The 141,755-nt window shown below is 53.4% G+C and overlaps 1 protein-coding gene across 1 annotated transcript; it reads left to right on the top strand.

Annotated features, from left to right (window-relative positions):
- Positions 1 to 64,195: 64,195 nt before the first annotated feature.
- RUNX3 (RUNX family transcription factor 3) lies at positions 64,196 to 125,429 on the top strand. Its single transcript, XM_059895759.1, has 6 exons — positions 64,196 to 64,268; positions 98,192 to 98,463; positions 100,340 to 100,496; positions 108,096 to 108,200; positions 119,836 to 119,994; positions 124,790 to 125,429. Exons 1-6 carry the CDS (start codon positions 64,211 to 64,213, stop codon positions 125,332 to 125,334), a joined length of 1,296 nt encoding a protein of 431 aa, XP_059751742.1. The 5' UTR covers positions 64,196 to 64,210; the 3' UTR covers positions 125,335 to 125,429.
- The last annotated feature ends 16,326 nt before the right edge of the window (positions 125,430 to 141,755 follow it).

The raw sequence follows: 141,755 nt of genomic DNA, 5'->3' as shown, positions 1-141,755 counted from the left end.
CCGGAGCACGGCCTCCTCCGGTGACTCAGTGGAATCAGGGAAAGAGATTAGCTACCGATACCCAAGTGAGGGGAGAAAAGGGAAAGAAGTCCTCTCCCCAGGCAGCTTCCTGGGGCCCAGACCGCACTCCCTGTACGTGGCGCCTCGGGCAGGGGGCAGCAAAGAGCAGGAAACCTGAGATCTGGGTTCCAGTCTGCCTCCACCCTAGTTAAAAAGCTGTTCACGGTCACAGGGCATTACATTCTGCAAAGCAGCCCCACGTGCATCATTATAGGTGAGCCCCACCAGAACCCTGGGAAGTAAGGCTAGCTCCCTCTCTGCAGAAAAAGGCTCAGAAAGGCTGATTGACTTGACCAAGGTCCCACTGCAAGGAAGGGGCTGAGTGAAGCCTTGGACCTAGTCCTGGCTCCCAATCCAGTGCTCTTTCCAAAACCTCAGAAACCCCTGCTACTACCTGGCTGTGGGAATAAGATCAATCCCCTTCCCTCTCCAGCCTCAGCCTCCTCATCCGTGAAAAGATATTGGACCAGAGGAGCCCTGGGGGACTTTCCAGCCCTGACCTTTTAGGACTGTCCATGTTTATTCTCTGAGGCAGCAGGTGGGGGATTATCGCCCCATTTCACAGATGGGGAACAGGTCCAGACAGGGAAGCAACTTGGCCAAGGCCTCAGCGCAAGGAAGTGGCAGAGCTGGGACGAGAAGCCAGGTCTGCAGACCCCCAGCCACAGAGACAGTGGCCCCAGGTCGAGCTGGGTTTCTAAGAATAAAGCCGGCTCCCAGAACAGACCAGAGAACAGGGACTTTTGGGCCCAGCTGTTTCCCAAGTGTGAGCTCAGGCAGGGCCGGCTTGGGGTGGAGGGTGGGAAGGGGTGACCACTTCCTGCTCGGGCTGGCGCGGTCCCCGTGAGGTGGTCATCAGAGGCAGACCACTTCCCGGTCTGGGCCGCCTTCCCCTTTCTGAGCCTGGGAGGGAACGGGCGGCCCAGTGAGGCGCCCCTTGCGTGCTGCGGCCTGGATGGCGTCTGGCCTCTTTTCATTTCCCCTGCTCACCGCGTCCCTCTCCACAGCCACCAACGGTCGGAAGTTGCGCAGGGCTGCCCGCCCGGTCCCCTGTCCGCAGCTGAGCACCTCCCGGCCCTGCTGTGTGCTGGGCCCTCGGGGGTGCTGCCCATGGAGGGTTTGCCGCGAGGCCTTCTCACTCCCACTGAGGCTCAGAGAGGTTGTCGATGGCCCAGGGTCACACAGCTAGTAAGTGGCAGAACAAGAATTAGAACTCAGATGTGTCTGACTCCAAATCTGCCTCCTTTGCACATTTAACATCCACAGTGGCCCCCAGAGGAAGTCTGAGCCAGAGGAGGCTTGGACATAGGAGGCATTGGAAGGATCCCGCCAGACACTGAGCTCTGAGGGCAGCGATGGCGGCTGCTTCTCCTCCCTATTATAGCCCAGGACCAGCCCCGCGCCTGCTCCAGAGCAGGTCCTCGGGATGCACCAAAAGACAAACGCACCCTAACTGCTCCCAGCCAACTGCACAGACAGGCCTGAGCCCTGGGCTTGGGGACATGGACCTGAGGGAGACACGGCCCCTTACTCCTTATCCCCTGACTCTTATATAGGTACGGTGCTCGAGATTTTTAAATACACCTCAAATCCCATGTGGGAGATCACAACACCCTTTAATCCTTCTAGCGGGGAAGCCAGAGGTTCATAGGGTCTCAGAGTGTTAAAGAGGCAGCAGAATGTAGGGATGAAGGACATGGGGCCAGAGAGGCCCAGGTTCAAACGCTAGCTCTGCCAAGCCTAGGGTGGCCTCAGGGAAATGACTCCATGCACCTGTCTCCTCACCTGTAAAATGGGAACAAAACAGTTTAGATTGCCTTAACTGGCCTCCATTCAACGAATTCTCTGGATTTATAAACATTCTCCTTTCCTTTGAAAGGCAGACTAATGGCTGTCACAATGTTCCGAATGTTCCCAGGCTGGCCGGCTACTGCCCAGTGCCATCAAGGGTCCTGCTAGCTCGGTGAGGCCTGTCCCCGAACCCGTAGCTGCCAGTTGTAATTGCTAAACCAATGCGACATGAGTGAGAGTGGGACAGAGAGTTGGCGTGTCTCTGAAAACTAAGAAAGGGCCTTGGAAAGATCCAATAAAGGAGAGCTGTCCTAAAAAGAAAAAAATGCTCAGTTAGGTGTGGGCAAGACAACCATAAAAGATTGGAGAAAACAATTGTTAAAAATCCACTGGAAACATGTTGAATTAGGCGTAGGTTGAAACTTGGTGGGGGGTGCTTTTAAAAATCCAGAAGGATTCTGCTTACAGATTGCTTGACAAGCATCTCTAAGGTCTCCCTCCACTTGAAAGAAACCCAAATGGGGACCATCAACTCTGCTGAACAAGTTTGTTTTATGTGAGAAAAATAAGGTAGGACTTTGGCCAGAGGCCCAGGTCTCAAAGAGCCTTGGCCCTTCAGCCAAAGATCATCTAATAAATATAACTTGTACACGAGTTACGTTCGATATAATGCCTATTTTATGTATCATAAGATGTCCTGCTTTAAGTATTTTTTTTCTAGTAACAGACCACTGGTTTTGCTCTCATTCGATAAGAGATTTCTTCTATTAAACGTACTTACCTCATGGGGCGGATGTAAGAACTGAACGAGGTAACACATGCAAAGAATTTGGTGCAATGCCAGGTACACAGCAAATGTTCTGCAAATACTAGCTAGTTTAATTATCTTCAAATCCAGTCCTCCACTTGGCAGATGAGAAAACTGAGGCTCAGGAGACAAGTGACTTGCACACAGTCACAAAGTAAAAGGGCTACAGATCAAGGCCTACAAATGGATCCTTGAATCCAAATCTGATTTCTGAATTCAGAGGGGCCTCTCCCTGGTCCGGAATTTTATAGGGGTAACGCTTCCCAGAAGAACAGTGGAATGCTGGCGGCAGGAAGGAAGATCACAGGCAGAGGGTGGGGCCTTCAGCATCCTCAGAATCACACCCCGCCCTGGCCTTCCACCACCCACCCCACGCCGGGGGATACATGAGTCCTCCCTCTAGTTAAATTTACGTAAAACGCTAAGTTTCTCATCTCAGTGGCCCTTCTGTGTTCGCTCACAGACCCCGTGTATTTTTATCTCAAAGAGTTTCATTATGTCTTTAATTACTTGTTTCCATGAATGTCTCCTCTAGCAGCCTGGGAGTCCCCGGGGAGCGGGCACCCGGTCTGATTCATCTCTCACACCCGAGCCCAGCCCAGTACCTGGCACTGAGTGGGCACTTCGGAGATGTTTGTTGGACAAATGAGCACCTGAACAAATGTCAAATAACGGGGCGCCCCGGATTTCTGGCTGTCTCCACGCTAGACTTGGCGGGTGGGGCTGCAGCGGACAGAGATCTGGAAGACGTGGCCCCCTCCCGCTCCTTGTCTCCTCCTCTATCCCTCCAGCCTCCTCTTCCCAGGGAGCCCGAGAGAGACACAGGCAGGGCAGGGCAGACGCTGGGAAACCCAGCCCTGGGGCGAAGCTCCTCTCTTCAGGGATGGCTGGGGTGTGGTGTGGGGCTTTGCCTCCGCTGAGTCACCTCCGTGGTGCAGGGGCGCTGACTCAGAAGGAGAGTGAGAAGGAGAACTTTGCCAGTCCTCCTGGGTTCCACGGGTCCTGGGCCGGGCCGGGCGGGAGGAGGGGAGGGGCCCGTCGCAGGGAAGATGTTAGGATGCACAGAGTGGATCTCAGGTCTCCTGGAGCACCAGAGCCCCACGCTAGCTGCACGGGGAACTGAGGCTTGGAAGAGGCAGCTGGATGTGGTGGGGGGGAGGAGTCCATCCTGTCTCTACCTCCTCGCCTCGCTGAACCTCAGATTCTTCACCTTTAGCAAGAGGGTTAGACCCTACTCCCCTCCAACCAACTCCCAGCTGGGTGCCAGAGCTTTTCCCAAAAGCTGCTCAGGCCTGGAAGAAAAGACCCACGACCAAGAGCTGCCAGTGTTTGAGCGCCTACTATGTGCCAGGGACTGGCAGACCGTCTGTTTACAGCTCTCATTTAGTCCTTATGCCAGCCCTCCAGAGCCTCATTTTGCAGATGAGGAAACTGAGGCTCACAGAGGCAATGACTTGCCCCAGCTAAAGCTCTGAGCCAAAGGGAAAGCTCCACCCAGGGTCTGCCTGCCCCAACGTCCTTCTCCTTGCCCACTAGCCCCCAAAACTATTATGTGTCCCCCACCTCCCCACACCCCAAGATGCTCACACTTGGGAGGCCGGCCGCTGGTCCTTGTCCCCTCTCGTGCGTGAAGCCAAGTGGCCACCTCACTGGCGAGCCTGTCTGGCCATCTGCAGCCATCACAGACCACCCCTCCCCGAAATCCCTGAGCCCCAAGTCGGTTGGACATCTCTGGGGTAGGCATCCGATTTCCCTTTTATTGTTTTTCTTCCAACGTCTTGTAGCAAATTTGGAGAATACAGATTTACGCAGAAAAGAAAAAGGAAATTCATTCTTTATCCTCTCCAATACTAACATTCGGGTACATTTTATTCCAGTATCTATTTTATGCACGTGTACCCACAGTTTTGTTTTTACAAAAACAGGATCGTTGGTCAACAGACATTTTCCTGAACCCTCACTGAGGGCGGGGGTTGTGTGGTCTTCCTGGTCCATGGGCTCCTCTTCTGGTCTTGCTACCAGGTCCTGCTGGGCGGGGCAGTGCTCCTGAGGCATTGCAGGTGCAGGAGAAGGTGGGCGCTAGGAGCCTGGGGCTCTGTGGCTTAGCAGTTCTGAGCTTGAGCTTTGGAGGGGGCAGATCTGGGTCACTGGCTGTGTGGCCATGGCTCTGTCACTTGACATCTCTGAAGCTTGGCTTCCCCGTCTATAAAGTGATAATCACAGCACCTGTCATGGCACAGGTTTGAGAACTAAACAGGCAAACGCATGTTTGGCACAAAGTCAGTGCTTGATGAATGTTCTGTCACGTTCTCTGTAGGTGGCGGGGCCTCTTAGCCGGGGTATTTCTCTTCCTGATGTTCTCAGGTTACAAAGCTGGATCCAGGTCGTGGGAGACACTTAATGACAGTTCAGTGATTAAAATCTTGCCTGTTCAGCTTGAGGTCAGGGCCTGGAAAACCTTTCACTGCCCTGTGCTGTTTCCAAAGAACACAGAATCTGGCCCCAATCATCTTCCTTCCCGCGGGTTGTGAATGTGGGTGTGATTCTCAACCAAAAAACCAAAGCTGACTTCACAGCTGAAGACCACCAGCCAGTCTCCCTTTTGGTGACAACCACGACCCCTCTGAGTTTCACCCCAGCTCCCCCCACCCCCCGGGCTCAGGTGGAGCATGCTCCCAAGGGTAACACGCTGGGATTCAGGTGGGCTCACAGGTGCCAGCAGCACATGGCAGCCGGCAGGTGCTCAGTAAATGAGCAAACCAGCCAGATGAGGGGGTGGGTACTGGGACCAATTGGGGGAAAAGAAATCTTTATCTTTTCTGCCCAAATTTCAAACCCCAGTGCTCACCACAGAGCCTAGGGGTGCCTGAAGGACCCAGCAGGCTGGTGAGGTGCAGGCCACCTCACCCCTCCTCAGAGCGCCCTCCGTGACCCCTCCCTGGGCTCGGACTGCCTCAGTCCTCACAGGACACCCCCCCATTCCCTCCTTTTTTTAAAGATTTTTTTGATGTGGACCATTTTTAAAGTCTTTATTGAATTTGTTACAATATTGCTTCTGTATTATGTTTTGTTTTTTTGGCGGGGAGGCATGTGGGATCCTAGCTCCCCGACCGGGGATCAAACCCGCATCCCCTGCATTGGAAGGCGAAGTCAGGGAAGTCCCCTCATTCCCTCTTAAGTATCCCAGCTACTCCCTTTCCTGGGAGAATTTACCAGTGCACCCCTGGATATATATGCTTTGACCCCAAAGGATGGCTGGCTAGTGAAGGACTTTTTGGCATCAAGGGAAGGTATTCTAGAGAATCTCTTGTAGGCAACCAACTGTTCCACCTACAGATAAAGCCCACCTCAGGGGAGTGTCAAAGCAACGGGTCTGCTCAGCAGTCCCCAGCGCCCCAGCTACCCAGCGTCTGGAGGCGGCTGACATGGAAGGTGCAGTAGGAATGGGGCTGGCGGCTCCGCGTGCTGAGAGCCGCTGTGTGGTCCTGGGCACGTGGCTGAGTCAGATGCCTTCAGGAGGCCCTCCCAGCGCCCCACCCAGTGATGGGCACGGCCATGAGGACTGGGGGACAGAGAGGGCAGAGGGAGTGTCCCAGATCAAGGCAGGTGGGCACCCCACAGAGAAGCAGTGGGAGGTCATTTGGACTTAGGAATGGCATTGGCATTAACCAGGGAAACTGGACAAGATGAAGAACAGTAATAACAATATGATGATGATAATTTTCACAGGTTAAGGACAACAAGTGAGGAAATTTGCTCAGATTATCTTGTCTAATCTTCACAATGACCCCTCTTGTGTGGCAGGCATTAAAGACCATGGAATCTGGAGTCAAACAGTTGGAGTTCAGATCCTGGCCCACCAAGCCTCGTTCCCTCATCGCCCACAAGATTTAAAAAGAGCCCCTACCTTCTGGGTGGTTGGGCAGTGTCTGTGAGCGATCCCTTGGCACCGTGGCAGAGACGAAAAGCTCAAATCATGTGATAATTAGTACTATGGATGCAGAGATGGAGGCTCAGAGAGACCAAGTCACTTGCCCAAGACCACCCAGCAAGTAAGTGGCAGAGTCAGAATTTGATCTTAGATCTCTGTGACTCAAAGCCCCACTCCTCCCCAATGCCCCCTGCCTCAGTCTCTCTTGTGCCCCTTCTGTTCCTTCAGGAGAGTAAAATACTCAAAACCACAGGTGCCCTAAAATGACATTCATTTTAGAGGACCAGAGAGGAGTGGAATTTGCTGGAAGTCAGAGCGAGTCTGTGGTCTGGCCAGAACTGGACCCTCAGTTGGCAGACTCTCATGCCAGTGCCCCACACATGTCTCTGTACAGCCTGACGGTGGGGTCACCCCCTTTCCGGACCTGTGCCCGACCCTGCCCTCACCTCCCTTGGGGCACAGGAAATGATGGCCACGCTCCATTCCAAACCACAGGGGAAATTTTTTGTCTGGGCTGGACTAGAATCCGGCCAGAGCCCCAGGTCAGACGTTTCCAGTCATATGCAAAGGGCGGGGGGTATGTAAGCGGGGTAGGAGTGCGCGTTACACTCCCACAACTGTCTGGCCTTGGGATTTCCCTCGCCTGGTGCGGGTGGCCCTGAGTCAGGAGAGCTTCCGAGCTGCGGACAGAGGCTCCTGACCTCACCTGCACGGACCATCCTGGGGTCATGCACAAGCCGGGCCTTGGGCAGCTCAGCTCCAGCCTCAGATCAGAGCCAGTGCTGGGTCGGTGACAGCAGACAGACCTCCCCTGCTGGCTCAGCCCAAACTTTCTGTGCGACCCAGGATGGGTGACTTGTCCCCACCGACCTCCAGCTCCTCGCTGTCTCAAAATCTTTCCTAAACTCCTCTTCAGGGATTCACAAGGAACTTTCTTACAAGCATTTCTGCCTTTCTTACAAGACCCAGCCTGCTGAACCCAGCACCAAGAGAAGAGCTGGGGGTAATTGTGGCTTTTCAGCCGAGCAGGTGCCTCTGGCTTCTCATCTGTTCACTCTCTGGGCTGGCATGAGGCAGTGAGCTCTCGAAGGAGCAATCCTGGCTCTGCAAACTGCAAAGGGCTGGGAAAGAACTGCAGATGGCTCCTCCTTAGGTTGATCCAGAGGGCAGCTCTTGGTCCTGCCAAGGCCTAACAGAGCGCTGGCACTCAGCTCTGGCCTGGTCTCTCCAGGGATTTCCTAGGGGCTGCTTGGGTGGTAGCGGGTAGTGCCTGGGGCTGGCAGGGCTAAACCCTAAGGCAGGGGTGGGGTTGAAGCAGGAATCAGGTCTGGCTGGAGACAGATCTGAGCAGCTCCAGACAGACCAGAGCTGACTTCTAGGGCCCTTGATAAAGCCTTTTTTTTCTGGTGGTGGGGTGGGACACCAGGGCAGGGAACCATGAGTTAGGACACCTGGATTCTGGACCCTGCTCTGGCCTGACCTCCTTGGGGGGCGGGCACCTGGGATGAGTCCTTTGCCCTTGTTGGGCCTCAGCCTTCTTCTCTGTACAATGGGGAGATACCTATGATTCTGAAGACAGGGCAGGGAGTTGGGAATGGACAGAGCGAGGGCCTGAGTTTTCAGTGAATTTGTGTCTTTCTGCATGAGGTGGGCTGCTGTGGCCTCAGGAAAGACGGCTCTTCCTGTGTCTGAGCATTTCAGCCATAAGGCAGGCTGGGGACGGGGCGACTCAATTGCACAGTCTTCTGTCCATTTTCATGGTGCCTGGGCCCCCAGCACACACACCCCCACCCCAATCAAGTGAAGCTCCCCTCTCCCACCCTCCTGAGTTGCTGTGTGACCTTGGCTCAGTCACTCCACATCTCTGGCCTCCATTTGGGTAATGGAGCTGCCAAGTCCGCAGTGAGGAGCAGCCTGTTCTGGCCACGTGCCACCCCTCCTGTGAGGACAACCAGCTAGGAGAGCCCTGGGGGATGGTGGAGGCCGAGTGCCTGGTTTCACAGATGCAGGAAACTGAGGCCCCAAGGGGGAGAGGCCAGCCATACCCACTCCTCATGACCCGTTTTGCTCCCCATACGCCCTTCCTCCCTCCCCTTCCAAGAGCATCCGAGTAATGGGGTAGACCTCACCCAAGTGGAGTGGCCTGCGGCTGGGGCTTTGGGTCCTCGCGCCCCAGCTTTCAAGTTCCCAGATGTCCCTGAGCCCCCATGTTCTCATCTGTGCTCTGGGCAGAGTGAGGGTGAGCGGGGGAGAGGGCTGACACCAATGTCCAAAATGGCCTCACTCTCCCTGACTCCCTGGGGCCTGACCAGTGGCCCAGGCCTCTCTCCTGCCATCCTCCGGCTTCCTGCCTGCGGTGTCCCTCCTATCAGCGCTCCTGGTGCCTCCACAGGCTCGTGCTGCCCCTCACAAGGCCCCCAAGCCAGCCGGGAAAGCCAGGGAAGGAGGCGGCAGAGATGGCAGGCAGTGGGCACCCAAGCCCCAAGCATCTGCAGAGGTATTCAGAGCATTTGGGGTCAAAGGGAATATTTGCGTCTGTGGTCAGCTGCACTGCTCTTGCTGGCGTGGCCCCTCCGGTCCTCTGAACCAGTCCTACCTGGTGGGTGGCAGTGTGACCTCTTCCATGGTCATCTGTCCTTTCTTCCCCTGCTCCCTGCTGGCATGGCTACACCCCCTGATCACTGCGTTGCCCCTGTCGGTGTGCCTGCTACGGCGGTGGCTCCTTCCACGAGCAGAAAGAGGGCCCCTTTGCTGGCACAGCTACTCCTGTGGTCAGGTAAGCTGCCCCCACCCCCACTGGCATGGCCGCTGGATCTGGGTGTGAGGCCACGGCTTTCTGCATTCATGGCAGTACTCAAGGCACCCGCCAGACATCAGCAGACAGGAACTGCTGCCCCTTCAACCAGGGCAGGACAGCCTTGCTTTCAGATCCATCCCCCAGAGGGCCTCAGCTCCCCCATGGCCTGGGGACCCAAGATTGTGTGCTCCCCTCTGCCCTGGAACCTCTCTCTGTCCCCAACGCCACCCTGTGATGGGCACCGTCCGCCCTGGCCCTGGCGACCTGTGGGCCCCCAACGACAGAGCTGAATGCCCCTCTCTCTTGGGACCTCAGCCACGGCCAGAATGACAGGGAGTGGGGGGCACAGGACACGCTCCCTCTCTCTTACTTCCCCGAAGCTCCAGTGCCGTAAGCAAATAGCCAGGGACTCCCACGTCCATGGAAGGGTAGCCACCTGCTGTCCTGGGAAAGTTGTCCTCTGCACGGCCCCTCTGGGACCCTCCTGTCAACTCTAAACCCTCAGTGAGCAGCAGGTCCCGGAGCCTGCCTTTCCCAGAGGTCACCAAAGGGGAGAAGGGAAGTTCCTGGAAAACTTTCCGGGCAAATGCTGCTCTGTGCTTCTCTCAGTCTTTGGCTGCCTTGGGTGGCACTTATTCAGTCCACAGCCTTGGAAACCTACTGTGTGCCAGGTACTGTGCTCGCCTGGGGATGCAGCCATGAGGGGCCAGACCTGTCCCTATCCTGGGGACAGTCACAGTCTGGGCAGGGACCCAGGCAGAAAACTGCACAAATCATGATTTAAGCAGTTATGATTAGCATGCAGAGAGGGGCTGTGTGCCGTGAGGGTACGTAACAGAGCCAATCCTGGAAGGTTCCAGGAGGAAGTGACCTTCCAGCTGAGGTCTCAAGCTTGAGGAGGATATGGTCAGGCAAATGGGGGAAAAGTCAGTGCTTAGGCAGAGGAAACAGCACGTGCAAAGGCTCTGAGCAGAAGGGGCGTGCTCTTCATAGCTCCTGTAGTCCAGATCTTCATCAGCCACCGTCTGCCAAGCTCCTGGCGCAGCAGTTAATGGCTCGGGCTCTGGTGCCACATCACATGGGTTTGAATCTCACTTTGCACTTACTGGCTGTGGGATAATGTGGAAGTAACTTGACTCCCTGTGCCTCAGTTTCCTTATCTGTAAAATGGGAATAATACTAGTAAGCACTTCCTGGAGTTGTTAGGAAAATTAAATGCGATCATTCATGTAAAATAAGCACCCAACAAACATTAGCAACTCTCATTAATTATAAACCCCATCCATGGAGCACCTACTGTGTGTCAGGCACCGTGCTACACGTTCTGCAGTTAATTTTCCCACAGATCTGCAAGCTTGGACTCACTGACCCTTTTCAGAGATGAGAAGACTGAGGGCAGAGGACCGAGTCACTAAGGTGGAGATTGGCTGAGGTTCTGGAGGACTCAGGGGTGGCTTCTTGGAGGAGGCGGTGGCTGTGATGAGTTTTGAGGACGGCACCCTACCACCCAGGCAGCCCCCGACCGCAGCAGAACGTTTCAGCCCTTGGGCTTCCTGGGTCTGGTGACAGGACAAAGGGGCCCCTCCAGGCACTTCCAAGGCCTTCCAGGAGTCCCAGCAAGGGAAGGCCCCATCGAGACAGGTTCTCAGACCGTAGAGCCTCGAGCGAGCACCAAACAAAAAGGCTTTTCTCACTCTGGATGACTCACCAGACCGAGAGAGCAGACGCCCGGTCTCTGTGCTGGAGAAGACGAAACCACACATCTAAAGAAGTTTCCCACGGCCACCACTTGCTTTAAATAGCTGCAGAGAAGTGGGGGAGGGCGGGTTGGGAGGCAGGGTTCTCCCCTCCCAGGCCCTGGCTGGGGTCTCCACCCCCCTCCCCGCACAGGACCCTGAGCTGAAGCCCCCCTGAAGGCTGGTCATTGCTGGGAACGCAGGCCTCACGGGCACCAGGGGAACCCAGCAGAGGTCCAGAGCCCGTGGTGGGCCGGGGGACAGCGGACAGACAGACAGCTGGAGAGACATCCCGCCAGGCAGCAGGCGTGGGGTACAGGCCCGGGAAGGGGGAAGTTGACCTCACCCTGCACCCCGGTGCAGCCTCCAGGCCCACAGCCAAGCTGCCTCGCAGGTCACCTGACTCCCCCTCGCGCTCCGGCTGCCCCGCCTGCCCGCCCGGTTCGTGACTGAGCCCTGGGCGGCGTTTCCGGCGGCAGGCCAGGAGCCGGGGCTGCTGACGCACTTGCCGCCCCCCGGCAGGGCCGGGTGAGAAGAGCGAGCCCCCCATCCCCCTTTCCCGTAAATGAGCTCACCCACCCGGGCCTCGCAGGGATTCTAAGAAGTGGAAGCTTCTGCACCTGCTCCTCGCCCACCATCTCGGCTTCCCCGTGGTGGGGGGAGGGGCCGAGGGTCCTCACTTCTCTCCAGCTGAGCCCTCAGGCGCAGGGGCTCCGGGGCTGGCAAAGTTTTCTCCCCTTAGGTGTGCAAGAACGCTGAGATCAGTTTAGCTCAGGGTGCCCCCACGGCTTGGGCCCCTTTTTTCAGAGGGTCAATGGGGGAAATCCAAAGATGCCTGGGCAATCAGTCTGGTTCCCTCCCAGGCTGGGAGTAACGGCTCCTCCCAGGGGGTGTTTGAGCAGCCCTTGGGGGCCAGTGGTGGCTCACTAAGTGTCAGCCCTTAGAGACCATCAGAGCCAAGGCCCAGAGAGGGCAGTGACTTGCTCAAGGTCACACAGCAGACCCGTGGAGCCCCAGCTGCACCCCTCCATGGGCCCACAACCCTGGGCAGCCCACCGGTATCATCATCACACACTTATTGCGCGTCCTTCGGAGGGACCCAGGATGAAATAAGATGGCATCCCGCTAGAGTCCGAAACATAACAACTAGCAGTCACCAGAGCCCTAGGCCAGGGGTTCTCAGTGCTGGCTTCTCGGACAGAGCTTTAGGCTTTGCAAAAATACTGATTCTAGGACGCCAGCTCTGAGACTATGATTCAGCAGATTGGGAACGGGCCCAGGAATCTGCATTTTATAAGATTCCTCAAATTGATCAGATGACTGAGAGGCTCTGGGACAGACTGTGAGTGGCTCCAGGGCAGGTGCCTCTCCTCCAGGAGGGTGATTTTCAAGGGCTTCTAATGGGAGGCTCACCCTGCGGCCTTCCCCTCCCACACCAACCTCAGCCTGCACACAAGGCCCAGCCCGAAGGGGCCCCAGAAATAATGCATCACTGAGGGAGGAGCTGAATGAATGATGCACCCCACACCTCCCTGCTGCAGGGAAAGGTGGGGGCCAGTGCCTCAGCCTCAAATGTCTGCTCACTCTTGTCCTGGCGCTCAAGGAGCTTGGTTTTCTCAGGCCTGGTAGCACTTGGTGGCATCTCTCTAGGTAATTTGGGAAGCAACGAGAAGCTCACAGGCTGGGCTGCCTGGTGGTTAGGGGCTGGCCGGACCCCTGGAGTGGGCTGAGGTCTGCCCCTCGTCCCACCCCTGTGCCCGGCACTATGTCCAGCCAGGGTCAGGGAGGACTCCTTGACTGACTGGGGTGTCTGGGGCAGCTGGAGCCCTCGGGTGAGCAGGAGGTGCTCCCCTCTCTGATCCTATGGCCTCAAGGGCCTTGGTCCTGCATGCAGTGCCCAGCTCTGCCACCCCCTAAGGCCACCTGTCCTCTCAGAGACTGTGTCCTCTTTGTTCAATGGGCAGAATCATTTCTTCCAGCAGGTGCAGACAGCATGGGAAGAGTGGCTGGTCCAGCCCCCCAGCTGAGCTAACAATAGCAGCCAGACCCCTCTGCAGGCCCAGATGCCCCCCAGATGGGGCGTGTCCCCAGAGCCTCTCTGGTGTGTGTGTAGGTCACCGTGAGGAAGCAGAGGGCCCTGTCCCAACCTCCCCAAGGGAGGCCGCTGCTCACAAGCTCCAGGACCTCAGGCAGGCCACGCCCCCTCCAGTCGGGCAGCTACCCCAACTCTAGAAGGTCGTGGATTAAATGAACAAAATCACCGGTGTGAAGAGCAGTCATTACTTCAACAAGCACTACTGATTTTTTTTCTCACTAGGTGTGAGTTCCAGGAGTGGGGACTCTGTCTCTGTGTCCAGGGCCTGACACAGTCCCTGCTACATGGTGGATGCCCTGCCTGTGTTTGTGGAGGGAATAAAGGCTTGGAGAGAGAGCCCCCCTCTCACAGCACATGTGTGTGCGTGCATGCACACTCGGTATGCAGGTGTGAGCCAGCATGGAAGTGTGTGTCTGTGCATGGGCCTGTCTGGGTCTAAGTTTTGCATGTGGGTCTTGCGTGTGTGTATTTGCATGGATGTCTTAGGCTGTGTGCCTGGACACATGGACCTATGTGTATGAGTGTGCTCACCCCACAGGTGTTCAGGCCTTATGTGGTTAATTCTTTGTGTTCAGGCCTATATGTTAATTCTTTGTGGGGCGTGGGGTGGGAGGGTGCCCCTTGCTCTCCTGACCTCGCCCTTCCCCAGAGACTCCAAGTTATGGGCCCACCTGCGAGAGCCAGACTATGCAAAACAGAGGCCAGGTTTGGGGAAGCCCCTGGAGAGTGGCCCCTGGGGACTGGCTGGCCCTCCTCCCCTACTTAGGTTCCTCCTCCCCCCACACGCTCCCCATCCCTACCACCCTCACTACCCGCAGTAGAGCAGCCTGCCCCTTCCAGAGTCCTGTGACCCTCTGCCCCAGGGCCTTCACCCCGTCAGGAGCCGGGTGCCTAGATTTCCCTGCCTCCCTGGCCCTACCCGTCCTGCTCTCTGCCTCTGTTGATACCATGCCTGACATCTCCTTCCTTCCTCTGCGAGACTCCCTTTCACTTCTGCACCTCCCTGAACTGCTTTTGCGAGCTGCACCGTGCAGCAGGTACTTGGCGCTTTACCAACAGAGAGGTCTGGCAAGCGCCCCATTTTACCAATGAGGAAATGGAAGCTCAGAGAAGTTAAGGAACTTGTCCAGGGTCACACAGCAAGTGACTGAGAGTCAGACATGAACCAGAGTCCACATCCAGATGTCTTACCCACTAGGCCACACTGCTGTCACGTTTCAATTCACCTGAATGGCCAAGCCTTGTGGGGCTGACCTTGTGAACCTCCCCCCCACCTCCAAAAGGGGCCTCAGGGGCCTGGGCACCATCTCATATGCTCACAGCCTAGGAGATAGAGACCCCGAACTCAGGAAAGAGCTCTTGTCCTCTCAATGGTGGAACTGTGGCCCATCCCTAGCTCTCGGTCTGAGCCACGTTTGGGCCTAGAAACTTCTGAGCCCACCCCAGTCAGGCCGACTTGAAGCCCCCCTAGTCTTCCCATTGCCTGGTGGTCCCCACGGAGAGATCAGAATCCCCTTCAACAGGGTCATTATTGTTTCCCCAGAACAAGCTTCCATTTGGCAAGGGGGTGTGTATCGGGGGAGCCATGTGGCTTTGATTTAAATTTCACCCTGGAAGGACAATGGTTTGGATTAAGGGAAGAAACAGTTGGTGAAAAGTCATGAAAAGAAAGAAAGGGAGAAGGGGGACTCTTGTAGCAAAAATGAGCCCCAAACTTTCAAACTGGCGTTCCAGATGTTTCTCAAGGCCTGCCGTCCAGCCATAACCTCCCACCCCTGCATGCTCCCGTCCCCTTCAGTAGTTGGGTGGGCAAAGCTGTGGGAGTGGAAGGTGGGGAGGTCCCACTGGTCCCTCTCCCTCCTCTTACAGAGGAGGAAACTGAGGCTCAGGGAGGTTGATGATGGATTCTGGTGGCTTCCACGGAGGACAGAAGAAAGGTGGGGGGGGGGGAATACGAGCCTCTGCTGCTCCCACTCTGTTGGCAAGGAGCTTGCCCTCTCTAGGCCTCCATTACCCCATTGAGAAAGGGAAGAAAAGGGTGTTACAATATCTTATCACCACTGGCGCAGAGTAAAGCCAGGAAGCCCAGGCAAGGGTGATCTGCTTGGCTCTGACCTACTGGCCCTTTTTTCATGCCAGGCTCTGCACCGAAAGCTTTCCACACATCGCCTGCGTGAGTCTTCCCAACACCCGAAATCCCCATTTCACAGACGAACAGACTGAGGCTTCGAGAGGCTAAGAAACTTGCGGAGGTCCCCCAGCTAGGATGTGGTGATTGGGTCTTGAGGCTAGGTCTGGGTGGCCCCGAGGGCTGTTTCTAACCACTGCGCTGTGAGGCTGAGGCCAGGAAGGCAGAGTGGAGGGGAGTCAGACTAGGGAAGTGAGAGCTGGGAAAAGTCTGGAAACATGCCCACAAGAGCATTTCGTGTCTCCTGAATCGCCAACTGTCAGAGCTGGGAAAGCCCTCAAAGATTATCCATTCCTCCCTCGTAGGGAAGAGGGGAAACTGAGGCCAAGGAGGGTGGGACGTGTCCAGGGTCACACAGGGGGTGGTGCAAGGCCCAGTTACAACCACATCTCCCGAGGACCAGCTGGGGGCTTTGTGGTGCATGTCTCCATTGTCCTGGAGCCGCGTGGATGGCCTTCACCTTCGGGGGTGACACCCCTGGCCCAGCAGGCCAGCCTCAGGGAGTGAACGGCCTGGGCTGGTCCAGAGCCCACATCTGTGTCTCTGACATGGCTGCTTGGGGTCAGGACCCTGTGGCTGTGGTTATGGGTCCATCTGAGGCCAAGTGTGTGGCCGGCGCTGTGTGTCAGGAGTCAGAGCTTGGTCTGTGGCTGGGGTCAAGGCTGAGGAGTCCAAGGCAATGAACTGACTACGGAAGACCAAAGGACTTCAAGCCCCAAAGACTAGGGCTGCTAATGGTGGAGTTGCAGGAGCTGTGATGGGCTGGGACAGAGGTGGGAAGCTGGGCTCTGGCGTCTCTGGGGGCAGGAGATGGGGGCTCTCCACCCCATGCAGTTCCCCTTCACACCCACCACTGCCTGGCTCCAGGTGTGTGCAGATGGCGGGCACACCTGGCTACCCCACCCCCACCCTCCCCCGGACAATGCCACCCTTTCCTCTGGAGAGAAGCAGCTGGCAGTCAGGCCCCTTCCCTCTCCTGATTTGCCTCCTATCGGACCAGAAGAGCCACTGCCCCTCAGTTCTGTGGTCACCTGTGCTCAGAGCCCAATCTCGCCCCCTGTGATGGGAGAAGAACCATCTGGAGGCCAGAAGGGCAGTTCTGCAGGGCTGGGTGTGGGGTTGCTGAGCAATGGACTGTGGAGGGCATCGTTCCAATTCAAGACGCTTCTGATCCCTAAACCCACCCCTGCCCGTGAACTATTCCTGTTACTGGGCACTTACCACCAAGCCAAGCCATATGAGGTTGAGGCAAATACTCCCATTTTATGGGTGGGTAAGTGGAGGCTCAGACAGGTGCCTTCACTTGCTCAAGGTCACCAGCCGGCAGGGATGGGGCGGGGTTTGCCAGGCCCGCCAGCTCTGAGACTGGGCCATACGCACTCCTCACACGACCTCCTCCAGCTCCTCTGCCCATCCTGGGCCCGAGGGGAGCACTCCCGGGCTGAACGGGACAGGGTGAGGCGAGCACACCCAGCCATGGAAACGCCAGACCTGCCTTCTCAGAATTTCAGGAGAAATGGTTTTCCCTGGTGGTGGGGAGCAAACCTCGGCTGATATGATCTGCTGATCTACCTCCCTTGGGTTTCTGTGCCCGGTGTCCCCCCACCAATGCAATGATAATAATAATGGCTAGCACTTCTTGAGGGCTTTGTATGTACCACGTACTGTTCAAAGTAATTTCCATGCATTCACTCATTTTATCCTTCCAACTACCCCATGAGGTAGGAACTATTATTAATCCTATTTAAAAAAATAAGCTTTAGTTTTTCAGAACAGTTTCAGATTTACAGAAAAATTGAGAAGCTAATGCAGTGTTCCCGTATACCGTACACATATATCCTGTTTCCCTGTTATTCACATCTGACATTAGTCTGGTGCCTTTATTACAATGAACGAATTGATATTATTAACTAGTGTTCATACTTTATTCAGATTTCCATCATTTTCACCTGATGTCCTTTTTCTGTTGCAGGATCCCACCCAGGAAACCACGTTACATTTAGTTGTCGTGTCTCCTTAGGCCCTTCTTGGTTCTGACAGATTCTCAGGCTTGCCTTTTTTTTTTTTTAATGATCTTGACAGTTTCAAGAAGTGCTGGTGCTGGTCAGGTATTTTGTAGAATGTCCCTCTGCTGGAATCTCTCTGATGTTTTTGTCGTGATTAGACTGGAATTATAGGATTTGGGTAGAAAGGCCATACAGGTAAAGTGCCCTTTCCATCACGTCATATAAAGGGTACATACTATCACTGTTGCTGTTGCAATATGACCTATCACTGTTGTTGTTGACCTTGACCACTGGCTGAGGTAGCATTTGTCAGGTTTCTCTACTGTAAGGTTACTCTCCCCACTCTCAAACCTCTCCCTTTCCATACTGTTCTCCTTGGAAGTAAGTCATTAACCCATTCTACAGGTGCAAAAACTGGGGCCCAGAGAGGTTAAGTAAATTGCCCCAGGTCACACAGCAAAGGACAGAGCCAGGATTTGAACCCTGGAAGTTTGGCTCCTGAGCCCATGCTTCCAATCAAATGCCATAAACTTCCAAGAGCCTAGTGAGGCATTTATAAAAGGTAGCGTGCACACTATTTTAGCAAAGCAGGGCAGTGTGGGGCAAAGGGCAGAAACTCAGGGCCACACAGGCCTGAGTGTCAGGCTCCATCCTGCCATCGAGACTTTGAGCAAGTCACCTCACATCATGGGGCCTGACATGTAGTAGGTGGTCAACAAACAGGAGTCTTAGACTCTCAGCATCAGGTTCCAGGTCAGGGGGATACTGCATAGTAAGGGAAGGAGAAGCCAGCCTGAGCCTCCAACCTGTGTCCCAAGGGAAGTTGCCCCCTCCAGCCTTTCCTGCATGGGGGCAGTCGGCACCGCTGGCCTGGACTTTGCCAAAAGGATCAGGGTCAGATTCCAGGTGTTGCTCTCGACCATGTCTACTCATGACTACCACACCTCTGAAGACAGTGAGAAAACAATCCCCAAGAACTGGGTAGGAAGGGACCCTACATATCACCCTCTCCCCATTTTACAGAGCAGAAAACTGAGGCTTCAGGATAGGAAGGGACTTGGCCAGGGTTGTACAGTGAGGTGCAAGCACATGCCTGGCCCAATAGATGCCTCATGATAACAACAGGGGCTGTGCTTGCCTGCAGGCAGCCCTACCCCTCATTCCCCCCACGTCCAGTCTCATCTAATCCTGTCAGGGCCATACGACCACCAGTCCCATCTTGTTGGGGGGTGTCCACTGGTGGGGGGCAGTTTAAGGCTATGCTCACTCAATCAGCAAATGAAAAAGGTGAGATTTGAACCTGGCTGCCAGGCACCAAGCCACGTGTCCCCTCTGTGCTGCCAGCCTCACTCCCAGCAGCCCAGGCCAGGGGACGCCCAGGGTGTGGCAGCCTCACGCCCAGCCCTCCTCGCCCCTGCATCTTTGCGGAAGCCCGGCCCCTCTGCGTTCCACGAGGAACACTGTTCTCTTTACCCTCCAGCCTGTCTCATGAGAGGTAAGAGGAAGACAAACCCACAGACACAGGAGAAGTGACCCCACACCTGCCATCATTTCCCCTGGAGGATTTTTCCTCTGCCGCTGAATTCAGAAGAACCAGCCAACCTGGAGAAGAAATTAGGCTTGGGGCGAGGCAGCTGTGGCCAGGGGTGGGTGTGGGTAGATGGGGTGGGCAGTACATTGACCAACTAAATGCAATTAGTTCATTTAGCGTTAACCTTGAACAGTGTCAGAGTCCTGCTGGGTTGAGGGATACCAAGGCCCAGTTCTAGTGCCACTGATTTGCTGTGTGACCTTAGACAAGTGGCTTGGCCTCTCTGAGGCTTTGTCGCCCCACCTATAAAGCGAGGGGCTTGAGTTCATCAGCTCGACTCCGGCTGCACTGGGGATCTTTTAGAACATGCACTTCGTTAAGGTTCTGGGGTGGGCACCATTTAAGCCCACCCCAGGTGATTCAACCGAGCAGCCAGGGTTGAGGACCCCTCGCCAGGTCGTGTGTGAGGGGCCCTCTGGCTCTGACATTCCACCAGAGCATAGGGTTTGGTGTCCAGCTCTGCCACGCACCGCTGTGTGCGCCTGGGCCTCTTCCCTGCTCTGTGCCTCAGTTTCTCCATCGGGGGCTCGTCCTAGCCCTCCCTGCACGAGGTTGTTGGAGGATTAAATAACCTGGCTGTGTAAAGTTCTGCCATGTGCAGAGGAAGGGCTGGGTAAGCTGGTGTGGAAAGAGTAGGATGACAGTTCTGAGCAGAGGGCCTCAGCTGGCATGTGTCCCTGGGTCGCAGGGGAGGATGCAGTGGGCTTTCCCGGAACGGATGCTTTTCTACCAGCCTGCCTAAGCCCCTGCGGCCGTGTTCTTGTGTGATCCGCTGAGCCAGTGCCTCCCTGGGGCGCAGCGGGGGCCTCAGGAGGCGGCGAGTTCCCTATTGGTAGGGGTGCAAGCAGGGGCTGGAGGACCCATGGCTGATGGGGAGCAAGCTGGTTCCGGCCTGTTCAAAGAGGTTGGACAGAGCTGGGCGCCCGACCATCTCAAGAATGTCTGCTTCTCCTGTTCCAGGATCTGGGGAGTCTAGAACCCGTTTGGGCCATCTGGGCCTCTCCCTCTTGCAGCTGCAGCCTCTGGCTCCCCACCGCCTCCCCACTGCCCCCAGTGTCCCTGTGGGCCGGGTGTTCTAGCCGTGGCAGGAGGTGCCTGGTGTGAGGAGAGGATGGGGGCTGGAGGCGGGACCTGTCCCGGGGTACGGAGAGGCTGCTGGCCCCGGGGTCGGGGCTGGCGCTGGGGCTGGCCACCCCAGAGCCAGCAGCCCTGGGCTCCTGCTTGAGCTTGCTGAATGCCAGAAATAGGGCTTTGGACAAATCACTGCCTTCGATAAGCCTCAGTTTCCTCACCTGCAAACTGTAGCTGATAAGTCCTAACCTGTGAAGCTGTGGCGAGGAGACAATGAGGCCACGCTCACAGCGGACATCTCGGAGATCACAAGGTGGGCGTCAGGCCCTGCATGGGGAACATCATCTCAGCTCATCCTCAGCTCCATCAGTGTGCGTGCCGTCCCCGTTCACAGAAGAGAAATGAGACCTGTTTCGTTCACTGCAGGCCTGCTCTATACTTGCCCCCGTTCCTGCATGCCTCCACCCCAAGCCAAGGCTCAGAACGGTAAAGCCACTTGCTCCAAGTTCAGCAACAAGAAGCGCCAAGCCTGGATTTGAGCTCGGGACCAGCAGGCTCCCCAGCTCTGAACCAGTCGACTGAAATGTGCGGAGAGGCCCTAGCAGGGCTCCTTGCTGCAGGTGGGTGCCACACGCTGACAGCTGTCGTATTGTTGCGTGGTACCCCTGGGCTCAGGCCTGGGCTGTCAGGAAAGTGAAGGAGGTGGGGCTTCACTGCCTGTGCTGGACTAAGGCTTGTGGCAGGAGAGCTGGAAGTGTGCATCCTTGTGGCCAGAGAACATCTCGGGTCTGGTGTGGGTGAAAGTGATGACATCGACATGGCCTGAGCACGTACTGCGCGCCAAGCCCTGCTCCAAGCACTTTCCACCCACTAACTCACAGCCATCCAAGAAGTAGAACCACCATGGGCCCCATTTCACAAGAAGAAGCTGAGGCACAGAGAGGCTGAGTAAGGTGCCCAAGGTCACCGAGCTAGAAAGGAGCAGAATTGAAGCTCAGGTCCAGACTCCATACGTGAACAGCTATGCCTTAAGACTCAGTGTAGACACCTGTATAAATTCAAGAGGTCTCTGGATCAAGCACCCAGACTCTCCAGCCCGCCGCCTGGAATCAAATCCCAGCTCTGCCACTTACTGGCTGTGTGACCTTGGGCAACTTACTCAACCTCTCTGTGTGTTTCAGTTTCCCATCAATGAAATGGGGATGGAAACCAAGTACCCTCCTTATGGGGCTACTGTGACACTTAATTTATAAATCGGCCTGGTGCAGAGTCAGCCCCATGTAAGCTGTGATCATTACGATTATTTTACCCGTGTAGATGGTATGCACTTAGCTGTTAGCAGTGGTTACTTCTGGGAGTGGGATGGCAGGATTTCCACTTCGTACTCACCACACTTCAGTAGCATTTTACTTTTTTTTCAATGAGCATTTAACCTCTATTTTGATATACACACCTTTTTTAAATAAAGAAAAACCTCGGGCTCAGCTGAGGTGTGAGTAGGCGTCAAGAGGTCTCTTGTGGCTAGTAAGTTGCTCTCTTTAGATAAAAAAAGAGGGAGCATTTGATTGTACTTCATAGAACCTGAGTCACGGCTCGTGGGTGTGCAAGAGGCCAAGGCATTCCCATCGAGTTTAACAAGAAACAGTTTCACCCCCACTGCACACTCAGGGCTGCAGGAGGAGCACTGGACCGCGAGCCCAGTGATGTAGGGTTAGCCTGGCATTCTGCCACCACGTGTGATGAAACCTTTACTTATTTGCTCAGCAAATTCTCCCTAGTGCCTCCTCAGTGCCAGGCGCAGGGCCCCATGGGCTCTGAGGGTCCACTGCTCACCAGTCCTGGCCTTAGTCCTGGGGGACAAAATATAGGACAAGGCGGAGGTGGTCCCCATCCTTCTGTAACCGGCACTCCAGCAGGGGAGGCCAGCACTATCAGATCATCCCACAAGCAAATGTCCAATGGCCACCTGATGCACGCTGGGGGAGGGGCGGGGCACAGGTGCTCTGAGAGCCTCTGTGGGGGCAGGGAATGGTCAAGGCAAGGAGAAGATGAAGGATGTATTGCAGGGAGAGAGGACAGCATAAGCAAAGGCCAGGTAGTGCAAAGGATCATAGTGAGCCTAAGAGAGTGAAAGTGTGCCTGGAATGAAGGGGGCAAAGCGGAGCTTGGTATGAGATAAGAGGGAAGCGGGGGCAGGGCCGGGCCATGCGGGGGGTCATGGTGGGGATTTGGCCTTCACCCCTGAAAGCCACAAGGCCATGAAAGGAAACCAGGGGAGAGGGGGGAAGGTCTTACCTAGTGAGATCCCTCCAAAGCCTGGGGAGAAGAGATTAGGTAGAGGGTCAGAGTGGACCCCTGCCAATCTCCAGTTCCTCTAGCTGCATAGGTATGGGCACAGAGCAGCATCAGTAAATGGCTCTTTCCCCATATCCTTCTCCATCAACTCACAGAAGCAAAATTTAGATCTCAATCTTTTTTTTATTTAATAACTTCTTTTCCTGATTACAAAATATGCACTCTATAGTGCAGAACAATGGGAAATTAGCAAATATAAAGGGCTGCCATGGGAATTAGGGGCTCAGCTTACTTCCTGAAGTTCTCATCAAATGGAAAACCAGGTCTATAGGATGTAGCTATAAGGATAAGGAAGAGTTCCTAAGCCTGTTCTAGGAACTATTCTAAGATTCCTGGGTTCCTTGATGGGTAGTGAGTTCCCCATTCCTGGTGGTATGTAAGCTGTCAGAGTATAATCTTAAAAAAGAAGTATGACTCATTCAAATATAGATTGAACATACGTCAAAAATTTGTTTAAATCATGAATGAGAGAACCAGTAAGACGGTAATGCTGATTCAAAGGAGAACAAGAGGAACAGAGTTACAGGATATTAGAAAAAAAACACTGGAAAAAAATGGCTCAGTTAAATACAAAACTGATTAATGCCCTAAAGCGCCAAAAATCCATAACCTTTTGGGGTTTCCTACTAGAGAGAAATCTATCAGTTAACATATAACTTCTAAAGTCAGGTCTTTTGATGGCACATACCAAGTCAAATGTAAAATCCTCCAGATAATTAAATACCTTTGGTGGGCCAGTTAAACAGTGCTCCAATATGAAGTTGAAAAAACATGTTGCCCTCTCTTTGTCTATTTTCAAGTTTTGGATAATTTTTCTTACAAAGCTGTGCAAATGGCTCCAGTGAAAGGCTGCAGGAGAGTTCTGGTGGCAAGGGGTTGGCTGGTATATTATCATTTGTGGTATAAAATATTACCCAAAACTTAGTGGCTTAAAACAATTGGCTTTTATTATGTTGCAATTTCTATGGACCAGGAATGGGAGAGCAGCTTAGCTGGCATTTCTGGCTCAGGGTCTCTCATGAGGTTGCAATCATATGTCAGCTTGGGCTGCACTGACCTGAAGGCTTGACTGGGGCTGCAGGATCCCTTCCCAAGGTGACTCACGACTGGCCAATTGGTGCAGGCTGTTGGCAGGGCTTGTCATGTAGGCCTCTCCGTGGTTGCTTGAGTACCCTCACAATATGGCGGCCAACTTCCCTCAGTGATCCCAGAGGGTAAGGCAGAAGTAGCAATGTCTTTTATGACCTAGGTTCAGAAATCATACTCCAACATTTCTCCAACAGGCTATTGGCTACACAAGTCAGCCCTGCCTGATGTGGGTGGGGACTTCACAAGGGGGTAAATACCAGAAGGTGAGGATCATTGTGGCCATCTTGGAAACTGGATCCACAGCTGGACACCTTTAGGGTCCTTTCAGCCAGAGGTTGCGGTTGGTGCAGGTAGCAAGCAGAAGTTGCCTTCAGCTGTCCCACTGCCTAGGACCCTTCCTATTCAGCTCCTTAAAGCTGCTACACAGCAAAGGTCATGGGGCAGGTGGCTCTGCATCAAAGTCTGTCATTGTAGCACCTAGTTGTGTCTTGAGAGCAAAAGCTGCTCTTCCCATTCCAGAATCTCAGCCCAGAACCTCTCTGGGAGCCTCTCTGGGAGAGCTAGGCTGGTCAGTCAGACATACCTTGGTATGAATTAGTAGAAGGAGAAAAAGAAGGAGATTTGGGATGGGAGCTGGTGGGAAGCAGAGTCAAGGTTGTAGGGAAGGTAAGCCAAGGGCACTTGGAGGGATTCTCTGGCAGGGAGCAGCCTTTCTGGGGAGGGCCAGAAGGGACCATCTTGGGGGAAGCCTTAGAAGGGGGACACCTCATGCAGCACATGGGTAGGGCCCCTGAAGGGGGTCAGTGAGGGAAGAACTTGGGATGGGAGCTGGTGCCCACTGCTCAGGGTCATCTGGGGATCAACAAGTGCCCAGGTGAGGGCATCAGGAGAGGGCAGAAGGCATGCAAGGGGAAATGGCACAGTAAAGAGAAGCTTCTGGCCCAGATGGGTGGACGCTGGCTGGCAGTTAGGATGTGATTGGCTGGCTGCCTGCCAGTGCGTCTGACTGAGGGGTGGGCTACAGCCCACTAGTGACCAGCAGAGGCAGACACTGCAGCTGGGCCACCCCAGGCCCCTTGGAAGGCTCCCTTGAGGACGTGGAGCAGGAAGGAGAATCCGTACCTTGCCCAGTGGGCTGGCAAGGACCCGGGGTGGAGGGTGACCAACGAAGAGGCTGCATTCTCAGGAGTCCTGCCAGGCATCAGGCCCATCAGTAGAGGCCCACCCAAAGCTTCCAGGCGAGGCAGTTGGGACGAAGAGTCCAGGGTCCAGGGTCCAGTCTGGTCTCTGTCCTCCGCTGCATCGTGCTGATACCTCCGGCAGACTCCTTCCCCTGTCGGGTGCTCAGTTCCCTTCTGTGGGAATAGCCAGGGCACCATGATGGTGGAGCCAGCTCAGGGAGCTGCCACCAAGGCTTTGCCTCTTCCTTGGCCAGGCCTGGGGAACAGCAAGACTCCCTTCTCCTTCCTCTCCTCCCAGGCCAGTCCTCACTGAAAGAGGAGGTGGGCAACCAGGAGGGAGGGCAATGACCCCTGTGGGCCTCATGCCCAGCTGATGCCCAGGATCTGATCTGGGGTGGGCAACTTCTGAGGGAGGTGAGGGGCAGATCCAGCTGGGATCTGAGGTCTGTGAAAATGTCCTAGAGGCGTTTATGCAAGGCGGGACGGGGAGGGAGTCTGCCAGTTTAGGGGGTAATTATTTTGCAAAACTTTACTTCGGAAAATCTTGTTTCCCCCTTCACTGAAACCATTGTTTTTCAAGGGAAATTGAATTAGAAGGTGGTGGCTGCTGGAGGGGGCTGGAGAGGGAAGAGTAAGCCACATGTTTTTCTAACTAACTGGGCGACTGTCCTGTGCCAGCAATTTCAGAAGCTCCTCATACTCTGCCTCTAGGACCACCAGGGCTGTGGCCGGGGCTGGGAGAGAGCTCCCAGCAGCTCTGGGGACTGTGGCAAGACTGGAGGTGCCCCTAAATCAGCCCCCTTCATCTGGGCTGGGAAGACAGTGGCATTTAGCTGAGAAGGGGGGTCAAGCCCTTGGTGCTGGGACGGAAGCCTGGGAGAGGCTTTTGCAGAAAGCTGGGTGACCTCGTGCAAAGCCTCCCTGTCTCTCTGCAGCCAGTAAGAGTAATCAGAAAGCAAGATAGGACAAAAGCTCTTCTGCAAGGTGAAAAGTGCTGCGGTCTTCATGCAATTAGCATCACCATCATCACCTTGTTGAGAGATAGATAGTCAAGCAGTGCATCCTTTAGGCCGATTCCATGTGATCACAGAGACTGGCTGGGGCGCTACAGAGCTGAAACTGAGCTCAGTGGGAGAAAGTTCAGGGACTGACTATTGATGCCTGTTACGGATGCAGATAGGGAAGTAATGTTGTGTGTGCCAGGTATTTACCATCTCTAAACTAGTCAAATTTCCTCAATCTACTGATAAAGAAGCTGAGCTCTAAAGAAGAAAAGGGGCATTTCAAAAGGTGACTCTTCCTGCTTCACAGGCTTATTGCCATGTCCTCACTCAAAAACCTTCACTGGCTCCTGCTGCTTAAAAGAATAAGGTCCAAAATCTTTAGCTGGTCTTTCAAGACCCACTCTGACCTGCTCCAAGGACACTTTCCAAATGTCATTTCCCTCCCTAGGACCGTGTTCCAGCTGAGCAAGACCACGCATGACTTTGTATTCCCCACCGCCAGGCCTTTGTCCCTGTGGTGCCTGTACCTGGGATGCTCTTCACATGTCCCACCTGGTCAGCTTTCTCTCCCACCCCAAGCCCTACAGCCCCCCCTCTATTTTCCCTCCTGGTCCTGGTCAGACTTTATATTTTACTGATATTCCCATATGTTCTCTTCCCTGCTGAGCTGTGAGCTCCTGTAACTGAGAAGGTTGGCCACAGTTTTTCCCTCTCCCCTTTCCTAGCATGGGGCCAGGCACACAGGTCCTCAGCAGACACTCAGCAAGTAAGTGAAATGAATGTCCAAGCTCACAGTGGAAGCGGTGGCCCCCTCGCACTGGACCCTGGGCCCCTGACTCCCTGTCCAGTGCTCCTCTGGAGACTCAGACGTCTTTCTGGGAGTCTGGCTCTCCAACATCAGCTCTCTAGTGGCTTCCCCAGGCCAGATAAGCCTCCCTTTTCTCTCGCCCACCCCTCCTCCTCAGGGGTATCAGGAAGACCCCATTCAAGGCTGCCCTGATCGGCACCAATGCCTGGTGGTGTGAACCCCCAAATGAAGAAAGCCGGGCGGCCCAGCCTGAAACCCTACCGTTATCTCCCCGGCCCCTGGGCTCAGCACGTCTCTCTCCTCCAATGGCCCTTTATCCCTAGGCATGAAGGAACCCCCAGTGCAGAGAAAGAGCCCTGGGTTGGAGGGTCTAAGTCACGTGCTCTGACGGTGTGACCTTGGACAAGTCCCTCCCCCTCCTCGGGCCTCACCTGCACAGGGAATCAGGGGACCCCTCCAGCTCTAACAGGTGAGGCTCACTGGTGCCTCCCAGCAGGGCGGGGGGTGGGGTGGGGGGACTGGGACTGCGGGGGTGGAGAAGGGACCCCGCTATGCCCTGTCCTGAGCGCCTGGCCTCCTGGCCCCGGCGCTTGAGCCTCTCCTCCAGGGCCGCGTGCCTCAGGCTGCCAGGGCGGCTGTCGTTCCCAAGGCCGACTGTCGCAAAGGCCTTCCTGGGCCAAAGTGATCATGAACTGGAAACCAAAGACGGCTCCCGCTTCTCTATACATTTGGCAAACTGAAATACCTCCTTTGCTGGGGGGTGGGAGCGGGTAGGGGGCAACTTTGATTAAAGACATTAACCTTGGTTTAAAAAAAAAGTTTTTACATGTATTTATATATATATATATATATACATTTCTGCAAAGAAAGGGAGGCTCCAGGAGAGAGAGACAGAAAGAGAGAAAAGGGAGGGAGGGGAGGGGTACGGGGAGAGGAGAACCAGACTCTGATGATTCGGGCATCTCCACACACATGACAGCCACATGCAGGCGTCCTGACTGGGCATTCAAGCCCCGCTCCACCTCCCACTTCTCCTCTTCGCCTTCCCCAGGCTCCAGCGAGCCTTGCTCCTGCAGTTTCCCCATCTGGAGGGTCCTCTCTGCCGGCTCAGCCTTGCTGTCCCTTGGGCAGGCAGGACAGGGTGGTGGATTTGGTCTCTGGGCTCCGAAAAGCCTAGGTTCCAGCCCTTCCTCTGCCACCTTCCTGCAAGTTACCTCACCTCTCTGAGCCTCAATTCCCCATCTGAAAAGAGAGGTAATAGGAACAGCAGCCGGTGGCTTTGAGGCGATTTCAACACTCTCAAATACTTAGAATGGTGTCTGGTATATATTAAGTGCTTAAGTCGTTAGCTATTAAATAATGATAAGGTCCGTTAATGTCCCGCTGACAGCCTGCCTTTGCTGACTACTCGGCAGGCAGCAGGTTCTCAGCGAATGTCTATCACTGGTGAGGCTGTGGGTGAAGAGGGCGGTGGAGGATCCACGCTGCCTCTCATCAAAGCCCCCGCCTCTGCGCAGGCCTCATCCACAGCCGATCCCAGACAGTCTTGTACTTTTTGAGTTTGGAGCCACAAGAATGTGTCACTAATTGTTCCAGTTGCTACTGCTGCATAACAAATTACCTAAAATGCAACAGCTTAAAGCAGCAATTTTATTTTGCTCATGATGCTGTGGTCAGGAAGGGCTGGGCCGGGCCGGGCATCTCTCGCTTGGGGTCTCTGATGCAGCTGCAGTCAGGTGCCAGCTGGGGCTGCATTCATCTGAGGGCTTGACTGGGCTGGACGTCCAAGCGGGCTGCCTCTCACAGCTGGCTGCCCATGCTGGCTGTCGACCCAGAGCTCAGCTGTGCCGGCCGCTGGAGCATCTACGTGGGGCCTCTCCAACACGGTGGCCGCAGGGTAGTCAGATGCCTTCCACGAAAGTTGGCTTCTCAAGCAACAGGGTCCCAAGAGAACCAGGCAGAAGCTGCAAGGCCTTTTACCACCTAACACTGCAGTCCCATCACATCACTTTCATCATATTCTATTGATGGAAGCAGACACAGGCCTACCCACATTCACGGGGAGGGGACATAAAGCCCACTTCTTGATGATACGAGTGTCAAAGAATTTCGGCTACGTTTTAATCTGCCACACTGATTTTTTAAATTGAATTAATTTAATTTTAAAAAATTAAGAAAACCTTATATCTCCACACTGAATAAAAACCAGCATCAAGTAACTGCAAAAATAAATATAAGGAAAGCAAAAACATTGTATTACTTTCCTGCTGCTGTTTAATAAATGTATCGGCTTAACTCAACTGCAATTTATTATCTCACAGTTCCTGTAGGTCAGGAGTCCAGGCACAGGTTAGCTGGATCCTCTGCTCAGGGTGTTGGCAGAACTAAAATCCCACTGGGGCCCAGGCTCCTCTTCCAAACACACTGGTGGTGGCAGAATTCAGTTCATCGTAGCTGTGGGGCTGTCTGCTTTCTTGCTAGCGGACAGCCCTCAGCTCCTAGAGGCTGCCCGCAGTTCCTCACTGTGTGGCCTCCCATGTGCTGTCTCCCAGGCCAGCAGAAGTCACTTCTTGGCACTTCACCTTCTTTGAAAGTTTCCTCTGATTAGGTCAGGCCCACCCAACATAAACTTCCTTTGATTAAGTCACATTCACAGGTTCTGCTCACACTCAAGGAGACTGGATTACACAGGGCGTGTACGGGACTCTTGGGGGCCATCTGAGAAAGCTGCCTACCACAAATGTTCTGAAACTCCAGCTGGACACTGCAGTCTGCTGAAGCCTCTGACTCTCAGACTCTCTGCCTAGATGGGAGTCCGGCAAGAACGAGACTGTTAAAGACCCTCCAGCACCTAACTGATGGGAATCAGAGGTATCAACATGAATAGAAAAGGGCACTCCAGGCTCACTCTGGAGTCCGTGCCCATCAACAGTCACCTAAAAACACCTCAGAGACCAGACAGCCCTTGGGCCTTTCCAGTAATAACATTCTATGACTTTGACCATCAATCTCAGCCCCCTCCTTTTTGGGCACATGGCCTTAGGGTGTTCACAGTGAGCCTAGGAATTGAGAATGGGCTCTGCCAACTGTAAAGTGCTGTGCTAATACAGGGGGTTATTATTATTCGTCCTGCTTCCTGAACTAAGCCAAGCTGGACTTTGTAACTGTTCCGGGTACTCACAGCGGCTGGGCAGAATGGAGTTTGGCTCCCAATCAATTCTCATGACATTAAGTAGCTTTCAGTGTTCCTGGTGCTGGGGGTGGCTCAGAAGGGACCGGGCTGTGCCATCTCAGGGGTCTGATAAGAGATGGGCTCGGGGATCCTCCACAGGGATAACCATCCTAATTGCTCTCCGAGGACTGTGTTATAGATGGTGCACCAACCAGTATTTGCTATTTTCGTGGTTATTTCATATATTTTAGGGTGAAAAGTCTCTAGTCAATCAAACCTGTGATTCCACAGATAAGATTTCTCAGGATGAGGCTAAATTTAATTAAGTAAAAACAGTGAATACATTTTTTAAAACATACGAAGTAAGGAATATTATGTGCAATATGAATTTAGAGTAAGAAATGTCTTGAAGTTGTTACCGGAATGACTGAAATTTGGAAGAAAAAGCATGTTTGGGAGGACAGTTCACCACAGAGCGGGGTGTGGCTCTGTTTCTTCCTGAGTCATCAAGCCAAAAGTCAGGGAGTTTAAGTCGGGTCCCTGCCACCAAGCCAAGTTAAGATGCTCTTCTCTAACAATGGCAGAAGCAGAGAAGCAGAGAGCATATCTTTGTAGACTGAGTTGCCTGGCTGGACCTGGCAGGACAGCGGCTCTGCTATGTTCTGTAAAGCTGACTGATGTGTAGTCTGTGGCCGTCCTAACCGGGACCAAAGGGTGACCTGGGCTGAGCCAGCTGCCCGTGGGTGCCAACTTCCTGCTAAGGAAGAACCTGAGGGGCCCTGGAGGCTCCTGAGTCTGGTTTCCGGTGGCCAGGGAGGGGACCTGGAAGGAGAGCTCGCGGCAAGGGTGGAGGGGGTCCAGGGTGGGGCGGCTAGCAGACGTGCCAGGCAGGGAAAACCCAGGCAGGAAACATGGTCAACCAGCAGGACTTCACCTCGGGGACAGAGAAACCAGCATCGGCAAAGAGTAAATAAACCCACCCTGCCCCGTCCGAGCCTGTGCAGAGAGGCTGGCCTTGTCTCCTGGTGGGCACGGCAGTCAGCGGCCATCACGGGGCGTAGGGAGGGAGAACCAGGGCAGATGCCCTGGATGTCCTCGGTGGCCTCTTCAAGGTGCCGGAGGACAAGCCTATAGCCCCATCCTGATCCAGGGACCACGAGGGCTTAGAGCCGGGTCTCTGCTGGGATGTAGGAGCCTCCCTCTGTTGTTACGGAGAGCTTGGGGCGACGGGCAGGATGGAAAAGGAAAGGTTGGCACCCTGTCCTCAGAACTGTAAGAACAGAGTGGTGACACCCACTGGGCACTGACTGCGTGCGGGCCCTTTGCAGCGTTAGCTCGTTGGAGCCTCCCGACTCCCCAGGGAGGGAGACACTCTCATAGCCCACTTAACAGATATGGAAACTGAGGCCCAGAGAAGTTTAAAAACTTCCCCAAGTTTACACAGCAGAGAAGTGGCCAGGCCCTGCCAATGTCACCTCTGCCCTCAAGAGCCAAAGTGCATTTTTACATCAAGAAAACCTGTCCTTCATATGAATGTAATTTACCAAGATGAGTTCACACCCACATACTGCTCTGTAATCAGCCTTTTCACTCGGTGTACTGAGAACCTCTTACCACATTATGACCTCAATCCTGACATTTCTCAAGGCTGAGAGAACCCAGGTCTGGGCTGGGCCTCTGCTGTGTCCCAGTCCCGTGCTCGGCGTGACAGGGAAAGGGGTGACAGGGAGAGAAGAGTCTCCAGGACTTGCAGACGGTGGAGCCTGGCACCTGGTGGAATGTCTCCAGCGGACATTTGTCCCCTCTGTGCCAGGTCCTGAGCTGGACGTGGGGCGCAGACACATACCCAACACAGCCCTGCATGGGCGGGAGCTTTCTCTAGTTGGGGTGTGAGCAGGGAATCAGTTAATTCCAGGGCAATGAGTTGAGCTACCTGGAAAGAAGAAAGACCCTTGACCCTCAGAACACCTGACAACTAACCTGATGCGCAGTGCTCTGCTGCAAGGGACAGACAGTGAGGTGGCGGGAAGCCTGAGGAGGGGGAGTTCTCTATGGAGGGACCCGTCCAAGAGGCTTCCTGGAGGAGCTGAGCCTGGGCACCTTGGGAGGACGGGCCGGGTACAGAGCGCATTAATGCTGGAGCAAAGACCCGCAGGAGGAAGGAGCCCGGTAAGCAAACTGGGACAGCTGGTCACCACAGAACAGAGCTGCTCAGCGTCAGCACTAATGACATTTGGGACCAGCTGCTTCTCTTGGGGAGGGGTTGTCCTGTGCTCTGGAGAATGTCTGTAAGCGTCCCTGGCCTCTGCCTGCTAGTTGTGACCCTCCAGTTGTGACGACCAAAAATGTCTCTAGACATTTCCAAATGTTCCCCTGAGGGGCAAAGTCCCCCAGGGCTGAGAACCATCACCCTAGAGGAGAGAGAGGCTGAGAGACAAAGACACTTATCCAAGGCCACACAGCGGTAAACAGCAAGCCTAGGGCTGCTGGAATCGCAAACACGTGGACTTTCCGCTGAGCCATGTGGCTGCTCCTGGCGTGGGGCATCAGGACATCTGGATGGGGGCCTTCGTTCTGCCTCTGATGTGCTGTGTGCCCCAGGCAAGGCTCTCCCTGACTCTGGGCCCCAATTTCCTCATCTCTAGATCTGACAGCCTCTGCGGCCCCTAGGGTTTAGATGCTCTACCTTCAGCTCAGCTGGCATGGGTGGGAAGGTGAGGTGCGGTGCAAGACCACGGGCAGGGAAGCTGGGGGGCAGGGGTGGTTACCGGGCAGTGAGTGCCAAGCCCTGCTGTCTGGGCTTGGCCACCATTGTGCATCTGTCTGCCCACAGGCACATCTCATCTGGGCACAGGAGGGCTCTGAGCTGCTCACAGTGGGTGCCCTCAAAGGAGAACAGGGGGGATTGAGCCGAGGGAGTAAGAAAACAGGGGTCAGCAGGGTGAGCCAGCCATTCAGGAAGCCTAAGTCTGTCTGTGTAGCTGTCACCCACACTCCTTCCTTTGACTCCTGCCTGCCAGGTCTTTGCACCTAGTGCTCAAGAAATAGTGTTTTGAATGAATGAATGCATGAATGAATGAATTCCAGCCCAACTCCCACCACGGCTGTGCAGGAACCAGTCCCAGGCACCCCTGAGATCTCCCAGGCCTGTAGTTTAACCATCACCCCACCTTGGCTCCTACCTCCCTGCGGTCCTTCTTGGTCTCACCCTCCCCTGCCAGGCCTGACACACACTGTGCGGGCCCCCTGTAGGGAGGGGATGCTGGCAGAGAGCAGCTGGCATGTGAGCTGGGGGATGCCTGGCAAGGAGGGGCTCGGAGCCCCCATGCTCCCCACCTCTCCCGCCCCCCACACTGCGGTTTGCTCACAGAGGAAGCAGCAGCTGGGCCTGAACACGAGGCCTAGAGGTGTGCTCGTTGGGCCGTGTGGAAAGTTACAGCCAACACCACTGAGGTCTTTGAAGACCAAACTGTTTGTGTTCCCCACAGCTATTTGTGGCCAAGGCGCCCACCCACCCCCATCCCGCGCTGGCTCAGAACTGGAGACGGAGCAGAGCTCACAGCACTGTGGCTATACCCCAGCCAGCTGGAACCCAGGCCAGACCAGACCAGCCTACAACCCAGCCCACCACGCCAACCTAGCCCAAGCCAGACAAGCCAACCAACCCAACCTGTCTAAGGCAGCCCAGTTCTAGAAACCCAAGTAACCTAGCCCATCCCACTAGCTCTACCCAGCTAACCTTGCCCGCACCAACCCAAAGCAATCACCCAACCGACTAACCCAACCCAAGTAATGAGCTCAACCCATGTAACCAAGCCTAATTCAGTCAACCAGACCAACTCAAGCAGCCCTGCTCCACCCACATAATCCATCTTACTCAACAGGTTAGCCCAACTCAACTGACCCATCCCAAGTCAACCAACCCAACTTGCTATGGACTGAATGTTTGTGTCCCCCCTAAATTCATACTGTGGTGCCTAAACCCCCAATGGGGTGGTATTTGGAGGTGGGGCCTTCCGGGGATAATTAGGTCATGAAGGTGGAGCCCTCATGATGGGATTAGTGCCCTTATAAAGGGATGAGGAGAGCAGAGCTCGCTCTCTATGTTGTGAGGCTATAAAGAGAAAATGGCCATCTGTAAACCAGGAAGAGGGCCTTCACCAGGAATCCAACCATGCTGGCACCGTGATCTTGGGCTTCCAGCCTCAGACCTGTGACAAATAAATATTTGTTGTTTAAGCCACCCAGTCTGTGGCATTCTGTTATAGCAGCCCCAACTGACTAAGATTCAACTCAGCAGCCCAACACAGCTAACCTAGTTGAATCCAACTAACCAGCCAAATCTAAAGACTAAATCAACCCAAATCAACACAACTCACCCAACCCAAATGAACTAACCCAAACAAAGCCAACACAATAGCCCAGCTCAACTAACTTAAGCCAATTCAATTTACCCACATCAAGCCACCCCAGCTCTCCCAATCCAAGTAATCCAACACAATTCAACTAAACAGGCCATTTTCCCAAAGCAGTCCAGTCTAACAAAACCAATCCCACTCTACTAACTGGCCCAATCCAATTAACTCAGTGTTATCCAACTGAGCCCAAATAACCCAGCTTCACCCAGCCTGGGTAGCCTATCTAAATCAACTTAACTCCACCTGGTTTAGGATAAATCCTCCCAATCCAGCTAATTCTGTTTAAGCAGTCCAGGTCCAAACAGACTACCCATGCTCTCCCTCCAAAGGGCACCCCAGCCCAGTTCCATGCAACATGTTGGTATTAAGAAGCTACTTTTCTTTGGTATTAAACAAGCCCCTGAGGACGGGGATGAGAAGACGTAGGTCCTGTCTGCAGGGTCCTCACAGTCTCCCAGAATTTGGGAGGTAGCCTCCATGGCATGGAGGGATCCCCTGTTGTGGGAGCCACCTCAAATCTGAGCCAGGCCTGCAGGGTGGTAGACGTTGTAGCCAGGGCATGGGAGCTCTAAACACCAGGAACCATGGCTGACATGACCTACGTACGGATCCTGAAGAACGGATAGGCTTTGACAGAAGGAAAAGGGAGGGAAGGGCAAGAGCAAAGGCCCAGAGGTGGGGAAGCTCTGGTCTTACTTGACAAGCAGGAGCAGTGTGTTATGGCTGGAGAGCTGCGGGCACGGTGGGGAGAGGGGGATGAGAACAGAAGGGAAGGCTGGGAGGAGAGCACAGAGCGCCCTGATTGGACTTCTTCGTCTTGGGCAACAAGGAACCAGGGAGGTTGCTGAGCAGGGTCTGATCAGACACGTGCTTTTGAAGGTTCATCTTAAAGGACAGAGTGGAACAGGGGAGAGAGGAGGCCATGAGGATGCTGCAGGTGGGATGCAGGAGGAGCGGAGTGGCAGCGGCGGGGAGGGAGAAATGGGGGGAAAGGAGGAGAGTCAAGAAAATGTGGAGAGAACAGAGAGAGACAGCAGCATGTGAGATCAGACTGGAGGGGCCTCAGAGCTGCCCCAGCTCGGTACACCCCTTTTGCAGATGTGGGCACTGAGGGCCAGAAACCAGGGTGTATCCAGGGCTTAGACCATCAGCCCAGTGTTCCTTGACCAGCAAATACTGAAGCCCAGCTCTGGAAGCCATCATAAAGACCCTGTCTGCAGGCCCAGCTCCTGAGGTCCCCTTCCTGGGGGCCAGCCCTACCCCAATAGAGAAACAAAAACCCAGGGCCCACTCCCTGACCACAGGGGAAGCTACAGACTCCTTGGGAGACAGTGACAGGGGTGGGGCAGGAGGTGGGGGTGAGTATCATGAGGGCTTTTGAAGGGAACTTGCCAGGATAGGGTAGGAGTGGGTGGAAAGGGAACAGTAATTGACACTCCGTCCGGTATGGCAGGGGCCAGGGTGTGAAGGGAGCCAGTTATGCACTTACAAGGACCATGCCCACTCCATGAGCCCTCCGTGGGTAGTGCAACATTTCCAGACAGCAGGGAATATCGTCACCACCATCAGCGAGATCAGAGCTGGACTGTCCTTACTGATCATTGGTCTGACCTCCTCCTTTGACCCCTGGGAAACTGAGGCCCAGAGAGGGACAGAAGCTTGCAAGGCTACAGAGCAGGTCAATGTCAGAGCAGGGGCTAGAACCAGATTGATGACTCCAGCCCAGAGGTGTCAAACACACACCACCAGGTTATTCTTCAGGTTCAAATTCTAGGGCTAGAGGGGAACAGCAATGAGTTGAAGCACCACGAAGTATCGAGGTTAACCCTGAGCCTGGAAGGAGGTGCCCAGTGGGCTAGGCCTTTTCCTCCCCACAGGCTGGGGCTTCCCAACATGCTCTGCAATCCTGCCCATGCCAGCTGACCCTCCAAGCAAAGTGTTTCCGAAACTCAAGGAGAACTATTTCCTGGCTCCAAACCCTCTGCCCCCATCGATTTCAGATTTGGAGGAAAACAGCTGCTTTCCCCGTGCTGACAGCACAGATCAATACAAACAGCCCTGCGCTTGCCAGGCCGGACAGGCTTGCATGGCTGGTGGGCAGTGGATCTATACCAACCTGGGACCTTTGAATCCCACCTGCCCCAGCTGTCTGTCTCCCCCTGTTAGGGGAGGGAGGCCAGGAGATATATTTATACAACCCACTGTTTCTAAGAGTGAGTTCCCAGAGGACGAACAGGGTTTGGGGATGGGAGGAATGGACCGCATGGGGCAGGGGTAGGAGGCAGAGAGGTGCTAAGAGCCCAGCCGTTCCCAGAAGGTGGAAAGAGTGTGGAGCCTCTTCTTTGAGAACACACCTCATTGACAGAGGAAAAGTGAGGCTCAGAGAGGAGCCAAGACCCCATTGTCACAGGTGAGTGAGGTCAGAGCTAGGAGTCCCAGATCAGGGACATAGCCCATTCTGCCTCCTTGAAACCAGAACCAAACAGGAAACTGGAGAGAGGGTCCAAGAGCCATTACCCTTGTTCCATGAAGAACTGACAACTCCCCCTGGCTCAGCACAAGTGGTACAGTTAGTAGTTTAAGGGCATGGACCGTGAATCGGACTCCTGGGCTCAAATCGCAGCTCTCCCACGAATCGCCTGTGTGACCTTTTGGTGCCTCAGTTTTCCTACCTCTAAAATGGGAATAATAGCATTTCTCTCAGCTGTAAAGCATTTAGACTAGCACTGGGAGCATAACAAGGGTTCAGTAAATGTTAGCAGTTTTATTTCCCAGCACTTGACACTTAACTGTTGAGTAAATAAATGAGAGGACCTCCCCCAAGATCACACAGCGCGTCAGTGGCAGAACTAGGACCAGACGTCAGGCTTTTTGACTCCTGTATCCATCTGTAAAATGAGTAGAGAAATGCTGAGAAGGGTCAACGAAAGCACGCACAAACTTGCTTGGGACAGTGCTGGGCACACGACAAAGGCCATCGGGATTGTTGGGATTCCTCTGCCCGGACTGAGGGTTGGGCTCTCATTGGCCCATCTTGAGTCACATGCCCAACCACAAACCAATCAGGGAAACCCCGGGTGGCCAGGTGAGTCACGTGCTGGCCCTGGAGATGGGGGCGTGGCCACCAGAACACCAGGAACTGGACCACAGGGTGGTGATGCCGCACAGAGAGGCAATGCCCTCACGTCCAGAGCACGTGGAATCCGAGCCACCAGGAAAAGAAAGAGTAATACTCACCGCCATCATTTCCCAACACTGCCCACCGGGTGCTCACACCCGGCCTATCAGGTGGGGACGGTTATCACCTCATGTAGCATGTGAGGACGCTGGGGCAGCACAGAGACTTTAAGAGCCTCTGAATGATGTTGCCTGGGAGGAAAATGTATGGAGACTGTCCCGATCAGAGGCCTCCTTAAATTTAACTGAGAAATGTCACAGTGTTCTCCGGTCAAATGGCTGTTAGGAATGTGTAAATTAACAACAATAATAACAGCTGACTCTAATTAAGCACTTACTATATGCCAGGCATTGCTTTAAGCACTTTTCATGTATTAACTCATCTGACCCATGTAATACTCCTATGTGGTAGGTCTTATCATAAACTCCACTTTACAGATTAGGAAACTGAGGCATGAGTAGGTTAAGTAACCTGCCTAGGGTCCCACAGCCAATTATTGGAAGTTTCAAGAGAATTTCAATTAACCATGGTTTTACCATATGCAGGGTAGAGATTTCAGTTAGCAGCTATATAGAACACCTCCCTTCCGCTTCCTCCCCACTGGACAGATAACTAATGTTACCTCAGCACCACCTACTTGCCAGACATTCTTCTGGGTGTAGTACCTACATTTAGTCTCTCACTGCCAAGGCCCCAAAGCTGGCCTCATCATCCCCATTTTGCAGATGAGGACACTGAGGCTTGGAGAGGCAGAGTGACGTGCCCTGGGTCACACCCACATCAGGAAGAGCTGAAGCAGGGTCTGGACTGGCCGGGACCCCTTCTTGCCCTGTGGTGAGGGCCTGGATGAATGGGGCGCAACGGCGGTGTGCGGTGGAATGTTCCGTGCCTGTCCCAGCTCTCTCCCAGCGCATGTCTGGAAAATCTGTATCCAGAGAGGGTGGAAGTGGCCTGGATACCCCCTGGGCTGCTCTGTCTGAGGCTTGATTCCAGGTAACCTTGGCATCGGCTCCTCCAGGACCACAGCCTGACCCTTGTTTTGCTCAGAAACCCCACACATCATTTCACACAGGAAATTCAACCTGGCCTTCTCACGTCCTGTTCTCAAGAACAGGGGAAAAAAACCTGTAAAGTGAGTCTCTGTGTTGTTTTTTAAGCCGACTTTGAAAAGTTTCCTGAGAGGGAGGGAGAGTCAAGAGAAGGAGAGAGAGAGAAACCTGCAGGTAGAAATGGGAGGGAAAATGTGTCAGAAGGACCAAGAATCAGAAAGGAAGAGAGATGGAGGAGAGAGGGCGTCTGGGAGGGACCCCAGTGTGGAAAAGCACCAGGAGGCGCCCGCAGGTGATGGAGGAAGGGAGAGGAGAGGGAGGGAGAGTGGGCCAAGGGAGCCAGCGAGGCCCACAGAAGCACAGGGGAAATTTGAGCCTGGGGAGGATCCCTACCCCCACCTCCAGGGCCACCCTCACCCTCATGTCAGCTCCAGCAGCCTGTCCTCCCACCACGGCCCATCCAGGGCAGTGGGAGGGGGGCCTCACCTGGGGGTCAGACAGACCTTCAGTGGTGCGCTGGAGCTGGCCGGTGCTGGCTGCTGTGAGCTTGCAGGAGGTGAAACATTTGGGAATTTTGCAGGCCAGTTGTTGGTAACTTGAAATTGGCCTTGGTGGGAGTATTTACACCGTAGAAATTGACCAGCACTACAAATCAGGGCTTTTTTTTTTTTTTTTTTGAGAGCCGGTTTACACCGGAACACCAGTGCCTGGAGTCCAATTCTAGCCACGTCTCTTAACAGCTGTGTAACTGTGGTCTTGTCACTCTCTAATCCTGTTTCTCTGCCTATGCAATTAGAAGACAAATACCCACCTCCCAGGGCTGCTGGGGAAATAAACTCAGAGTCTGTGTGAAGCACCTGCATACAGCAGGCACCCAGCATATACCCTCTTTTTCCCTTGAGGAACTTGGAACCCTGTTTTCCTTCACCTTCTTCACTTCCCCTTTACGTCTGAGGTTCCCCTGCTAGAGAAAGATGGATTTAAGCCTTACCCTCTTTCAGTAGAAAAATACTCATCTTCCTGGTAGGGGAGGACCCTGGTATGTTTCTCAGGCCTTTAGTCGATTTAATTCAGTAGTTATTAAGCCCTTTGTATGCCCCACATGCCAGGGGGGGCGTGGGAAGGGGACGGGGAGGCAAGAGGAAAAGATAGAGATTAAGACATATTTCCTGGAATCACAAGAAGGAGAGATGAGGTGGCATATCCCGAAATGACTGATGCTAAGAAATAAATGATGTGTGGCTTTGAAACATGGAAATGTTTCATGGGGAGGCTCCCAAGGAAGGTCACATTTGAACAGCGTTGTCCTTCCTCCCTCCCTCCCTTCCCTCCTTCCTTCCTTCCTTCCTCCCTCCCTCCCTCCCTCCCTCCTCCCTCCCTCCTTCCCTCCCCCCTCCCTTTCTTCCTTCCTTCCTTCCTTCCTCCCTCCATCCCTCACCCCTCCCTTTCATCATTCAATTATAATTTATTTGTTCATCATTCATTATTCAGCCAGCATTTCCTGCCTACCCGCCCAGCTGAGGTGATGAGGACGCGGGAAAACGACACATTCCTCCCGCCCTCCTGGGGCTTGCAGGCAAGTCAGGGAGACAGGCCCACATGCAGCCCATTTCAGTGAGTTGTGGTCCCCTTTGCAGGCTGGCAGGGTTGCAACATGTGGAGATGGTAAGGAGGACATTCCAGGAGGAGGAAATGGCACGAGCAGAGGCCCAGAGGCTGGACCGGGTGGACATGCTCAGAAGCCATGAGAAGCCTGAGTGGCTGGAGAGCTGGAAAGAGAAGTCGGTCCCTTGAGTGCCTGAGACAGGGCCTTTTTGCATCATCTGGCAGGACTGTCTCCAAGGACTGGCAGCAGAAAGAGAGGAGGAGGGTGCAGGAGTGTCCCCAGAGACTGTGGTCCCGTACACCAGCGCTGCCTTCCAGACAGCCCCTGTCCCACGTGCCGGCCCTGCTCTGAAGAGCTGGGCAGCTGCAATGGAACCTTGTTTTGGGCCCCACCCCCACCCCCGCAGCATCTGTCCTCTCTTCTTTTGAAAACAATATCTGGATTTGCCTGCGAGGAACCACCCGTCCTCCATGCTCCCTCCTTGTGGTTCTGCATCACCTGATCACAAGTCAGATCAGGCCTCTCCTCTGCTCAAGATCCTCCCGTGGCTCCCACCGCCATGGAAAGACAAGGTAAAACCCTCCCAATGGGCTTCAGGCCCTACAGGTCTGGCCTGTGTTACTTTCCGACTCCTCCTCTCACACCCTCCCCCTCACTCACCTGCTCCAGTCACACTGGTCTCTTCACTTTCAAGCCTGCTGCCACCTCAGGGCCTTTGCACTTGCTGTTGCTCTGCCTGGAATACTCTTCCTCCACATAAGGGTGCAGCTGGCTCACTCATTTCATTCAGGCCTCCGCTCAAATATCCCCTCATCAGAGAGGCCTTTCCTGACACCCACGTAGCTTTCAGTCCTCTTTCTTTGCGTACTATTTCCTTCTCAATGCTCTTTGCCATCTGACATATTCCATTTTCGATTGTGCTTTGTGGTTTATTATCTCTCTCTGACTCCCCCGCTAGAGTGTTGTCTGTAAGGGCAGGGATCTTTGTCCATTCTGTTTGGCTGTGTCCCCAGTGCCTAGAACAATGCCTGATGTAGTCATCAGATCAGGGTTAGCCGGAGGGGAGAGGGGTTACTGCTGGGAGAGTCAGCACTGGGTGGCTGTAAGGAACCCAGAATCAATCATGGCTTCAAATCCCAGCTGAGCCACTCGCTAGCATGTGACCTTGGGCATATCACTCAACTTCCCTGAGCCTCAGTTTCCTCATCAGTTAAATGGGATGTAATAGCGCCCACCCTGCAGAGCTGCTGTAAAGACTGAAATAAGATGACACATGTAAAACCCTTAGTGTGATGCTTGGCACATAATAAATGCTCAGTATGAGTTTGCCATGATTGTTACTGGAAACCATTTGGGATAGAGCTCCAGCCTTGTCTCTCTGTATGGGTTCAAATCGTAGCTCTGCATGCTCTGGCTGTGTGACCTTGGGTAAGTTGCATGACCCCTCTGAGCCCCTGTGCTCTGCATCTGACAAATAAGAAATTAGTACCGCCTAATGGGGCTCTTGAGGAGATGGAAGATTAAGCAAAATGATGGGTGTGGAGTATGTGGCCTGTTCTCAGCACATGGTAGTTGCTGAGATTCAACTGTGACGTGTGATCCAACAGGGAGGGACCAGGCTTACAGATACCGAAGTGGCAGGATTGGGGGCTGGCTAAGGTGTCTCAGCTGGCCGGAGCCACAGGCTGATCTCATTCATTCATTTCAACAAACATTCATCGAGTGTCTACACGGGCCAGGCCCTGTCCCAGGTGCTGGGAACACAACAGAGAAGAAGACAGGCAAAGGCCCCAGCCTCTGTGGAGCTTTCATTCGAGTGTCACAAGACAGTCAGAGGGATACATGTAAAAGTGCTGGACTTGGGTCCAAAATACAGCAGGAAGAAGCTGGCCTGAGCCACGGGGTAGGGGTGGGGACTTAGCACTTGGAGATGCATTGACTGGGTGACCTGGCTGCTGAAATTGATGCTGGGATTCTCGGCTGCATTAATGAAGGAAGGGCACCCAGAGGAAGGAGGTGAGTCACCTTCTCCCCTGTAAGGTTCACACATCCCTCACAAGTCCCCAGCAATACGGAAGGTTTGGTTCATGAGTGGACATCTGTGTCTGTGCCTGCTGCCCTCCCTTCTTACTTCTTCTTTAAGCAGCATCTTTATTCTCCTCCGAGGAACTCCCCTCACCACCTCCCCGCCCCCAAACACACACATAATTTCAGTCCATGTGGTTTGGGTGGAAATGATACTATTCCCCAGCGCCAGAGATTAGTATGTTGCCCAGGCCTAGCCAGTCAGATCACTGGATCCTGCAGCTAGCCCTCGGTTTGAGGGAGAGCACATGATCCAAGCCAGGCCAATAAGAATCAGTCCTGGAACTTTGCCTAGATCTGTGGAAAGGGGAGCTCTTTCCCCTGGGATTGCTAAACGGATAAAATATAAAATTTTGGTTGGTGAAGGCCACTAAAGGGAAAAGGAGGCCTGAAAATCAGGCCAAGACAGAGGATAGCATTATGGAGAGCTGCAGAAGGAGGCTAAGAGAGCCTGAGTCCTGATAATGTTGTTTGAGCTTCTGGATCCAGCCATGCCTGAAGCGATACCACCTTGGAATTTTCAGTTGTATGAACCAATAATTAAACCAGTTTAAGAGAGATTTCCATAATATGGAACTACAAGAGTCCCTACCAGTACAGTTCAGTCCTGGCCACCCCACTTTGAGAAGCTTTTATCTACTGGCCAATGATCAGAAGTAAGCTTCAAGGATAGCGGGTGTGTCTTGAAACCATATCATCTGAGGAACAATTGAAGGCAGCATAGCCTGTGGCAAAGAACACAGGCTTTGGAGCAGAACAGACCTCCTGCTCTGCCCTGTATTACTTGGGTGACCTTAAGAAACCTGTTAGAGTCTGTCATACAGAGTGAAGTAAGTCAGAAAGAGAAAAACAAATACAGTATGCTAACACATATATATGGAATCTAAGGAAAAAAATAAAAAAGGTCATGAAGAACCTAGTGGCAAGACGGGAATAAAGACACAGACCTACTAGAGAATGGACTTGAGGATATGGGGAGGGGGAGGGGTAAGCTGTGACAAAGTGAGAGAGTGGCATGGACATATATATACACTACCAAACGTAAAATAGATAGCTAGTGGGAAGCAGCCGCATAGCACAGGGAGATCAGCTCGGTGCTTTGTGACCACCTAGAGGGGTGGGAGAGGGAGGGTGGGAGGGAGGGAGACACAAGAGGGAAGAGATATGGGAACATATGTATATGTATAACTGATTCACTTTGTTATAAAGCAGAAAGTAACACACCATTGTAAAGCAATTATACTCCAATAAAGATGTTTTAAAAAAAAAAAAAAGAAAGAAACCTGTTCACATCTCAAGGCTCACCGTGAGAGTGCCCACCTTAGAGACAAGGGCATGAGATAATGTGAGGAATGTGCACAGCTCAGCATCTGGAGAACAGCTGATAGGAGTGTTGACTTAGAGACCCGGAGGCTGTGGTGTGGATGAGGGATTAGCATAGTGCTGGGGTGGAGCAGGAAGGGACAAGGGGGTGGGAGATGGGGTGGGAGATGGGGTGGGAGATGGGGTGGGAGAGGGCAGAACTGGGGCTGATGAGTGGAGGTACAGAGGCAGACTCCAACTCCCCATAAAGGGGAGGTTTCGCCCAGTCAGAACGAGCCAAAAATGGCACGGGCTGCCTTAAGGAAATGAGCTCCCTGTCACTGGAGGCATACAATCACTTGCAAATGCTGTAGAACTGGCTCAAGCATTGGGCACTCAAGCAGTGAGCAGGAACTAAAGACTCCTGAGCTCCATGGAGGGTAGAGAGGAATCAGGAGCCCATTCCCTGGAGATTTCAGTTTCAGCTAAACTGTTCCCCAAGGGAATGTCTAAAGCCTGGCTCCGTCCCCAAAGCTGTTCACATGAATCCCTAGGCTTCGTCACATTAGTGTGCTTTCTCTTCAAATCTGCAGTTCCCAGTTCCCATCCATTTCCTGGACGTGCCTCAAGGCAGAGAGCACGCAAATATGTAGGAATCATCGTCAGACTACAGAAAGGAGGGTAACCTGGCCCCCTGGCCAGTCAGAGTCTCAGCAGTTGCCTCAGGAATAGTCACGTGGCCTAATCAGGCCAATGAGAACTTTTGCTGGAATTATTTAAAAAGCAGCCCTCCCTTTCTTTGGTTTGCTAAGCTTAGACAATAAGTTAGAACCTTGGGCACACTTCTTTGTACCTTGTGAGGAGAACCTGCTCAAGAATGAAGCCAACACAGAGGAAAGCAGAACAGAGAGAGAGAGAGACAGATTTTAAGGAATAGGCTCACTCTGTTGAGGAGGCTGGCAGGTGCACAATCTGCAGAGAGGCCAGCAGCTGGAGACCTATGGAAGAACTGGTGTGGCAGCTCCAGTCTGAAGGCCCATCTGCTGGCAGAAGTCCTTCTTCCTTGGGGAAGGTCAGTCTGTTTTCTCTGAAGGCCCTCAACTGATTGGACAAGGCCCACCTGCATTAGGGAGGACAATCTGCTTTACTCAAAGATTATGGATTTAAATGTTAATCTCATCTAAAAATACCTTCCCAAAAACATTCATTAATGAAGAACTTGTCAAAGAAAAGGAAGTGGGCCTGGGTCTTACAGAGGCAGGTAAACAAGAGTCATCCAAGAGTCTGATGGAAGTCATGAGGAAGGATGGAAAGGATGGAAACTGTCTTATGTGGGAACATGCAAGGGCAGAGTGTCCTTTGCCATCAGCCTTAGTCCAGAGCACAGGGTAGGAAGATTTTTAATTGTTTCTGCTTTCTGGGATGACAGGACTCAGATAAAGTTCAGCAATGCCCATAGTGATGACAAAATAACATAGAAAATGACTGAATCCTCATTCTGAAATGAGGTACTTACAACCTACTAGGCACATGGCTTGTACGATGGATTGTAAATATATAAAATGCGTACTGTGCTTCAGTTCCTCCTCGTTAGTGAACATCCTGCCTTGATGTCTATGCCTGTGCATTCTCATGGTGGCTTGTGTTCCACTACATGCTGCTTCTGAAGTTGGCATCCCAGAATCCAAAGATACACGGAGCAGAGGCAACCAGCCCTCAGTTTACAGGTATAACAATAACTGTTTGCTGTTGTGAATCACTAAGATGTGTAGGTTATTTATTAAAACAAGTAAAAACTTCTCTTTACCATCAAAAATAAATAAATAAATAAAAATAAAAATACCTTCCTGGCAACATCTAGACTGGTGTTTGACGAAATATCTGGATACTAGCACTTAGCCAAGTTGACACATAATATTAACCCATCACAGTTGGGTTTCTGTCACTTGTTATGACCAAAAGAGTCCTGACTGGAGGCAGGGGAATGGTCCAGGTGACCTTTCTGTCTTTTTCTGGCTCAGGGACTCCACCTGGAACAGAGGCAATAGAGTGTCTTAGAAAGAACACTGGATTTAAGAGTCAGACCTGAACACAAATACCTTTTGTTATAAGGAAAAACATAATAAAGAAGAAAGAGAAGGTTGAAATAAAAGTCAGTTGTGAAAACAGCAGATCACTCCTCTCTGCTTCCTCCAAAACCCCATCTGATGGAAAATGTTCCAGATGGAAAGATAAAGCATGGAGTAGAAACACCCAGATTGTGAACTCAGGAAGGCCCCAGTGCAATCCCAACTCTGATACTTCCTGGCTGTGTGACTATGGGGTGTTCCTTAGCCTCTCTGAGCCTCAGTTTCCTGACATGGAAATGGAGGAGGTAGTACCAACATCACCACACCATTAAGTAAATTTAAGGAGGCTGAGTTTGTGAAATTTAAGGCCTGCATGTAGTAGGTGCTTAATATATGTGAGCTAAACCTGAACAGGGTAGAAAATCCAGTGAATGCAACCACTGATGCCCATGCCACATACCACACTGTGCCAGGCACTAAGGGGGCAAACAGAAGCTGACATCTTCTGACATCTTGGCTACAAAAAGCACAGAAGAATAGAAGCATGAGGTTGGCAGCTGGGAACTTCCTAGAGGAGGGGCACGAAAGCCAGGTCATGAAGGGGGAGCAGGATTTAGACAGTGGCAGAAGGAAGGGAGGGACTTCCAGGAGGAAGAATCCCTGTGGACAGTGGTCTGGATTTTTTTTTTTTCAATTTATTTATGTATTTATTTATTTATTTTTGGCTGTGTTGGGTCTTCGCTTCTGTGCGAGGGCTTTCTCCAGTTGCGGCGAGGGGGCCACTCTTCATCGCGGTGCGTGGGCCTCTCACTATCGTGGCCTCTCCCGTTGCAGAGCACAGGCTCCAGATGCGCAGGCTCAGTAGTTGTGGCGCACGGGCTTAGTTGCTCCGCGACATGTGGGATCTTCCCAGACCGGGGCACTAACCCGTGTCCCCTGCATTGGCAGGCGGATTCCTAACCACTGCGCCACCAGGGAAGCCCCTAGATTTTTTTTTTTAAGTGCAAAGTATACCCTATCCTGGCTAGTGCAAGATGCATGATTAGAAGCAGCAAGAAGGTTACTGGAAGACCTCAAACTCCAGGCTGAGGAGTGTGGAGGTGCTGCTACGAATCCCAGGGAGCCATGGGAGGCTGTAGACAGGGACAGGACCAGGCATTTTGCATCCCCTGGGGCTGCCACGGGGCTGAGGAATCTACCCCAGCCCAGGCTCCAGAAGTGAGCGGCCTCTGCCCACGCCCTCCCTAAGCTTCCCGGAGGCCCATCTGAACAGTTAGAACCACTGAGGGAAGCAGACAGCAGCTGGCCCGTCTGACACCTCGACCACATACAAGACAAGAGGCTTATCTGATGTGCCTTAATGTGCAGAGTTGGCAGAGCAGGCAAGGGAAGTGTCTTGATTTCTCTCTTGCTTCTGGTTGCTCTGCCTTGGAAATACTATCGTAGCTTCCCCAGTAGGAGCTGGGGGTAGAGGGGTTGTGAGTCCTGGGCTGTCCTTATTGGGCCACAAGGAGTGGCAGGGCCCAGAATTACATTGAGGCCAGGCCCCTAGTGCCAGTGTAGTCACTGGCCCGGTGATGCTGGGAAGAGCTTTCTCTCTCTTCTGCATCCCACTGCCTGAAATCCCACCACCTCAGCTGCCTCCCCGCTGGCCTAATGCCTGCTCTATCCACTTACCAGAATGCAGGGGAGGGGGAGCCAGGAAGGTGGCTCTGTGGTCCAGGCCTCAGAGGGAAGGCATTTTGGTTGTTTTCTGGGAGTGGATTCTGATGCGGGGAGGATGGAAAGCACAGGGATTCTAGAGGTTGGCGGGGGGAGGAAGGATCAGGCAGGGTGAGGGACAGATGGGGGCCCTGGGACTTCTGAAGCCCATCTCTGCCTTCTTTGGCCCAGAGCTCCTATGCTGGTCACTTGTGCTTTCTGTGCCTCTACATCCTCTCCCCACCACACCAAACCTTGCCACGGAGCCCCGGGGTCCCCCAGGCCGTGGTTCACTGTAGGGAGTTTCTTCTCGCCTCCCACCTGCCCGGAACCTGGCTCTTTCCAAAGTCTGCCGCCTCCCTGCAGCCCTCCCTGAGAAGCTGCCCCTCCATCTTCTCCCCGCTGTCAAGGGGGATGCACCTCCCCGCTGCTTCCAGATGCCACCCCAGAGAGTCCCCCCATCATCTCCCACGGAACCCTCTGGTCCTCTGGACCCTTTTTGTCCCCCCCCCCCCCAGTCCCCTGGCCACAGCCCTTCAGCCCTTCCAGCCCTAGGCCCCTGGAAGACCATTTTCCTCTTTGCCCCAAGCCTGAAACAGTGAACGAATTGATGGATGGATGAGCGAATCAATGAATATGGTCTGACTTCTGCTGCCCCCCCCCGACCCCGACCCCGCTCACCTGAAATTGCACCTGATTAATCACCAGCAACATCCTGCTCACCAAATCCGTGGTCACGTCTTAGGTTCTCTCTGCAGCATTCGCTCCCATCAATGACACCCTCCTTCCAAACCCTCACCTGAACCAGCTCTACCTTCGCAGTCACCTTTCTGAGCTCACCTCCCCCTCCCCATCCCTCAGACCGGTGTGTCCCAGCTTCCAGCCCTCTGTCTGGATCTCTTCACACCTGCCCTTCCATGGCCATGTGTGAGCAGGTGATGCCCAAACTCCTTTTGGGCTCCAGAGCTGTACCTCCACCTGCCTGCTGGACACCTCCTCCAGGAGGCCTCCTCAGATGTGGCAGGACCCACCTGGAGCCCTCCCAACTCTGGACCTCATAAGCTCCGCCCCGTGTTCCTAAAGGCTCCGCCCCATGGCCCCCACCAAACAGGCTCCGGCCTGGTGTTCCTCACCACCATCCACCCAGCCTCCAGGCCACAAACCCATTCTCCGCTCATTCTAGCCAGTTTCCTAAATGCCTCTTGAATCCATCTCACCCCCTTCTTCTGGACACGCCTCCCGAGCTCCCCAAAGCTAAGGGCACCTCAGAAACCAGAGGGCACTTTTCAAACATTTTGAAGCACAGGCAGATGGAAGTGGAGGGCTCTTTGGAGGGTTGTCACATGGGAGTGGGTGGAAGTGGCTGCAGGCCTGGGAATCTGTACTTTGACAAACCCCGGATGCACGTAGGCCATAGACCTGTCCCCACAAACACCCGTGTAATCGAGCTCCTTCCCGCAGAGACAGCTCTGGCACTGCAGAGCCCACGGAGAGGGCAGTCATCCCCCAGGGCACCCAAATGGCTAGCCTTTCCCCATCACAGCTCCCGCCTGTGACCTGGGCCAGTGGGCAGAAGAGGGGGTCTTAACCTTTATTTGGGCCCTGGCTTCCTTTGGGAATTTTATGAAAGCTAGGGACCCTCTCACCAGAAACTACATATTTTACGTGACTTTATGTGTGGTTTTCTCCACACAAAGAGGGGCCCCCAGACTCTCCGAAGCTTGTTGTACTCAGGGGCAGAATGCCCACTGTGGAACATTATCTATCCAGGTGGGGAAAGATTCATGAAAATTCAGGTATGGTGATGACATCTTGGGAGGAGAAAGAAAAAGACAGACACTGACTCAAGAGAAAGACACACACCAAAAAAAATTTTTTTAACATCTGTATTGGAGTATAATTGCTTTATAATGGTGTGTTAGTTTCTGCTGTATAACAAAGTGAATCAGCTATACATATACATATATCCCCATATCTCCTCCCTCTTGCATCTCCCTCCCACCCTCCCTCTCCCACCCCTCTAGGTGGTCACAAAGCACTGAGCTGATCTCCCTGTGCTATGCGGCTGCTTCCCACTAGCGATCTATTTTACATTTGGTAGTGTATATTAGTCCACACACCAAAATATTGACAGAGTTTAATTCTAAGTAAGAGGTGTGGGGTAATTATTAAATTTTTTTCTTTGGTCTTTTCAAGTGTTCAGCATTGAACGTGTGTTGCTTTTGTAATTAGAGAGGGAGATGAACGTAACTACAGGGAGGGGAGAAAGGCAGGAGGAGGAGGAGGGGTTCAGCCCCCATCTCAGGCAGGGCAGGCAGGCAGACCTGGAGGGGGGCCCCCGAGGGGCAGGGGCCAGCTCCACTCAGAGCTGTGGAGCAGCCCCACCTGCAGGGTCAGGGACTTGCCTGGCCTGAGCCTCAGTTTCCCACCCTTCAAATGGGGACAGAGGGTGACCTTGGTCAGCCGGTGAGGGTGAAGACGAGGGGTAGCGTGTAAAAGGTGAAGTGCAGGGCACAGCAGAGATGAACCCCCAGTCAGCTCTCCCCTCCTGCCCGCCCCCCATCCTGAGGCAACTTCAGGCTCTTTGATCTGTTTCCTTGAAAGAAGGAACTCAAACATCTATGCATGAGGGGCAGGGGTGGGGTGGGAGCTGGGGATGGGGGCGGGCAACTTCCTCTCGGCCCCTCAAGAAACCTGGAGGGCCCGTTCGCCCCTCCCCAGGTACAGGACCATTTCTGAGGGTCCTTGGCCCTGTGAGGGGCCACAGGCCAAGGAGGGGCCTCCTGGGGTGGGCTGATGGGCAAATCTGAGCCTGTGGGGCTGACCCTGGGGCCAAGGGGACCCGCGGAAACTGCCTGCCAATTGGTTGCCCCAGTCCAATTCCCTGATGCCTTCTTGACCCTCAACTGGTAGTAAAAGTTCAGAGAGGTTGAGGTGTTGGCCCTGGGTGCACAGCAGCACGTGGTAGAGCTGCAGGTTTAACCCGGGTCCTTTCCACTCTGCTTTGATGGGTGCTGCCGTCGCCCCCATTTACAGACACGAGAGTTGTGTCTCGTGCCATGAAGCAACTGGCAGAAGGGGATTTGAACCCAGCTTGGCCTGGTTGGCAAGTCCATGCCTTTCCACGTGCAAAACTCACTTCGGTTCAGTTGAGGACTGTTTTTGGGCACAATACAACGTGTGGCAAGCCCCAGCTGGGCATTCTGGACACAGTGACCCAGTCACGCCTCACGCGCGAGGCCTGTGCTGTTGGACCCTTGGACAGTGCACCAAGCCGGCAGTCCAGGATTCCAGGCAGCGAGGGGGTCTCAGCTGCATGTTAGTTTTCTAGGTCTGCGGAAACACACAATCACAAACTGGGCAGCTTGAAACAACAGAAGCGTATTCTCCCACAGTTCTGAGGCCCAGGAGTCCCAGATCAGGGTGTGGGCAGGGCTGAGCTCCCTCCAAAGGCTCTAGAGGACAGTCCCTTCTTGGCCTCTTCCCGCTTCCAGTGGGGCCAGCATTCCTTGACTTGTGGCTGCATCACTTTGGTCCCTGCCTCCTCTTTTCCCCGTGGCCTCCCTTTGCCTCTAAGACACATGAGACGGCACTTGGGGCCGACCTGGATAACCCCAGATAATCTCCTCATCTCAAAATCCTTAATTTAAGAACACCTGTTACCATATAAGGTAATATTCACTCTTTTGCCATACAAAGTAACATTCACAGGTTCCAGGATGTGGACATAATCTTTTGGGGATTCACCACTCAATTCATGACAGCCAGGTAGGCCTAGGGTGGGGTGTTGGGAGAGGCTGTCCCTTTCTCCAAAAATGTGGGGTTGCCGGGGAGACCCTCATGAAGGGTATTGGAAGGGGCAGGTTCAGAGCAGGCAGGCTTATCTCAGGGAGGTTGGGACAGGGGCCCCAGGGCTAACCTTAACAGGAAGCCACCACAGACGGCGTGGGGAGGGGAGGAGGGCGGGGGTCACCCTGCCCTTCTGTCCTTGGTGACAGGGGTTGCAGCCTGTGTGTGTGTGTAGGACGCCCCTGACCAGTCCCCCTTCAACTAGTTCTCTAGAGAAAACTTAGAAAATGCAAACCTGATCATGTTACACCCCCAAGACTCACCAACACTATCCTCACCTCTGGTCACCTTTACATCCTTCCAGAGCTGGCCCCTGTGTACCTGTTCAGCCTCCCCTCTCCCCGGGCCCATGGCCTGCTTCTGCAGCTCCGGTCGCTGCCCATCCTGTGCCCTCCACCAGGCCCCCTCCTCACAGATCTGACCCCCACCCATGGGTCACAACGGCTCCTGACTCTGTAAAATGTCACTTCATCCATGACTAAAATTCAGTAATTATTTGTGAACTTACTTGTCAAATGTCGATTTCCCCCATCAGACTCTAAGTCCCACAAGAGGACAGATCACGCCCGTTGTGTTAACCGCTGTGTCCTCAGCACCAAGCATAGGATGTGACACGTAGTAAGTGCACAATGCACAGCTGTTGAGTAAATGAAATGAAATTCGAGCCCAACTGCCCAAGCCCCCTCTTTTTCAGTATTTCAGAAAAGGAGGGGCAATTCATTCAATTCCTTATTTAGTCATTCGATCATGGATTCATTCAACAAACATTCATGAGTGCTTCTTCTGTTATCTGGAGACACACTTCCTATTTTTGAAAACTCACAGAAGGTGGAGGGGACCAGACATAGGAATGACAGCAGCTAGAAATACGGAGAAGGCGAGGAGCCTGGACGAGGAGGAGTTTCACGGAGGAGTGAGCGGTCCGTGGGCAGGAAGCCGGGGCAGGGAGCAGGCAGGCCTCTCGGGAGAGATTACAGCAGGGGCAAAGCCACAGAGCTGTGAAGACACCACACCTGGCCTGGGAGGCCGGAGCTGGGAGGAACGGGTGGAGGGAAAGACCAGGGTTTTCGTGTAGAAAATGGGACGCTGTTGAAAGCGTAGGCAGGGTACTGACTGATTCTCCGCCTACCTGGCTGATAGGGGGACGATGAGCTGTCATCCCACCAGGCAAGAAGCAGCACGGGGATTATTTTGCAGGTAAATTCAACAGTAAATGCAGAGAGGAGAGTGATCCAGGATCCAGCTTGGGGACAGGGCGGATGACCGTGCCATTCACGGAAGAAGGAGAAAGGGGTTCTGATCAAGTCACCTTGGGAGCTGTGGCATTTGCATTGTCCGTGGGACCTTTGAGTGGACTACCTGGGAGATGGTTGGCTATTTCCATTTGTATTGGTTTTTCTCCATTCCCCACGCTCAGATCTGCTTGTCACCTTCCTCTACACTGTTCTGTGCACCTGGAGGCTACCATCTATGGCCTGCCTCACCTGGTCTCCATGCCCTCTGGCACTGTAGGAGGTGCTCCTTCCCTGCCTGGCCGGCCATGGTTTGGGCAGTGTCTGCGTTCCTTCTGTGAGTCACCTCCTGTCCCAGAGCCGTTGACTTCCCGAACCATCTCCCCTCCCTCGTCCCTACAGGCGGGGGTGATGGTTTCCCATTGCTGCTAGAATCTGGGAGCATTGGCATCCCTTGCTGGCTCCCTTGATCCTGCCCATACCTCCATAAAAAGCTGCTTCCTTAATGCTCCTTAGTCAAGCCTTTGAGGGTAACATCTGTTTCCTGCAGCATCCTGACTGATGCACCCTCATTGGGGCATCGGTTTCTGGGTTCTTTATTCTATTTCACTGGCCTAATCGTGTCGTCTCGTGCCAGTACCTCTCTGACTTCATGACTGTAACGTATCCTAGATCCTGATATCGGGCAGGGTGACCCTTCTAGCTCCCCTCTTACAGAATTGTCTTGGCTTTTCTTGGCCATTCTTCTTCCACATGAGCTTTAGAAATAGTTTGTCAAGTTTCATTGAAAAATCCTGTTGGGGTTTTTACTGGAATTGCTAATATAATTTATAAGTGAATTTGGAGGAGAACTCACATCTTTTAAAGTTGTGTCTTCCCAAACACAAACAAGATATATCTGGAATTCTTATTTCAATCAAAATCTTCCCCACACTCTAGAAAACAGAAAGGAGTGGATTGAAGACATGAGTTTACCTCTGCTTCCTGTCTGTGTAGAGTGTTGTTGTCAGCTAGGTGGTTGGTGGTGTGTTTTTTGGTTTGGGGGGTTATTTTAGGTTATTTGACTACAAGGTCAGAGAGAACAGAGAAAAGATAACAGCAGCAAAGCGTAGGAACCTGTAAAGCATCTGTGGGAGAAGCCACTGACTTGGCAGACCTGAGTGACCTGAATCCCCACAGACATGCAGTGGGAAAGCAGAAAGCAGCTCAGCTTCTTACATGGCAAAACTGCCAAAGACTCAGGGATTGGGCACAAGAGATATATCCAGAAATGCAGGCGGGGAAGGGACTGAGAACAGGAGGAACGTTTGAAAGTCTGTAGGAAGCAGTTAGACCCCCAGATTCTCTCTCCCACCTCAGTAGGATATTTGAGGTTTATTTTTTGGAGAGAAAAAAAAGCAGAGTGTCTCTGGACACCAGCCACATAAAAGATAGAGGCTATGTATGGCATGAAGGATCATGAAGGATCAGGAGAATGTTACATATGTGCATTTATAACCCTCTTGGCCCAGAATATTGGCAGCCAGTCCAATACCCTCTAAAGACATCAAGAGAGTCTACTCCAAGGAACCTGAGCAGACCAAGGGGAAAGATCTAAAGATACTGACCAAGGAAATGACCTAGTCAGACCCCTCTATGAAGTCCAGAGTCAGGCTGGACTCAATTACACAGAGCTTCCAATCAGAGTTTAGTACCCCTCTATTAAATAGGGCAGACAGCTAAGGATCATCAGCCATATGAAGAAAGCCTCTACCAGGAAAGACAAGACAAAATAAAATGGAAAAAATAAAGTAACTGAAAAGAAACACACTAGGCAGGGAGATTAAATCTTTTTTTGAAAGTCTATCATTCATATCTTCAGAGGGATAAGGAGAAGGTACTGCATCTATGCAATAAGAAAAGACATGAAATGTAATAATTAGAAAATCAAAAAGTATGAATTCAAATTATTATAACAAAAATTAGAAACTTAATAGAGACATGGAAAGAAAAAGATGAAGATATCTCCCTCCAAAAGACTACAAAAACACAACACAAAGAAACAGAAAATAAGAGAGAATAAGAATTTTAGAAATTATGAGAATCTTAAATTATTTAGAACTTTAGAAGCCTCAACAGAAAGATAGAACAGTGAAAAGGGAAGGGGAAAAAAATAATCAAAGAAATAATTCTTGAAAACTAGCCAGGATCGATCACCATAAAAGTCCAAGTCATAGGATTAATGGAATGTCCAGAACAATGGGTGAAAATAGAACCACACAAAGGCATATAATTGTGGAATTTCAGGACACTTGGGACAAAGCATATCTTCAAAGCTTTCAGAGAGAAAAAAAAAAATCTATTTTCAGAGATTAAGAATCAGAATGTCTTCAGACTTATCAGTAGCAGCACAAAAAGCAAGAAAACAATGGAGAAATACCTTTGAAGAGGGAAAATTATTTTAACTATGATGTCTATGCCCAGCCAAACTACCCATGAAGTATGACTAAAGACGTCATCAAATGCTCATCAATAAATCTACCTTGCATGCATCCTTTCTTGGGAAGCTACTGGAAGATGTGCTCCATCAAAACAAGGAAATAAACCGAGAAAGAGAGGATCCAGAAAACAGAGCCTCCGGTGTAAAAGGGGGCAAAGGGAACCCCAGGATATCAGTGTAGAAAGATCACAGGTTAATAGCTGAGTAGCAGGCCTGGAGAGCAACCAGTCCAGACTGGAGCAGGTTAGGGTATTCCAGGAGAGAGGACTTCATAAAGGAATAGATGCCATTGAATTTCATAATAGGAGATTTGGACTAGTGGAGAGTTTGGGAATAAATTTGTGATAAGCACACAGAAAATTATGCAAATGAAAAGCTAAACAAACTATAACTCCAGGGAAAACAAAAGGCTATGCAAGCAAGGAAATGTGATCAGAGCATACTATATGACCCAGCTGGGAAAGCATTTACCCAGTTGAAAAAAGGAAATGCTAACAGCTCATCTAACCAAAATAACTGCTATCCTAGGAGGATAGAAATGGTACATGGTTAAGGAGAAGGCCAGGTAAAAGGAGCTAAATCCTCTTTCATATGGAAAGTCAATAGATAATATCTAAAACTGAAAAATCACAATGAATTTGGTAAACATATTATTTAGAGAAGTGGAGTAAATACTAAAAGAAACAGTTAGAGGTGTTGAACATGGTTGTCTCTGAGGAGTGGGAAGGAGTGCCTTATAGAAGTATTTGACTGTTTAAATCACGAGCATGCATAACTTTGAGGGAATAATAAAAAAACTTTTTTTAATTAAAAATTAAAATTAAAACACAAAGCAGACTTCTTTGGCCAAAGTGATGGAGGACAGAGTCCCTCTCCCCCCATTCAGCCTACTCCCTGGTACCTCCCTCCTTGAGGGTACGCTGAGGCACTGACCCCGTGGGGTTTCAACAAACACTATTTAAAAACCAATGTCCAACATGCTGAAGCATGGATAGGGGAAGCTCAGGCTCTGGGACAGGCAGTGAGGGTATGACTTTGTACCTCATCTACTGTGCTAACACATTACTTCCCTGATGTCATGACAGCTCAGAAGGGTTGATAGGATACTGAGGAAGATGCCTATGAAATAAGAAATCCTTATCTATCGGAGCCAAGAGACGCCTTAGAAATCATACACCCTCCCCAAATAGACAGTTCCCCTAAAGAACAGGTTGGCCTGAGGACATTTTCTGGTCTTGAGTGAGCTTTGCCCAAGGGGAGCAGCAAGAATTGTTAGAGAGTCATTACTCTTAGAATAACCCTCAACTAATGAGAGATGGGAGTTGGTGGATACACTCCACAGCTCCCTGGCCCTTGGGGGAGCAGTTCTGTGCGGGTTCCACCCACTTCCTTAGAGGGGTCCCAGGGGGGTAGAGCTCCAGGTGCCAGAGCAGCAAGCTGCCACTCCTGCACCCTGTATGGGCTACCTTCCCTTCCCTGTGCCACTTCCCCCCTCCTTCACCCCTGCTTCCTGGGATCATTTCCCAAATAAACTGCTTACACTTATTGCTTAGGTTCAAGGTTTGTCTTTGGAGGAACCCAAACTAAGACAATGATCTCACCCTGTCCTTTTACATATAAGGAAAAACGACCCAGAGAGGGAAAAAGAACTTGTCTGATTTCACACAGCAAATTATTTGCAGAGCCTGGCATCATGGAAACAGCATCAGGCCACAAGTCGGGTGGTGTAGATTTTGGCCTTAGCTGTGTGGCCTAGGGCAAGTTCCTGCCCCTCTCTGAGCCTCAGCCTGTAGCCTCACTGGCCAGGACTTTCTCCTTACCCCAGGCAGCCCCTCTTCCTACAATGCTGCCACTTTATGTGCAGATGCTCAGAACATCCTATTTAAAGTCAAAAAAACGCACACACACAGTGAGGAGGAAGCCACAGCCCTGGATGGTAGCTAATTCTTTAATTTCCTTGAGGGCTGCAGAAATTCCTGGGATACTAGATCGGTGGCATATGAAATGCCTCACCATTTCCCAACCACATAATGACACACCCCCTCTTTCTTTTGCCTGGGTCAGCAAATTTGCTGGCCAGCACACCCTTGCAAACGGGGTCATTATGATTGAGGAAGAGAGAAAGGGATGGAGATGGGTGGGGGGGACATTAAGACCAAATCATTTTTTAAAAATTACAACCCTATCCGGGCTCTTCCTGGGGCCCAGCCTCCTCAGAGAAAGCAGCAGAGATTGGGGCATGGGTGGGGGTGGGGATTGAGACTGGCGGCTTCTAGCAAAGGCTTCAGGAATTCCAACAGATGAGGGTCAAATCCTGACTCCACCACTTCCTAGCTCTGCAAACTCAGGTGGGTCCCTTTTCTTGTCGGAGCCTCAGTTTCCTCAGGAAAATGGGAGGGGGGGAGAATAATAGTGCCCACCACACACACACACACACACACACACACACACACACCAACACCATTTGTTGGGAGAATGAACCGAGGCCATAGGTGCCATGCCCTGGAAGCCCTGTGAATCCTGGCCTCATCGTGTGCTGTCCAGGTGATTTTGAGCACATTTATTCCTTTCTCTGAGGCTCTGTTTCCTCAGCTGGAACATGAGACTAACTAATGATAAACTAGACTGTCTGGGTTCAAATCCTGGCTCCATCCCTCCTGAGCCAAACTTGGGTAGGTCAGCTAACCTCTCTGAGACGCAGTCTCCTCGTCTGTTAAGTGATTGGATTCTTGTGAGAATTGAGTTAATTTACCTAAAGCTCTTGGAAGAGTCCTTGGCATGGGGGAAGTGCTAGTTTATGGTTATTGTTATGATTATTAGTACTGCGTTTGCGGAGAGAAAGCATTGAGAGAAAATGGGGGGCGGGGGGGCTCCCTGAGCAGGAAAGGAAGGAGCCCTGAGCCTGCGTCCGCCGCGTGTGGCGCTGGGGGTCGGGGCGGGGTGGGCTGGGGACACCCTTCCTTGTTGCCCTCCTTCCCCACCCCGCCCCGCTGAGGAGTGCCCACCTCCGGCAGGGTTTGTGGTCACACCAAGCCTGTCCCTCAGCAGGTCTAAGCCCCTGGCAGCACTCTTTGACGCTAAAAATAGATTATTCCACCGAAAAACCCAGAGAGAGCTCGTTTTATGAGCCCGAAGGGGCTACGGCTTGGGGTTTTCTTGCTTCCTCTGAGGGGCCTGGGACTCTGAGGGAGGAAGCATGTCGGGGGCCAGCCTTTCCAGGTCTCAGAGGAGCACAGGAGAGGCCTCTGAGCTGACTGGCGGCTCGGGAGGGATGCACCCTGGCCGGGGTGACCAGTCCTGCAGCCTGGGACTCGGGTTCGGGTGGCCCTCGACTGGAATCGGCCTTCTGAACCCAGGAGAGTCAGCGTTGCTGGAAGCAGGGCCTCGGTGGGACTGGGTGGGAGGGCAGGAAGCTGCTGGGGGCACCAAGGACCATGGGAAAGTTGTGAGTCAGCACACGCCCCCTCCTACCACCAGCTCTGCCCTCCACACATGACACCCTCACCCCTTACACGCTGCCGCCCGGGCTCTCAGACCATCAGCCACAAACCAGCAACAGAAGCAGAGCTTACCCCAGCCAACTGCCTACCTGTGTTCTGCCCAGGGGTTCCCTCCTCACCCGCCCACCCTGGGAGAAGAGAGGGGCTTTTGATCTTCCCCATCTTACAGGTGAGGGCAGCGAGGTTGGGACAGGACCAGCTGACATTGCACGGCCAGGAAGAGCCAAAGCTGGGACCTGAGCCCGCTCTCCCGACTCCAAGGCCCTAGCACGTCAACCTCCCTAGAGGGGACTTGAGGGAGAAAAGGGAAGTCAAGAGGTGCCCTGGGGGTGGCTGGGTGTGGCGGCAGCAGACCTGCAGTTGACTGCCTCGTACCACACCTGTGACTGCATGTGAGGCCCTTTGCCTCTGCGAGCCTCAGTTTCCCCAGCTGTAAAAATGGAGAGAACCGTCTCTGCTCTGTCTGCCTCGATGTTTGTGTGCAGGTGGCAGTGGGATGGGGGAGCATGTGGACCGTTATTTTAAGCAGCGGGGAAACTCTGGCCAGAAAGAGAGGCAGCAAGTCCATTTGGGGGGCAGCTGGGTAGAACCCAGCCTGTGTTCTTCCCCTGCAGGTGGCTCTGTTTACTCCTCCACCGACTTCTATCTGCCTTTTTGACAGAGGGCTTATGGCTGAAATGTATCCAAACCCAAACGTGTACTGATGGTGGAATTTCAGGCAGGAAGAAAGGCCGTGAGTGGAGCTATCAGGGTCCCTGGTAAAGCAGATGCTGAGAGTAAAGATTGTTGCAAGATTGTCCTCAATGCCACCAAGCCTATGGCAGCTACACAGAGATGGCAGCGTGGGGTCCAGCAAAGGGAGGGCCTGGAGAAGGGGGCTGAGGCAGGAAGGTGGAGGAGACGGAGGGGTTTGGTTCTGAAGGGGGCACCATGAGCAGTTTTTTGAAACAAACAGCAGGAAAGAGAGAGGCGGGGGGTGGGGAGGGGAGAAGCCCAGAAAGCAGGCTGAGGGCAGGCTGGGTTTGATCCTGCTTCTTCCATCCACAAACAGGGTGCCCTTGGGCAGGTCTCCTCACCTCTCTGACTGCCCCTGGAAACGGCAGGAAGCCCAGGATGCACGGTTGGCTGTCCTGAGAACCCACCATTGGAGACCCTGTGCATACAGCTCTTGGCATGTGCATCCCACCTGGTACCCTCTTAGCTAATGATCCTTGGCTTGGCCTGGGTATCCTGGCCCCTGGGTGGGCTGCGTGCTTGCAGACCTCATCCTCTGCCCTGAGCTCCCGATAGAGCAGGCGGTGGATCTGGCTCGGGGGATAAGGGGAGATGGGGGGAAAGACATCTTATCTTGATGCCTCTGTGCTGAGCTCTGAAGGTGGAGCCCCCCCCACCCACCCCCACCCCACCCCCTGGGCAGCTTGCAGTAGATATCAAATATCATTCCAGTACCTTCCTTGGACCCAGTGCTGTGATTGGCTGGTGGAAAGCCAGGATTTGAACTCTAAGACCAGTCCCCACCTCAAATCTGCTGCCTGTTTTGTCCAAGCTGGCTGTGCTGACTCCTAGAAGCTAAAACTCGGGGTTAGTTCCTGTGATTAGTCTTTTCCTCATCAGAAAAGTGAAGAGAGCCACACCTATCCTGCAGGTTGTTGGGAGGGTCCAGTGGGTTCAGGAGTGTGCCATCTTTGTAAACTGTAAAGTTCATCGACAGGCCCGGCAGCCAATGCTCATAATTCCCCAATCACAGTCACCCAAGGTTGTAGTGAAAATATCAGCTCTACACACATGTTAAGAAAACAGATTTCATCACCATTCACAGTAGGTGTTTTCTTAATGGACCCCAATGTAAATGGCCAATGGGGTTCACTGGTACTTCTGGTGTATTATGCCAGTGGATGCCCTTGGCCAGCAGATCCCTCGCTGGTATCCACACCTTCTGGTCCCACCAGCCCACTGAGCTGTCAACTTGCCAAACATCTGTTGGGTTTGTTCCCAAACCCGTTCATTCCAGCTGGGTTTCCATGGTTACAGAACTCCATTGAATACCATGTCAGTGTTGGACCACTTTGTCCTCAGACCCGTCTACTCCCTCCCCTCTTTGGCTCTATAATGCAGAGGTCTGATTCCACTACGTCAGCCGGCCCCAGCTCCTTTCGACCGATGGGAGGCACTAGAAGGAGGTGGAAGGATGGCAGGAAGAGAGAAGTTCTTTATTCTTTGTCTCAGGGACCCTCCATGGCAGCTGAGTCTCCTCTGCGGCTCCAGCACATGCAAGACTGGCCCATCATGCTCCTGCTTCCACTGGGGACCCTAGCGACACCACTCCTCCTTGTGCCCCTCTTGCCGAATGGTGGCAGTGGCTTCCTGCTGTGGCTACTCTTGGGGCTCCTCCCCACCTCTGTTTGGCTTCACAGCTCTTCAATCACCTGGGTTGCCAATAATCCCTGAACTAACTTCCTTCCCTCCGTTTCCATCACTCAAAGTGGCTTCTGTTTTCCTAATTGGACCCTCACTAGTGGCGATGTGATGTTATTCATGGTATGATGCATAAACGGGGTTGTCTGTCTCTATGAAAACTTTCCAAGGTTGAATACCTTAGAAAGACTTGGTGAAGGCAAGTTGCTAAAAAATAAACTGAATTAGGTATGGGTGAAATGTAAAAGATTGGGCGAAAGAGTCAGGTCTAGATGCTACAGGGTGCTAATTGCTTTGTAAGCATCTTTACATTTGCATTCCACTCTAAAGAGGACAAATCTGGAAATTGTAGGAGACGCCTTCTGGGTTGGTTTGAGACAGAAGAACAGGAGGGAGGCCATTTATAAGTTTAAAAGTAAAATAAAGGAACATTACTATTTTTTTTAATGATTTCCTTCTTCAACCAAAATTTTGGATTAACCTGATCTAATGATTCAGAGGCTTCTAAGGTATCGGATTTTTTTTTTTCCAGTGGAGAACAAGAGGACACCTGACTGCCCACAGCATGCCGAGAGGGTGCACAGTCAGAAGTGGCAGGAAAGGGAATCCCAGGAACTGGGCACCTACAATGTGCCAGGCACACCCACAATATTTTTTTTCATTTAATCCTCTTTGCAATTTTGAGAAGTGGGTCCTGCTGTTGGCCCCATCTCACAGGCGAGGAAGCAGGCTCAGAAGAAAAAAGCCTTTTGCCCACAATCTCACAGCTCATAAGGAACAAAGTCAGGCTTTGGGAAGGTTCTTTCTGCTTCCCCAGGCAGCCTCCAGGAGTTCGAGCAAAGTCTGGCACATGCCTCTGAAGAGGCACATGGAGATTATAAGCCTCTTGAGGGAAAAACCAAACTTGTCGCCCAGTAAGCATTTGCCACATGGTCCCAGGAAGGCAGTAAACCACCTGCTGCACAAAAGTGCCCCTGGGCCCCCTTCCTGGGCCTGAACTCAGCTTCCCAGGGAGGGGGAGTCCCTCAGAGTGACCAAATTATAGGTGTTATGGGGGGCCCACTCTTATGTGTGGAAAAAACAGCCGAGTGCGTAGGGTGGTACGTTAGAAACTAGAGGTGGTGTCGGCAGAGTGGAAACAACTCCTGGGCTGGGAAGCAGGGGCCCGGGTTCCACTGACTCACGGGTGAGGTGGGGTGAGTCTCTGCCCCTCTGGGGGCCTCAGTTTCCACTTCTATTAAAGGGGGTCTTTCCAGTTGTGTTCATCTCTGATCTATTTCACAACATGGCAGACTCCAAAATGCTCCAAATTTAGTCAGGAGGCCAAGGCCCCTTGGCAGGCTCTACTTGTGCCACTGAGCGCACCCCCCTTCCACCCCCGCCCCCCGCCCCGGCTCTACTCGGGCCAGGCCAGCTGATGAGTTTCCAGCAGGGGCAGTCTATGCTCCTATGTGACTGTGATGGTTCTTTTCCTGCACTTACTCATAACAGAGCCCAAATTACATCACCAAGCCTCAGACAAGGAAACCAACCTTCATGGTGCCCTCACCCAGTTGCTTATCTCTTCGAGAAATGTGTTGTGCCCATTCTACAGGAAAGGAAACTGAGGCCCAGAGAAGGCAAGTGACTTGGCCCATAGTCTTGCAGCTGGGATCCAGCAGAGCTGGACTGGCACCAACTTGCCATTCAGGAAGAGGAGACTGAGCCTTCATGAGGGTCCAGATGAGGCACAGACAACGAATTTCCTAGGGCATCCCGCTCCCAGGTGACCCAGTGAGGCTGGGGGCAGAAGCAAGTCTCCCTGGGAACTTGGACGAGCCCCTCCTCCCCCAGATGCCCCTTCTGCTCCGTGTTAGCTTACAGAGACGACCGTGAGTCCGAGACTGGTGCCGGGGCCTTGCCCCAAGCTTGGGCTCCCTGGGAGAGGCCAGGTGGTGGTGCCCAGTCTGCAGAGGACTCTTGGAAACCTCGGGATTTAGCTTAGAGGGTGCTGCACAGCACTGTGGTGTCATGGCTGAGGCCCAGGTTGGTGAGCCTGAGGCTGACATTCTAATTGCACTCAGAATACTGTGTGGCCTTGCACAAGCTGACTTCAGTATTCTGGGCCTCAGTGGTCTGGCCCATGAAATGGGAGAGTAGAACTTATGAGGGAAATGGTAAAGCCGCCACCCTCCCCCACCACGCCTGACCTGGCTTCTGGGAACACGGAAGCGTGGCGTTGAATCATCCTCCATGTCTTTCCTACTTTGGAGTCTCCCTGGGAATGGAAGCATTCAAAAAGGGGCCGACAAAGGGCACTGGGAGCCAGGCGTGGGGGGAGCGGGGAGCGGGAGAGCAAGAGGAAAGACCCAGAAGCAGGAAAGCCCAGGCACATTAGGCTGGAACAGAGAACCCTACGGAGATGCACAGGTGGGCAAAATGAGCAAAGGGCCTTGAATGACTGGCGCGGGCCTCAGATCCCGAGCTCTGCACAGGGCCCCTTGGCAAGGCCATGTCACCACCTTTCCCTAGGAGGGCCTTTCTGAAGGCAGACAGGCCTCGGCATGAGCGCTGGTGGCACCCCTTCATGTGTTTCCCTTTGTACTTAATCCCAACTCCCCTGAAATCTCCCTGAAGTGCTACCCAGCCACACATGTGGACGCCTCTCCCCGGCTGCAGTGGTGGACGATGACCCGGGCAGAGCCACACGCAGCCCAGGGTGGGGGGCCTGCAGGGCTCCCGGCTGCCCGGGCCAACACTGGCCTTAATTAAAAAGGGGTCTCCCACAGGATCCAAACCGCCCCCCACGCCACTCCCTCCCCAGCCGCTTCCAGTTCTGCTTCTGGGCCACGTGCTGAGGCCAGCTCCACAAATAAAAGCCATCCCTTTTTGTTCTCTCTTTCTCTTTCTTTCTTCTTCTTCTTCTTTTTTTTTTTTTTTTTTTTTTTCTTAAAAGAGAGGGAGGCAGCCACAAGATCTTCTAAGAGGCTGTGACATCACGGCCCAGGTGACCGCCGCCCAGCCAATGGGCCAAGGCCGCGAGCTGACTTCTTGCATCCTGTGAGCTGAGGTCGGGTTGACACCGTGAAGGCCTGGTCCCTCAACCACAGAACCACAAGGCCAGGCCCTCAGCCGCCTTCAGGTCCCTGCGCCGGAGCTGGTTGGCTCCCGGTCCTCCCACCCCCAGGCCGCCCTCGCACCCACTGAGCTGAGCTCTGCCGGGGGCGAGCCTCATTCATTCATTCCCGTGGCGCTTGATACTGGGCTGGGTCTGCTCTCACTGCCCTGCGACTCCTGCCCTGGCTGCCGAAGGCCCCTTCCCGCCATCTAATGATACACTCTGCATACGCTTCTGTTGAAAATTTGTGGCGAGACATTCCTGTGGGACCTGGAATCCAAATTCTTGGGTACAAACAGAAACTTACTTTCCTTGGGGATTTTTTTTCTCTCTCGCTCACACACACACTCTCGCGTTCTTTGCTTTTTTCTTTTTCATAGCAGTAGGGGGAAAATAGGGACAAAACGAAAAAAAACAAACAAAAAGCAGCAGGGCACCCCCCCCTTGTTTTCAAAAGTAGCTAGGAAAAAATAAAACAACAGCCAACCAAGTCAATCCCAACCCAACCCCCTGAAGGGCTGAAACCTCGCCTTCCTCAGAGCGGGGCATGGCATCGAACAGCATCTTCGATTCCTTCCCGACCTACTCGCCGACCTTCATCCGCGGTGAGTAATGATCCCCCTTTCGGGTGGGGAGCTGTGGCCAGGCCCCGGACCGCGACCCTCCACCGCCAGCCCTGGCTGCTTTCAAGTGCCCGAGCTGACTACCTAAATCCGCTGGCTTCTGAAAGCCTGAGGTGGGAAGAGGGCTTGGTGGCCTCCGTGGTCTCCTGGAGTGGAACATCCTTGTGGACTTTCATCCTCAGCTGGTGGGGACTGTTCGTGGTGGGCGCAATGGATACCACAAGACCTCAAGACCTCAAAGGCCAGACCTCGGAGGGTCGTGGGGTGGAGAGGACACGGGGGTGTCCCTGTGACCCGAGGCTTCCTGCCTCACCATCAGGGCTCCTGAGCCCAGCTGCCCCAGCCCCTGGCCCACCCGGAGAGCTCAGACCCTCCACCTGTGCTCAGGCAGACACTCAAATATTCCGATCCCCCAGAGCCCAGCCAGCTTCTGACCAGAGCCATGGAGCAGGCAGGGGGCAAGGCTACACCTTAGGATCTAGAGACCTTCCCGAGGACTTCTCCTGCATGGCATTTTCCGAGTAATCCCTGGGGTGAGGGAAGCAGAGGGAGGAAGGGGCTACAGGCTTTTGTTGGAACTCGTGCAGCTCTGCGTGGCCTTGAAACTGGATTGGAGTTGAGGGAGCAGCCCTTGGGAAGGCTTATGGACTTGGTCCCGGGTAGAAATAAGTGTTTCTGGGTGGCTTCCACCTCTATTCGTGGCCTAGAGGAACCCAGAGGTCGGAGTTAATGTGCCTCAAAAAGGATAGGGTCCCGGGATCCCCCATTTGATACCTCTGATTGAGGCTAGAACTCGGGGGGAGACTGTTCCTGCCTCTGTCTGGCCCCCCTGCAGCCTTCCTCCCCGCTAGCAGGAGCCCAGAGGGGGCTGTGGCACCGGAGATTGGAGGTCAAGAGGCCCTGAGTCTGAGTCCCAGCTCAGTGGCGACTGTGCTGAGCAGCCTTAGACAGTTACTTAACCTCTCTGTGCCCCAAATGGAGGCCCCTCTGGCTGTGACATTCTGATCGCCTGAGGCTGGGAACGGACTGTGTATGAGGGCAGTGCCTCTGGGTTATACACGGGGATGAGTTCTCCTCCAGGACAGAAGGACTGAGGGGCATCCAGAGCTCCAGGGTTTGGGGGCCTGGTGCTGCCTCTTCTCAGCTGAGGTGATCGGCTGAGACACAGAAGTCGGTCTCACTGTCCATCTGCCCTTCTGCCCATCTGCCTGTCCTGCTGTGGGCTAACAGAGTGACTCTGAGCCCGTCCTTGAGCAGCCAGCTCTGGGCAGGGACTGAGGCACATCTGGGTGCTTATGGTCCAGAGGTTTCCGCGAGGGCTTGTCTGAGGGCTGGACCCATTCCTCCTCCCTGGAGAGAAGCTGAGGCAGGCTGTGTGGCCGCATGTGGGGGCTGAGTGGGGAGAGGCGGGGCGCTCCCATCAGACCTGCTTGTGGCTGGTGACCAGCAGCAGCCCGAGGTCTGGGAGCCGAGCGCCACGGGCTCCTTCCTTCAAGCGGCTCCCATTATAACGCTGTTCCCTTTGTAGTCCTCAGAGCTAATTAAAGGCAGTTCTGTGGCAAGAAAATAAGAGTTTATAAAAACCATTTGCTGGGTCTTTGTAATCTGTATTTCTCCCTCCGTGAGCAAGATGGAGAAATGTCGAGTTTAAAACAAAGGAAACTTGGGAGACAGGACTAAAGGGCCACCCACCTAGGATGGGCTCCTGATGCCATGGGGCCTGAGAGATGGTAAACGGTGACACAGAGGGAGAGGAAAAGGAGAGCTGGTGGCTTTGGGCCGGCTGTGCGCACAGAACGGGCTGATCCCTGGTGGACAGGGGTGCAGATGCGTCTTGTAAACCAGGGTCTGGGGGGAGGCCTCAGGGTCTGGGGTCTGAGGCTTTCCCTGCAGCTCCGTGTTCTGTCCCCATTGTCTGGCCCCCTCTCTCCTGCCCAGTTCTGTCCCCCACATTCTGCTCACTTCGGGGGATCTGTCTACCAAATTCTGTCTCTGGAGGCTCACAAGGCTGCAGCTGCCAATTCTGTCCCCAAAGAGATCCAACCTCTGGGTCCTGCGGTGCTCGGCTACATGCTGTCCCATGTAGGGTCCTTAACCTGCCCTGAACCACAGACCTTTCTGGAGTCTCAGGAAGCCTATGGACTCCTCAGAATCGAATTTTTAAACGCATAAAACAAAATACAAAGAACTATGAAAAAACCCCAAATCTATGGAAATACAGTTATCAAACTATATAAAAGCAAGTCTGTGACTCCGTGACCATGGGCCTCTCAGTGGAGATAGTAACGGCCATAATGCAGCAGGAACGGGCATACATGGTATTTCAAGAGAATCCGTGACAGCCCTGATGAGACTGGAGGATATCTGTGATTTCCATGGGTGACAAAATCACTGTGGCAAAAGATGCTAAATTTTGGTTAGAGGTCAGTGAAAGGAAAGCTGTCACGTGTTTCCCACTTGGGTTCACAGACCCCCCTGAATGCAGGCCTGCGGTCCCGGCTCCTCAGCAGGAGGCAGCAGAGCCAGCGGGTCTCACGACATCACTGCCCCTCGAGAGCTTTTAAGTTTGGCTTCCCGATTCCAGAACTCCTCTCAGTTCCCTGTGACAAAGAGGTTTGGGGAGAGCATGAAGAGGCATTTGATTCCCACACGAAGTAGAGGGTGAGGAAGAGACGTGAAGAGGGCGATGCTTAACCCACAGAGTTGGCAGACGGATGGCAGAATTCCAGGCACTGAGAGGGCAAAGGGGGCTCCTGGAGTGCCCCGAGCCCTGAGCAATTCACCACCTTCTCCCATCTCTTCGCCGGGACTCTCCCAGGTCGGAGAAGGGGTATGAATATTCTCTTTGACAAATGCGGAAGCTGAGGCCTAATGGTACACTGTGTGACTATGGGCAAGTCCCTTCCGGTCTCTGGGCCTCAGTTTCCCCACCTGACAAATGTGGGCAACGGCCTTGATGCTGCCCAAGGGCCCATCCACAACCCATGGAGGGCCAGCTCCTTTATTCTGGATCTGCCCCACGAGGCCCTTCTCTGAGCCCCCTGGGGGCATCCCCCTTGCAGCAGGTCCCTCCCACAGCACCCTCCAACTGCACCCCCCATGGACAAAAGCACTCTCCCCAGGACACTGAGGGAGGGCACCCCTCCAGGGAGGGAACTGGAGGAAATGGGTCTAAGCTGCCACATGCAGGAATTGGGAGACTCAGGGAGATAAAGGTTTTCCTTTATTCAGTAATTCCCCAAAAGCTTATCAAGGAGTAGATACCGAGATTCAAGCTGGGCTCTGGAATCAGACTCTCCAGGCTCAAGTCCTGACTCTGCCCTTCACTAACTTTGTAGCCTGGGGCGAGCCACTTCACCTCTCTGTGCCTCTGTTTCCCCATCTGTAAAATGGGAATGATGATTACACCAAGTTCATGGGCTCTGGAGAGAATTAAATGAGCAGGGTGCCTGGCATAGAGTAAGTGCTCAATAAATGCCTTCATTTTTTAAATTATCAGGAGCCTGGCCTTGTGCTGGGAGCTCAGGTACAAGGGTGACTAGGTCAGTCTCTCCACCCTTGAAAAGGTCACAGTCTGGTGTGGAAAGAGACGGGTAAAGTGAAAATTGCACTGGAGTGTGATAAATTTATAAGGCACAAAGAACAGGGGGCTGGGGGACCAGAGAGGGGGCACTGGTCAGCCTGGGGGAGGAGAGGACAGTCCTCCTGGAGCTGGGCCTTGCAGGGTGAGGGGGTGACAGACGGGGAAAGGATGTCCCAGGCAGAGGGAATGGTGGGCAAAGATGCAGAGGCAGGAAAGGATGAGATGACTGTGGCACCTCCTGGGATGGCTGTGGGCACCATGTGGGGTGAGGTGCTGGAAGGGGACCAGGACGGGCCTGTCTGGCCAGAGTTCTCTGAGCAGCGGTGGGCAGCTGCACCGCTGAAGGCACCTGGAAGGAACGGGAAACGGCCTCTCAGGTGTGAGGTGGGGTGAACAGAACGGCCCTGGGCAGGTCTAGCCGGGAGGTCTGACTCAGAGGTCACTGGATGGGAGGAGAGCTGCCGCGACCAGAGAGGTCACTCACCGTGTCCTGTGCTCAGCTCGGGGCAGTGGCTAAACAACAGAGGGCTCTCCCGAGTCCTGGGCACCCCAGGATGGTTGGTCACCCTGAGTAGAGCGCCCTTGGCCGCCTCCCTCCCCCATGACCCTGGGAGACGAAGGGGTTGACCGCCAGCCACCCACAGCCACTCTGGCACTTGCCTGGCGCCACCTCTGCCGGGGCCCTTTGATGGCAGCTCCTGAGTCCGCCCTGCACACGCCCATCTCCCCAGACCACCCTGCCAGTCCACAGTGCCCCCCAGGCGGGAAGGGCATTCCTGGGAGTCCCCCACTGGCCACAGGGTCTGGGCGGGCATGAGCCGGCCTCACACAGTGGGACTGTGTGTCCAGGCCTCACCCGTGCCCACAACGGCGGCCGGCGGCCCCCAGCGGCCCCACTGGTCACATAGAGAGCCCATTGACGCCTCAGTCTTGAGGTGGCCGCATCAAAGCTGAGGCCCGCTCGGCTACCTGAGAGGGTGGAGGAGCTCTAGGAGGGGAGAGGGGCCAGGAGTCAGATGCCCCTGAGCAACAGGGCCTGCAAACCTGACCTTCTAGAAGTCTCCTAGGGGAGGGAGGCAGAAGCACCCCCTGACCCCAGCCTCGCCTCTGAGCCGGTCCAGACTCCTCCAAAGGCGGAGAACCTGGGCTCTGGGCTCAGGGTTCAGTGGGGCGGCCGCAACACCAGCTCCTGCTCCCATCTCCTGGGGATGCCTCATCTGCAGACCCTTCCTCAAACCCACCAAGCAGGGGGGTACCCAGCTGGCAGCTGAGGAGTCTCACCCAATCTTCAAGACTGAGCTCAAGCACCCCTCTGCCAGGAGTCTTCCCTGGGACTACCTGTGGCCACCAGGGAGCCCTGGCCTCCTGGGAGCTTCCGGGCCCAGGCCGGCCTGGGGGACCAGCTAGTCACTCCCGCCTTGGTGCCCAGTAGCCTGCCTTACGTGCTGGAAGGGGACGGAGGGAGGTAGGAAGGGAGGGCTTTATCCCTCAGTGGATGTGGAACCCGAGCCCTCCATCACCCGCCTTGAAACAGCACATCCTGGAGGGACACAGCTGGGCTGGGAGTCGTGGCACTGGGGCTAGGAGCGAGACCTGTCATACGGGGAGACTCCACAAGAAGCAGGAACAGTGAGTGAATCCAGGAGAATGTTGGACCTGGCAGGCAGAGTGCCTCCTCCTCGGTTTATAGATGGGGAAACTGAGGTCCAAAGAGATGTGTGGTCTTGTGTGAAGTCGAATTCCGTAGCAGGAACACCAACTTTTCTCAACTACTCGGGAACCAGGCTCGCATACAGTTTAAGAGTCAAGCCAGGTTTAAGCTGTTAGATAGCTGGGTGACCCAACATGTTAATTCACCTCTTTGAGTCTCTTTCCTCCTCTATAAGATGGGACTAGAGTGGTTGCAAGGGAGAATGTGACCCTGCCCTGAAGCCCTGCGCACGGCACTGGTCTATAGCGAGTGCTCACTCAGCCCGGCCACCTCTTTGAGCCCCTCGGCCCCACCGCCTCCCCATGTTCTTTCACTTTCCACCCGGCAGATGTTCCCACGTATCACCCCATTGCTCCATCTCCAGCACGAACCACCTGGTGTTCTCAGTGCTGGAGAGAGGTAAGCATGGGGGAGACTGGAGCGGGACTGTCAGGCCTCTTGTCAATGGCTCCCAGAGATGGGGATGGGGAAGAGGGCATCCTCTGGGGAAGAGGCCACATGAAATGCAGTTAGTTACAAGCCCAGGCTGCAGCCAGGCCCCACCATTTCCTCACTCTGCGGCCTCGGACAAAGTGCCTCGCCTCTTTGAACTCAGTTTTCTCATCCGTACAATCAGGAGAACAAACGGTAGCCATCTCAGAATGTGTTGGGTGGGTTAATGAGATCGTGTATATTACGTACTTCATATAGGGCTTGGTGCAGAGGCAAGACCTCCATAATTATGGAAATTATGACTATTTCATGTTCCCGCTCCTCCTGGGCAAAAGAGTCTGACTCTGAACAGAATGGGGAAGGTGAGAAACCTGCCTCTCTCCTCTCAAGACCCAGCCTAACATATATACAATGGAATATTACTCAGTGGTAAAAAGAAACGAAATTGAGTTATTTGTAGTGAGGTGGATGGACCTAGAGTCTGTCATACAGAGTGAAGTAAGTCAGAAAGAGAAAAACAAATACTGCATGCTAACACATATATATGAAATCTAAAAAACAAACAAACAAAAAAATGGTCATGAATAACCTAGGGGCAAAATGGGAATAAAGATGCAGACCTACTAGAGAATGGACTTGAGGATACGGAGAGGGGGAAGGGTAAGCTGGGACCAAGTGAGAGAGTGGCATGGACATATATACACTATCAAATGTAAAATAGATGGCTAGTGGGAAGCAGCCACATAGCACAGGGAGATCAGCTCTCGGTGCTTTGTGACCACCTAGAGGGGTGGGATAGGGAGAGTGGGAGGGAGGGAGGGAGACGCAAGAGGGAAGAGATATAGGGATATATGTGTATGTATAACTGATTCACTTTGTTATAAAGCGGAAACTAACACACCATTGTAAAACAATTATACTCCAATAAAGATGTTTTAAAAAAATAAAAAGACCCAGCCTAAAGGCCGCCCCCTCTGGGGAGCCTTCCCGGGTTCCCCCCTTCTCCCCTCCAGGCCTCGGGAGTGCCCTGCCCCCGCCCTCACTCCCCCCACCCCCTCCTGTCTGGTGGGGTGCTCCTGGGAGCAGGTCAGGCTCAGCGCTTCTTGCTAAGAGGAGGGAGGAGACAGAGGGTGAAAGGACCAATGAATAGATGGACCAACACTGACCTCCAGGGAGGGTTCCAGCTTCTCCCCTCACTTCCCCTTTGCCATCTGGCTCGTTCTTTGAAACGCTTGCTGGTGGGTGCCTGAGCTCTCACATCCAATTGGTGCAGCCGTGTGAAGGGTTAGGTTCCTCTTTGGGGTTTTCTTTCGCGTCTGGGAAAAGTGTTTCTGGCAAAAGGTTCAGACTTACGTGTGGGCGGAAAGGGCGGATGCCATAACTTATGATTCGCAGGGGTGACCGAAATCAGCCCCCCCAGAACATCCTTCATTGTGTGACACTGAAAGTGGACACTGGTGGACTGAAATTCCACCACGCACTCGGCCCCTCTGGGGTGAAGCATTGCCAGCTGGGCTTTTTTTAGAACGCAGGGTCCAGTGCCAGTGAGTTCTCTGATCTGCTCACCTTTGTTAAGAGGAGAACAGCGGCTGGGTGTACAGCAAGTAGAAGGTGTTAAGGGAAGGAAAACTTGGGGTGCTCAAATGAAAGGGGGTGAAAAGAAGGGGCATGGGGAAGAGAAGGGAGGTCCATTTTGGTCATGCCCCTGCCCCAGACTCAACTCGCCCGGGTGCCCAGTGGCTAAAGGCCAACACTGCATGGCCCCAAGAAGTGCCCCCACCTTGAGGACTTCTATTCCATCCTCCCTCACTGAACCCGAGTTCTGCCCCCCCGTTACCCTCCATGGAAGAAGCCCTGCTGAGGCCTCACCCACAGCTCTGGGCTCCCTCATATCTTAGGAAGATGCCTCAGGGCCAGCATGGTTGGAGCCCCATGTTAGGAGTGGCAGGGGCTCATGGCACTGAGCCTGGCTCTCCCCTGTACAGCAGGCATATCCCTTTCCGGGCAGGCAGAGGAAGCCGCCTCTGGGAACAAGGCCACCTTAGAAAAAAGACTGGAAGGGCAACACGAAAATGTTGTAGTTAGTGCTACATGATGCAGTGATGGCGGAGAGCCTTTATTTCTAATTCTCTTGGTGATTTTTGTAGGTTTTCCAAACTTCTTTTTTTTTTTAATTTATTTATTTATTTATTTATTTTTGGCTGTGTTGGGTCTTCGTTTCTGTGCAAGGGCTTTCTCCGGTTGCAGCGAGCGGGGGCCACTCTTCATCACGGTGCGCGGGCCTCTCACTATCGCGGCCTCTCTTGTTGCGGAGCACAGGCTCCAGGCACGCAGGCTCAGTAGTTGTGGCTCATGGGCTTTGTTGCTCCACGGCATGTGGGATCTTCCCAGACCAGGGCTCGAACCCGTGTGCCCTGCCTTGGCAGGCAGACTCTCAACCACTGTGCCACCAGGGAAGCCCAGGTTTTCCAAACTTTTAAACACTGAACATGTATTACTTGTAAATTTAGGGGAAACTTTTTTTCAAAACAAGGAAGAGGAAGAGGCAGCCCCACACTCCCAGGAGCAGGTGAGCTGGGCCTCCCATCAGCCGGGGCTGCAGCGAGGGGTCGGCCTGCTCCTGCCCAGCCAAGGCCCCACCGGCCGCTCCTTGTCTCTCTTCCTCTTCCCAAATCGCTATGTCAGTCATCTTCCTCCCCGGCCCTCCCTATCTGGCTGTGGAGCAAGGGTCTGCCTTGGGCTGGGCAGAGCCGTGCATACAGCAGGTGCTTGGGAAATGCTTGTGGCCTGTGTTGTGGTCCCAATCTGAAGACAGTTTTTCCTGGAAAGGGCTGGTTTTCCTGGATTCTCCCATTCCCAGTGCCCAGGACTTGGGGTGTGATGTGGGCCAATTGGCGCTGCTGATCATTCAATGGACATTTATTGAGCATCACCTGCATGCCAAACACTGTCCTGGGCACTGAGGATTCAGGAGCAGACAAAACAGACAAAGGTGCCTGACCTCCTGGAGCTGACATCCTCGTGATGTATGGAAAGTTTGCCTCAGGGAAATGCCCCAGTGAGAAAGGCCAGCACCCCTTCGGCTTATGCCCTTCCTATCGGTGTAGAATCTCAGGCTCCTGGGACTTCTGTAACTTCCCATTACCCCATGGAACCCTCATCACAGCTCCTTGTGCTGGGCACCACTACCTCCATTGCAGAGATGAATAAACAGACAGACCCAGAGCGATGGGCGATGGACACTAACATTTCACAGAAGGAAGACACTGAGGAAGGGAGAGGGGAATCATGTTTGTTGATGATTTGCTGTGTGCCAGGCACTGTGGTGGTTCTAATTTCAGTTAATCAGTTAATCTCTAATCCATGTAGTAGGTGTTATCAATATTATCCCCATTTTACAGATGAGGAAACTGAGGCTCAGCAAAGGGAAGTAACTCACCCAATGTCATGTAGCTAGTAACCGGTGAAGCCCAAATTCATGTCAGAATCTGTCTGATATCAAAGCCAGCCTGACAAAACTCTCCTTTTTCTACCTGGCAGACATCTCTTCTTAAAGGCCCAGGCTCACCACCTCCTTGGAGCCCTCCCTGATTCCTCCAGGCAAGGTGATTCATATTTTCTTCTATGCAATTAGAGTACCTTCAGGCCCTTCTCAAATAATTCCAGAAGGCTTCCCAGAAAGGGTAGAATCTGAGACAGGTAGATCTGGGAAGGAAGGAACATTGGGGAGTCCAAGCAGAATTAATAGCATGGACAAAGGTATGGAAGAAGGACCACATAGAGAGGATTGCTTAGAAATGGGAGGGCCTGTGAGTCCTGTGGCGACGTTGAGGGAGAAGAGGCTGGAAGGAAGTTGAGCCAGGCCTAGAGGTTGGGCATGGCCTTCAAGGCAGTGGGGGTCCAGGCAGGATCCAAGCTGGGCAGTGATGTGGGGCAGAGCATCCTGTGATGCACCAGGCCGCTCTCTGAAATAGGCCAGTGTAGACGTGCGCCTGGAGTGCATGTAAGTGTGTGAACACAGACCACAGGGGCCCTCTCGCACCTGCTTGCGAGCCCTATTTTTATCACTCTCTAGACACACACCTCAGCAACGAAAGCAAACTTTTTCTCAGGCACATAGAGTGCGCCATGGATGGGATCGTCTGTGGTCAGACGAGGACAAGTCAGAGCAGCCAAAACGAGACCCATCCCCGGGAGAACCTGGGACCAGTGCCGGCGACACAATTTGCAGGGCACAGTGCAAAAGGAAAATGCAGAGCCCCTTGGTCAAAAATCATTAAGAATTTCAAGATGGCAACTGCAGAGCATGAAACCAAGCGTGGGACTCTTCTAAGCAAGGGAGCCTGTGTGACTGCTTGGCCTGCAGGCCCATGAAGCCGGACCTGCCTAAAACAGCCCTAGGCTGGAGGGGCCCTGGCCTGAAAATGAACCTCTGTCTGCCTTTCCTTCTTTTGTGCTTCATTCCTTTGACTTGTGCAGGCCTCCATTCTTCATGAGTCCACAATTTTTAAAACAATGATAATAAATTAAGCCTTGGGCAAGAGCATACCTTGAAGCTTTTAGAACCAGCAAGAAAGTTAGGGAAAACATAAATCCACCCGACACCCCCACCCCACCGGCATTTTAGGTTGTAGATCACCTGAAGGACCTAGGAAATTTAAAAATAAACTCTGTAATCTCAACACCCAGAGAAAACCACTAACATTCAGTGTATTTCTGTCTAGACTGTTTTTCCCTGTGTCTGGTTTTTGCCTCTAGAGGGTCTCTTCCCTTTATGGGTGAGGTCATACGGAGACTTGTGACATATCCAGGAACTTCACCAAAAATATTAACAATCATTATGCATATATGTCGGGATATGTCTTGGGAGAGTCTGGAGCAATGCTGTCCAATAGAACTTTCTGTGATGTTGAAAATGTTCTGTCTCTACTGCCCGATACAGTAGCCACTCACTGCGTGTGAATACTGAGTACTTGAAATGTGCCCACCCAGGTCCACGAGTGTGACTGAGACACTGAATTTTTAATATTATTTTATTTTAATTATTTTAATTTAAATAGCACATGTGGGACCATCCAGATCTAGAAGAGTGTATGCCCAACTGTTAACCCAGGTTATCGCTTGAGGTGAGGTTATGGAGTTTTTCATTTTCCAACTCAAAATGTTTGAAAAGTTTTATACCCAATCATCACAGATTGCTTTTGTAAGCAGAAGAAAGCTGCTGAAGATTTAAGTTTGTAATATATTCCATGCTATAGGGGAAAAAAAAGACTTTAGATTTTTAAAAGCATATCACCAGGGAAGATTGATCCTGGCAGAATGAGATCTATTTTTATTTTTCTTATCAACGTACAGAAAAAAGAATGTGGGGTTTAGAATCAGAAGTTGTGGGTTTGCCTCCTGTTTCTGCCACTTACTGGCTGTGTGGCCACTTAACCTCGTGAACCTCAGTTTCCTCACCTGTGAGATGGGGATATTGACGCTACTGACCTCGCCAGGATGCTGTGGGGACTGAATCAGACAGTGATGATGAGAATGCAGGGAACCAGCTGAGCAATGGAAGCAAGTTACTGGAGATGATTTCTGTAGAGGTGGAACCACTCGTCTCTGTGAGGGGCGCTGCTCACAGCTCTGCCATTTCCTAGAAACCAGGAAATGAGTGGGGCATCTCCCAACGTGTGTTCAGCAGATGTTTTCAGGTGTTGAGCAGAAATAAAGGGGGCTCATAAAAAGGAATGAAATAATGCCATTTGCAGCGACACGGGTAGACCTAGGGATTGTCATACAGAGTGAAGTCGTCAGAAAGAGAGAGACAAATATCATATAATATCGCTTATATGTGGAATCTAGAAAAATGGAACAGATGAACTTATTTGCAAAGCAGCAATAGAGTCACAGATGTAGAAAACAAACTTATGGTTACCAAAGGGGGAAGGGAAGGTGGAATGAATTGGGAGATTGGGATTGACATATACACACTACTATATATAAAATGGATAACTAATGAGAACCTACTGTATAGCACAGAGAACACTACTCAGTGCTCTGTGGTGTGACCTAAATGGGAAGGGAATCTAAAAAAGAGTGGATATATGTGTATGTATAACTGATTCACTTTGCTGCACAGCAGAAACTAACACAACATTGTAAAGTAGCTATACTCCAATAAAAATTAATTTTAAAAAAAGAAATAAAGGGGGCTCTGTGACCAAATAAGATCAGGAATGACTGTATCAAGCAGTGCTCCACAGAGGATTTTACTGCAGGACTTTTCAGAGCCTTTGATATGCTAACGAACATTGGCTCCTTGAAGGAGCTGGTGTGTTGAGAGCCCACTTTGGGAAAAGCTGCTCTAGGGAAAGCTATTAAATCCACCATAGCTGCAGGCCTGTGGGAGCAGAAATTGTATGAAACTTGAAAGGGAAATTTGCTGGATCCTAAATGCAAAAGGAAAAGTACAAAATTGGAATTAATAAATGCATAATTATCTAGAAAATATAAATTATGACAATTCAACTCTTAAATAGTCACATTAGCAGTAAACACTTACATGGCTCTTACTGTATGCCAGGCACTAAGTGCCTTACAGATCTTTGCTCACTCGATCCTCACAACCCTACAAAATAAGTGCTATTATTAAACCTGTTTTATCCATGAGAAAACTGAAGCCCAGAGAGGTTAAACCACCTGCCCAGGATCACCCACCTGAGGTTCAAACCTGCATCCGGAGCCTGTGCACCTCACCGCAGCACATTAGCTCTGAGTTAATTGAGGTTTTCCCAGATAAAGGAACATCCCTTGGCTTCCACTGGCCTCCTTCCTGGGAAGGGCTGGCGGCACTTCCACGAGCCTAGCCAATCAGAATCAGCTCTGCTGCTTTCTTGCTGGGTGAGTCATTGCCATTTCTGGGCTTCAGTTTCCTCCTCTGAGAAATGGGCCAGTAATCATTTGAAGACCAAGAGAGGGAGGTTTGTAAAACACAGTGCAAGGTCTACTTAGAAAGCACTTGATGTATGGTGGTCCTCTCCTTCCTCAGTGCACAGTTGGGGAAACTGAGGCATGGAGCAGTGGGGGCGGGGAGGGGCCGGGGGGGAAAGTTGAGCCAAAGTTGAGCTCAGAGAGCACTCCAAGGAGCCAAGCCAAAATCCCATAGCTGGCCCAGTCCTCGCATGGCACAAGCAAAGGGCTCCTTTCTCATTCGGCAGGGAGGGGCCCCTGTTATCCCTCTCATAACAGCACTTTGAGCACTTTGGTGGGGGCCTCTCCCTCTGGGCTCCTCTCCCTGGGACGCCCAGCTTTCCCAGGGGTCCCTCCCACCTAGTGTAGGTTCTGTGTGATCCAGCACCACACCCCAAACCTACTGCCTGGGCATCCTGCAGCAGTCCTCTAGAATTCCCCTCTTGGGTCCTCCATGTGGAGTGAGGGGCACACACAGACATGCCTCTGCCCCTATTCATGGACCACCCTGCTTACCGGGGGGATATATTCCCCTGCCCTGGGTCACCTCTGAAATTGACTCATGCCAGTACTGGGCTCAGCACTTGATATAATCACTACTAACTCTGACAAACCCAAGCAGTTGGTATTTTTGTCCCCATTTTGCAGAGGAGGAAAGTGAGGCCCAGAGAAGTGAAGTCACTTGCCTAAGTTCCCAAAGTTTATAGGTGGTGGAGCTGGGGTTCAATCCCAGGCTCTCCTCACCACTGCCACGATGTCCCCCATAGGCACAGCCTAGTGCACAAAAGACAGCTCCTGAGTATACGTGCTAGACACACACACACACCCACACTCCCCCTGCACCCCTGCATGTCAGGGGCTTTGTTGCTGGGGTGGAAGTTGGGTGACTGACCCTCCCGTCTGAGCTGGGTCCCTCCCTCAGGCAGGGCCAGCTTCGTGAGCTGTAACCCATGGGGTGCTGCAGGGCTCCAAGCTCAGAAGGTCCCCACACTTGCGTTTAATGCTCCGCGGTTGCCTCTCCACATTCTTAATACCTTTATCTTTGGCTAAAAAGGGGCTGCTGGGGGGTGCACACCAGCTCAGACTCCAGGCCTGCCCCATGCTCTGAGTGGAGGCTTGTCCTTCGGCCAAGGCAAGAGGGGAGCTGGACTTCTCGGCCCCCTGCCCGGGCAGGCCCCAGGCCAGCACACAGCCCCCTGCCCCGAGGAGGCTTGGCCCAGAGTGGTGGGCCTGGGGTGGTGAGTGGGCTCCTGATGGCCTCCCTGCCTGAGCAGACAATGGACTGGTGAGGCAGGCACCTGGCCTTGGCTTTTGGACACACCGTGGCCCATGAAAAGCTCATAAAGGCCCCTGCTGGCTGGGGGAGGCGGGACTACAGCTCGTAGGGGGTCAAGCTGTGGTCAGGGTTGGGGCTCAGTCTGTGACCATTTGGGAGCTCCGATTAGGGCCTGTCTGTCTTGTTCAAGGCCAAGTCCCCAGTGCTGAGCTAGATCTGACTCTTCGGAGCGCTCAGTAAATACCGCTGGAGGAATGAATGAGTGAACACAGTTTTCCCAGGGGAGCCGAGCCCTGGACCCCGGGAGGATCTGCACTTGCAAATTAGCCAGACCTGGGTTCGAATCTTAGCTCCACCACTTACTCCCCGAGGGTCACATTTAAGCTCCCTTTCCCTCAGTTTCCTCATCTGTACAAGGGAGAGAACAACAGTTCAGACAATTAACTAAGACAGTATTTCAAGTGCTAAGCTCCGCCCCCGGCCCCAGTGAAATGCTCAGGGTGTGAGAATTAAGACGATTTATATTAAGAGGCTCTAGAGACACCTTCCTCCTCAAAGATGTGTGGTATTCAGCCTGGCTCTAAGATTTCAGGCTTCAACATTTTTTAGGTGTTTTTCTGTATTTGACCAAGTTTTTTCATTGTGCTCATTCTACTTGTATCACAGGGGCAGGGGTGTGTTATGTGAGACCCTCAATGAATGTTATTTATTAACAGTATTGTTTTAAACAGACAATAAAAAGGAGGCAAGTCAGAGTCAGCTCCCCTCAGGCCTTCACTGGGGTCCCAGTTCCTGGAGGCCCCGACAGCACCAGGGCCCTGGGCCCAGCGTGCCCCCCTCCCCCACGTGGGCCCCTCCCCCACAGATGCCCCATCCCACATGATCCCCTCCCCCACACGCAAACCTCCCCCACATATACCCCCTTGTCGCATGTGCCCCTTCCCCCCCGTACACCTGCCCTGCATACACCCCTCCCCCACGTGCATTCCACCTTCAGGTTAGACCAGCCCCAGCCATGGGGTTCTGGGTGAGACCTGTGGTTGTGGTAGGGCCTGTCACAAGCTGCCCCTGTTCAGCAACCAAAGTCTGGTCCCCCCAGGCCCATGTGCCCACTGGCCCCCATGCTCCTCCCACCCCCACCACGTACGTGTGAACACACACACACACACACACACACAGAGGCAAACACACATCAGAGGCCGCACCCACTGTGATAGACACCCGACTTTTCAGGAACCCCTGTCTGTGGGGACCAGGGACACCTGGTGGTGTGGTCTGAGGGAGGCCGCAAGGGAAGCGGCTTTGCCCCTACCCAGGCTGGTCCCAGCTACTCCGGCCAGGAATTTCCTCCTCTTCCTGGGGGGCCCCCAGACACCTGCCACTGGCCCCTGTCCACAGCGCTAATGCTTCTCGAGCCTCATGGGAAACCCAGGACTGATGGGACAGAGTGGAGGCCCCAGCTCAGAAGGAGGTTCTCCAGCTGGGAGATGCTTCAGAGATGCCCAGAGGGGACTCATGATCTGACAAGTGGGAAAACTGAGGCTGAGACAGGAGGGTCTTGCCCTGGGTCACCCCAGGAAGGTGGAGGCAGAGGGGGTGGAAGCACACAGCAGAGGGGGCAGTGAGGAAGGCAGGCCTGGTCCAACCTCTCTGGGCTTCGGTTTCCCTGCCTATCACACGGGGACCACTCGGGGACCTTCCAGCTCCAACAGTCTGATCTGCTGGGAGCTCTGGAAGGCTCCAGGGAGCTCCAGGTGAAGTCCACTCAGCTCCCTGGCTGGTGGGGGAAAGAGGATGCAAATAGGAGGGGTCCCCAGGGACCTGGGTTAACCCCCTGAACTCATTTCTGGCCTCTTCTTCCTGTGGGGTTGGTTAAAAAATAGCCTCCCATCTGCCGGGGCTGGGGGGGTGTGGTGGGTAGGCTCCACCTGGGGCTGTCAGGTCTAGGACTGAGACTTGCCTGCTCCAACCCCGCAAGAACCAGGCTTGGCTGCCTCTGATGACGTGGCCCGTCTGACAAGAGTTCTCTCTTCCTTTGACTCAGCGGTGAGTATCACCACGGCTGTGCTCAGAGAAGCCGCATGCCCAGGAGGCTGTCATCTGAGTCCCTGCTCTCCCATTTTACAGATGGAGAGGGTGAGGGCACACACGGCATCAGGACAGCAGACAGAATCTGGCCCACCCAGCTTGTAGGCCAAAGCTCTCTCCTTACTTCCCAGTGATGCTGGGACTCTGCCCCATCAAGTAGCAGGCAGCAGGGGCAGGGGGTCTAGGTCTTTGCACCCCCAGATTACAAGGCTCACAGCTCTTCAGGGTAGAATCAGTGGTCTACAAAGGTGCAGCCCCTGGAGGGCAGAAGAGTCAGTTTTACACTGAGTCAGGCCAACCTAGGGTGAATCCCAGATGCCCTGTTTCCCTGCTCTGTGAGCTCAGCCAAGCCACTTCGTTCTCAGACCCTCAGTGTTCTCATCTGTAAGATGGGAGATAGTCATCCCTACTTCCAAGGGTGATTGTGGGGATGCACAGAGATGCACAGGGCCTGGTATGAGGTAAGTTCAGTCATTGAATTATTAACACACATGATGTCTATGCAGGCCTGAGGTCGTGAGCACCCTCAGAGATGTCTGAGGCTGTTTCAGTTGGAACCGAGTGTCTGAGATGGAAATCATGAGCCTTAGACCATAATGCGGACAAATGGCTAAATGAATGGGTATCTTCAGCCTGGATGGAACCAGTGAGGCCTTGGATGTAGAGGGGGTTTTTCTTCCGAGGAGGTCAAATAACTCCCACAATTTCCTGCCAAGCCCAGAAAGCCAAGGCGAATGGTAGGAGCGGGACTGGGGAGCAGCAGGCAGGTGGTGTCGAGAGCCCAAGAGTGTCCACACGGGGCTCCCCATCCTGGAACACATCCCAAGGGAGGGACCAGGGATGAGGCTAAGACATCCACACTGGGGTGTTCTAGCAGTGTCTTCATAACTGAGATCCAGAAACACCCCAAAGGGCTGACCACGAGGGAATACCACGGTGGTCCAGCTGGAACTGGGGGTGGGTCTCTCCACACACTTACCCCCACCATGCCCCATCAGTGTAGTTTTGTCACCTGCCGTCAGGGAGAGGATCAATATCAAGGGGAAATGCACACTGTATGTTGGTGAGTTTCAAAAGCAGATTCAAAACATGGACTACAGGTTCCCACTGTTAGAAAAGAAAAGAAGGAAAGACAGAGGGAGGGGGGAGGGAGAGAAGAAAAAAAATCTATACATATAGTAAGAATACCAGAAGGCTGAAAACCAAAATATTAACAATTGTTCTGGGTGGCAGGATATGGGTGGTTTTAATTTTCTTCTGCATAATTTTATTACTTTCCAATTTTTCTTTAATGAATGTATATTATTCTTATTATCAGCAAAAAATGTGTTTTGTTTCAAGACATGAGGGGGTAGGGATTAGAGATTGTTCTTCCCCTTTCTTAGACTCTAAAACTGAGGCCCAGAGTGGGAAAGATGTCCGTTCATTCCCTCGTTCATTCATTCACTGCTCATTCATTCATTCATTCATTGGTCCTTAAATGCTTCTGGAAAGTCCCTTAGAGCCATGTTCAGTTCTAAGTTCCTCGGCCAAAGAGCTGAAAATGACTCAGTTCTGTCCTCAGGGAGGTCACAGTCTTGGGGAGTAAAGGACAAAACAACAAGTCCTTACAGTGTGTTCAGACAAGGGGCCAAGTCCTCCTGGGAGCATCAGAGACAGTCTCACAATGAAGGGGAATTAGGACATGGTTTTGGTGTACGAGCAGGAGTTCTGCAGTCAGAGAAAAGAGGGAAGCCACCCCTCACAGAGGCACCATGGTCTATTAGAGAGAAAGAATCCACTATGTGTAGGGAAGTGAATTAGGAGATAAAGCTAGAATGTTCTGTGAGCCAGGGTCTTCGAGGGCCCTGCACTGCCTGACTCTGCCACTCGATGGCTGTGTGACTGAGAAAGTTACTAAACCTCCTGGGCCTCAGTTTCCTCATCTATAAAGTGGGCTAATGACCCCATTGGGTCACTGCAAGAACTGAGTAAGTTAGTAATTGTAATGCACTCAGAACGGTACCTGGTTTATAGGAAGGGCCATGAAACTGTTTGCTTTCATTATTTGCTGTTATTTATCCTGTAGGAATTCTGGAAGCCAAAAGGATTTTTAAGCTAGAATTTAATATTCATTCATTCATTTATTTATTTCACTCATTCAACGGATATTTATTGAGATCCTAGTATGATCCCAAGCACATTTTTAGGCACTGGGAGTAGAGTTGCCAGACAAAATACAGGACACCCAAATTAGTTGAATTTCAGATAAACAATGAATGACTGCAATCGTTGGGACAACTTTACACTAAAACAGTATTTGTTGTTTATCTGAAATTCAGTTTAACTTGGTGTTCTGTATTTTTATTTGCTAAATATGGCAACTCTAACTGGGACTGCAAAACCAAATGAAAAAAAAAAAAATACCCTGCCCTCCTGGAGTTGACATTCTGGTGCTGGGGGAGGGAAAAGACAATTCATAAGTGAAAGTGTAATTTATCAGGCAATGATAACTGTGCTAAATAAGTATAAATCAGGGAAGAAGGATGTATTAGTTTCCTATCACTGCTGTAACAAATCACCACAAATGCAGTAGCTTAAAGCCCATACATTTATTATCTTACAGATCTGGGGGTTCAGAAGGCCTATGTGAGTCTCGCTAAGAGCAAGGTGCTGGCAGGGCTGTGTTTCTTTCTGGAGGCTACTGGAGAATCCATTTCCTTGTCTTGTCCAGCTTCTAAAGGCCATCTGCTTTCCTTGGTTAGGGGCCCCTTCCTCTGTCTTCACAACCAGCAACATTGGGCCAAGTCCTTCTCATGCTGACATCTCTCTGGTTCCCCAATCAGTTTTCCATCTCACGTCTCCCTCTGACTGTCCTCTTCTGCCTCCCTCTTCCACTTGTAAGGACCCTTGTGATGTATTAGGCCCACCCAGGTAATCCAGAGTAATCTCCCCATCTCAAAGTCCTTAACCTTCATGATATCTGCAAAGTCCCTTTTGCCATGTGAGGTGACATATTCAGTTTCAGTGGTTGGGATGTGGGCATTTTTGGAGCCATTACTCTGCCTACTGCTGGGTCTCCAAGAGGGCCTCTCACTGGGGTGTCAGGGACTTGACTGAGGTGGGGAGTTGAGCCATGCAGACTGAATGTAAAGGCTTTCCAGGCAGAGGAAACAGCATGTGCAAAAGCACTGTGGTGGGAGTATAATTGTGTGTTTGAGGACCAGCGAGGAGGCCGCGTGGCTGGAGTGGGATGAGGGAAGGGAAGAGTGGAAAGAGATGAGGACAGACAGATGGAAGAGTGGGGGGCAGTTGTGCAGAACCCCACAGGGCTGATTGAAAGGGGAGAATCAGTGATGCCCCTTCCCACTCCTGGCCCTCAACTGCCCTCAACCCCTGCCCCCAGTACCATCCTGTTCTGCTAAGCTGACACCCACTCACATCAAAGGCCAAACTCCGCTCAGAAGTATCGCAAGATGAGAAGGAAAAGGGATTCAAGGGAGTTGGACTCAAGGATCTTCAAGGTCTTCCCAATATCAACCAGCTGTGATTTCCACACTCTAAGACCCTCTGATTCTAGGGATATTATATTCTAGGACAAAAGCCTCATAACTGTGTGACCTTAGGTAGGTTACTTAACTCTGATGAGACTCGGTCTCCCCACCTGTAAGTGAGGGGACCATAGAACCCAGGATGCACGGAGTTTAACCGTATAAAGTGCTCAGCACTGCGCCTGGCACACAGTGAACACTCAATAAATGTGAGTTCCGATGACAAAGATTCCGCCATTCTCGCAGTGTCTCAGAGCCTGGAGCCCGTGACCCTGTCTCCGGGAGCCTGACATTGGCCGGCTGTGGGGTTCCAAGTCTCCGGAAGGCCCCTACACTGCCAGCGTGCCCCCGATGCCCTGGCCTTCCCCACGTGCTGGGTGGCATGCCTACCCCACAGCCACATGAAAGGCCATTCCCCCAGGGTGTTCCCACACCTGGGAAAACCGGCAGCCTGCCCGGTGCTGGCCCCGCCCGGTGGCTAGAACACCGGGCAAGATCAGTGAAGCCCGGCCGGGCTCCCAGGGCCGCCACCTTGTTCCAATCAGGGCCGGGCGCCCTCTGCTCCGGACCCCTGCACAGCCCCCAGCGCCGTCCCTTCCAGGCCCTGCCCAGCGGCCCACGTTTCTAGCCCCGTGACCCCTGAGGAGCGGTGCCCATGGCCTGACTCCACTCTGGCTGCCGCCTGCCTGGGCTTGGAGGTTGAAGAACATGCTGGACAGTGGCGCCGGCCTGAGGAGCCCCAGGCCGGGTATGGGGCCTGGTGGGGTCCTGGCATTGGAGCACAAAGGAATGCAGTACAAGCCCCTCTCATCTCCAGCCTCAGTTTCCTCAGCTCTAGGTCAGGCTACTTCAATTCACCCCAGCTGGTTCTCAGGGCTATTGTGGGAGAAGCAAAAAGGGGGAAAAGGGGAAACAAGTTTTAGAATCATGGACATGCCCGGTGCAGAGGAGGTGGGAGAAGGCAGGTGGGAGAAGCTGCTTCCTGCCGTGCTGTGGGCCCTCCCACCAGCTCCCCTCTCCCTTCCTCCACCTGAGTCTCCTCAACCTTCAGGTCTCGGCGCAGATGTCACCTCCTCCGAGAGACCTTCACTGACCCGCCTGTCTAAGGAATTAGTGACCACCCACTGTCTATCTTCGTGTTTATGTATTTGCCTCCTTGTTTATCTTGTGCCTTCCCTGTTGGAGTCAAAGCTATCGTGTCCATTGCTGTATCCTCAGCACCTAAAATAACCCCTGGCACATAGTAGGTGCTCAAAAAATGTTTGTTGACTGAATGAATCTAGCTAGAGCCTCCTCCTTCCTTTGCTTATTTCTCCTTTTCCTTTCCATCCGAGCTCTTCCCCCATCAAGTGCAAGGCTCCCCGAGGATAGGACTGGGAACATTTCCCCCTGCGCTCCTAGGATGGGACCAGGTCTCTGTGAGCTAAGGACTTTCAGAGCATCAAGCCCACCCCTGATTTGACTGAGGTTCAGAGATGGGGCAGTAAGAGGGTGCAGCCCCCATCCAGGGTCTGAGCACATTTTATGATCCCATTCCAGAAGTCACTCAGGGACACCCAGAGATGCACAGGTGATGAACGTCACATTCTTGCCAGGGACAAACTCATGCCAACAGCAAACGACAAAGAGTGCCCGGTGTCTGAGCCTGTGGCCCAGACACGCCAGGCAGGGATTTATGAGCTTGCTCTAGCCTCTGTTTGGCTCTGCCCATATCCTCAGCACCTCCCCAAGGGCCACAGGCCTGCTAGGCGAAGAGGGAGGGACACAGGCTCATTGCATAGGGCTGGTGTCACTCTGGGAGCAGATCTCCCTGCTGCATCCCCCAACCCCAGCCATCCATTCCTGCTGGCCTTTGGTTCCTGGGGGTCATCTGTGGACCCCAGGCCACAGCTTTGTCTTGTGTCCATGGCGTCTGTGCTCCCCATGGGCCTGGCAGGGCAGCACAGGCTGCCTAGGTTCAAAGCTCACCTCTGACATTCACCCGAGGTGTGAACCGGGGCGACTTATTAACCTTTCTGTGCCTCAGTTTTCCTAGTGCTATAATGGAAGTAATAATAAGGGTACTTAACACATAAGGCGGCTGTGAGGATAAATGAAATAATACATGTGAAGTGTGGATATCATTAGTTATTATATTGAAGGGCCTGGCCCCTGGGGTGAGGCTGCTGCATACAGCAGGGCACAATTTCAGCATCAACAGATCTTGATTCAAATCCCAGCTCTGCCCCTTCCTAGACGGGTCCGGGAGACTTACTCAATGAACTTCAGTCCCTCGCCTGTAAAGCAGGCCCGATGACATGTACCTAGAAAGCTGTTGGCAAGATTTAAGGAGCTCAGTAGGGAGCATGCTCAGCAGGGGCTGGGTACCCCAAAATGCTCCACTTGGGGGGGCTGCCATGATGAGCATGGCTTCAAGGCCACCAGATGATTCAGCTGAGTGAGCTGGTGGACAGGACAATCTGGTTGAAACAGTGATTTGGCCAAGAATAAACACTCTCCAACTTTGATGCACCATGGGCAGTTTTGCAACTCTATGCAAATTTCAGCATTTTTGTCAATCATTTTTTCAGAGGTTTCGGGGAGGGATGGCTTTTTCGGGGAGGGAGGGCTTTTTCACCTTTTGCTTTTCTCTTAAAATATTTTCTTGTAAAATATAGTAACAGGGAGTGTATATAAATAGTGTTTAAATGATAATAATAGAACAGACATCCATAAACCCACCACCTAGCTTTTAAAAATCTCTACTAAGTGAGGTGGATGGACCTAGAGTCTGTCATACAGAGTGAAGTAAGTCAGATAGAGAAAAACAAAAATATCGTATGCTAACACATATATATGGAATCTAAAAAAAATGGTTCTGATGAACCTAGGGGCAGGACAGGAATAAAGACACAGACGCAGAGAATGAACCTGAGGACACAGGGAGGGGGAAGGGTAAGCTGGGATGAAGTGAGAGGACAACATTGACATATATACACTGCCAAATGTAAAACAGATAGCTAGTGGGAAGCAGCTGCATGGCACAGGGAGATCAGCTCGGTGCTTTGCGACCACCTAGAGGGGTGGGATAAGGAGGGTGGGAGGGAGACACAAGAGGGAGGGGATATGGGGATATATGTATGCATATGGCTGATTCGCTTTGTTGTACTGCAGAAACTAACACAACACTGTGAAGCAATTATACTCCAATAAAGATGTTAAAAAAAAAAACCCACTAAGTGGACCTTAGGGCTCCCACCAGTGTCCCCTTCCCAATCACATCCCTCCTTCTCCCTCTCCCTGCCATGGCGGGGCAGGGGAACCACTCTCCTGGTCTTTGTGTTAACCATCATCTTGCTTGTCTGTATGCTTTCTGCTTTCAGTGTCATTTTCTATTTATAAGAGCAGTCATTTTGGAATGAACCGAAAGGCAGCAATAAAAGATGTGAGCTATTGAACTACTAAAGTTTACTTGGAGGGAAGAGCATGGAAGGTGGTCAATTCTCCCCATTTTACAGATGAGGAGACTGAGGCTTGAGGAGGCCCAAGGTCACACACTAGCAGGTAAAGATGCCAGGGTGAGAACTCAGAGCTGGTAGACCCTGCATCACAGACTGTCAGGTCACAAATGGAACTTTGGTTTCACTCTATCATTTGTTCAATAAATGTTTACTACGAGCCAAACCTAAGCTAGACACTGGTACCTGGTCCAGCCTCCAGCCCCATCCAACATTTAAATTCCCTCTACAATATCCTGGCCTCAACTTGAATACCTCCCATGACGGGGAGCTCTCTACCTCTAGAGGAATGTCTCATTCTGTCTCTGCTTCTTTTCCTCATACGGAGCCCAACAGCCACTGGTCATAGTTCCATCCCCAGCATTCGTGTGGTCCCCTGCCACGCACGGGCTCTTCAGAGATCTGAAAGCAGAGTTCTCAGCCCCAGGCCTGCTCTTCCCCAGGACAAAGTTCCCAGTTGCTTTAACAGTTCATCAAATGACATGGCTTCAATACTCTTCCCCATGCTGAGGTCCCTGGGGGTGTCACCTAGGCCTTAAAAGAGGGGGCTCAGGGTGACTCGCCCTCCAGGGGTGGTCAGGCTGTGGCAGCTGCTGTTTCTGAGCTCCCATGTGAGCCAGAAGCCCCCTCACGACCCCCTTTGAGCAGCAGTAATTGCCCCGTTTTACAGGTGAGGTGGCTGAAGCTCAGGAAGGTGATGTGTCATGTCCAGGGCCTGTCAGCCTGAACCTGACCCCAGGGCTTTGGGGCCCCAGGCTCATGCTCTGCCCTCCAGCCCAGGCTGCCTCAGGGACCCTCCCTGCAGCCCTCATATAACAGCCACCTTTTTCTGGACCAAGAGGGCAGGCTCCCCTCACCTCCGTGGAACATTTGGGAGGGAAGGAGGTTAACAGTCAGATACGGGGGAAGTGTCTGAAAGCCCCGGGCTCACAAACCACCTAGAGAGTCAATGTCCCTGAACTAAGAAGAAGCAGAAACTTCCACAGCCAGGGTTCAACTCCTCCCAGAGCTGAGCTAGAGAACAAATTCAAGCTCTGAGCCCTTACTCCACACCTGCCTCAAAGTTTGCATGTAGCTCTGTCCACAGGATGGTCTGTGTCTACATACACTTGACGTGTGCCTACTGAGGCCTATCCGCGTCTACACTAATGTGTCTGTGAGTGTTGACACAGACAGATGTGTCTCCTTGTGAGCGTCTTTGCACACACATACACTTAACTGTTTACATGTGTGGCTGTGACCTAGCAGTGTTGGGCTCCATGAGGACTTGTCCACATAGATGTGTGAGTGTGAGCTGCCAGTGAGTGTGTGTGAGAGTGTGCCAATGAGCATGTGTGCTGCGTGAGTGTGCCCATGAGAAGAGGTATGTGTGTGTGTTTGTGTGTGTGTGCGCGTGCACACACGTACCCTGTGTGCCTTGGGTCCAGTAAGATCTTTCTTCTCCCGGCTTTCCAGCGCTCTATCCCTCACCTGCCCCTTGGGTCCTACAGTTTGACCCTTCCTCCCCATTTTCTAGCCAAATTATAACACCTGGAATAGAGGTCTTTATTACGGAAACAATGACACAACCTAAATGTGAGTGGGAAAAAAAGGACATTACCATCACCAGGCACATTTTTTCCTAAAGAGGACCCTTAGCTGAGGCTTCCAGACCTGGGCACTTAAGGTCCCTGACAGGCCATGGTGGCCTGTGGAGCTGGGGAAGGAGGACAAGACCAGAGTTGGTCCCTCCACAGGTTTGCACAGAGAAAAGCTAGGTTATCAGGCAGGAGCCTCAGAGGTGGGTCCAGCTGCCAGTGAGCATCCTGTGTGACCTTGAGCAAGTCTATGACCTTGCCTGGGCCTCAGTTTCCCCAGTCATAGATTAACATGGAATTCTAGAACACTGAAGATGGACAGTCCTCCTGGGGATCAAGTGTGGGCTAATACACTTCTCTCCCCGATGGGGTGTCTGAGGCCCAGAGAGGGAAGGGGCTTGCCTGAGGTTACCCAGCAAGGAATAAGGGGACGGCTCCCCTGGGGCCAGCAGCCAGGTCATAAGTCATGACCACCTTTAGGCTCCATTCAACCCCAACTTTCTATGATTCATAGAGGATTGGAAGCCCTTGGAGTTTATCAAGGTATAAGGCACAACTGCTTCCCCAACCAATGAGGGTAGCAGAGGAAAACTGGAGCATGAAACAGTGGAGGAAGTCACAAAGAAGGACTTCTAGATGTTTAGGACAGAGAGCTGGGGAGGGGGGCCAGGACTCCCACTACATCCAAGGCCAGACTCAAGGCAATGACCCACACAGAAGAGCTAATAAATTTACAAGTGCAACAAACAACTATAAAACTGGGGCACCCCTCCCCCTCAGCCCTAGGGGTCCGGGCCCAGGTCCACTGTTGTCCAGTCCAGGACCGAGGGACCCATTCCCCACTGACTGGGTATGACCATGAGTACCTTCACTTGTCAGGCCTCAATTATCCCTTCTGTTATTTGGGAATAAAAAAGCCTGACCGTGTACCTCACCATCCCCACTGGGCATGGTGAACATGAAAGACTGCAGAATGGGGAGTGGTTCAGACACTTGCTTTGGAGTCAGAGGGACCTGAGTCCAAATCTAGGCTTCCTTGCCACATGGAAACCTCTTTGAGCCTCAGTTTCCACATCTGCCCAATTCAAGAGGTTGTTTTAAAGTTCACCTCAGACAATATAGGTGCTCAAAAAACACTCTCCCCAGGCCTGAGCACATGGAAGGGGCCAGGAGACATGAGGCAATGGGCTGATGGGGTGACCTGTGGACAGGACCAGTCATATCATTTGAGGGGCCTAGTGTAAAATGAAATTGCAGGCCCCTTGTTCAAAAAGTATTAATGTCAAGGCAGTGACGGCAGAGCATGAATCCAAGTGCAAGGCCCTTTTGTGGGACTGCATGGGTCATGGGCCCAGGAAGCTGGCCCTGCCTGTGGGACATCTGGGGCGGCTCAAACTCAGTTCAGGTTGAGGGGCTGAGGCCCTGCCACTGTGGCTTCTACCACCATGCGGAGGGTTACCCCTCTCCCCGGGGTTGCAGCTGGGATCACGACCGCTGGGCCCTGCCACTCTCGGTGGCCGTCGGAGGCTGCATAAAAGACCAACTGTTTTCCACCTCATTCTGCCCCGTTTTTATCTCATGCCATGCATACAGCACATAGTTGATTTCTTTCCGCAAAGGGCTGCGCTTTTTTTCTTTTCCAAGGGCGACGCTTGAAAGCCATGTGGCTTTTATTGCTGGCAGGAATGTCTGAGGCGTTCCTCTACCACCACATGAAATGGAGCCGTAATCTTCATCTGCGTAAGGCCAAAGCCCCCAGTCTCCTCAGAGCCATCGGCCTCTGAGATTAATTAAGGCTTCACAAGGACTGATAGTCATTAGGACCTTTTTGGGGCGATGGAAAATCCCTAATGGGACTGGCTGGGCCCGGGAGGCCCTGGGTGGGCAGGCATGGGGGGAGGTGGCGTGGAGAGAAAGATACCCTGGGGCACAGTCAGTGGGAGGCAGTGAGAGGGAGTTCCAGACTCTGCCCCTGGCCAAAGCTGTGACCTTGAGTCGCAGCTTCCCCTCCCTAGGCCTTGGTTCCACCATCTGATAAATAGGAGATCTGGCTATGATACCTCAGAGCCCTGAGGAGTCTGACATTATAAAATTCTGAATCCTGCCCACAATTCTCATGCCAGGATTCTAATTCTATTCCATGACTGTAACTTCAAGCAACTGATTCTGGTCCATGAGAACAAGAGAGTGGTGGTCAGGAACGTGGGCTCTGGGGCCACGCTGCCTGGTGGGAATCCTAGCTCCACAGTTTCCCAGCTGTGTGTCCTTGGGCAAATTACTTAACCTCTCTATCTTCGGTTTTCTCACCTGTAAAATGGGGGTGATAACTGTACCTCCCTCATAAAAGTATTGTGAGGCTAGATGAACTTTAACTGTTGTCAGTAATGATTAATAAAGCTCAGCATTCTAACCCTGTTCCAATCCTATTGGAAAAATTGGTTTTGGGACTACCAATTTCTTGGACTCCTATTCTTGCCACCTGATTAAGGTTTGGAGGCATTTTGAACCTGAAAGCCCTCCTGTGTTTCCTCTACTATAGGGGATGCAAGAGGCAACAGCCACTCAGAAGAGCCCTTTCCTTAACTGCCAGAGCGGAAGCTCCATCCTGGGCCTGGGGAAAGGCCACGCCCTTCCCTGAAGCCCTCTTGGGCTCCAAGATACCCAGGCCCCTCTCACCATTCTCCTGCTCTTCCCTGCCCCCCAACAGAAGAGTCCTCTGATTTGATGGCTCTGCCAGCAAGGAGCTTGGCACCCACCCAGTGCTGTGGATGGAGGCACTGTGACCAGCCAGCAGAGCAGAGACAGAACCCTGCTCTGTGTCAAGGAGTCATGTTAAAAGAAGGGCCCTCGAGGGACTTCCCTGGTGGTCCAGTGGTTAGGACTCAACTGTGGCCCCAGGTTCAATCCCTGGTGGGGGAACTACGATCCTGCAAAAAAAAAGAAGAGCCCTCAAGCCTTTCTTGTTTGAACCTCTCAGGTTCTGAGGCCCAAAGGGAAGAAGCTCTTTACTCTCTGAGCCTCAATTTTCCCACCTGTAAAGTGGAGAAAACAAAATCTCTACCCTGTGGAAGCCTCATAAGGGTTAGTGATAATTGGGGTAGCACTCCCAGCACACAGCAGGAGTCCAATCAATTAGGGCAATTGTTAGTCATAGACCACAGCGTTCTGCCAGAATTATTTCCGTTTTATAGATGACCAAAGTGAGGAACAGGGAGGGTGGTAGGAAGACCAGACCCAGTGGCGGAAGCCAAAGCCAGAATCCACTTCCCTGGCTACTGATGGGGCCACCTCCTCTCCCCTGGCCAGGCTTGTGCTGAGACCACCCCTCTGCCCTCCGTTCTCCCTCTCGCATTCCCAAAGCTGGGCACCCTCTCCCAGGGGAGCTACAGCAGGGTGGGAGTGGGAGTGGGGGGCTCCGCGGCTGCAGGGGCAAGAGGGAGCCGGCACCGCCTGAGGCTCCAACCCGGGGTCACAGTGAAAATCATCTGGGGTACTGCGGAGAGCCGGCCCAAAGCCTAGAAGGCTGGTGAAAGTGAGGCCTGCAGGGAGACGGGGCACTTCTCCTGGAGCGATGGGCCGCACCTGGCTGGGAGGGGGTGCTGGAGGGACGCCCTGCAGCCCTGGCTCGGGGCTCCATCTTCGGGCTCCAGCAGGGTGGGCGGAGGTCAGGCCGCCCGGCTGTGGTGCTGCCCCCTGGCCTTGCAGGAGCTCCGTCCCAGGCTCCCTTCTTCCCTGGTGACTCAGGTCAAGTCTCTCCCCGTTCTGGACCTCAGTGTTCCTATCTGTAAACTGGGGACTACAGCTGAGTCAGCCTCCTCACAGGAGAGTTGGTTCCGAGGTGAAAAGAGAGCAGGCTGTGGGAGCGGACAAGCCCTGCACCCGCTTCCGGGACTCTGAAGGGTCTGCTGATTTCCAAGTCCACTGCTGTTTAACAAATTTTATTGCCTCTAGCTCCCCTACCATCATCACAGCTAACGGTACTGAGCTCTTTCAATATCTGTACCCTGGGCTCTTCCCATTTCTTCATTTAACCACTGGTGGGGGGAGGGGGAAGGAACGTATATAACCGTTTGAGGTGCCTCCTCCCCGAATTTTGAGTCAGATTGAGCTTTTAATCTGGCTCTTGTCCTCCTTAGCCCGGAAAACCTTGAGCAATGTTTCTTTTCATTTAAATGGGCGTAACACCTACCTCGTACACATGAGGATTGAAAGACGCACTTAAAGCCCAAACACAGGGCCTGGACCTGATAACACCTCAGCCAACATGGCTGTTACTGCTCTTCCTACTTTATTGTCCAGGGGACCAAGGCTCAGAGAGGTGCAGACCCTGGGCAAAAGTTACAGCCAGTTAACCGCAGAGACTGTAGCTGTGTCCTACTCACCATGCTCTCCCCAGCTCCTTCTCCCTCCCCTCAGAGTCTGGCCCTTTCCAAAAGAGAGAAAAAAAAAAAAAACAACTCTGCAATTTGAGAAGCCACTTGTCCTCCTCCTCCAGCCCCATCAGCAGGAGCCCTCCTGAGAGGCTGCCCAGGAGGGACGCCTCAGAGATGGATTCTCTGGGGTGAAAGCTCCCAACTCCGAAGGCAGCAACCCCTCAACCATATTACTGTTTCTCATGACCTTTTCTCACTAATTCTATATGTATATTTTAATATATGATATATAGGTAGCATATATAATAAAACTTACCTATGTATAAATATATATCTGAAATAAGGATACAGACAAGTCCTAGTTTAATTAGCAGCATTCTCTTTCTTTTTCTTTCACATGGAACAATTGATGGTATTTTTGATACGGTGAAACACAATGCCCCTCCCCTCCAGATTGTGAAATGCAGCAATTAGAATGACCTCCATTCACAGAAGAGGAAACTGAGGCTCAGTGAGGGACAGGAACATTCCACCTTGGGTTCCAGGGCACTAGGAAAGAAACAGGTTTCACCATGGGTCTCTCTGGAGCGGGTGTGGAGGCCGGCCTGGGAGAAACCATTAGCTTCTAGATGACTGTCCTCTGTCCATTCACTGGACTAGGGCTCCCATGAGACTCAGGATAAAGGGAACAGCCGTCTCCTGGGGAGGGCGTGGGGATTGACAGTGCTGGCTGAGGCCAGTTTCTACTTGGGAAAGTGTCTGTGGGGAGGTAGGGAGTGAGGCGAGTGGGTTTCCAGAGTGAGGGTCTGAGAGCCCAGGGGAAGGTGAGTCCTCAAGACTCAGGCACCGGCAGCCCTATGATGGTTGCTGGAAAACCCTCCTGCAAGCTGTCTCTGCCTGGACATTCCTTAGCTCCCCCAGGCCGCCCCCAGGAGAACCAAGGTGGCCAGGATTGCCAAGGACTAGGTTCCGAGTCTGGGGAAGCTTTGAATTTGGGAACTGGGTATTTCACAAATGGGAAATGTGAGGCCCAGAGAGGGGAAGGGACTTGCCAAAGGCCCCAGACAAGGGGTGATCAGGACTTATTTTTTTTTAGTATAAACAACAGTGCCAGCTTGAATGGATGGAGCACCACCTATGTGCCAGGCCTGTGCTAAGGACTTTACACACAATTCTATGAGGAGGCCACTGTTATTACCCCCGCTTTACAGACGAAATAGAAGAGGCTCAGAGAGGTTTTAAGCAGTTTTCCCTCGATCACGGTAGGTGGTAGAAGAACTCAGGCAGTGGAACTGCAGACCAAAGCTCCTTCCACAGCCAACGGACCTCTTAGAAGGTTTTCCAGAGCATAAACGTCCACTATCTGGCACAGCTGGGGGGTCCTCACCCCTCCCCAAGCACTGGGACTCCCTAGGAATCAGACCTGCCCTCAGAAGCGCTCTCTCTGGTGGGAGGGGACACACGTGCAGGCACCTCACTACCGGGAGTGCACTAGGAGCGCACCCCTAGACATTCTCCTGCAGCAGGAGGAGGGTGCCCGACGCAGGGTCATTCTGACCCCATGGATCCCCTTCCAGGGGTGGAGGACACTGGCGGGAGGAGTGGCTCCCAGAATCCAGACTCTGCAGGCTCCAGGTTGTGTCCCTGTTTACCCAGCTCTGGGCCAAGGTAGGTCCAGACCTCCTGGCTTCCTCCCCCTGCTACGGACAACTTGGCGTTCCCTTAGGTGGGCTGTTTGTCCATCGGTTCCAGAGAAGAAGGAGAGGAGATGACGGTCCACATAAGATGGGGAAGGGAGAGGGTAACTGGGTGTCCCAGCTTGGGGACTGGGAGCTTTCCAACTGTAACTGTCCTTTGAAAAACGGGGAGAGAGGGGGTGGGAAGAGAAGGAGAGAGAGAGGTGTGACTCTAGGTTCGTCAGTCTGGGGTGGGGACAAAGTAGGTTTGCCTTAGGTTGAAATTGGGAAAGAGCTGGTCTGTTCCTCTGTGAGTGCTCCTCAACCCCGGTGCCCCGGAACAGGACAGGAAAGTACTGTGCATTTCTGCCAGAGGGAACGTTCTGCAGCGGGTCGGAGGGCGCAGGAGCCCTCCGGTGTCCGAGATGCGAAGGCAGAGAGCGTCCTTGTCCATAGCGGGCGGAGAGGGCAGCCTCTGGTCTACCACAAAGCCATTGGTTTGTCCGATACGTAGCCGCACAGATGGTGAGGAATCGGGCGGGAGGTCTGTCCAGAAGGGGCAGCTTGCAGGAGGCGGCCGGCGGCGCCTGAACGCGGGACCGCAGCTGGCGCACATCTGTGCACAGAGCCTGTCGGGGCATCTCCGCGGCTGGCAGAGTGCAGGTGTCAACTAGCGGTGGATCTCGGAACTGCTCCTCCCCCGGCGGCCCCGGCGACCTCCTGCGTCTACAACCCAGGTTCCCTAGTTCTGGCGCCCATTGGCAGCGAGCGCCTTCCTTAGGGCTGGAGCCATGACGGGTCCTGTGCCAGGTGCCAAGATCCACAGGAGTCCTATTCTCAGGAAACCCATTTGTAAACCCGCCGTAGGATAAGAGGGAGAAATCAGGCGGAGAGACAAGTAAGGGCATGGCTGCAAACCAAAACCACTCGACAAATCGAATTTACGAACCCCAGACGCAGCGGGTCCTGGCCCCAAAGCCGCTCCAGGGCAGTGCGGCGTCGCCCGTCCTCCCTGGCCCCGGGCCCTACCTGGCGGGAAGCTCCCAGAGGTTGGATGCGCCAAGGTCCCGGTTCCTCACTTTCTTCTAGTTCTGCGGCTAGTGCCAGCGCTCACGTGAGCGAGCGGGCCTGAGCCCCGGCGATCTGCAACTCCGACGTGTAGGCTCTATAAAAAGGTCCAGTGAGGGACCTTCGTCGTCCCTGCTCTCTAAATGGCCCGAGGGACTGACGTGAGGCTCCGAAAGGGGTGGGGATCAGCTCTCCAGGTGGTCGAGGTTGGGCCAGAGCCGGTCCTCCCTGGAGCGGACGCAGGGCTTGATTTCGTTTGGCAACGACGAAATGGCGCGCGATGGGCCGGGGTCAGATCCAGGGCGAGATCTTGCAGCCACCGTCGGATCCTATGCTTCTTTGCTCCCGAGGCTTGGAATCGGTCGTTTTGCACCTGTCGAGTGCCGGAAACAACGAATATCCAACCCGATCTGCAAAACGGAGGGGAGACTCTGCACGCGTTCGTTCCCCAGACTCCAGGGAGCGCATCTGGGGCGATAATCCAGTGTGAATGGCGGCTTGATCTTTCCAGTTCCCCTCCTCGATGTAGCCTGTCCCTACGCCCGCTCGCCCGGCCTAGGAGGCGGGAGAGGGATTGTTTGCCTGCTTGCCGCCGGGGAATGGTTGGGCCACGCGGCCAGGAGTGGGAGCGAGGACCCAGGGCCGGCGAGCAGTGCCTCGGCAGAGCTGTCTTTGGTCCCTGCCCGCGCGGCCCAAGCGCACCTTCCGGGAAGAGGTGGGCGTGGACCCGCGGGGGCCAGTCTGCATCCACATGGTGGATGAAAATTCCCTCCTTTGGAAGAAGGGGCCCTTAGCTTTGCAGCCATTCCTGCGTTCTCTGCACAGTTTTCCTCTCACCACGGACTCGCGTCCTCTTCCACGATGCAGGACAGTGTTTATATGCGCGCGGGGTCGGCGGGGGGCGGGGGTAAACACTCGCGTTTTTCAGGCCCCACCGCGTTTTTCGAAGACCCTCAGGCTGCCACAACGAAGAACGACGCAGCGAGGCCTGCGCGATCCTGAAAGTTATTTTGAGGAGAGAGCGGAGAGGAATGGGGTTACTCGCCCCCAAGCCGATGAGGGCGCGTAAGGGACACCCTTCCCTCTGTCCCCAGGTTGGCACCGGAGCCACCGAGGCCGGGAGGAAAGTCGCGCAGAGCTGGGAGCTGCAGAGGCCTCTGGCTCGCGCGTAATCTCCTATGCGGTGGAGGCTCTTGGGTCAAAATAATTTGCGGGACAGGTAGGGGCAGTGAGAAGCCACTTTGGGGCAGCTCCCCGCTGGATGTCACCGGCCTTGAAGCCCCCGCGGCCCCCAGCTGAGGGTGCAAGCTTCACAGGCCGAAAGCAGCTGGAGCTGGGGAGGCCTGGCTGCGGGCGGCCGGGAGGGGAGACAGAAGAGGAGCTGCAGCCCCCGAGTCAGGAGGCGGCGGCAAATGAGCCTCTGTAGGGACTAGACGTTTTAAACAAATTCTTAGCCTCGGCTCCGGCTCCCCAGAACTCTCAAGGAGCCCAGGGCGGTCGCGCTGGGGGGCCCCAACCCCGGGCTTCCTCGGCGGGGCGGAGCCTTCCGCCCCTCCCCGTTGGGCGGCCTTCGGCGGTCCCCGTTCCTCCCCCGCGGGCGCTGCCGAGGTGCCCGCGATGGGGGCTCCGATTGGCTGCACAACGCGTCGCTCGGGCCGGCCCCGCCCCCGCGGGCCCCGGGGTACTAACTCCTCGCAGGCGGTTTCGGCACCGCCACTTGATTCTCGAGGATTTGCTCTGGGGCTGCGGCCGCGGAGTCGGTGGGGAGGCCGCTAGCGGGCTGCGGGGGCGGGAGGCGGCGGCGGTGGCTGCACAGCCCGCGCGGGCCCCGCCGCGGCCAAGGCAACCGGAATCGCCGCGAGGGGCGGCCGCACGCGGGCCGCTCGACCAGGATGCGGGACTAGCGGACCGGCTGCGCGGCCGTCGGGGCAGCGAGGCCTCGCGGCTGGCGGGCCCAGGCGAGGCGTCCCCGGGCGCCGCCCCCTGCGCCCTGAGGCCTCGGCCCGGCTGCTTCTGCTTTCCCGATTCTCGCGGCAGCGGCGGCCGAGGAGGCGCCCGCGCCAGCCGCCCCCGGGGGAGCCGCGCCGCCGCCGCCCGCCCGGTGCCCTGACGGCCGCTGTTATGCGTATTCCTGTAGACCCGAGCACCAGCCGCCGCTTCACACCTCCCTCCACGGCCTTCCCCTGCGGCGGCGGCGGCGGCGGCGGCAAGATGGGCGAGAACAGCGGCGCGCTGGGCGCGCAGGCTGCCGTGGGGCCCGGCGGGCGCGCCCGACCCGAGGTGCGCTCGATGGTGGACGTGCTGGCGGACCACGCGGGCGAACTCGTGCGCACCGACAGCCCCAACTTCCTCTGCTCCGTGCTGCCCTCGCACTGGCGCTGTAACAAGACGCTGCCCGTCGCCTTCAAGGTGAGTGCGGGCGGGAGGACACCGGCCCTGCGCCTTCGGGCGTCTCAGCTGCTGGAGCCAGGGCCCCAGAAAGGGAGGGAAGGGGACGTGCCCGCGACCCCGCGGCGAGAGCCCAGCAGCCGAGCCACGGGCGCTTTCGGTCTCTTTGCGCGCTCCGGCCGGGGACTTAGGCGTTCCTTCTTGGATGCACCCGACACGGACGACTTTTAGAGGATTTGGCCCCTCCACCCTTGGGGAGCCCTGCGGAGAGACGTTGATGCGGAAACGGGCGGATGGGGCTTCGCTCTTCCCCAGCCCGGATCCCTCGGACACAGCCCTGCGGGCAGCGGAGCAGAGGAGCCCCGGGACCAGGGCGAGGACACCGGAGGCGGGGTGTGGAGGGTGGAGAGGGCCTACCCGCCTCTCAGAGGAGCAGCACCCCTCCTTCTGCACTGCTTCAGAAACACTTCCTGCTCACACCGTCAACTCCCGGCTTCTGAAATTTTACACCGGGAGGCTCTAGGCCGGGATCGGGGGCCTAAACGAACCCTAAACGGTTGCGGCCGGGATCCCGAATGTCAGGCAGAGACTGGGGGCGCTCCCACCCCTGGCAACCCCCAGTCATTCAAAGGAGCTTTTTCTCTTTGCTGGGGAGTAGGCGACTGTTTCATTTTCATTTTTTTAAGGGGGCAGCGAGATGAAACGAAAACGCCTTGGTTTTCCCCTAAACCTCTCACAGCTGCCGTGAGAAAGGGCAAGGCAGGAAGGGCCAGCGGCTGGGGGTGGCGGGTGCCTGAGGTGGCTGGAAACAGCGGCTCCTGGCAGCTGAGGCCGTCCTTGGTCCCATTAAGACGACTCCAAATTGGAAAAAGGAATGAGTGGCTCTTTGAGGTCTCCCGGGTGACATCTTAAAATACCAGTGGGGAAAATCTCCCGGGGAGAAGGGGGAGGGGGAAGCCCGTGTGACTTTAATCCTCAGATCGGAGGTTTTACTGTCACTTGGAGCTTAAAAGGAATCTTTGAAATTAAAAGAAGACAGGATGTTGACAGGAAATCTGGCCTTTTTAATCAGACCCCAAACATTTTCTCCTTGAAATTTTTACCATCTGGATCCCTAGTCCCTGCACGCGGTGGCCACGTTTAAATGGCTGTGACTGCCTTTGCAGTCTGATTCCTTTTCAAAAGGCAGCTGCCTCCCCATGCTCCTTGGGGTGGGGGCGTGGGGGAGACTGTATTAGGGGGGGCATCTCCACCCCCATCCTGCAATTCCCAGCAGGTGCGTCCTCCTGCTGTCAAAAGCCCCTCTCTCACTTTAAAGGGGTTTTCTGGACAACCCCTCTGAAAACACCAGTTTGTTTTGCATTTTGCATTTTCCCTCCATAACGAATTCAGGCTCTGCAGAGGCAGATAAACTGGGCCTGGGCTGCCTTTCAGGACCAAATTTTGTACCCCAAAGGGCTCTGGCATTAATTGAATGTGGGGAGCAGTCCCGTTATTATTGATGACATTATTTTCATTTAGAGACTTGGTTGCTAGGAGCGTGTTGATTCCTCTTTTGCTCAAGCCGAAGGGAAGAGAGGAACTGCACCCCACAGCATACTGCCTGCGCTCATTCACTGCTTTCACTTAGATTAAATTTCATTGAAAGGATAAATTGTTCAGGACGTAACTTAACCAGTTGATCTAGGATTTGGGTGTGGAAGGTAGAGATTTTGTCTTTTGATTTTTGTTGTATTGGGGGGGCAGGTCGCTATTGTTTTTAAACCTCTTCTCCAACCCGCATTTGAAAAATCTGCAGTGCGCCTGGGACCTAGGGGAGCTGCCCGCCCAGCTCCTCCCCTTCTTTCCTTGGCCTCCCCTACCTTCCTAAGCTGTCCCCCTGCCCCCATGCCCTCAGGTGGTGGCTCTGGGGGACGTGCCAGACGGAACGGTGGTGACAGTGATGGCGGGCAACGATGAGAATTACTCCGCTGAGCTGCGCAACGCCTCGGCTGTCATGAAGAACCAGGTGGCCAGGTTCAACGACCTTCGCTTCGTGGGCCGCAGCGGGCGAGGTGAGCGGGAGGGAGACCGCGCCAGCCCGACTTTGGCAATGGCAAAGGCGGGGAGAAGGAAGCTGAGAGCGAGGCCTTGGGGTCCCTGTGGCAGCCCCAGAAACAGGTCTTCAGGGCCAGCCTGCCGAAAAGTGGGGAGTGTCCTTCCCAAGCATCAAAACAGCGTTTTGGACCCCCTTAGGGTGTTACAGACCCTTTTGAGGATGTGAAGAAAGTTAGGGTCTTTTGCCGGAAAAAGACACAATTTTCTTCCCATTTCTGGGGTTTACTAACTTGTGAAGTCTTCCACACCTCCCCTCTTTCCCGATTAAGCACCCTTGTCTCACAAAAGATGCTGGGAGAAGATAGTGGACTATCCCTGTCTTCAAAATGGGGCCTCATCAGTCTTTTTTGGCAGGATGCTTCGAGGCTGATTTAGACAAATCCTTGGTCTTTAGGTCCCCAGCACCCCAGCCACTCTCCCCACTGGGGTGGAATCTCCCCCACACTTTGAGGCTGCCTCTCCCCAGCTGCGGTCTCCTGAAGCCACAGTTTCACCAGTTCTTCGAGCCTTAAGGTGGTTTAGAAAAGAAACGAATGCAGTGCAGGATGCTGAATGTTGGAAAGCATAGCTTGAAGGCTGCCGTCTCCCACCCTAGAATCATGGCTGGTGTGCCACCCTGCCTGTCTGATCTTCCTCAGGCAAGATGAAGGAAGGCAGGACCAGATGCCGCTGTGGCTGCTGCCAGGGGCTGTTGAGTGGGAGGCTGCTGGGACCTGAAACCCATCATCACTTCTGGGTGGAGAAGTTCTAGAACCCCTGCTGGGGCGAAATGGAGACTTGAGGGCTCGCTGGCCCTTTAAGACCAGCCTGCCGAAAAGTGGGGAGTGTCCTTCCCAAGCATCAGCCGGCCCCTCCCGCTTAAGAAAGTAAGCTAGGTTCCCTCTGCTTCCAGTCGCGACAGAGGCTGAGGCAGAATGGTACTTTTCATCACCAATAAACAAGACCTGCTTAAGGTTTTAGTTCCCTCTGAGCCGCCGGTCCTGCTCGGAAAAGGGCATCTGGGCACCATTTTTTCCTCTCCAGCCGCTCAGTGTATACATACAAATGTCAAACATATTTTGACTTTTCAGCATTAATTAAAACCAGGGCATTATTTGCATGTAATAACTGTTTACTTGTTACTTTTTATGAAACTGAAATAGTTTACATTCTTTCAAACATTTCCTGTTCCTGTTGGCTCCCTTCCCCACGCCCAGATTTCTTTCAGACGTTGCCCTTAACTGGTTGCAGGTTGATGGATGGAAAATGTTTGCTTTTATGAATTAAGCTTTCATTGCTGCTCCTAATTAGTCTCCAAGCCCCTTTTGTCATCCCCAATCTCTCGAGCCTTTTGCAACTTAATCCCAGCCCCAGCCCTGAGTGGAGAGTCGCTCGCCACTGGTTGGTGGTAGCTTGCTTGGATGCAGTTGGACCGTGGGGTGGTGGCCAGGTCCGCCGGCCCAGATGGTGGTGGCGAGGGAGGCCCCCTACAGCTGCAGCAGAAGGGGAGGTCAGTCTTGGGAGCCCAGTAAAGCACCTACACCCTCTTCTGGGAGGTGAACTCCAGAAAGAGAAGAGACGGTGATTCTCTGTGTTACTGAGATCTTGCCTGGCCCTTCTGCTGCTGAAAACGATTTCTTTTTGGTATTTATACCCACAGACCTGCACCCACCCTGCAAGGCCCGCCGGGAGGGAGATAGGTTTCCAAAGCATTGTGTAGCAGCGTGTTCTTGGAGCAGGCAAGGCTGAGGCTGGGGTCATGGCTCTGGGAGATGCAGGAGGCTGGGTTTATGAGACATCCTCACAGCCATTCTCTTGCCAGTCTCAGTGGTCCTGGGAGGCAGAAGAGGCCTGAGTGGGCGCTCCGATGCCCGTGGAACCCGACGGCACTTTCAGACCTTGGAGGCTCATGGTCTTCAACAGCCTGGGCTCTACAACCAGCCGACCTGGATTTCAGTCCCAGCTCTGCCAGTGACTTGCTGGATGATATTGGGCAAATGGCTTAACCTCTCTGTGTCTCCGTTTCATCGTCTGTAACATGGGGATAATAATGTTACCTACCTCATGGGATTTTTGTGAGCATTAAGGAAACGGGTACTAGCATATCAGTTGGCACATGCTGAGAGCTGGATACAGGTCAGAGATTTTGTTACTTCAAATGCCTGGGGCTGGAGGAGATCTTTGCAGTCCCTTTGAATGGTGACAGTCACTGATTTTCTGATTACGGTGTGGTTTGGGCGGGGGTGGGGGAAACCCAGAAAGTGTGAAGTGTCGAGTGGGAGAAGTGGAGGCGGCTGGCAGTGAGGAAGGAGGACACAGGGGTCCTGTGGCATGCAGCTCTGCATCTGCTGTGGCCCTCCTGCCCACTGGGAAATTCCCTCTGAGGAACAGATCCGTGGTTGACACAGACAGTTTGGGCCACTTTAGGAGTCAGGACAGGCTGGGGTTTGGGACTCAGAGCCTTTCCCTGGCTCTCTGACTTCTGCCAGAACTAAGAAACCAGAAGGAAACTTCTGCTTGTTTCCTTGCATTTTATTCCTTGAATCTGTCTTAATTCCAAGAAGACAGCTTTCCGTACAAGGCGTACACACAATACCACCACAGAGCTCTCACGATAAGCCTGAAGGTGTAAACCAAGAGAAGGAAGGGAAGGAAACCAAGTCATTCTCCTGCAGTGATTAGGGCCAAGGTCCCCGCCCTGCCGGACACAGTGCCCCTTCTTACAACAAATTTTTGCAGCGCGCCCTCTACCATCCTACAATTGAAACGCGCAAGATAACTTAATCTATCCACCTATGTGCATTTTCAAAATCTATATAATTCCATAGCTATAATGGAGAGAAAAAGGAAAAGTAACTTATAATAATGTATCTATTTGAATATGTAAATGTTGGGGCGAGATGACAGACACTGTGAGGTGGATGGGTGTTTGCACCTCTAGCCGAAGCCCCGTGACCCCTGCGGCCAGCCCGACAGGTCAGGTGTACATGACTCAAAGTCTGAACGTGGCACTGCCGTCAATGACATGATTTGCTGAAGCTGTGAGCAATTCTTGGCAAGAGTCTGAGCAAAATTTTAAAGAAAAGGAATTGTCTTCCCTCCCAGAAAATTCAGTAGATATTAAAAGAGTGTAAAAACTTTTTGCTTGTTTTATGTAAAACTGAGTTAGGCTCATGGCTCAGAGAATTTACATAAGCAAGTTTTTCCCACACGGGAAGAGTGAATAGTTGATTGCCCTGTGCAGTGCTAGACATTTGCATACCCCCCGCCTTCCACATCCCACCTCTTGAGGACCACGCAGCACACATCCCCAAAATGCTGTCTAGGAGGGGGCCGCTGGCCTAGGTGAAGATGAAAACAACATGACTTCCTGAACTGTCATGAACTGGTGAAAAAGAAACCGTAGTGTGTGGAGACAGATTTGGGAGCCAATGTGTAGGTGCAGCCTTAGGGGGACCACTGGTGGGGGAGGAGTGGATGGCTTCCTGGTCGACACTGAACAAATCCAGAGGCCCCCAGAGATGTCCCCTCCCGCTGTCCATGAGGCCCCAGTGAGTGGGGCTTGTCCCACAGGAACCCAGGCAAAGAGAGACAGCGACTTGCCCGAGGGCGCTCTGCCAGACCCCGCTGTGCCTGCGGCTCCATCCAGGGACCCAGGTCCTGCGGGAACGCCTAGGGCCACTCTCAGCCCCAAGGAGCAGCTATTTCCAGACTAGGACTTCTCCCCCTCCTACCAGGGCCGGTGGGAGCACCTTGATTTGCAATTCCTGGGCTCCCGGCTGATTGCGAGTTTGCCAGGGGTTTCTGCACCGTTGTCCACCTCCTTTGTCCTCTCAGCTTCCTGCTCTAAGAGAGTGGAGAGGTGGACGGATGGGTTTGCCACCAGGCGGAGAGAGAGGTGACGGGCGCTCAGGGAGACAGCTTTCCCCACCTGTGGTTCGTGGGGCCCCTGCCTCTTGTGGCACCTGACACATGCCCCTCCCTCCCACTCCTGCTCCCAAGTGCCAGCCCCTCCCTTCCTCCCTCCCTGGTCTCTGTGGGTACCTGGGAGGGGTGGTGTCAGGCCTGGAAACTGGGAGGAAGCTGTTAAGGTGGGCTGGTGACCTCAGGGCTAGCCTGTGGTTTGCTGCCTGGCGGGGTGGAGGCTCCTCACTCCCCAGGAGTAGGTGCTCAGGGTCGGTGCGGAGGGGCAGGTTCCAGTACATTCTAACCTTCCTGGGCTCTGCCTGGATACTGTGTGACCTGGTCAACTCATTGCCCCTCTGTGAGTCTCAGTTTTCTCATCTGTAAAATGGGAGCAGTAACCTCTGCCCTTAATTCATTTAACAAACATTTATTGAGCACCTACTATATGCCAGATGCTGTCCTAGGGGACACAGCAGTGAACAAGACAAAAGTTCTGGCCCCCAGGGAGCTTATAATCTAGTAAAGGGAGACTAAATAGATAAGTAGGTAGATTATTAGAAGTGTAATAGGCATCAGGAGGAAACTGAAGCAGATCGAGTGGGAGTGGGAAGGTCTGTGATGCTTCAGAGTGAGCTTCTTAACCTTTCATCACCCCATGGACCCCTTTGACAGTCTCAGAATAGTGCTTTTTAAAGAATGAAATAAAATACAAAGGATGGCAATGAAAACCAATTATGTTAAAACATAGCAAAACGTTTTTAAAAATTGTGATAAATGCGCTGCCTTGTTAGCTTGTTAAATAACAAGATCTAGCAACGGGTTTGATGACGACCGTGACTTTGAAGTTGTGACGAGCATGAAAGATATTTAAAGAAATCTGCAACGTCTGTAATGTGATATGTAAATATCTGTGACGTCTGTTGGTGACAAGGTCACAGGGACTGCTGTAATGCCTCTGTGGTTTGTTGTCTACGTTCATACTTAAGAGAGATGCTAAATTTCAGCTAGAGGCTAGGGACAATACAGTTGCCATTTTTTTCTTTTCCTATCCCAGTTTTCGAGCCCACTCAATTCTAAGAGGGATGCCAAGTTAAAAATGCCTCCTTTAGATAAAGTGACCGGGGAGGGCCTCACTGGAAAGGTGACTTTTCAGTGATGACCTGAAGGAAGTAAGGTGAGAAATAGAGCACTTCAGGGAGCTGGCAAGTGCGGGGCACAGGGGCCCATCCGGCTCTGGGCTGTCAACCTAAACTACCCATCAGCTTGGCACCCTGCGGTACCAAGGAGGTGACGGAAGGGTCAGAGGCCCAGGGACCCCTGGAGAGGGCCTGACTGGTAGGGGGAAGGATTCAGGAGGGAAAAGACCTCAGAGTGAGGGGAAGCAGTAGGGGGGAAGGAGGGTCCCGGGAAGGGTGGGGCCTGGAGTGGGAGGCCTCTGCACTTCCTGTTTCCAGAAAGCATGGAAAGCACCCCTGTTGTCTGAGTGAGGGCTAGGTGGGTGTCTCTGGCCCAGAGCTCCAGGTCAGGAGTGGGTTGCATTTCCACCCCTGCCTCCAGCTGGCAGCTCTGGCAAATCCCTCCAGAGAGGCCCCACTCTTCCCTAGTTCGAGTCACACCTCAATTTAAACCCCTTCTGTCCCCCTACCCCCCGTACACCCCCCCGGTCTCAGAAGCCCTTGGGTTCCTGGGTGTGGCCCCGGCAGCCTGGCTGGTTTTCTTTTGTGCTGGGTTGTCCTCTTTCTGAGGCTGGAGTTTTCCCTCCATCACCGGATCAACAAGTAGCAGCCATGCTAAGCTATCGTTTCTCACACCCCGCCCCCCCCCACAAGCTTTCGTCTCCTACTTGTGAAGTGGGAATATGGAATCAGGCCTGCCTGCCCTGGAGAGGTGTTGGGAGGACGAGGACAGCCCTGGGGGGACACAGGTGCACAGGGCCATCAGCCCCTGCCCTCGGGGAGTCCCCAGGCCTGTAACTGGGGACCAGAGATAGGGGTGCTCAGAGGCAGAGCAGGAGGAGGCCAATTTGACTTGAGGATCAACGAAGCTCCCCCCACACCCCTCCCCAGCCTCACACGCATGGAGGCTTTGATGCTGGTAGAGAACAGGGCGGGAGAGGGGGGCTCTCACTTCAGTAAAGGTGCTGGGAAAATTGGGGTGCCCTTTGAAGAAAAACCCAACCAGTAAACCCCCAGAAGAATCAAAGAATTCAACGTGGAAGGTAGAGAGGATGGTGTTTATTGAAGGTAACCTTTCTAAACATAAAATGACAGGAGAAATCACGAGCAAGAGGTAGAACTGAAAATGCAAATCAGCTTGGTGTCAGAAAGCGAAATGTAAAGGCCAGTGAAGTGGGAAACCGACTGCCACAAATAGGACAAGGAAAGTGTTAACAAGCTTGATAGAGTGATTTTTCCTTAAGGCATTGAAACCTTAATAGAAAAGTATGAAAGACCATGAAGCAATGATTTGTGTTGGATTAGGACAGATGATAAACATATAAAAATTTTCAGTCTCACTAGTAATAGAGCAAAGGTGACGAAGTCAAGAGTGTTTAAGAGATCTTCCACCTTGATGGATGAGGTCACGAAGACGCTGACAGCATCACGGTAGACTCGGGCCCACACCAATCACGATGATCCTCTCCAGAGAGTCATCTCACTGCAGAGATTAATGCCCCTGAATCCATCCCAACCCTCTGATGCGATGAAATCACTCACCGCTTCTTGGAATCTATTCTAAGGAAATAAGCAGAGATGTAGACAAAGATTTTTATAAACAGAAGGCCATTTTCGTTTTATTTTAAATGGTAAAACAAAAATGATGATTTTAAAAGTTTTCTCCCCTCTCAGGAATTTTGAATGGAGACTTTGGAGCCAAATGTCTATCTAAAAATAGAACAGAGTTCTGGAAATAACAGTTGTGTCTACAAATGAAATGTCTGCAGTTCCCAAATCAGTCCTTTTTCAGCCCCAGCTGCACACGCCAATAAGAAATTAGCAGCAAGGTAACACCCAAGAGTAAGGAGGTGGATAAGTAAAAGACGAGGCTTCCATGAGTTGAAATGTTTTGCAGCCATTAAAAATGAAGTTTATGAAGAATTTTTAATGACATAAGTGCTTATGATGTGTTAAGTGAACAAAAAAGAGGGTACGGAAATACTTATTTTAGTGTCATTGCAACTATGTAAAAACACACACTCGCCCAAAAAGGGTTGCAGGAAAGAACACCCAAATCAATGTTAATAGTGTTTATCTCTGGCTAGTGGAACTGTGGGTGATTTTTTTTTCTTCTTTTTTATATATTCTGTGTTCTCAAAGTCTTCTATAAAGATCACTAATTATTTTCATGAAAAAAAAACATGTACTCATCTGAGCTCCCCACCCCAAAATCACAAGGGTCTCTAGACAGAAGGAACAGCACAAACAAAGGCCAAGAAGCAGGGGGGAAGCAAGCCAGGGTGGCCAGAGCGTGGGGCGGGGGAATGTGATAAAGTTGATGCCAGACCTCCCGGGGCCTTGAATGCCAACCCCAGCAGCTTGAATTTTACCCAGAACCCTATCTTCTGCCCAGGTTCAAAGTAGAGAGACCTGCTCCTTCTGGAAGATGAAGGCTTCAGGGTGTTGTGAATAGTTCCAGGTGCCAACCTCTTCTTTATTCCCCACTCTCCCCAGGGAAGAGTTTCACACTGACCATCACCGTGTTCACCAACCCCACGCAAGTGGCCACCTACCACAGAGCCATCAAGGTGACCGTGGATGGACCCCGGGAGCCCAGACGTAAGTGCCAGAGCCACTGAGCCCCTGGGTCGGGGAGGAGGGCCCAGCGGGGGAAGGGCAGTCACCGAGGTCAGACAGATGGCACTGGATCCTGGGAGCTGTGGCAGATTGCAGTTCTCCGCTCCACACCCCGCCGACTGTGTGCCTGTGCTTAGCCCCGGGCTGTAGGAAGCCAAGCTGGGAAGAGGAGTTGACTGAATCAACTTGACCTACCCTTGGCTCCCCGTACCCCAAGGGATGACTGCCCACTGGGGGCTCTCTGGAGGAGTATGGATTTGCAACCTTTAAGGAAAGGAAAAGGATGGGTGTGTGTTTGTGTGTGTGTGTGTGTGTTTGTGTGTGTCTGTGTGGTGTGTGTGGTGTGTGTGTGTGTGTATGTGTGGTATGTGTGTGTGTGCTGTGTGTGTGTGTGCTGTGTGTGTGCGGTGTGTGTGGTGTGTGTGTGTGTGTGTGGTGTGTGGTGTGTGTGTGGTATGTGTGTGTGTGGTGTGTGTATGTATGTGTGTGTGTGGTGTGTGTGTGTGGTGTATATGTGTGGTATGTGTGTGTGCTGTGTGTGTGTGGTGTGTGTGGTTGTGTGTGTGCAGTGTGTGTGTGCGGTGTGTGTGTGCGGTGTGTGTGTGCGGTGTGTGTGTGTGGTGTGTGTGTGTGTGGTGTGTGTGTGTGTGGTGTGTGGTGTGTGTGTGTGTATGTGTGGTGTGTGTGTGTGTATGTGTGGTATGTGTGTGTGTGGTGTGTGTGTGTGTGGTGTGTGTGTGTGTGCGGTGTGTGTGTGTGGTGTGTGTGTGTGGTGTGTGGTGTGTGTGTGTATGTGTGGTATGTGTGTGTGTGGTGTGTGTGTGTGGTGTGTGTGTGTGTGTGTGGTGTGTGTGTATGTGTGTGTGTGTGGTATGTGGTGTGTATGTGTGGTGTGTGTGTGTGTGTGTCTGTGTGGTGTGTCTGTGTGGTGTGTGTGGTATGTCTGTGTGTGTATGTGTGTGTGTGTGGTGTGTGGTGTGTGTGGTGTGTGTGTGTATGTATGTGTGTGTGTGGTGTGTGTATGTATGTGTGTGTGTGGTGTGTTTGTGTGTGTGGTGTGTGTATGTATGTGTGTGTGTGGTGTGTATGTGTGGTATGTCTGTGTGTGGTGTGTGTGTGTGTGTGTGGTGTGTGTGCGTGGTGTGTGTGTGTGTGTGTGTGTGGTGTGTGTGTGTGTTTGGGGGTGGAGGTTGGGCCAGGTTTGCTCTACTCCACCCCAGGTTCCTCTGTCAGTGGCGGAGGGAGGGAGCCATCAGAAGTAGGGGCTGCTCGGGCTGCAAGGCCAGATCCCCTCCTTGGAAACGTTCTTTGAGTCTTAGCATGTGACTTAAGTCACATAGAGCTCAGACACTCTGACCCCAGGACCCACATCTTAAGATCAGGAATGCAAATTTGATTCTGCAAATATTTATTGAGCACATATTCTGTGCAGGGAGCCCTGATCCGTGCACTTTAGCATCAAAGAAAGTTTGTGTTTCATTGCTTCTGCCTGCTGAATGACCTGGAGTTTGCAGATTCAGACTGGGGAAACTGGAGGGGCAGCTGCCACAGTGGGCCTGAGGCCTGTGTTCCCTGAATGAATGAGTGAAACAAAGAAGCAGCTGGTCGTCGCTAGACTGGCTGCTTCCTGAGCTCTGAGCAGAGCTCTTGTGTGGACTGGCCCCCACTCACAGCATGCTCATGCCTGGTGTATTGAGAGCTGCCCTGTCCTTCTCTTTGTAGCTGTGGCCCTTTACAGTTTAGAAAACCCTCTCACATTTATTGTCTCATGGGATCCTGAACCAAAGGGTCACTAGGTTCCAGGGAGGAGAGAATCCAGCCCTGGGGATGTTGAGAACCTGACCAGGGCCTCACACTGTCTCAGGTGCAGGGAGGCGCCAGTCTTCCCAGAGGCAGCCTTCGATTCCAGTTCCAGGGCTAAGTGGGCCTGAGGCAGGAGGCTGAGAACGGGGTGTGGCTATACCAGGGCAGCGCCAGTGGGGGCCCCCCAGGCCTGGCTCCCCATCAGTCCAGCTCCTGGGCCCACTCCAGTACCTGGCCACTTGGGAAAGGCTCAGAGCTGGGCCCGGTGGCCCTGGAAGAGTTTCCCTGTAGGCCTCTCAGGGCCACCTCCTCCAACCCGCCTCGGGCTCCTGAACCTGGTGATCAGGCCCAAGTTATTCACCTCCCAGCTGGCACCTGCCCTGGCCAGATTCCTGCTGAGTCCTTCCTGCTGGGATTGGATGTGGATGGGTCCATGCCCCTGGCCTTGGGCTTTGTGGCTCTGGACAATCATGGCTCCCTTTTGGCTTCAGTTTTGTCATCTGTGAACCGGGTCAGTGACCCCAAGGGTCTCAAGGTGGTGATGGCTGGGAAGCCCTTGTGAGCCACAGGCCCTTGGTACAGAGAGCAGATTCTGAGCCAGCTTGCCTGGCTGGGAGACCTTGGGCAAGTCTCTGATCTCTCTGGGCCTCAGCTGCCTCCTCCGGGAAGTGGGATGATACCACCCGGCCTGCAGGCCTGGAGATCAGTGATGGCTTGTGGATAGCATCTGGCTGTAGCAGAGGGAGGGTCCTTGTGAGTCTCTGTATCTGTGGTATTCTCTTATCCCTGGTACCTGGCATCCCCTCTGTACTCCCACCACTAGCACCATTAGCCGATGGTGAACGTTTCTTGGTCAGCAGCAGGGTGGCTGCTGAGAAACCCAGGCCGTAGTAATAGGGGTATCAAGTCTCCGCTGAGGGAGGTGGTGTCGTAGTCTAAGTCTCCAGGGGCAGAATCGGGATGAATGGGAGCCACGGTTGGGCTCAACGTGATGATGAGCCGTTAGGAGCCACTGCACAGAACAGTGAGCACCCACTGTGTAGCGGCGTGTGAGCGGAGGGCGCTGGGAGCTTGGTGGGAAGGCTCCCAGGGACCGGCCAATGCCTGGAATCCCTCGGAACCCTCCACGTTCAGCCCTGCCCCGCCCAGAGCAGCTGCCCCCCCTCCCCAGCCGAGGCCACTGGATGAGGGTGGAGGCTCAGCCCTGCCCTTGGAAGCCCCCAGTCAAGTCCTTGCCTGCTCGTCTCTCCCGAGGTCCCCCAGACATGAGACAGCCCCTTCTCAGGGTGAGCTGGTAGGGGAAGACAGCCCCTTCTCAGGGTGAGCTGGCAGGGGAAGGGGTGGCATAGGTCGAGGCAGCAAGAGGAAGGGAAAGAAATCAGGAGCGGAGAGAAGCTGGAGTCAGAAGCAAGGCGGTACGGGCCAGATCAGTGGTGGTAGAGTGACTTGAAACAAAATCTTAGCAGAGGCTCGTTTATAGAAAAGAGCAGATGTAGGAGGCGGCACATCTCCCCATCTCCCATCTGAGCACCTGCTTGCTCTTCCCCCTGCCCGGCCTTCAGGGCAGGTCTCACCTGCACCCTGGGTTCCAGCCCCAACCTGCCCTTCACTCTGCGACCTTGGACAAATCCTCCTCCTTTCCCCGCTTCCGCTTCCCCACCTATAAGTGGTCAGAGGGCAGCTCAGCTGCTGCTGGTCAACGAGCACTCCCTGTGTGCCAGGCCCTGTGCAGAGTCTCTTTTTTTTTGGGCCGTGCCGCACGGCATGTGGGATCTTAGTTCCCCAACCAGGGATAGAACCTGCATCCCCTGCCTTGGAAGCGCAGAGTCTTGACCACTGGACCACCAGGGAAGTCCCCCAGAGTCTCTTCATTGATCCTCGACAACCCCAGGAGGAGACAGGCCAGGAGGCCAAGCCACTTGCCCAAGGGTGAGCTTCGGTGCACCCCGGGGGCTCCACCCTGGGGCTCAGGGAAACAAGGGCCACTCAGAAGGGCCTTCCTAGCTCAGTGTGCTCATCTGTAAGATGGGGATGATATTAGCTTCTGCTCCGGCGAGTTGTGAGCTTTACATGAATTACAGCTGCCTGGCCTGCAGGAGGTACCCAACAACCCTGATGGATTATCACAGGGTTTCCCTTCTGGGCTTTTCTCCTGCTTTGTGACCCCCGACCCCGTGTGAGGGCTGAGCCTTCTGTGGGGAGGGGTGGGAGTAGAGACTGGTCCTGGGAGCCAGGGAGGGGCGCCTGCAGCTCCGCGAGGCCTGGCTGTGGGTTCTGTGGCCGGGTCGTTCCCCTCCGCTGCCCTGCAGAGCGCGCCCAGTCTGCAGCCAGGTGGCCGGCTGGCTTGGAAGGCTGGCTTGGTGGCTTCCTGCCTGTGTGGCCTTGGTTTCTGAGGTTCTCGGTGCTGGTGTCCCTCAGAGTCACTGGGGGCTGGTAGAGAAGCAGTGGAGCAGGATCCAATATACGGGGCAGCAGGCGGCGTAGCGCCTGGCGAGCCTGGGGTAGACCGCAGTTTGGGAACCGCTCACCCTGGCTCCCAGGCTTGGCAGGTGCTGTAGCTGCGAGGGCAGGACGCAGGTTCTCCATGCTGCCTGAGGCCAGGGGGTGCGGGCGGTTCTGACATCTTGCCTGGGGGCCCTTTCTTCCCCAAAGTGTACATGGGATGATTTCAACAAACATTTTTCTGTGTCAGGCACTATTCTAGAAGCTAGGGACACTGCAGTGAACCCAACAGATGGGCTCTGGCCCTCTTGGGTCTCACACACTAGGGGTGGGGAGAAATGGTAAACCATGCTGTTGTCACCATGGCCCACGAGGCCCAACCTGATCTGTGCCCATTACCCCTTGCCTTCCTCTCTGACACCCTTCTCCTCACTTACCCAACTCTGGCCACCTTGGCCTCCTGACCAGTCTTCAAACTGGGCAGCTTCACACTTCTGCCTCAGGGCCTTTGCACTGCCGTTCCCTCTACCTGGGGCACGCCTCCCCCAGCAACCCCAGACGTGTGGCTCGTGTGTGCTTCCCACCTTGAAGTCTTCACTCACACTTCTCAGTGAGTCCTCCCCTGACCACGCTGTTTTAATCAAACACACAGGCATCCCCCTCTTGCCCTTACACTTCCCGGCTTTCATTTTACTTATCACCTCCTAAGATGCTATATAGTTCACTCATTTATTTCACGTATTTTTCATCTCCCCTGACTACTATATATGCTCCATGGGGTGGAGGTTCTTTGCTTTGCCAGACACTGATGTAGACCCTGGAACACAGAAGTGAGCACTTAGTAGGTGCTCAGTAAATATTTGTTGAATGAATAAACGAGGTAAACAGATGATTAGCTAGTTTAATTTCAGGTAGTGAGAAGTCCTGCAAAGAAAATCTAAGCTGGGGGTGGGGGGGAGCGGTGGAGAGTGCAGGGCTGGTACCCACAGCGGGAGGGGGACAGGGGAGGCCTCCTGAAGAGGTGACATTTGAGCAGAGGCCTGAAGGAAGTGAGCAGACAGCCACTGGGGCTGCTGGGGGCGGGAGACGACGTGGGCAGGAAAAGTGACCCTGAGCCTGCAACTTTAGGACTGTGGCTGTCGTAGAGTTGCCACAGGTCTGTTGTCAGCTCCAGGTGGGATTGGAGGGATGCCCGGCTTGAGGAGAGGCGACTGCTCCCGACCCCTGGCTCCCAGGACCCCCCGCCCCCAGGGGGAGTGCACCCAGCAGGAGGGAAGGGGTTAACCTCGGGCCTCCACGGTTCCCCTAATCAACCCCAGGCCACTGGAAGCCCCAGTTGTGCCCCTGGGAGAGCTGCTGGCCCCCCACCCGCCTGGTTCCTTGCCTAGCCACCGACCGGCTTTCATCTGCTCACAGGGGGCCGATTCACCACAGACCACCTGGGGCTCAGCCCCCGCCTGCGACTCTGCTCGGCTGTTAGGAGCTGGGTGTAAATCTCCTGACAGGCCGCAGAGCCGGCCTTGGGCCCGGGTGCCCCACCCTACAGCTGGACAGACAGTGGCTGCTGTGTATGGGATGTGGCCGCACCAGGGCCAGGCCGGGCAGCCGAGGAGGTGGCCGAGTGGCTTCAGATGGGAGAAGGGCCCCATGACTGGGACCCACATTGTTGCCTGCAGACCATGCTGCTCCTCCCCGCTCCCTGCTCCCGTTGGCCTCCTGCCCCCCTCACCCCACCGCAGCAGGACACTGAGCTGGCCTCCTGCCAGTCGGGCCTCACTGCCAAGGAACCCAGCTCCGCTCTCTTGGAGGTCTTGGGAAGTCAAGACCTTAGCAGCTGAGCTCCATGCAACATGCTGACCAGTCCAGGTTTGACCTTGACCACGTGCCTCCACTTTCCCATCTGTAAAATGGTTGTGATGATAGCGGCCTCTCAGAGGGTCGTGGCCCTTGTAGACGACACGCGTGGCCTGCCTGGCACAGTGCTTGGCATGTCGTAGATGTCTGCTCAAGCGGTTGCCACTCTCATCACGGGGGCTTGTGTCGGGCCAGTGTGAAGGCAAGGGCATGGCCCTGATGGCCCCTGGGTTTCCCCCTGAAGCACCAGGTACCTGGCAGGTGTGGGGACCCGGTGCTGGCCCAGTGCTGAGAGATGCCCCGGGAATGGAAGGAAGGGAGCCCCACCTGGAATCCAGCCCTCATCCTCAGGCTCCTGCCGCTGGACCCCGGGTGAGTCACCCGCCTGGCTGGGCCCCAGTATTCCTCCCCCAACTTTGATCCTTCTCACACACCTGCGAGGCTGGGCCCTCCCACTGTCCAGATCCATTGAGGAGGGGTTGTGAACCCAGAGTGCCTTCCTTGAGTGCCAAGGCCAGGTGGGCTGTTTAATTCTCCCGGCCTGTCCACACCCTCAGGAGTTAGAGTGTGAGCTCCACTTCACAGGTGACACAACTGTGGCCCAGTGGGTAAGAGCTGCCTGGGCCAGGCCTGGGCCACTGGGCCCTGGAGGGTCATAAATGAGGATCGGAGCACTCATCAAGGTGACGTCGGAGGGGCTGTCAGTGAGTTGAGCCCAGGTGCTGCAGGCAGACGGGCAGCCCCAGCGAGGTCCAGAGGGCCAAAGTGGGGCCGTCCCCAGGCAGTCCCCCTCCTCTGCACAAAGTGCTCTACTTTGAAACACTTGGGGCCTGTCCTCCAGCTCATCCTCAACTCAGGGGTTAGACACTATGATAACCACTTGACAGGTGTGGAAACTGAGGCCCAGAGGAGCAGGGGGACTTGGTGGGTGAGAGCAGGGTGTGATTAGAGGGTTGGACTCTCAGCGCTGAGCCTCAGAGCAGGGCAGGGCCCCTGGTGGAGTCCACTGAGACCCTCTCATCTTCCTCTTTCCAGGCCTGTCCTCCTGCATCTGCTCTGGGCCCTGGGCCCGGGCTGGGCCCTAACACCCATTGTTTGGAGCCCCTGACTTTCCAAACCCGGGCTCCTTTCCTACAAGATGGGCTCCGGGAAGACAAGGTGGCCAGGTGCCTCTATGTGACCTCGAGCATGTTCCTGACCTTCACTGAGCCTCAGTTTTCTCACCTGTGAACTAGGGACAGTGGTAGACCCCCTCCTGGGGATAATGCAGGTGAAACAAGGCAGAGCGTGTCAACTGCTTAGACAGTGGAGTGGAGGAAGCACTGAGTAAGTGTCAGCCGCTGTTTTTCTTTCCGTTCCTGCTAGCTACTGCTCTTAGCCTGCAGAGGCGCTGGGAGAAGGGGGCTTCCTGGAAGAGGCAGGGAATAAATACTAGAGAAACCCTGGGAGCAGGAGAAGCAACAGGAGGTGGTGATGGGAGGGCCCGAGAGCAAGCAGCCCTGCCTCCCTTCCTTCCGGGGGCCTCATCCTGGCCAGTCGCTGAGTCTTGCAGTCTTACGTCAGGGACTTTCAAAGCTAGAGGGGCCTCAGTGAGCAGTGTGTGCAGATGGGAAACTGAGTCCCAGCGTGAAAGGGCTGGGCCCCTGGTGACCTAGTGAGCTCCCCAGGGCTCCCCACCCAGCTCTCACTGTGGGCAGCCGAATGAAAGAGGTCTATTCTGAAGGCACATCTTCTTTCCTCGGGCACAGGGAGTTCCGTTCCGCTCCCAGTGTGAAGGCCCAGGCCCCGTGGCTCTGAGACTCTCTGGCGCCCTGGCCACGTGGAGCCACCTCAGCTCCCCTTTGCCCCTCCTGGGCCGTGGCTCCGGCCTTCCACAGCAACAAGAAAGCAGTTCCCTAAGTGCTGTTAAAACTCCTCCTCCAGGAAGTCTGCCCTACATGAAGGCAGAACAGCATGTGATGGAGCGTGCGCTCTGGGACCACATTACCTGATTTATATCCCAGACCAACCACTTAGTGTAGGGCTCATCTTGAAGCCTCAGTGGCCCCATCTGTACAATGGGACCAAAAGGGAAGTGTCAGGAGAAAGAGCACTGGACTTGGAGTCTGGGTCTGGGTGCCGACGCCAGCTCCACTGTCCTGGCTTTGTGTCCCGGACAGGACTTACCATCCTGGCCTCCGTGTCCTGGTCTCCATGTGGGGATGATGATCCTGCGTCCGTTGGCACGGGCTGGGGTAGAAGTGACCGTGCAGATGGTGGGGCCCCAGGTGGGTGGAGAGCGTCCGGTCACCTTGTTTGGCCGGCACCACGACCTGCGAGGGCACCATGATGCAGACACCGTGGCTTGGGGTAGGTGGGGGAAAGGGGTGAGGCTACCAGGCGGCAGAGCCCATCCTCAGACCCAGGCTGGCTGCGAACCCCTCCCTCCTTCCACTGGCCCACAGGAGTATCTCTAGACGCTTAGTGCACAGTGTGACTCAGAAACGGGATTTTATTAGCCAGTGGCGATAACAACAAGGCCTGAGGTTTTGCACCAGCTTTCGTGTAACCCCACTGGCTCACTTCAAGCTTGTGGTTGACTAAGACACCCAGATCCTTTGCACCTGAGCTGCTGTCAGGTCAGTCTGCGGTCTCCAGATCTATCCAGCCGGCTTCCTGCCTGTTGAGACTGTTCTGACTTCATTCATGCCCCAGCTCATCCACATTGCCTTGCCATTTTCAGTGGCCTCAGCAGCAAGGGCAACAACATTTCCTCCAAGGCCGATCAGGACTGAGGCCAAGCCCTCCGGCACTTCCCTAGAGACCACGTCCTGAGGGGTATCCATTAGCCAGTCCTCGATGGCTAAGGTTAGACAACCAACCAGCAAATGAAATCCCAAACTTGGAGGATGCAAACTGGCAGCCCCTGAACAGGACATGTTCTACAAAGTGGTTGAGTTATTTTGTTGTTGTTTTCAGTATTTGAATTAATTGCCAACATATAAAATATGGGAGGTTTCACATAAAAGCAGGTTTATGGCTTCTGGTAAACTGGAAGCTCTGGCGACACTGGGTCCACCCCCATCAGGGTACCAGTCAGCTGGACGGGATGGCAACTGCCCCTTCTACAAGGCCCACCCTCTCCAGTCTGCCCCAGGCCCTACCCATCCCATGTGCCTCATTTATGTGACTTGCCCAGCCCCCATAGTCATCTAACTTAGTGGCCCCAGCTCCAGCCAAACTAACCCCAGCCCACGTTTTTCCTGTTGCCAAGGGTCCTGGGAGGTAGCAGTGGGGGGCCGGGGTGGGAGCCAGGTGGTTTCATTTTGGCTGCTGAGTGTCCCATGGGCTCGGGCCTGGGGCCTCCTCGGAGGAGAAAGTGGGTCCCTGGTTCTTGGTGACTTGCTGAGCCCATTGAGGCTCCCAGGACAACCTGTTCCATTTCTAAGGGCTCTCAGATGCCTATTTGAGCTTGTGACAGGGGTGTGTAGCAAGACTAGGGGCCTGTGGGTACCAGAATCCATTGCATCCCCCTTTTGAAAATCAGAAATCAGGCCCATTCTGAAGCCTCCACCTCCGTCCCCTCACTCCCAATGGCAGTGAAGAGTCATCTCACACTTTCCAGGCCCCTAGGATGCCATTTTCCAAGCCTCAGCAAGCATGGTGAGGAGTTTTGTTTTACCTCCCACTACCTCTCTCTCCTTCTTTCGCTGTCAATCTAGAAAATTCCTCGTGTCACTGAAGACCCCAGGACTCAGGCAAGCCCTCCCCTCTCCCTCAGCCCCTCCCCACACTTCTTTTCCAAGGATCCCAAGTCTAAGACATCCTCCCTCTTTCCTCGCTGTGTGACCTCGGGCAAGCCTCTTCACCTCTCTGAACTGCAGTTCTCTTGTCTGTAAAAAGAGGACCAGGCCCACCTGTCTGCCTGGCCTCCTCCCTCAGGGTCGGGTGGAGCCAAACGGGCCAACTTCGGCTGACAGGCTGATCAGGAGAGCCCAGGAATGTCCGGTCCTCTCAGTGAGGAGTCGTCTGCCCTGGAGAAATTCCCCGACACAAGGAGGGGTGTGAACAGAGAGATTCCTGGGAGTCCTGCATGCAGGGGGGTAACTTGGAAGCGAGCTAAGTGTCCATCTGAGAAGAACGGCTGAGGAGACTGCGGCCTCCAGGGGATGTGCCGAGCAGGAACGAGGGACACCCACAGGCTTAGTGAGCCCGCCCCGCCCCCACTTGTTGCTCCTCAGTGTGCCCCAGGGTGGGCTCCCGAGATTGTTTCTCTGGGGCTGGGTGACTCTCTCCATCTATCAGATGAGGAAACTGAGGTGGGCCCCCAGGTGTGCTACTGAAAGAGCAAGTTAGAGAATGATACAGCCAGGCTGAGAGCATTCAAGAAAGTTCTGTGAGAAACTTGCTCTGTGTTTTGCATGCACGTGAAACCAAAAAAAGGCTGAAAAGAAAGACCTCCAAATTGATCACGTGGGGATTTCTGGGCAGGGATTTAGGGTGGGTCAGAGGAGCCATTAGCCTTACCTGTAATGCTTTTATTTTTGTAGCTATTCATATGTTGCTTGTGAAATGTAAAATGAGTAATTGAAAAAGTGGTGTGTGTGTGTATGTGTGTGTGTGTGTGTGTGTGTGTGTGTGTGTGAGAGAGAGAGAGAGAGAGAGAGAGAGAGAGGTGGTGGTCCCTGCAAGCCTGATGTCATTCAAGAAGCCTTGAGGGTGGCCTCGGCTGGCTGCTTAAAGGCAGGGGCATGGCCATCTTGACCCTGCCAGCTCCTCCAGGGTCTCGGAGACGAGGCTGGGGTCCCTCCTGTGTGGGCCGTGGCAGAGGGATACTGGGAAATGCTGGCAGTTTCTCCAAGTGCGATGCCCAAGCCAGGTGCACTGGTCCCGTGTCCCCAGCTTCGGGACAGAGATGGGAGTCCAGCCCCTCACACAGCGCCCCACTCCATTTCCCCCCATCGTGGTGAATTTCCCCTCCTGAGACCCAGAGGGGAGAAGGCGTGTGCTGCGGGTCCCAGGGTAGCTCTGGGCTGGAGGAGCCAGCATTCCCATTCCGGGGCCATCTCCCATGCCTCTTGCAGATGTGAATGGCGGGCAGGATGGATGCTGGGGGGCAGACAGCGGCAGCATCCCTGGGTTCTCGCCCTGCCTCCCATGGGAGCCTGCTTAAGCCCCTTTCCCGTGCCTGTTGCCTCAGATTCCCCTTCTGCCAAAAAGCGTAACGTAGAGGTGTAGGTCGCAGGCTTTGATTTGAACCCTGAGTTCAGATCTTGACTCCACAACTTACTGGCTCTGTGGCCTGGAACCTCTTTGAGCCTCACCTATGGCATAAGAAGGTAGGAGTGAGATGATGGCAGCCCCAGGACAGCACGTACTGACCATTCTCTGTTCAGAAGAGACATCGGTAGTGGCCTATGGGTTCTCCCTGCAGAGGCCTAAGGTTAGACCTCAGGGAGAACTTCCCAGCAGAGCAAGGCATTTCTGCCCCCCTGAGACTCTCGGGGACCAGCTTCTCATGGGCTCCCGTGCTCTGCAGGGCATCGACAGAAGCTGGAGGACCAGACCAAGGCGTTCCCCGACCGCTTCGGGGACCTGGAGCGCCTGCGCATGCGGGTGACGCCGAGCACGCCCAGCCCCCGAGGCTCGCTCAGCACCACCAGCCACTTCAGCAGCCAGGCCCAGACCCCCATCCAAGGTACGGCACAGGGAGGTGGGGGCTGCGGTGGGAGAAGGGGGCGGGGGCCTGGAAGTGGTCTCTCTGCTCCAGAACAAAAGCTCATGCCAGGGTCGTTGGCTGCACCACCCTGGTGTTTGTTATAAAGGAGCACCAGTGCTCCTACACGGTCCTGGGCTCAGCCCTTCCTTCATTCATTCAGCAAACATTTATTGCCACTCGCCCTGTGCCGTCGTGGTGCCTGGCCCCAGGGATGAGTAGACAGGCACAGTCCCTGCCCTCCAGGAGCTCCCCGTCCCCTGCGGGAAATGGGTATTAGTCCCCCAGTGCACCCGTTAAAGTTGGGCAGGACTCGCCCAAGGAGCCTGAGACAGACACATGTCTGCCAAGGACACCACGGCCCCCCAGGCCTCAGCTTCCTCGTCTGAAAGCGGGGTGGTGGTGGATGCCTCTGCCTGGGCCTCGGATGACATTCAAATGACGTTACTGCACTCCAACTTCGTGACGAACTGTGACGTGACTTTGTCCCTGGAGAGAGACAGAGCACCTCCTGAGAAAGGTCCCCACCTGGCCCAGAGACTCTTCCCAAACAGGAAGGAGGAGGGAGGCCTCTGGGCGGAGGCCCAGGATGGAGTCTTTACACCTTGGCCGGATGGACACGGCAGGCACGTGTGAGCCTAAGTTTCGGGCAGGCCGTCCAGGTGTACAGGGCCTGGCACATAGCAGGTGCTCAGTAGGTGGTCAAATGGTGAATATCTACTCTGCTCTCTAGGTTCTCTTGGCCAGTGGGTTGGGGTGCAGGAGGCTGAGTGCACAGCTGACCCTCAGGCCAGGCAGGGACGGACAGTGCTCGTCACCAGTGCTGGACGCGGCCGGGAGGGCTGGCTGCTGCTGTCATGCACCGTGGGTGTCTGTTCTTTCTTGGTCCTCCAGGCCCTAGTTAGAACCCATTTGGCAGATGAGTGAATTGAGGCTTAAGAGGTTAAGGGCCACTCTTGGGTCACACAGCACATCAATGACCAGGTTCAAAGTGTCCACAGCACCTGCCCCCAGGAACTTCCTGTACTTCTGAGGGCAGAAGCAAGGGAGTCCCTACTGGGTCTCTCTATTAAGGGAGGCCCTGCCCCCAGCCCTGGCCATGTGTGCCAGGCACAATGCCATGGCAGGGGGACTTGATGCAGCCCCCTGGTGTGAAGAGACGGTACCTCCCTTCTGGCCTGGGAAGCTGGGCCTTGGCCCTGCTGAGCCCCCAAGGTGGGGAGAGGCACCAGGTCCAGGCTTTTAGCCACGGGCTGTCGAGCTTGAGACACTCAGCAACTCTTGAGCCAGGGGGGCTGCAGGGTGGAGGGGTCTGAGCTCAAGAGACAGCAAGAGGTCCTCTGGGCTCATGCCCACCCCTGCCCAGAAGCTGTCCGTGCTCCCGTTCCCGGCAGGCCAGCCTTTGTGCAGGTACAGTGGTCTAACACTCCAGGCCTTTCCCTGACATGGGCAGAGCTGGGGCCCAGCCAGGGGGCCCTGGAACCCAGCAGGTGGGGGCTAACAGTGGCGTCCTGTCCAGCAGCTCCCGTGGAAGGAGAACCCACCTCTCTTTCCACTTGTGTGGACATGGCTTGGGAATCAGCACCTGCCGGAGCCTGAGGCAGGCCTACCCACCCTCTGTCCAGCCCCAGAGGGCCAGGCCTAGCCCAGCAGCAGGCAGAGCCCCTGCCTCCCCCGAGGCTGGGAGCAGAGGAGGTCGGGCCTGTGTGGGATAGTGGCTGACCCAGTCCTTCCCCTTCTGCTGTATCCTGAGGCAGGGTGCTCGCTAGCCACCCACAGCATTGGACTTCAGGCAGCCGCTGTGGCCCTTCACACCAGCCAGGCCTCCCCGTCCTCAGGCCTGTCCCCTTTGGAGTGAGAGGAAGGGCTTTTGACAACCAAGACCAAGGAAGGAACATGAACTTTGCAGTCAGGTGGACCTGGCTAGGAATTCGGGCTCTGCCAGGCACTGGCTGTGTGATCTTAGGCAAGTCGCTTCACCTCTCTGAGCCTCAGTTTTCTCATCTGTAAAGTGGGAAGAAGGAGGTATCTGTCACGGGGGTGTTGGCAGGGCCAGGCTTGGGGAGTCCCTCTCACTGGCCCTCCCCTTCTGGTGGGACAAGCCTCTACTTTCAGACTCCATCCTGGGGGGTCCCCCTCAGGATACCCCACCACCACTTCTCTTGGTTCCTGTTAATAGCTTTGACCCCCCAGCTTTGGTGACTGGCAAGCAGTGCCGAGGCCCCAACCCCTCCGTACCCCAGCCCCCAGCCCCCCGGCTGTGGCCGCCCACAATGGGGGCTTCTCACAGCTCAAAGGCCTCATTCAGCCACCACACAGCAGCTGGGGCAATTTGGAGAAGAAAATAAACATTTCCTTCCAGTGTTGGGATTGGCTGCTCGACAGCGGCCTGGCCAGCTCGGGTTTCTTGGGGCTACTGGGCTGGAGGGGGCGGGGCTGGGGGCAGGAGCTGAGGGGGTGCTGAGGGCAGATGCTCCCCCCACCCTGGGAGGGAGGCAGGAGAGGACAGTGGCAGGGCTGGGCAGGCCTGCCCACAGCCCACATGACCCCCGAGGGCCACACGCACCCAGGCCCACCTGGCACGGCCTTGTTTCCCGGGCTGCAGCCCTGCCATCGCATCCTGGGCTCCCTGTTTGGGCTCCCTTTGTTTTGAAAAAGGGGTTCCTGTCAGGCGGCAGCGCTCGCTTCCCCGGGCTCAGAGCAAGGTGTTAGCCTCATGCTTGGCTGTGCTTGGGGTGCCAGGCCCTGCCAACAAGGCTCCTCCCCTGGGGTTCAGAGATGAGGGCAGGGGCCAGGCTCCTCTGACCCCCTAGGCTTCAGGGCAACACCGACCAGCCAAGAGATCTGCTAGGGAGGGTCCAGATGCGCCAGAAGGCCCCCGTCTCCTGGACCCTAGCCCCCACATCTCCCCACCTGGAGCCCGGAGCCTCATCCCGTATCATCCACATCCGGGACCAGAGCCTGCTGCTGAGGAGAACACCCCCCCCCAGCTGAGCTGGGAAGACCCCAAAGTCCAGAGAAGTTACAGGTCTTATCTGAGGTCGCACAGCACCTCAAGCAGATCTGGGGAAGTGAGGCCTCAGGGCACCTGCAGCTCTAGCCTCAGCCACGCCTCAGGCACGGCAGGCAGTGCACACCTGGAGCTGGCCAGGGGCAGAGGCTGGGCTCCTCCTGAGCCGTCTCTGGCCCCTGGTCTTTGGTGGACAGAGGCCTTGGGGACAGACAGACTTTAGTCTGCTGCTGAGGGCTCATCCACCTCCCCACTGCTGCCCAGAGTCACCCCTTTGGCCAGGGTACAAGGAAGGCCCAGGGTCAGGGGCTCATCTTTGCAGGGCCCTGAATGAGCCGGTTGTCCTGAGTGCCCAGGACAGGAGGTGTCACAGCTGCAGTGGCAGCACAAACCCTCATCAGGCCCCTGCTCTGTGCTCAGTAGGCACTTTACATGTATTAACTAATTTAATCCCTAGGAACTGTTATTGTCTCCATTTTTCATGTGGGACAACTTGATGCACAGAGGGGTTTAGTGACTTGCCCAAGGACACACAGCTAGTAAGTGTTAGAACTAAGATAAGGATCCAACCTCAGAGACCACACAGTTAACCTTCAGTCTGTGCTGCCTCAAAGATGGGACAGTTACCCTTCAGGCACGTGTCAGAACTCAAGACTGAGAGCCCTAGGATTCTGTGTAGGTCCAATGTGCTGTGTGACACTTAGGCAAGTGCCTCACCCTCTCTGAGTCTCAGTCTTCCTACCAAGGGGTTTAGACTCAATCCTGAAGCCCCTTTGAGTGTTGAGGTTTGGGGGGTCTGTGATTACAAAAGTACGGGGCAGAGGCTGGGATACTTTTGTCTTGGAGCCAACTCCTGGGGGAGCCAGGGTGGGGCCTGGGCTGGACACTGGGTCTCTCTGTGACAAGGGCAGGGTCCAGGCCACCAAGCCCCTCTGGCTGCCGTCTGTCTCACTTTGCTGTGGAGGCGGGTGAGGGTGGCATCTGATCCCTGTCTGGCCACCAGTCAGCTCCAGCTTGCAGGGCTGCCCTGGAGACACAGGCCCAGGCTGAGGCCGGGGCGGGGGGGCGGGGATGGACAGAGCTGCCGTGGACCCAGCTCCCACAGCACAGGCGGAAGCTCCCGTAACCTAACTGAGCCCCACCTGGGCAGGAGAGGTGCAGGCGCACGCGCACGTACACCCCAGCGGGAGCAGAAAGCAGAGGCCTCGTGATGAGTTCCAGTCCTTTCTGTGCAGCATCAGGAGAATCCATCTTTCTCTCTCTGCCTGGTTCCTCGTCTGCGAGAGCAGGGCCTGACTCCCAATCTCACAGGACCGTTGGAGACCCTCTTTACCGAGAGCGAGAGAGGGAGGGCGAACCTGCCGGGCCAGGCTGTTGGGCGGCCTGTGCTGGCCCCGCCCTTGGCTCCCCACGCACCCACAGCCCAGCGGGGAGCCCACCTGCCCCCTCGAAAGGCCTCTGCACGGCTAGGCTGGGAAGAGGATGCCGGGAGGAGAGAAAAGCCCTCCCCCTGCTCTGCCTGCTCCGGCAGCGCCCGGGGCCACCCGCAGCCCAGACCCCTGCTCGCACCTGCTTCCCAGGTGGGGCCGGGTTGGGAATCAGCAGGCTGCAGCCCCCGAGCAGCTCAGGGCGGTCGGAGCAGAGCCACATGTAGCACCAGGGATCCCCCTAGATGGGCCTGTAAACCAGAGCCCGAGGTCATTCGTGAAGAAAGGCCGCCGGGGTGGTGTCGGGCAGTGACTGACCATCCTCCTTGCTGTCCCCCAGGCGCCTCCGACCTGAACCCTTTCTCCGACCCCCGCCAGTTTGACCGCTCCTTCGCAGCGCTGCCGACCCTCCCGGAGAGCCGCTTCCCCGACCCCCGGATGCATTACCCAGGGGCCATGTCGGCCGCCTTCCCCTACAGCGCCACCCCCTCGGGCACGAGCATCAGCAGCCTCGGCGTGGCCAGCATGCCGGCCACCGGCCGCTTCCACCACACCTACCTCCCACCGCCCTACCCGGGGGCCCCGCAGAACCAGAGCGGGCCCTTCCAGGCCAACCCTTCCCCCTACCACCTCTACTACGGCGCTTCCTCCGGCTCTTACCAGTTCTCCATGGTGGCCGGCAGCAGCAGCGCTGGCGACCGCTCGCCCACCCGCATGCTGGCCTCCTGCCCCAGCAGCGCCGCCTCTGTCGCCACCGGCAACCTCATGAACCCCAGCCTGGGTGGCCAGAGCGACGGCGTGGAGGCCGATGGCAGCCACAGCAACTCGCCTACCGCCCTGAGCACGCCCGGCCGCATGGACGAGGCCGTGTGGCGGCCCTACTGACCGCCCGGGTCCAAGTGGACTGCTCCCGCTGGTGGCGGGGAGCCCAGGAACCTTCCAGACAAGTGGCGGGCCCAGCTCCAAGGCTCAGGGCACTCATGGGACTTAACGCTTCACGGCAGCTGTGGGCCCAGGGGCCATGGTCCTGGGGCCCAGAGCTGGTGGCTGGCTCTGAAAGCATCTGGTCCAGCCACGTCTTTGTACAGAGGGGTCAGGACCTCCCCCAGGACCCCGCCCCCAGCCCAGATCCTACTCATCTCATCCCACGTCCCTGTGGGAGAAGTAGCCTCCTCCTGCCACCTCCCCTGGAATGACCTGGCTGTCCCCAGCTATGCCCACTGCTGTCATGGGGCCCAGGCCTCCTGGGACAGAGACCATCTCTGTTCTAGAGCGAGGCGGCATTTGCCCACATGGTTTGGCCTCTTATCCTCGGGACCCTAGAAAGACCTCCCCACCCTTACCTTCCTCAGAGACCCCGCATCCTGTGGGCCCAGCCCTCTCTCTGCATTTACACAAGTTGAGTCACAACTGGAAGGTCCCCCAGCCCTGAGAGGGGCTCGCTTATGGTTTGGATGGGGAAGGAACCCCTCCAGAGGCCCCAGGGAATCGCTAGCAGAGATGGAATGAGGATACCCCCAGGCCCACCCCCCAGCTCTGCTTCCCTACAACTCCTGGCAGCTAAGGGCCCGACCCCATCCCAGCCGTCCGTGGGTCCCAGGCCCCAGAGCAGACTGGCCTGCGGTAGCAGGCCCCTAAAACCGGGGAAGACACCTGCGGACAGGTTCTCCATGCACTTTACCAGTCCGAGGCATTGGCCCTCTGTTCTCTCAGTGGGGGCTGGGAAGGGTCCCTTTCCCCCTAGGCTGGTCTCAAAATTGCCATTTTTGGAGAGAGCACCAGGACCAGACAGGTCCTAGCAGAGAGCCTTGGGGTAAGGGGTCATGGGGTCAGATGTCAGCATCCCTGGCCCACCTAGGTCCAGCCAAGCTGTGCACAGCCAAGCTGTGCCCCGGACCCGCAGCCTCGTGGGAAGGCCCAGCCAAACCTTCCAATCTCTGACACACAACTCTCCGTCTTTAACCAGTCTGCTCCCAAAGCAGTCTTGAACAAAAAACCAGTTTTTAAAGCTGATTTTAGAGAAAGAAGTTTGTCAAACATTTTCAGACATGCGATCTCTTACAGGAAAAGGCCCCATGATAGTGAACGATATCCCTCCCCCTCTGAGAGTGTGGAATTGTTAGGATCCCTAAACCTCCTCAAGAGGTTGCAGTCCTTCAGCAGCATCCCACCAGCTTGCGCCAAAGGCCAACCTGGTGCAGAACAAAGGGAGCGCTGGTGAGATGCTGGAATCTCAAGTCTGTGGCTCTCGGGCATTTGTCCGAGAGGACGTGTGGGTGTCCCGGTAGAGGTGGGAGGGATGTGGGGGAGCACGGTGGTGGCTGCGTGATGGCAGAACACAAGAGCTGTGAAGGGCTTGGCAGCCTCAGCTCAGCCCCTGCTGTGCTCACAGGGGAAGTATTACAGTTTACAAATGGGAAAGCAGGCCTTGCCCAAGGGTTTAAGCATGTTCGAGTTTTTTTCGTTCTAGAAAGGCATAAAAAACCCATGTCTGAATTTGTTAGTTCTCGAAAGGCGTAAGTGGAAAAGGACAAAACTCTTATAAGCATTGGGCAGCATGTGGCTTTTAGCCATTGTTTCAGCCCCATCCTCCGTGGATGTGGAAATCTCCCCTACAAAATGCTCCTTAGCGGTTGTCTCTGTAATAGCACGTGGCCTGCCTGCCACCGCACCCTGTAACAACCGCCAGATAAGCACATGAGATACACGCTCAGACAGGGTAGGAGGTCCTTCTGGTGATCTTATTCAAACCCCTCTTGCTACGGCTTCTCTTGTCCTGCCCTCCCTGGAAAAAGCAGTCCCCTGCTTTTATCTCTTCAAAATAGCTGCTGGGGGGATCCTGCTGACTCCCTTCAGCTGGGGGAGGTGGGGGTATCTCTCCACCCCTTCTCAGGAAGCAGCTACAAATCCATTGCCCTCGTGTCTCCTCCTCTCCTCTTTGGTTGTAGACTGGCCCCAGGCCCCAGTGGGAGGCACCCTTGGGTTCCCAGTGCCCAGCACTTTGTAGCCCCTCCCCAGATTACTACCCCTTCCTGACATCCAAGCCCCCGTGGGGGCAGGGACAGGAAATAAATCGACCCCCTCCCCGCAACTCCCTGACTCAAAGTGATGGCAGCCGTGCTGAGTCTTTTTTAAGGCCCATAGTGGGTACAGACAGCTTGGGTCCTTATTTACAAGGCTGCTTTGAAGTTGTACTAGGCAAACACACTGATTTAGAAGGCACAAGGAAACGAAGGGGTTTGGGCACCATATTACTGTAAGCCTCTTGGTGGTGGGTACGGATACGTTGTGACATATTGTCATGCTGAGGAGTTAATACCTGCTATACTCATATCTTCCGTAAAACCGACCCAGGGCTGGGAAGAAGGTGGAGAGGGATGGAAACTGCTTTGCACTATAATTTGCTTGGTGTGTTTGTTTTTAATGCACAACTTCCGTGTACAGTAAACTGTCTTCTATACTATTTAACAGTAAAATGAAATTTTGACTGATTTGTTACAATAATATAACTCTGAGATGTGTTGAAGGATCTCAATGCCAGACTTCTAGAGCTGTATGCGTGGGGGGTGGGAGAGGATGGGAGTCCTCCCACCATGGCCAGGGAGGAATGGGGCAGGGCCTGGGGACAGGAGCAGGACTGACCCCACTGCTTTGGAGATCCCCAGCGCCTTGGCCTCCGTGCATCCGGCTCCATCTGGAAGGGCCCCAGAGACCACCCTGGGTGAGTGCAGCTGGTGAGGCCTCTCCCATGTGTGGCTGGAACCCCAGAGGAATATCAGGTCTTCAAGGTGCCACCATCCCTTCTCCCTTCGCAGGTGGCCCATGACTTTTCACAAGTCAACAGAACAGGCAGAGCATCTGTTCCAGCTCGCCCCCAGGCTCTGAGTTGGGAAGGGGGCATAGGCAGGTGGACCGTGAAGCAGCCTTGGTGAGAGCCCATCTCTGGGAACTGTTCGCTGCAATACTGATAAGTTAGCAGCAATCAGAACTGCAAAGCGATCAGCTACGTCAGCTTCCCTGTTTTGCAGATGAGGCGACTAAGGTGCAAAGAGGGGGTGTAATCTGGCCCCACAGCTCCGTGGAGGAGTTTGTGGCTGATGGTGAGGGCGGCGGGTGTGAGGGTGTGGGGACTTGGCTTGACAGCCTCCCCAAGCCTGCCAGCAAGGAGGCCTGGCCCACCGTGCCTGTCCAGCTGGGGCTTGGGGAGGGGAAATTTCATAAAACACCTTATTTTTGAGAGAAAATACTTCAAAAGCTAATCCCAAGACTTTGCCCTGTTCAGTTAGGTTGGTCTGCCTGAAACCCAACACCCGACAGGAAGTTCCCCTTTCCCCAGCCTAAACCCTGATCCCCGCCCCTCTGCGCTGAAGCACCCCTTCTGCCCCAGGGCCAGAAGAGTCTTCTCTGAGCAGGGTCCCAGCCAGAGCTGCAGAACTACTCTGTGGGTGTGCTCTGAGTGCCGTCTGCCCGGATGAGCAGGAATAGTCCTGAAGCAGCATCTATAATTCAACACTCTGCTTCCGTAATGTGTGTTTATTTGGGGGCCCTTTGTAGGGAATGATGGAGGTTATGAGGGAGCCACAGTTCAAGCTCCTCCCCGCTGGCCACACTTTGGTGCCACAGCTGATACAAGAGGAGGTGTGGCCTCCAGAGCCCCTGACTCAAACTCCATCACCTTACCCCTAGCAAGCACAGACCAGCCCACCTAGGTTCCCAAAGGGAAACAGGCCCAGCGAAGTCCAGGACTTGCCTGAGGTCACACAGGCTGCTGGGGGAAGAGCTGCAGTAACCATATCAGCCTGCAGGTGGCAGCAGGTGGGGAGCGTGAACATGCCCCTCCAGAGAAGGGGGAAAAGGGACTTGCCTCAGTTATGGCTGGAATTCAGGTTAGGTGTTGGAAGGAACTTCCTGACCTCAGGGGGTTCATCCCAGAAGGGCCTGGAAAAAATCTTGATATGGAGGAAGGGTTTCCTTTCCTTCTTTAGCTATGTGCCTGTGGGAGGTCCCTGTCCTTCTCTGAGCCTCCCTTTTTATTCAGATATTACACAAGGACCTACTGTATGCCAGGTATGTAGTAGAAGTATCATATGCCAGGTATGTAGTATCAAGTCCCATGATCCCCAAAGGCCCTGCTTTGGGACAGGGGTTTACTCGGCTTGAAGGAAAGGTTGACATCCCTGGCCCAGCATCCCCAGCCTGCTGGAGCCCAGGCCCGAGCCCCCCACCTCCTGCACCTCCCGTCAAGGGTAAGGGGGCCATTTTGTTCCAGAGTCTGGGAGCCCCTGGACTCTAGAATTCCATTTTGAGGCTCGAGGAGCTGGTCCAGTTTGGGCAGTGCCTACGGGTTCACCAGCCGTGTCAGGCCACAGCCTGTGTCCGGCCTGGCCAGAGGCTGAGAGAGGTGGTCCAGGCCTTGGGACTCCCAGGGGTGGTCTCCCTGGGCACTGGACTGATCTTGGCACCTCCTGAGGGATGAAGTGGTCCCAGACAGACTTGAAAGTGCTGGGCTTCTGGCCGTGGGGATGGCTTTGGCTTATACAGTGAGAGGTGGATGTCCCGGCAGGGGTTGAAGGCCCCAGGTAATGATGTGTGCCCAAGGGAAGAACCGTGAGGGCCGGAGGAGACCGCAGTGAGGGGCTGCCAGTGCGGGGCCAGCGCCGGTGTTCTGGGAAAGGGCCTCAGCCTGCCTTACTCCCCCCTTTCCCCAGACTGCACCCCACAAACACAGCCAGCCAGGCCCCCCCAGTATGGCCCAGGGGGCAGCTCTCAGCTGCACCAGACACCCAGCTTGGCCACCGGGGAATGCACCTCAGTGGGTCGGTTCATTCTGGGGTCGTAAATGAAATGAGCTGTCAAAAGGACGGGGGCGGGGGGGCACCGGAGTGAAAGAATAAACTGTTCCTTACGGAAACTCAGGGTGCCCCCCATTCCTCCCCACGAGGGCTGGGGAGCTGGGAGGGGGTGAGGGGCCGCATCCCCCCAACACCCGCATCCACACCTATGTGGTCCAGCAGCTAGAGGAGCCCGGGGAGCCGGATTCCAGGCTTCCTATTTTTAGTTTTGCAGTTAACGGCACGCTGTTTGTTTTATATATTTATATTCACCCGCAGAGGGAGCCTGCCCTGAGCCAGCCCGGAGGAAGCCCTTGAGTGAAGGGGAGAGGAGCAGTCCCAGAGCTGGCTTTCTGGAGCCACCCTTCCTTTGTGCCCATGCCAGCTGCTAGAAACAGTTGTGACCTCGTTGTTGTCCTAATGGGTGGCAGCTGTTTGGGCCACATACCCCACTCTGCTCTTTGGGCCTGGTGTCTGCGAGGCCTTGGCCAGAGTTCATTCACTCATTCACCAAACAGACCCAGGCCTCGATCCACCCTCATGCGCCAGACAGCAAGAAAAAAGACCAATAAGACACGGCTGTGCTCCCGGGGAGCTCACAGGACAGACAGGAAGACAGAAGGGCTAACCCATGGGATACATGGTGCGGATGAGACAAGATGGAAAGATGAGTAGACGTTCACCAGCAGAATTTCTACTCAGAGAAGCAGCAGGAGGGCCTCTAGGTGGAGGGAACCACATGTGCAGAGGCCTGGAGGACAGGAGTGTGTCTAAGCTGGGAGGACAGTGGGGAAGGTGGAGGAATGGCGAGGGGATATGGGAGACAAGCAGGCCAGGGGGGTCACAGGGGCTGAAGGTCAAGCTTGGATTTGGTCCTGCAGGCACTGGGGAGTGGGGGCAGGTTCAGATGGTTGTGCGTCTGTTGGGGGGAGTCGCCATGGCAGCCTGGAATATGGACTGCATGGGGGTGCAGAGAAGAGACCTGCTCACAGGCTACTGCAATAGTCCAGGCAAAGGAGGGTGAAGCCTGTGCAAAATGGTCAGAGGAGGAGCTAAGTGTTCCCTAAGGCAGCTTTAGCACAAAAGTCAGAGGAAGGATCCAGTGCCCCAAACCTCAGGTTCAAGTGTCTCTCAGTTTCTTGGGTTCATGGCATTTGATGGAGGCACTGTGGACAAGGTCTTGATAATAGTTTTTGTTATGCCAAGTGTGTAATAACAGCAACCCTGCCCTCTCCCTGATCCCTACCCCCCACACATGTTTTAGTGAAGCCTTATGTCCTGGCTCGTGACAACCCCCTCACCACCCCCGAGGCCACATGCAGCCTCTCAGACTAAAGGGTCCAGGGTTCAGAGTCTGGTCCTGCCACCCCACTCTCCTCCGTGGCCCAAGGATGGAATGGCTGTAAGATCCTGAGTCTGAATTTCCCAAATTCTATGTATTAAATTCTAAAATCAAATTTTTTAATTGAAGTGTAGTTGATTTACAATATTATATTAGTTTCAGGTATACAGCATAGTAATTCAGTATTTTTGCAGATGATACTCCATTAAAAGTTATTACAAGATAAAGGCTATGTTTCCCTGTGCTATATAATATATCCTTGTTGCTTACCTATTTTTTACATAGTAGTTTATATCTGTCAATTCTATACCCCTAATTTGTCCATCCCCCTTCCCTCTCCCCTTTGGTAACCACTAGTTTGTTAGAGAATATTATGCTTAGTGAAATAATCAGACAGAGAACGACAAATACTGTATGATATCACTTATATGTGGAATCTTAAAAAATACAAATGAATGTATGTGCAAAACAGAAACAGACTCACAGATGTAAAATCACATTTTAAAATTACACCAAATAATACTAGTGTAATTAGTAGTAATTACAGAGAAAAAATACATTATACAGATTACCAAAAAGAGGACAAGAAAAATTACCCATAATCCCACCTCTCCAAAGATAACCATTGTTAATACTTTCAGGGATTTTTCCCCCATCCAGATCTTTATTTCTATAAATATATAAATATTTTTCCAGGAATAAATATTTTCTAGCCAGGTACACACTGTATATACAGTATATCAATTAATGTCATTAAAAAAATAGAAATAAAAGGAATCTAGAGTGAACTCACTGGAAGGTTGTGGTTATAGCTGTTTTCTGGTTTCTTCTTTATATTTTTCAGTGTTTTTTCAAGTTTTCTAAAGTGAGCACATTTGTTAGGGGTATAGTGTATTAAACTTTTAGACCTTGAAGAATATCCAAGCAGAGGAGTTCAAAATCATGCTTGGACCAACTCCTTTGACATTAGCTGAGGTGTCACCTCTTCCAGGTAGTCTTCCCTGATAACCTCATGCTGGGTTTGGTGCCTTCTCTGTGAGTTTATCTTTGGAATAATAATAATAGCTAACACTGCATGCCAGGCACTATTATAAATATTTTGCCGTGTTAAATCAGCTCTTTGAGGTCTATACTATCATTATCCCCATTTTACAGATAAGAAAACTGAAGAACAAGGAAAGAATTCCCTCCCATTTCTAACAAGGACAGAGCAATACCTGAAAAAGTTGAGCTTAAGTTTCCCATTAGCTAAACGTATTGGGGGCTCAAAGTAAGAATTCAGTTGACTTTAGGAAAAAGGTGTAATTTCTTGCACACCTGAGTTTGTGCCCCATGACTCATCCTGGCCATAAAGATTGCCCATCAAAGGGAAAAAGAAAGGAAAAAGCCATGAAAAAATGTCTTTCCAAAAAAAAGCAGAAGCAGGGAGGACACAGGCGTTACAGCCCTTTCTTCTCATCTGAGAGCCATGCGTCCGCCTTTCTGGGTTGTGAACCTAAGATTTCACAGACGTGTGAAATCGAAAGACAGAAATCACCATCTCTGGACCCTCCGGCGACCCCCAGCCTGTCCTGCATACTCAAGGGGACAGACGCCCTGCGAATGAGGCCTCCCTGGGGGGACCCGGGCCCTTGGTGGCAGGGCTCCCTCGCCCCGGACAGGCACACACAGTGGGACCACCAGCCGAGGGGGCAGTCTTCCCTGCCTCAAACAAGTGCTATTTCTTTTTCCATGAAAACAACCCAGTTCTAAACCACCGACGCCCGAAATTAGAAAAATACGCGGCCGGTATTATCATAAAACTATTTTAACACGGTGGGGCCCTCTGGGTGGCAGGAAGGGTGGCCAAGAGCCCACAGCAGCCCCTTCCAGTTGCAGCCCCTGGAAACGCTCAGGGGGACGAGAAATTTGGTTTTCATTAGCGGCGAATGTGAGCGGTTCTGTCACTCTGAATGGACCTTTGATTCTGGCTGGCGGTGGAATCTTTCCAGGACAAGTGAGTTTTGTTTTGTTTTGTTTTTTTCATAGAAAATGGGCCAGGCCCTTCTAGCTTACGTCTCCCCGAACTACACGGGAATTGGGCGACTCCCCAGCCTCTTGACTTCTAACATCAACAGCTGGGGCCGGCAGGAGGGGCACCCGAGACCATTTGGCTTTATTGACCCTGAGGTTTTATTAAAAATGTTATGTTTCCTTGAGGTCTGCACCAGACCCAACAAGAAGCCCAGCCAGGGAGGGGCTCACCAGGCCAAGGGGATTTTCACCACCTGGAAGACAGCCCACCTTGACCTGCTTTCTCCCACCCTAGTGACCCCCAGAAGTGGCCTCCACTTTAAAACCTCCGTAGAAAACCCTATCGCTTGACTTCTGTCGACTTCAGGTGAAAGAACACAGGCCCACTCTTTTATTCATTCGACACATATTGGTTCAGCACCTACTACCATGATGGGGGCTTGGGATGCAGCTGTGAATAAGCCAAAATCCTCAGCCCCATGGAGCTTACGCCCTTAGTAGGAGAGAAAGACTGTAAACAAACAAATAAATATATGCCATGATTTCAGAAAGGAATAACGGCTACAAAAAATAAAATGGGAGAATATGATGGAGGAAGATGGAATGTTAGAAGACAACGTTAGAAAAGGTAGTCAGGGAAGAGCCCTCTGAGGAGGGGACGCAGTCTGCCAGGAGCTCGGCCAGGTGTGGCTGGATCTCTGCTACAGGTGGCATCTTCACTGGGGCAGGTCAGCGTGTCTGGAGTCCGGCAGACAGCCATTGGTCTGGCAAACTCTCTTCATGATGTCCCACGGCAGAGAGGAGCCAAAGCAGTTTGCCTTTACACGGAAGGGACCGCAGAACCCCCTTCCCGGCCCTGCCCGAGCCCCATCATAATAACACTGCCAGGGGCTGTCTTAGCTCAGGTTCCCTAGAAGCAGATCCAGAGGTAGGGATTTTTGTGGGGTGGGCTTTCAGAAGTGGAATGAAGCAAGTAGGACAGAGCAGGGGAAGAAAGCTAATCCATGATGTCTCTGGGCTGGAGACTGGCCTCCTTCTGATCTCACGGGGCCCTCTGAAGTGTGAATTGCACCACTGAGTTGCCTCCCAGGCAGCCGGTGTGGCTGATCTGCCCCCGCCAGAGGGGAGTAACCTCCCTGGTAAGATCCCTACTATTGGGAGGAGAGCAATTCTCCAGGGAAGGAGGCATCTATAAGCTGCTAGAGCCAACCTGGTGGCCCAGGGTGGTGTCTGGAATGTTTAGAGGATCGGGCACACCATAGTGGATGCTGCCAGAACATTACCCATACACCCCTCCCTGGGCCAGCGCCCCATTCCCCTGCTGCTGTGAACCTGAGGAGCAGGAAGTGGCAAGAACATGGGTGCCAGAGGGTGGAAGATAAACCCCATGAAGATTCAGGGGTCCAACATGTTAATGAAGAGAGTAAGGAGCAGGGAGCTGAGGCATGCCACGCCTTCACCTCTAAGAGAAGTTGCTGCACTCTGCACCTTCTGCCACACGGTAGGCAAAAAAGTCCCCCCACCAAAAGATACATCCATGTCTTTATCCCTGAAACCTGCGATTATTACCTTATTTGGAAAATGGATCTTTACAGATGTAATTAAGTTAAGGATCTCAAGTTGAGAATATAATCTTGGGTTATCCGAGCAGATCCTAAATCCAATGACAAATGTCCTTATAAGTGACACACAGAGGAGGAAGCAATGTGACCACAGAGGAAGAGATTGGAGTAAAGAAGCCACAGGCCAAGGCATGTCTGGAACCACCAGAGGCTAGAGGAAGCAAAGAATGGTTTGTCCCCTGGAGCCTTCAGAGGGAACAAGGCCCTGACAACACTTTGATTTCAGGCTTCTGACCTCCAGAACTTTGAGAGAGTAAATTCTTATTGTTTTAAGCCACCATCGTTGGCCTCTCTAAATTTTGAAGCAGCATATTCCACACTTGGCAATACTACTCTGACCTATTTATTAGGTGATCAGAAAGCTACCAGCTTTGTGTGTATGTGTGTGTGTGTGTTAAAATACATATAACATAAATTTACCATCTTTACCATTCTAAGTGTACGGTTCAATTGTATTAAATGTATTCACATTGTTGTGTAATCATCACCATCATCCATCCCCATAACTCTTTTCATCTTGAACAATAGAAACTCTATATCTATTAAATGATAACCCCCAAGCCCCTGACAACCACCACTCTACTTTCTGTCCCTATGATTTTTGACTACTCTAAGTATCTCATATACGTGGAATCATACAGTATTTGTCTTTTTGTGACAGCTGATTTCACTTAGCATTATGTCCTCAAGGTTCACCCATGTTGCAGCATATGACAGGATTTCCTTCTTTTTTAAGGTTGAATATTGTTCCATTGTGTGGATATACTATGTTTTGCTTATCCATTCATCCATCGATGGATACTTGGATTGCTCCCATGTTTTAGCTATTGTGAATAATGCTGCTATAAACATGGGTGTAGAATACATCTTCAAAACCCCGCTTTTTATTCCTTTGAGTATACTCCCAGAAGTGGAGTTGCTGGATCATATAGTAATTCTATTATTAATTCTTTGAGAAGCCTCCATACTGGGGGTGGGGGAGGTAGATATTTTTTAAGTTGATTTACAATATTGTATTAGTTTTAGATGTACAAAATAGTGTTTCAAATTTTTTATAGACTATACTTCATTTAAAGTTATTATAAAATATTGGCTATATTCCCTATGTTGTACAATATATCCTTGTCGCTAACTTATCTCACTAAGCATAATACTCTCCAGGTCCATCCATGTGGTTGTAAATGGCGAAATTTCATTCTTTTTTATGCCTGAGTAGTATTCCATTGTATATATACACCAAGCCTTCTTTATCCATTCATCTGTTGATGGGCACTTAAGTTGCTTCCATATCTTGGCTGTTGTGAATAATGCTGCTATGAACATTGGGGTGCATGTATCTTTTCGAATTAGTGTTTTCATTTTCTTCAGATGTATGTCCAGGAGTGGAATTGCTGCATCATATGGTAACTCTATCTTTAGTTTTTTGAGGAGCCTCCATACTGTTTTACATAGTGGCTGCACCAATTTACATTCCCACCAACAGTGTCCAAGGGCTCCCTTTTCTTCACATCCTTGCCAATATTTGTTATCTGTGGTCTTTTTGATTATAGCCATTCTGACATCTGTCAGGTGATATTTCATTGTGGTTTTGATTTGCATTTCCCTGATGATTACCACGTTGAACATTTTTTCATATTTCTGTTGCCCATCTGTATGTCTTCTTTGGGAAAATGTCTCTTCAGGTCTTCTGCCCATTTTCCAATCGGGTTTTTTTTTTTGTTTGTTTATTGAATTGTGTGAGTTGTTTATATATTTTAGGTATTAACCCCTTATCAGTCATATCATTTGCAAATATGTTCCTCCATTCAGTAGGATGTCTTCGTTTTGTCAGCGGTTTCCTTTGCTGTTCAAAGCGTTTAAGTTTGGGCTTCCCTGGTGGCGCAGTGGTTGAGAATCTGCCTGCCAATGCGAGGGACACGGGTTTGAGCCCTGGTCTGGGAGGATCCCACATGCCGCAGAGCAACTGGGCCCGTGAGCCACAACTACTGAGCCTGCGCGTCTGGAGCTTGTGCTCCGCGACAAGAGAGGCTGTGACAGTGAGAGGCCCGTGCACTGCGATGAAGAGTGGCCCCCGCTCACCACAACTAGAGAAAGCCATCGCGCAGAAACGAAGACCCAACACAGCAAAAATTAATTAATTAATTAATTAATTTTAAAAGAAAAAGCTTTTAAGTTTAATTAGGTCCCATTTGTTTATTTTTGCTTTTGGTTTCTTTGCCTTAGGAGACAGATCCAAAAAAATATTGCTACAATTTATGTCAAAGAGTGTTATGCCTATGTTTTCTTCCAGGAGTTTTATGTCTTACATTTAGGCCTTTAATCCATTTTTAGTTTATTTTTGTATTTAGTTTATTTCTGTATATGGTTTATTTTTGTATATGGCCTTTAATCCATTTTTAGTTTATTTTGTATATAGTTTATTTATTTTGTATTTTTAGTTTATTTTTGTTCATTTTATTTTTTATTTTTATTTTTTTATTTTTGTATATGGTCTTACATTTAGGCCTTTAATCCATTTTTAGTTTATTTTTATATATGGTGTGAGAAAATGTTCTAATTTCATTCTTTTACATGTAGCTGTCCAGTTTGCCCAGCACCACTTATAGAAGAGACTATCTTTCTCCATTGTATATTCTTGCCTCCTTTGTTGTAGATTAGTTGACCATAACTGTGTGGGTTTATTTCTGGACTGTCTAGTCTGTTCCATTGATCTATATGTCCATTTTTGTGCCAGTACCATTTATTTTGATTACTGTAGCTTTGTAGTATAGTCTGAAATCAGGGAATGTGATACCTCTAGCTCTGTTCTCCTTTCTCAAGATTGTTTTGGCCCGCCATACTGTTTTTCACAGTGGCTGTACCATTTTGCATTCTCACCAACAGTGAACAAAGGTTCCAATTTCTTCACATCCTCACCAACATTTGTTATTAAAAAAAATAAAACCATCATTTTTGAGACAAAAAAAGAGATAACTCTGCAGAGGTTCAGGCTGCAATACAAGCTGCCCTGTTATTTAAGCCATGTGACTAAGAAGATTCCACAGTGCTAGATAAGGATATTGGGCAGAGTCTTTGGCAAACCCCAGTAGAAGAGTGCTGGTGCACACTCCTTGGGTTTTCTGCAGCAGAGAAATACTCTTTTTTTGTGATAATTTCTGGCATTCTCCTGGATCCTAATAGAGACTGCATGTCTGACCATGAGACACCCAGCAACTATGCCATCTGAGCTTCCCTTGTGAGCTGGGTAGTCTCAAATCCACCAAGTCATAATATTAGGAGGGCCCAGCATCAATCCATTTTGGAATGGAAATGATATATTTGCAATTGGGACTGAGCAGGTCCCGAGGATCCAAGCAGGCTCCATGAAGAGGTGTGCCAGGCCCCACGCTGCCCACTTGTGTTGCATCTATACCTGTCCCTCCACACACTCCTGTGGCCTCATGGTCATAGATCCCTATGGCCAACTGTCAGAGGAGTCAAGGACTCAGGTCTGGGTCATGGGCTGGCACACAGCGATGAGCGATCCATGTGGTCGTCCCCTTCACGCGGAGGAAGAAGGACTACGCGTTGGCACGAACTCCCAAGCTGGTTGGTCAGCAGCCTGAAACTGCAAAATTAGAAGATCTCAGATGGCACGGCTGGGAAGACTGACCTGAGCAGGACGTGTGGAATATCCTCAGGGCCCCCGGCGGGTGAATCCATTTACAAAGCGCCACCAGCCACATATCACTGAATCTTGGGGCCCTGGGAGGTGGGTCCCTTCGTGGCCCCACCTGGGCTGGGTTCCTGCATCAGTCCTGGCCACAGCAGGCTCAAGGTATGGGTACCTGTCTCAGGTTGGGCTGCCCAGAGTAGACTTTTAGAAGAGGGTCTATGTGAAAGTGAAGTTCTTAAGGAAGTGCTCCCAGGACAAGCCATGAACAGAGTGGGGGTATCTGGACATGGGAAGTGAACTAGTCAGCTCAACCCTGACCTATGAAGGCCTCTGAAGTGTCAGCTGCACCTCAGAGTTTGTTCCCAACTGGAGGCCAGTGAACTGGGCTTTCATACTCCTGCATGGGGACCAGCCAGTCATTATCAAGCTAAAGCCACCCTGGGGACAAAAATGCCCAGGCACTTCTGGGTCTGTGTGTGTGTGTGTGTGTACGTGTGTGTCAGCAAAACAGCTCTAGTAGCTCAAGGGGAGGCCCCTGAAGAGAGCCACAGGTGCAGACTGTTAGAAGCAAAGGTACCCGGGGCGGTGGCGGGGGGGGTGGGGGTGGCCACAGAAACAGAATGTCAGCTCCAACCTCCTTCCCTGTGTCAGCTCCAGCCAGCTTCCCAAGAGCGACAACTCCTTACCTCGAGCATTGGGTTTCACAGTGTCCCTTCCAAAATTCACATCCTTCCTGGAACCTCAGACCTTATTTGGAAACAAGATCACTGCAGATGTAATTAGTTAAGATGAGATGGTGAGATCATCATCAGATGAGTAGGGTGAGCTTTTCATCTACTATGACCAGTGCCCTTATAAGAAGAGAAAAGACACAGAGGCAGCGACACGGGGAGAAGGTCAGGTGAAGAAGAAGGCGGAAATTGGAATGATGCATCTACAGGTCAAGGGACACCGAGGATGGCCAGCAGCCACCAGCAGCTAGAAGAGAAGCATGGAACAGATTCTCCCTCAGAGCCTCCAGAAGGAACGAACTCTGCCAACATCTTGATTTCGAATTTTTAGTCTTCGGAACTGTGAGAGAACACAGTTCTGCTGTTTTAAGCTAGCCAGTTTGTGGCCCTTTGCTACGGCGGCCCTAGGAAATGAATGCACCTGGAAGCGTCCGGGTGACGGGCAGCAGGAGCAGCACATGCAAGCCCTGGGCTTTGACGAGGAGGCCAATGGGCCGGCACTGTCATCATCTGGCCAGAGAGACTTGGAAAGAGACTTATGTTCCAAAAGCAAAACGAGAAAAGGAAAAACCACACGCTTCCATCACCTTCCAGGAGGTGGGGAGCTGCCACCCCACCCACCAGGAGCCTGGGTCTGGGCTGTGGACAGGAGCACCATTAATCTGGGCTGGAAACACATCCAAATGCTCCTGAGGTTGTTTTTGGAAACACATTGGCCAGATGGGAGAGGTGCTGGGCCTGGCAGCTGGACCAAGGCCCAGTTGGGGGAAGAGGAGGGAGCAGACGGGCACCAGGTGAGCAAGCGAGAGGGATGGCTCTTCTTTGCTCCTGGAGACCCCTTGTCCATGAATGCAGGTCTGGGAAGAGCAGGGGAGGTGAAACCTGGCTGGGACCTTGCCAAGTTGTCCCTCTGGGTGGGAGACCAACAGCCATATCACCTCAGTCATGGGATCTTTTAGTAAACAGAGCATCTCCCCAGGCCAGAGGAAATCTTCAAGGAGCAAAAATCCACTAGAAACAGCATCTCCCAAATTTCACTCACTCAAGTATCGCCTCCCCACTTTTTCCCATATCTGGCCCATATCAGCTATACAAGTGTTTTACTTAACATTTTTCTTTAAAATATTGCCTCTTTCTAGTCTCTTCAACACATGGTGCTGGGACAACTGGATATCCGTATGCAAAAGAATGAAGTTGGACCCCTACCTCACATCATATACAAAAACCAACTCAAAATGGATCAAAGACCTAAATGTAAGCACTAAAGCTTATAGAGGCTAAATCTTCATGACCTTGAATTTAGCAATGACTTCTTAGACATATGACACCAAAGCACAAGCAACAAAAGAAAAAAGTAGATAAATTGGACTTCTTCAAAATAAAAAATGCTGTGTATCAAAAGACACTACCAGGAGAGTAAAAAAGCAACCCACAGAATGAGAGAAAATATTTGCAAATCACATATCTCATAAGGGATTAATATCCAGAATATATAGAGAAATCCTAAAACTCAACAACAAAAAGGCAAACAAACCAAATCAAAAATGGACAAAGGACTTAAAAGACATTCTTCAAAGAAGATATACAGATGGCCAACCAGCACATGAAGAGATGCTCAACATCAAAAATCATTAGGGAAATGTAAGTCAAAACCACAATGAGATACTACTTTACATCCACTAGAATGGCCAAAGTTTAAAAAAGAAAGAAAATGGCAAGTGTTGACAAGGATGTAAAGAAATTGGAACCCTCATACATTACTGGTGAGGATGTAGAATGGTGCAGCCACTTTGAAGAAACAGACTGGCATTTCCTCTAAAAGTTGTACATAGAGTTACCACATGACCCAGCATTTCTGCTCCTAGATGTATACCTCAAAGAATTGAAAATAGGCATTCAAACAAGTACATGAATGTTCATAGTAGCACTATTCACATTAGCTAAAAGGTGGAAACAGCCCTAATGTCCATCAGCGGGTGAATGGGTAAACAAAATGTGGTCTATCCATACAATAAACTATTATTCAGCCATAAAAAAGAGTGAAGGACTGGTACATGCTACAACATGGATGAACCTTGAAAACGTTATGCTAAGTCAAATAAGTCCAACACA

This window comes from Balaenoptera ricei, chromosome 1, assembly GCF_028023285.1.
Source record: "Balaenoptera ricei isolate mBalRic1 chromosome 1, mBalRic1.hap2, whole genome shotgun sequence".
Lineage (NCBI taxonomy): Eukaryota > Metazoa > Chordata > Mammalia > Artiodactyla > Balaenopteridae > Balaenoptera > Balaenoptera ricei.
The sequence above is the reverse complement of the archived record's forward strand: the minus strand, read 5'-3'. Positions and strand labels throughout refer to the sequence as shown.

What these genes read in the sequence shown, in the direction of transcription:
- RUNX3 (XM_059895759.1), top strand. Translation starts at nt 64,211, where the DNA reads ATGGCATCGAACAGCATCTTCGATTCCTTCCCGACCTACTCGCCGACC. An exon ending in CTCGCCGACCTTCATCCGCG is followed by an intron (nt 64,269 to 98,191) that starts GTGAGTAATGAT and finishes GTATTCCTGTAG; the next exon opens with ACCCGAGCACCAGCCGCCGC. An exon ending in CGCTGCCCGTCGCCTTCAAG is followed by an intron (nt 98,464 to 100,339) that starts GTGAGTGCGGGC and finishes CCATGCCCTCAG; the next exon opens with GTGGTGGCTCTGGGGGACGT.